The sequence below is a fragment of the Rhamphochromis longiceps genome, linkage group LG3 (genome assembly GCF_057381845.1).
Source record: "Rhamphochromis longiceps isolate RC_006_pf linkage group LG3, R_longiceps_female_GT1.1, whole genome shotgun sequence".
Classification (NCBI taxonomy): Eukaryota; Metazoa; Chordata; class Actinopteri; order Cichliformes; family Cichlidae; genus Rhamphochromis; species Rhamphochromis longiceps.
The window spans coordinates 29,487,926-29,629,402 of NC_140559.1; the positions used below are offsets into that span (position 1 = coordinate 29,487,926).

The following is a 141,477-nucleotide window of genomic DNA, read 5'->3' on the forward strand; positions in this document are numbered from 1 at the left end:
CCAAATACTTATTGTCCACCCTGATTTACGAATAAATTCTTTACAAATCCTACCATGTGGATTCATGGATTTTTTTTTTTCACATTCTGTCTCTCACAGTTGAAGTGTACCTCTGGTGCAAATTACTGACCTCTGTCATCATTTTAAGTGGGGGAACTTGCACAATCGGTGGCTGACTAAATACTTTTTTGCCCCACTGTATATATACATACATATATATATATATACTAATGCTGTCCATCCCACGGACTAACCTCAAATCCCATGGTGATATATATATATATATATATATATATATATATATATATATATATATATATATATATATATATACATACATACATACATACATATATATATATTTATATATACACATATATATATATATATTTATATATATATACATATATATATATATATATATATATATATATATATATATATATATATATATATATATACACATATACACATATACATATATATATATATACACACTTCATTAGGAAACCTAATTGTGGCAAGACTGAGCAGGCGAACAGCAGCAGATTTCCTCTGCTTATTATTTTTCTATTGTGCAGGACTATGATCTGTTTTAACAGCCACCACTTTTTCCACCAATTCCCTTCAGAGACAATATCATAGGAATGTTTGAGATCTATAAAGAAACAGTCAAATGAATGAATGATTCTAATTTGATAAGGCAGTAATCCTGCAGAAGATTATGTGATCATCACAAGTGCGTAGAATAAAAAAAAGTCTAAATATATGAATGTATCTATGTTAAGACTAAGTGCACTCTCTGTAACCTTTGAACTGCATACATTTACACACTAAAGGTGACTCACCATGTTCAGCTCTGGCTACATATGAGGCTACGTGGGCAGAGCAAACACACACTTTTACAGAGTGGGTCCCAAGTAGGTGTGGCTACACAGAGCTGACAGCAGTTTTGCTCTTTGAGATCCCTGCATAGGTTTCTTCCTACCATGTGGGGAGTGATCTAAAAAGTTTGAGAACCACTGGTCTAACCACATCACTGTTGATATGGAAGAGCAGTGGTGATTGTTAGGTTGAAATTGTGACCCTTTGTGATCAGCAGGAAGTCACACAGAAACACCCACATGCACACACACACACACACACTTAGTTTTATGACGCTCCGTAGGGCGGGGGGTTACAATGGGTGTTTGTGTAAACTATGTGTCAGAGAAGAAAAGGTTGCAGGTTCTTTGGAGTGGTCTGAGACCGAGGGCAGAGGGGCTGCTCTGAGAGCCTCCCCTTGCTAGCATATAAAAGCCGGTTAAGTTGTTGTCTTGCTTTGTTCACGGGAATAAGTCTGAACTAGCGGGCCTGCTGAAGCGCAGACCCAACAATGATGATGAGCATTTGCTTGTTGTTCTGGGCTCTGCTCAGGTCCAACAACAAATAAACTGGTTCTTTGAACTTTCATGTTATTCTGTGCATCCGACCTGTTTTCTGGAGTTAGAGGAGTGGGGCAGGTTCACAGCTCGTTATGTCCAGGTTAACAGTCCTCACAGCGATAGAAAGACCAGCGTACATGTTCAGTTAATAATAATAACACCAATAATATGAAGATGAATATGAATATCTTCTTCTTCCTAGTGGTTTATATCCCGCGACGCAGGGTCCGCTATCTTGCATGTCTTCCTCCACTTCTTCCTATCAAGGGCGTCTTCTGGTGTAACATTCACAGCATTCATATCATCCTTGATTCGGTCCATCCAGCGCTTTTTTGGTCTTCCTTTTGGCCCGTTTCCATCCAAATCCAATTGCTGTGCTGTCTTTGCGATGGAATTTTTATCGCTACGGACAACATGGCCGTACCATCGGAGCCTCGCCTCTCGCATCTTGTCTGTGATCGGTGTCACTCCCCATTGTTTCCTGACATCTTCATTCCTCGCTCGGTCAAGTCGTGTGAGACCCAGAGGCCACCTCAGCATCTTCATCTCCATGGTGTGAAGAGCTTGTTCGTGTTTGGTCATCGCTGGCCAGCACTCTGACCCGTAGAGTGCCACTGGGCGCACAATCGACTTATAGACTTTCGCCTTAAGATAGATTGGCATTCTCTTGTCACATAAGACTCCACTCACCTGATGCCACTTCCTCCACGCTGTGTTGACACGGAGTCTGGCGTCTGGTAGAGTTTCGCAGTCCAAGGTGACAAGGGACCCGAGGTACTTGAATTGCGCAACTTTAGTCAGCGGCTCGCCGTCGATAGTGATGGTACTGTTGGTCTGGGGGCCGCATTCAAGGTACTCAGTCTTCTTGATGTTCAGGCGCATGCCGTTTTTGTAGAGCCGGTCTTTCCATGCTTGTGTTTGGGTTTGCAGGGCTAGGCAGTTTTCTGTTTCTGATAGGCACACATCATCTGCATACAGGAGGCTCCATGGACGTGGTGATTTTAGATCAGCCGTTGCGGTGTCCATACAGAGAGTTAACAGCAGGGGCAAGAGGGCTTAGCCAACGGTAATCGGGAAGGCTGGTGATGTTCCCGCTGAACATCGGACCTCGCTTGTGACATTACGGTAGAGCAGCTGAGTCCATTTCACATAAGCTTCCGGGGCACCATGACTTCGTAATGATCGCCAAATCAGCTTGTGGGGGACCCTATTGAATGCCTTTTGAGATAGCCTTTATTTGTCAGTTGCAGGTCTTTTGCCCACAACCGAGATGACAGACCTTGCCGACCGTACATACAATACACAAACATCACATTGGGGAGACAGGTCAGGCTAGGTAGCGAAGAAAAAAACATCGAAATGTGTAACACAAAAGGATAATACAGGAATGCACAGATATCAACACACCATAGCACAATAAACACAGACAAGCAACATGGGAAAGTGTTCCAGTGTGTACATCTGATCTGGGACCGCTGCAATCTTCGACTGCGCCTCCAGCTGACCCGATGTCCACATCAGAGGGGAGGTAAGCGTTGGAGGTGGCGTTGGATCCGGGGTAGGGAGGGTGATGCGTCAGTGAGTGCTTATCAGTATCAGTATATGTATGTGTGTGCATGTCCATAATTCAGCTGAGACAGTGTCCTTCGCCCTGCCAGGCTAAGTAAACAGTCTTCCAGCAAACCCAGGTGGCCTTGCATGGAATGGGAAGGAACAGACTCAACACAGTCGTTATCAGGGAGTTTTTGTTCGGCTCCAGCCTTGAGCCCACAGCTGGCTCCAAAGGGGTAGCCGGATTATGATGATATTTTTTCTTTTAAAAGGGAGTTTTTCCTTCCCACTGTCGCCAAAGTGCTTGCTCATAGGAGGTCATTTGATTGTTGGGTTTTTCTCTGTATGTATTACTGTAAGGTCTACCTTACAATATAAAGCACTTTGAGCCGACTGTTATTGTGATTTGGCGCTACATAAATAAAATTGAATTGAATTGAATTGAATTGGGGTTGAGAGGTACCGGCTAGATATAGTCGGGCTCACCTCAATGCATGGCTTGGGCTCTGGAACCAGCCTCCTGGAGAGGGGCTGGACTCTGTCTCAGTCTGGAGTTGCCCCTGATGAGAGGCGGTGGGGCTGGGGTGGGTCATACGTTTTGAACACTGGGGCAAATAAAGGGGCTGAGCTGTCAATTGATCACCACCTGGTGGTGAGTTGCATCAGGTGGTGGGGGGAGAGGATGCTGGACAGACCTGGTGCGCCTAAACGTACAGTGAGGGTGTGCTGGGAATGCCTAGCAGAGGCCTCGGTCCGCGAGATCTTCTACTCACACTTCCGGCAGAGCTTCAACAGCATTTCGAGGGAGACTGGGGACACTGAGTCCGAATGGACTATGTTCAGCACCTCCATTGCCGAAGCTCCTGCACTGAGCTGCGGCCGCAAGGTAATTGGTGCCTGTTGTGGTGGTAGGCACCAAGCTGAAGAAGGAGTCCTACCAGGCTTGGTTAGTCTGTGGGACTCCGGAGGCAGCTGATAGGTACCGACAGGCCAAGCGGAATGCGGCACGGACGGTGCCTGAAGTAAAAACTCTGGTGTTGGAGGAGTTCGGAGAGGCCATGGAAAAAGACTTTCGGACTGCATTGAAGAGATTCTGGCAAACTGTCAGGCGACTCAGGAGGGGAAAGTGGTGTTCTACCTGCACTGTGTATAGTGCGGGTGGAGTGCTGCTGACTTCGACTGAGAAAATTATTGGGCGGTGGAAGGAATACTTCGAGGACCTCCTCAATCCCACTGGCACGTCTTCCGTGGCGGAAGCAGAGTCTGACGAAGGAAGTGACCCCGCCAATCTCTGGGGGCGAGGTCACTGAGGCAGTTAAACAACTCCATGGTGGCAGAGCCCCTGGGGTGGACAAGGTCCGCCTCAAGTTCCTGAAGGCTCTGGATGTTGTCGGGCTGTCTTGGTTGACACGCCTCTACAATGTTGCGTGGAGATCAGGGGCAGTACCCCTGAACTGGCTGACCGGGGTGGTGGTCCCCATCTTTAAGAAAGGGGACTGGGGGACTCAGCACAGGATATATTAAGGGAAATCAAAAACATTAGGAACGAAATTAACAATCTAGCCACACAAGAAATCAAGAAAGATTTAATGTTTTTGAAACAGAGACACTATGAAAGTGGCATTAAATCTACCAAAATATTGGCGTGGAAATTGAAAAAAAAGACAGCAGAAAATACAATTTATAAAATTAGGCACCCAAGTACAAAAGTGATAAAAAATAAATTAAATGAAATACAGGAAGCCTTTGAAAGATTCTATAAAACCCTATACTCTGAAGCCCCTGGCGGGACTGAAGCTCAGATTGATAGCTTCCTGAATCCTCTAGACTTACCCACTTTAGATGAAGAACAAAATCAAGCAATGATAATGAACATAACTGAAGAAGAATTAAAAGCTGCAATTAAATTAAGTAAATCACCAGGACCAGATGGTTACACGGCAGAGTGGTATAAAGAATTTAAAAAGGAACTGATACCTGTTTTACTGCCTACATTGAATTGGGTTTTGAAAAAGGCACAAATGCCCCCCAGCTGGAAGGAGGCAATTATCTCAGTTATACCAAAAGAAGGCAAAGATAAAATGGAATGTGGATCTTTCAAGCCAATCTCCGTTCTTAATGTGGACTATAAACTTTTCACATCTATCATGGCCAAACGGCTAGAAGAGTTCCTACCAACATTGATATGTAACGACCAAACGGGTTTCATACATCAACGCCAAACACAGGACAATATACGAAAGACACTACATATTATGGACCATATACAAAAACATAAAATCAAAGCAATTGTGATGAGTGTAGACGCTGAAAAAGCCTTTGATTCCATCAACTGGAAGTTCCTTTACAGGGTATTATATAAATTTGGCTTTCATGATACGATTATTAAAACTATACAAGCACTATACGACAATCCTACAGCCAGGATTAAAATTAATGGATGCCTATCTAACAGTTTTACCCTAAAAAGGGGCACTAGACAGGGCTGTGCATGGTCACCGTAACTTTTCGCATTATACTTGGAACCACTAGCTCAATTCATTAGGCAAAACGAAGACATTAAGGGAATTTTTATCAAAGGGACGCAATATAAACTGGCTTGCTATGCGGATGACATTTTGGTCTACCTTGGACACCCAACATATTCTTTACCCAAACTGATGCAATCATTTGAACAATACGGCCAATTATCAGGCTACAAAATTAATATAGGTAAAACCCAGCTACTCTTATATAATTATAGCCCACCAGAAGAAATAAAATGTAGTTATCTCCTGGTATGGCAAACGGAGTCTTTTAAATATTTAGGCATAAATTTACCGAAAGATCTTACAAAATTATTTGAACAGAATTACCTACCCTTATACAAAAAAATAAAGGAAGATATAGTAAGATGGAACTTAATTCCTTTCTTTAGCTTTAATTCAAGAATTGATTCTATTAAAATGAATGTATTGCCAAGATTTTTGTATCTATTTCAAACCCTACCAATAGAGATTAACCAAAGTCAATTTAATGAGTGGGACAAAATGTTATCTAGATATATATGGCAAGGTAAAAGACCAAGGGTTCGCCTCAAAACTCTACAGCTGGCTAAGCAAAAGGGAGGATGGGGCCTCCCTGACCTCAGATACTACTATTTTGCAGCGCAGATGAGAGCAATAATATGCTGGTGTAACCCATCATACACTGCCCAATGGAAAATCATTGAGGAACAAAAGCTGTCTATTCCTATTCAGGCAACTCTAGCTGACAATAATTTACAAACCTATATAAAAAACATTGATAACCTGTGGGTGAAAAGGACCCTTAAAACATGGAAAACTATTATAAAGGAATATAAACTCGAGACCAATATTATAGTTCTTAAATGGTGTGCTTACGACTCAGAGTTCAAGCCTAATGAATTGGATTCTAGATTCAAGGACTGGACAGGTAAGGGCATAACAGCCCTGTGTAGTATAATGAAAGATGGAAAATTGTTCAGCTTTGACACGCTTAGAAAGACATTTTCATTAGAAAAACAAGACTTCTATCGATATTTGCAGTTAAGGCACTATGCTGACATGAAGATGAGAAATGTAACAATGACAAACACACGCTTGATGGAATTGTTTATAAAAAGCTATAACTCAGAAACTATTGATAGAATTGTATCATGTCTGTATAAGGGTCTAATGGATTTGAAACCACATTCGACTTCATATATTAGAACAAAATGGGAGAAGGAAGGAGGGATAAAAATATTAGAGGAAGAATGGACGGCAATATGGAGGTATCAGTGGATGTGTACCAGCTCACAAAAGTGGAGGGAATTCGGCTGGAAGTGCCTAATTAGATACTTTATAACACCTTCTCAGAAGTCTCATTATGATGATAATTCCCCTGCTTGTTGGAGGAACTGTGGAAATCAAAGTGCAAATCACTACCACATTTTCTGGGACTGCTCTATCTTGAGGGATTATTGGAGAAAAATACATAATGCCTTACAGGATATCTTTAAATGTGAAATACCCCTCGAGAGTAAGACTATGTTCTTTGGATATATACCTCAGGAATGGCCTAAATATGATAAACATTTAGTAAATATTCTACTGGTGGCCTGTAAAAAGAGTATCACCAGAAAATGGTTATCCCCGGAGAGCCCAAACATAAGTACATGGATGGAAATCACAATGGAAATCTATAACATGGAAAAGATAACAGCTTCTGTTAACCACAAGCTGGAGAAATTTACATCATACTGGGAAAACTGGGTCAAATATATCACACCTCATAGGCCAGATTTTATTTTTACAAACCAATAACTGTGATGTATGAGAATATATATTTATAGGATCACACCCTACCAACACATCCATTTTTTTTGTTTGTTTGTTTGTTTTTCTTTGTTTTGTTTTTTTTGTTTGTTTGTTGGTTTTGTTTGTTTTCTTATTTCGGATTATGTGATTGTTTCAATTGCTTCTATAGTTGTAAATATTCTCTCTTTATGACTCGGATGTAAATTAAAATACTATTTTGGTATCTAAGGCAGATAACCTAAGCAAGAAGTATGCTTACATGATGTACATACTGTGAATGCCTGCTTTTGAAACCTTAATAAAAAAAAATATAAATCAAAAAAAAAGAAAAGAAAGGGGACTGGAAGGTGTGTTCCAACTACAGGGGACTCACACTCCTCAGCCTCCCTGGGAAAGTCTTTGCTGCTGGAGAGGAGAATCTGTCTGTTAGTCGAACCTCGGATACATGAGGAACAATGCTGTTTTCGTCCTGGTCGTGGAACACTGGATCAGCTCTTTATCCTCTCAAGGATACTTGAGGGTGCACAGGAGTTTGCCCAACCAGTCTACATGTGTTTTGTGGATTTGGAGAAGGCATTCAACCGTGTCCCTTGGGTGGTCTTGTGGGGGGTGCTCCGAGAGTATGGGGTGTCCGGTCCATTGCTATGGGCCATTCAGTCCTTATACAACAACTGCAAGAGCTTGGTCCGCATAGCCGGCAATAAGTCAGACTCATTCCTTGTGGGTAATGAGCTCCGCCAGGCTGCCCTTTGTCACTGATTCTGTTCATAATTTTTATGGACAGAATTTCTAGGCGTAGCCAAGTGGCGGCAGGCTCTCACTTGCATGGTCTCAGAATTTCATCTCTGCTTTTTGCAGATGATGTGGTTCTGTTGGCTTCATCGGGTGATGGCCTCCTGCTCACCTTGGAACAGTTCGCAGCAGAGTGTGAAGCTCATTTTTAATTGCATACAAGAGATCATTTAATTTTCTTTCCACAAGATAATGCATTTGTATCATCTGTATAAACAACATATTTAATCAATTTAGTAATATTACAAATATAATTAATGAAAAGTACAAAGAGTTTTGGATCAGTCACAGATCCTTGAGTTACCCCACATTGACCCTTTTAGATGCAGTTTTATTAATTTGCACACATTGTTGTCCATTTTCCAACCAGGAATAGGCTACACATCTTATTCCATATCTCTCTAATTTCCTTAATAACTGATATGAACTGATATACTTTGTTCAACTACATAAGACTGGCCCCCTATAAAATCCAAATCTTTAATAAATAAAAATTAATAAAGTTCCCAGTGTTATTATCGTTTAAGCAATGAAAAAACTTGAGGCCCTAAAACTGTTGAATTATTGCTTGATTATGTTGGTGATAATTATTTCCTCTACTTACTTTGGAGTCTAGTGGAAACTGTTTTGAAATACATTTCTCATATGTCATTCTGATTTCTTTCCAAAGCGGTTGAATATTTTTGCCACAACAGAGAAAGAGTGCACTGTTGATTTGAATACAATTTCAAGTAAATTTACAGGTAACTACAGACAATTAATCATAAGATTTCAGACTAGCAACTATAAAGTGATTCTGAGCAGAGAAGAAACAGCACAACAGTGAGCTCTCAACAGCACTATAAAGACACATCTCCTGGATGCACTGGTACGCATCTTCAGTGATGTATCCTAGGGTCATCAGGTGTTTCAGGTCTCACAACATCATACACCCTCGCCCAGGCGACCCAGCCGGGGGTGATCAGGCCCCGACTTACGTACCAGTAGCTACCCACGGATCAGCCCTCTTGATCCACAGCCACCTTGTGGCTTTCTCTGCCGCTTCACTCACAGCCTGGATGGCCCTCTTCTTGGCTGCCCCAGCCACGCCCAGCCGGCCTAGGACTTTGCAGAGTGATCGTCCTGCAAAGCCCCTACAACCCACTTCTATGGGCTCATAGAAAGTCTTCCAGCCCCTTCCCCTGCACTCCTGCACTAGTTCCTGGTACTTTCCTTGTTTCCTTTCATTGGCCTCCTCAATCCGCTCTTCCCAGGGCACTGTGAGTTCCAGCATGATCAGCTGTTTTGAGGCCTCAAAAATAATTATCATGTCTGGCCGGAGTGATGTTTTTGCAATGTTCTGAGGGAACTTTAGTTGTTTACCCAGGTCAGCCTGTAGCTGCCAATCAGAGGCTGTGTTGAGGAGGCCAGTTGTCAAATGTGGGCGCACCTGGGGTTTCTCTCCAGCCTTAATAAAAGAGATTGCCTTCCTCGGAGCCTGATGATGCTTGCTGGTGCTGATTGCTGAGGCAATCTTTTCAGCAACTACTCTGAGCACCTGGTCTGAGCACCTGGTCGTGCCACCAACAATACCGACCATCAGCCAGGGCCCTTGGGCAGCTGCTAAGGAGGTGTTCTAGGGTCCCTCTTCCAGAGCACAGGGGACAGGCAGGTGTCTCGCTCTTTCCCCACAGATGGAGGTTTGCTGGGCTTGGCAGGGTGTCGTATACTGCCTGCACTAGGAATCGGATCCGGTGGAAGTCTGCCTTCATGATGTTTGCCCAGGTGACCTTGCGCTGCAAGGTGCTCTCCCACCTTGTCCATGCTCCCTGCCGCTTAAGGCCTACAGCTCTGCTTACTCGCTCCTCCTCCACACCTGCTCGGACCTCTTCCTGGAGTAGCTGGTGTCTCTCCTTTCCCTGTGCCCTGCTGACCTGGGCCTTTGGGAAGTATCCCAAGCCTGCTCCCCCTGTTGCTAAGACCCCCATCAGTGTTTTCTGCCTTAGGCGTGACTCCGCCACCTCAACTGCCTTCTCAGCCTTCCACTTTCTTCCTGTCCTTACCTCAATACCTGCTGATGCCACCTTGCAGTCTTTAGAATCTCTGTACTGTAGGGCTTCTCGTGTGCGAGCCACCTTGAACTCTTCTGTGAGACCACTGAAGGGTAACTGCACGCTGTTACTTGCCCCATACAAGGCAGTGCTGGTGAGACTGCGGGGAAGTCCCAGCCACTTACGAAGAAAGCCACTGATCTTTCTTTCAAGGGATTCCACAGTAGTTATTGGAACTGTATAGACAAGGAAGGGCCACAGGATTCGGGGCAGGATGGAATGCTGGTAGATCCAGGCTTTAAATCTTCCAGGCAGGCCGGACTTATCCACCTTAATGAGCCACGCTCCCAGCTCCTCATTTGCCTTCAAAGATAGACAAGAAAAAAACAAAAAAACTAGAAGCTAAAACTTCTATTTCACTTTAATAAACTCTGCAGTATCTCCATTTTCATAAAGACCAAGTCCAGCATAGAGCGGCTGAGTGAATGTGGTCTGGACTCTGTGGAGGAGAGTCATGGTTTCAGAGACGCTGTAGAAAGACAGAATACCTGCTCTGTGATCCAGGTACACTCCTACTCTGGAAGACCGAGGACCTGAGAGGAGAGTTCGGACTTTGTTGTGCCAAAAAATATAACTGTTTGTGTAACAATGGAATGACCAAGATATGTCATTGTATCCAAATACACATTCATTTAAGCTCCCTGCTCTGCTGATATTATTGTATGCAACTGCAGAAAAGTATTAAAAATTCTGCAACAAATGAATGAAAGAAACTTTAGCAACATCCACTACATGGCATGGGAACTTCTACAACTAAATAAATGACTGTAAAATAGCAACATCCACCACTACTACTAACCCTTCAACTACTGCAACTACAACAATGTCTGCTAGAAGATGTGGCAACTACTGCAACAAAATGAAAGCCTAAAAATACACTAACAACTGCTACTGTGCACGGCAAGTTTTGCAACCAAATTGGCAGATGAAACCAAACCAGCATCTGGTAGAAGATATGACGACTAAATAAAGACCTGAAACCACAATACCCCTCTGTGAATCGCTACCTTATAGTGGCTTGAGGGGTTTTTGTGTCCTAGGGATGTCAGAGGCTATGCTGTCCAGGGGCATTTGCCCCCTGGTATGGTCTCCCATGGCAAATTGGTCCCGGGTGAGTGATCAAACAAAGAGCGATTCAAAAGACTCTTATGAGTACATGATCAAGGGAACTGTTCTGGTCTCAGAATCTCATCTCTGCTGGAACCAGCACTCCTGGAGAGGGGCTGGACTCTGTCTCTGTCTGGAGTTGCCCTTGGTGAGAGACGACGGGCTGGGGTGGGTATCCTAGTATCCCCTTGGCTTGCTGCCTGTAGGTTGGGGTTTTTCCCAGTGGACAAGAGGGTTTTTTCCCTCCATCTTTGGGTTGGGGAATTAGTCCTGACTGCCGTTTGCCATTATGTGCCGAACGACGCATTCTTGGAGTCCCTTCTTGGAGCCTCCCGGATCTGAACCCCAGTGGTGTTTTGTCGTTGACCATTACCATGCGGAAGGACCCATGGGAGAACAAATCAGGGAGTGCTAAGTCTAAACCATAGCATCTCCCCATTAATAGCCAATCACAAATATTACCTGTTTCCATGTGTCCAATATTTACTTTGAATTATGAACTGTCTGGGAGTTTTCCATGCACAGACTGCCTGACATAGAGAAGTCCACAGCTTTGCAAGCCGAATCTTTAACTGCCTGATAATAAAATAATGTGAACTGCTAGATTGTCTCTTGAACTTTTCTTAGCAAAAAAGAACTCCACAGTAGCCAAGTGGCTGAAGGCTTTGACTTTGGGTGGTCTCAGAATCTCATCTCTGCTTTTTGCAGAAGATATGGTTTTGATGGGTTCAACAGGTGATGGCCTCCAGCTTGCACTGGAACAGTTGTACCCGAGTGCAAAATGGGGGGAATGAGAATCAGCACCTCCAAATCTGAGGCCGTGGTTGTCAGCCAGATTTGGCTGTAGTGTCCCCTCCGGATGAAGGACAAGTTCATGCCCCAAGTGGAGGAGTTTAAGTATCTTGGGGTCTTGTTCACGAGTGATGGAAGATGGGAGTGGGTGATCGACAGACAGATTGGTGCTGTGGCTGAAGTGATGCGGACGCATACTGGTCTGTTGCGGTCAAGAGAGAGCTGAGTGTAAAAGTGAAGCTCTCCATTAACCGGTCAATCTACACCCATACCCTCACCTATGGTCACAAGCTGTGGGTAGTGACTGAATAAACAAGTTCATGTGGGGCTTCCTCTGAAGGGTGGCTGGCCACTCCCTTAGAGAGAGGGTGAAGCCATCCTGCATGAGGCCATCCGGGAGGGGCTCAGAGTAGAGCCGCTGCTCCTCCGCATCAAAAGGAGCCAGTTGAGGTGGTTTGGGTATCTGACAAGGATGCCTCCTGGGTGTCTCCTGGGTGAGGTGTTCCCAGCATGACCTACCGGGAGGAGGCCCTGGGGCAGACCCAGGACACACTGGAGAGATTATATCTCTCAGCTGGCCTGGGAACGCCTTGGTGTCCCCCTGGACAAGTTGGAGCAGGTGGTTAGGGAGAAGGAGGTCTGGGTTTCTCTGTTTAGGCCTGGATAAGCGGAAGAGGAAGGAAGGAAGGAAGGACGGACAGACAGATACCACAACATCTGCAGAATGGCTACTTCTGCAACTCAACCAGTGACTAAAACTATAAGAACATCAGCAGAAAACAATGAAGAATTCTGTAACTTAACGGATCAATGAAACAATAGCTGCTATAAGTATTGTCTACTTTTGAAACTAAACAAACCTCAGACTACAACATCTCCTGTAATGAATGACTGAAACTACAGTATCATCTGCAGGAAAGCATGGTGACTTCAGGAATTAAATCAGTGGCTGAAAATATAACATCTACAGGAAAGCATGGATAATTCTGTAACAAATGAATGAAGGAGACTACAGCAATATCTGCTATTAGTCATGGCAATGTCTGCAACTCTGCTACTCCAAGTATAACAACATCTGCTATATGACACAAAAACTACTGCAACTAAATTTAAAACTAAAACTACAGCCACACCAGCAGCAAAGAGTGATTGTAACTAAACAAGCCTAAAACCACAGCAACTTCTGCAACTAAGTTAATAATTTCTTTCTTTTTTTCTTTTTTTGCCTGTCCCGTTTGGTTCTTTTGCCATCAGAATTATTGTCTAAAGGCAAAGAAAGATGCCCAATGGACTTGACTGGGGAAAAGAAAAGGGAGAAAGAAAGAGGGAAAGAAAAACAGCAGGGAAGAGGAACGGTGATAAAGGGCAAAAAACAATGTGAATATAACAGTAAATACTAAATATTGTGCAGTACGTAGGATTGACAGCCCACGGTGTGCTTTGAGGTAGGAGCCAAAAAGGGTGTAGTTTGTATGTGTGAGAACCCGTGTGTGCACCTGTGAGCATGAGCGCGCTTGTATTTAAAAGCTTCCTTCATGTAATGATCTGCTAGAAGACCAACGGAGGGGAAACCGTGCCACTCTCCCTGAAAAAAGCTGAAGAGAGCCCCAGATGAGGGGTCGCTCAGCAGCCGCGGAGCAGGAGCAGACCGCCCCGACTCCGCAGCAGCAGGGAGGCCCCACATATACTTTGTTACTATATTTGAATTTAAGTTAATAATTTCAAATATAGTAACATCTGCTACTACTGACACTTTAACTACAACCAAACAAATCTATCTATGATAAGATACAGCAACTACTGTAACCTTAAAAGTCCTGGATTTAACAGTCGTGTGGCAAAAAAAAAAAAAAAAAAAAATCATACAAGCATGCAGTGACAGTCTCTTCTTCAACTTCTGCAGCCAGAGGAAATTTGTAAATGAGAGACAGTCTCCAACAACATATTTTTGTTTGTTTGTTTTTTGCTAAACACGTCACTCATGACCAACAAATCAAACCTGTTTGCTTAACCAAAGCAGAGAAAGAGAATCAGGATTCGTCCAAAAGCAGCTAAACAGGAAGGACACAGAAAGATACTGAATCATCTGCATGAGTCAGATCAGGGTTTAGAGTGTATGTGTGTGTTTCACTTGTTGTGCTAAGTTCATGGTTGAACACCTTTGTACTCTCTGACAAACACATCAGTTTCCTCATCGGCATAATCACTGGGAGACTTTGGAGGCGGGCTGTAGGCTGCTCATCCAATCACATGTCAGTAACACTACATTGTGCCTTCTGCTGGTTTTTCCAACATGTTCTCATCCCAAAACGTAACATACTACGCTATGAGACAACTTGTTGGTATGTTACGCTTTCGGCCACTCAACACGTCTCTATGTTATGCGTTCAGAAACAGGAGAGAACATGAGAACCGTTGGGACATGTACATTTATTTTACTTTTTTAAAAAATTTTTATCATCATGAATCGCTTTGGAAAACACTATCTAACATGATTAAGGTTGTGGTTAAGGTTAGGGATAAGAACACAGAAAACAGACCAGCAGAAAGTCTAAGTTATAGCCACACCTGATATAAAAAAAAATACCAGTAATGAGTTACATATGCCACAGTAGCAGATGATTCAAATCAAGATTTTCATTTCAATATTTCTTCAAATAACCAAATAACTCCTCAACAACAACAAAAAAGAAAGAAAATCAGCATGTATCAGTTCAAACATGTAACAAACTTCACACAGGAGGGTTTACATTAAGCAAGTCTTCAGATTGAGTGTCTATAAAATCCACATCTTCTCTAGTAGAATACATGTGATTTTGTGTGCTGGAAGGACTGAAATTAAAAGTCTTATTCAGAGTGTAACATTTGGTCTGTGAGCTTAGACAATACTATTCATAATAAAACAATTACATTTATAATACTAGTGTCTTCTTGATATAAAAACTGAAGTTCATTAATGTTTGTTCATTTTTATTAGATTTTATGATCTTCTTCATACAAGCTAATTAGAAATTGTTTTCGGTCTAGCAGAATTTACTTTCAAAGAACTTTCTGGTGCCACTCTGACCTCTTTTCAAAATCTCCATCACTGTTGACAGCAATGCTGGAGACCAAAGAAACAGGAACTAGCCGTCCCTCAGTGACTTCTGTCTATTTCAGTTTAATATCTCTGCAGTGTCTCCATGATCAATAAAAAGACCAAGTCCAGCATAGAGCGGCTGAGTGAATGTGGTCTGGACTCTGTGGAGGAGAGTCATGGTTTCAGAGACGCTGTAGAAAGACAGAATACCTGCTCTGTGATCCAGGTACACTCCTACTCTGGAGGACCGAGGACCTGAGAGGACAGTTTGGACATTCTTGTGCAAAAATTTGCAACTTTTTCTGTCACAGCTCAATAACCAAGAGTTGTCATTAAATCCAAATCCACATTCATCTGACTCTCCTGCTCTGCTGATAGTCTTGTATGCGACTGCTGCATCAACTCCACCCCCTCTCCACTTCACCTCCCAGTAACAACGTCCAGTCAGACTCTCTTTACTCAGGACTTGATAATAATCAGTGAATCTGTCTGGGTGATTAGAGTAAGTCTGTTTTTGTCTCATTAATGTCACTTTTCTGTTCTCTTCAGATAATAACAATTCTCTGTGTGCTGTGTTTGGATCCAGTGTGATTTCTTGTGAATATTTTAAGAATCCAGCTCTGGTCTTTGGCTCTGCTGGTGACAGTAAAACATCCTCTTCAGTGACTGTCAGTGAGATGTTTGTCCATTCCTCTCTCAGAATGTCCTGTAGTTTATCTCTGGTCTCTGACACAGCTGCTGTCACATCCTCAAAGTAGCTCAGAGGACGAATATTGATGCTGGATGAGTGTGTAGACTCACTGAGTGCTGACAGTGAGGGGTAGTTGTGTAGAAACTGGTTGTGATCCTCTGTGTGTGAGAGCTGCTCCAGCTCGCCGTCTTTCCTCTTCAGCTCAGCGATCTCCTGCTCCAGCTTCTCCTGAAGCTCTTTGACTCGACTCACTTCAGTTTCCTGCTGGGATCTGACCTGCTGCTTCACATCAGAGCTTCTTTTCTGGAGGAGACGGATCAGCTCAGTGAACATCTTCTCACTGTCCTCCACTGCTTTATCAGCAGAGCCATTGATGGCCTCCACCTCCTGTTGAAGCAGCTTCACATCTTTCTCTCGCTCCTGGATTCTCTGCTGGATGTTTAGTCGTCTCACCTCGAGCTCCTTCTGCTTCTCAGTCCTTTCTGCTGCAGCTGGGACTGTTTCATGGCCTTTATGATGAGAGCAGATGTTGTCCTGGAGCTTCTTGGAGGGGGCCACCAGCTTGTGTTTCTTTAATGGAGCTGCATCATAGTGAGGTTGAAGGTGTCTCTCACAGTAAGAGGCTGGACAAGATAAACAGGACTTGATAGCTTTCAGTTTCCTCCCAGTGCAGACATCACAGGCCACATCTTCAGGTCCAGCATAGCAGTGATCAGCTGGAGCAGCTTGGAGTCCACTCTTCTTCAGTAACTCCATCAACTCTGCTAACATGGTGTTTTTCTCCAGGTCAGGCCTCAGTGTGAAAGTCTTCCTGCACTGAGGGCAGCTGTGGATTCCCTTCCTGTCCTCTTCATCAAAGTGGGTTTCGATACAGTTCATACAGTAGCTGTGTCCACAGGGAATAGTCACAGTATCCTTCAGTAGATCCAAACAGATCCAACAAGAGAACATTTCTCGATCTAGCTGATCTCTTTTCTGTGCCATTTCTCCTCTCAGTAAGAGTGTCTCTGTGAGTTTCTGTTACATAGTGGTGAAACTATTCCAGAAAATATGTGGACAGACTGGAGCTGCTGTGCTTCAGGTAGAAGAGGGAGGAGTTAACAGACTTTAGCTTTTACCAGGAAGAACAGTTTGAAGTAGACACTGTTTAGTAACTTTAAACATCATAGGTCTGTTTGTAGTTTGCATTTTTATCCGTTACCTCCTAGTCAGTTAAAAATCTGTAAATACATAATCAGCAAATGCAAACAACACTTGCAAATAAATATATATTCAGCACCCAATGAGACCACAGCAATATGTATAACTGCAACTCCTGCAAATGAGTCAGCCTCTGAAACTACAGGAATTATAAAACTGTAATGGCTAAAACTAAACATGGCAAGTATCTCAAGATTTGCACCTACGCTTACGGGTGAAAGTACGACTGCAATGAAGCAACCATTGACACCATGCCTGCAACTAACAACACCAACATTGTCAAGTTAGTGAAACTGAAATGACTGAAACTTGAGTGACTGATACAAATAAATTATACCAGCAGCTGAAACTGGTGCAACTAAATGAAATACCCAAGCTACATCACCATCTGGTGCTAGTTATGGAAACTTCCACAACTTAATCAAACACTGATACTACTTAACATCTGAAACTACAGATGGAAAGTTAGGCAGCTAAACTGCAGCAAGAGCTAGTAAAAGTGAAGCTAGAGCAACTACTGTGACTACAAACTGCAGCAACATGTGAATCAGGCAACCACTTATGTGACAATAAAAAACTGAGATTTTAAGTTTATGCCTTGCTGCAGAGTTTTGTTCCAAGGAGTTTTTGTTTAGACATATAAACAGTGAGTTACAATAGTCCAAACATGATGAAACAAATGCATGTATAACCACCTCCAGTTCAGTGTGTGACACTACAGGACTTAATGTAGCAGTGATAAGTGATAAAAGAAAGACGGAACCAGAGATTTGAACATCCAAAGTAAGAGGAAAGTCAAAAGTTACCCCAAGGTTCCTGATAGACGATTTCACAAATGTCGAAAGGGGACCTAGAGCTTTCATCATTGTAAGTGCATGTCTGCCAGCACAACGCATTACTGTAGGGCTGTTCGATATAACGATATATATCGGATGACGATATAAAAACAGCTATCGTTTCAGTTTACACTATCGTTTGTTTCGTGGCGTCGTAAAATAAACTGTTTACGGCAATATGTTTTCATCGTTTTGATGGTCACTGTAGTGGCTATATTAATTTCTTAAAGTTCTCTCTTTCTCTTATATTTTATATAACCACACTACGGACGGACAAGCGCCTGTTTTTATGCGTTGTGGTTAGCAACAATGACAGTAACAGCATCGCGTGTCCGCTTGTTTATGTACCACATAAACCTTTCACAATAAAGCCCAAGATCCTGTTCAGACTTTTCAAAATAAACTGAATCACGTGAAAGAGCAGATTATTTACAGATGAGAAGTAAAAAAGAGCCGCCAGGTGCTAAAAAATAAACCTTAGACTCAAACGTTAGAACAGGCTTTTCCCGGCAGCACGCCATGTAATAAATACTCACAAAGAAAACGGCAGCCTTTACAACTTATGTCTAAAAATGTATACTTTCATGCATCGGTTAAAACACTGGACTCCAGGTACGCGACGCGCAGCTGGAAACACTTTCCGCAAGTCGAGCTGCCCGAGATTCACATAATTTACAGAAAATGTTTTTGTGATTTATATCGTTATCGATAGAATTCTTATATCCGGATATGAGATTTTGGTCATATCGCACAGCCCTACTCAAAGGGGCTCAAAATATGCTGAAAAGGAAGTAGATATATTAGAAACAATAAGGGTCCCAATACAGAACCTTGTGGCACACCATAGGTAAGGGAAGTGAAGGATGACCTGCACTTAGAAACCGCCACAGAAAAGTGGTGGTCAACCATATCAAAGGCCGACGTGAGGTCCAACATCAGCAGAATAGAACATTTTCCTGCATCATCAACGTATTACTGTTTTCAAACCTCATTTTCTTCAAGTAAAGCAACAACATCTGTGACTAAACCAAGAAGCATAAGACTGAGCACAGCTACAGAATCAAGTTATAGTTTTCTACACGAACACAGTCACATTCTGGATTTTTGAAACATTTATTTTTACCTTTTTATTAACAATCCACAACAGGAAACAATGTGTAGGCACAAACGTTTTTTTATACTGCGAGAGACAAAAAGGATAAATTTAGGAACCAAATTCATATCAAAGCATTCACTCTGTGTGGAAACTCATTGTTAAAGCATGTAAACCAACACTGACTGGGTCTATGACTCTGACTGAACATCTTTAAATATTCAACACTGGCAGCTTCACTGATGTTCCTCTCATTGATAATGATCCAGCTCCAGATATAAGTCTGTTGGGGTTCCTGGGTCACGTCCAGATCACCTGATGGTCCGGTACATCATAAAGTCGACCGTGGTGCATCGTGGGAACTTGCCGATCGAGCTCTCCTCCACGGGTGTGTAAACTTTGATCTGCCTCATGTGCGTGTCTCTCCCGTTCTGGTGGTTGGCCAGCACGGCGATCTGGATCATGAATGTGCTGATGGGCTCGTTTGTGCGCTGAAAAACACACAAACGCACACACACAGAGTGACCGAGCATCAAGCCACTTCTTTAAAGATACTTATAATCTGCTAATTTTAACTACAACTTTAACCACTGGGAGGCAGCGTTTTACCAGCAGGTGCTGTTCTGTTTAAGTTCAATGTTTCTGTTTTAGGTGCTCCCATTGAGAAGAATGTGCTGCTTAAATAAATATTACAGCAGCAGTCCCCAACCTTTTCTGTGCCACGGACCGGCCTTTAAGGTGTCGCAGATAAATACAACAAAATAAAAGCAGTACCATTACCAAAAAAAGAAAAAAGATTTATACATAACACATGGGAAAAGACCCATAGAAACAGAGTTAACCATAAAAACGATGAAAACCATAAATTTCACACCTGAGCCTCAACTCTCCAGTCGGTGGCCCAGAGATTGGGGAGCGCTGCATTCATTAGACTGACTCACTGCTCCATCTTGTGGTACAAACTGGTATTACATAACAGCACATGCTTTTCTTTTACATTCTGTTAATGTTGTAGTGACATTTTAAACATTTTTAACCATATTTAAACACAAGAATTTACAAAAACGTATCTCTAGCTCCCCTGAGTTGAAAAACAAACAAACAAAACACTCAAGTGTATAGTCACTGTCCAATCATAAGAGCTGTAGGTTACTGCACTTGGTGGCATGTAAAGACCCCCACAAGTCTTAGGTGGAGAAGCGCCGCCTTATTTTTTTGCATTACGTCTATTTTTGCAGGAACAGTGCTTCACAAATTTATCAGACCACCGGCCAGTGTAAGGTTTATGCCACCCTAAATGAACAGTATTTATAATTATCAAATTCACTTTTTATGTTTCTGTAATGGTTAAGTCCCCAATGTGTACAAGCAGAAGCACCCAGTGCTCATAAAACGTTCATTTTTAATGCTAATAAATAATTTTTGCTGTTATCCATGCATTTTTTAAAATTTACTGTCTTACCAAAAACAAAGAATAAAAGTGTAAAGCACAATATTATTTTTGAATCAAGATTCCAAATTACATTTATTTGCTTGCATTCATAAAAACTTTTTTATGGTGGTCGAATGTTATGTCTGAGTTCCGGCTCAGGTTTAGGTACAAAAACATGAATTCAGTCATTTTTAATTTTGTTTGTTTGTTTACACGTTTTCTACAGAACTTCTTTGTTCTCTTGATTTTAAGATAAGATAACTCTTATTGTCATCGCACAGTCACACTTTGTACAAAAATACAGTGAAATTAGAAAACTGTCCCCTTTCAGCACTAAACACAACAAAACAACACAATAAACTTTAAAGTGGATAAAAAGTGCAAAGAAGGTATGAATTAACGAATGAATGGTCATTGCACAATGAACGTATAATTTTGTTATCCGCTGTACATCATCATAACCACAAACCCTTCTGAAAGCTTACTTCTACAACCTGCACCTCCTTTGAATGCCAACTACACGTCGGCTCAGCACAGACAATGAAGGCAGCGATTAAATGGTTCAGTGCTGATGTTTCCTTCTATAAAAACACTGAACAGTCGCCTGTGGAGGGAAATCTGCACACTTTCTAATCAGTAGGTGTAGTAGTTAACTGCACAGAGACTTTAGTTCCCTGACTTTGGCCATTATGGGAAAGAGTGCAAAATAAGGGCACAAATGTCTCTCTCCGTCTTTCAGTCACTGTGGCTGGGTGTCAGTATTTACATCTACACGTTTATACAGATGGTAAGCCTTCAAATGTTCCACAGTGAGTAAATGACTGGATTCTGTCCCCTGACCGAAGGCTTTACATTCAGTTACACCCTGTCGACCAGAGACAATCAGAAATGCATCAGAAATGCAAACAGAGACCACAGAGCAGGATGTTACAGAGTCCTGTTTTGGTAAAATGCAGCATTTAAAGGTTGGAAAAATATTAATTCTTACCGGATTCATGAGAGAGATGTGAATCCATCCACTGGGCTCCACCATCTCTAGCTGCTGCAGAGGGGAAGACGAGGAAGAGGAGGGTCTGAGTGATTTTGAAACCTCCGGATGAAAACCAGATTATTTTTATTAATTATTTATTTTATTGAGATATATACACTAAGCTTTACCCTGATTTCTTGAAGATTGTGGAAGTTGTTGCCGACTCGCACCGAGATCTTACTCGGGGTGTAGCTCTCGTCTGACTTATAATCAGCATAAATGCACAACATCTTCACTGTCGTCCTCCTCCTTTACTCCACAGGTCACATATTAAAGAAAGTGAATTAATAACAAAGCAAAAGAGTAAGGTTCTGTCAGCAGCAGCACACACAAATAAAATTAACAACACCTTCCAGTTAAAGATAATGTACATTTTCCAGGTTTACTTTAACTTCTCTTGTACAGAAGCTGGAAAACGTTACCTGAACTGTATGTTGACCAGGTGAGGCTGCGACCCATCCGACTGCCAGTAGGTCTCCAGGTTGTCATCCCTTAGCTGATCCACTCCAAAACCTGGACACGTAGAGGGCAAACACATCAGACTAGAATTGATCCCAACGGCCTCTGAAATTGATCCAAACGTGGCAATTGTGCAGTAAGGCAAACTGCTTACTACGCTGTGGATATGCATATGAACAGCTCCAAGGAGAAAAATAACACAATTTCTGAGATTGTGTCCACTTCTGAAAGATGTTTACAGTCATCTGTTCACACAGCAGACTGTATGCAGGGGGGGGGGGGGGGGGTGTCTGAGGGAGTAGTTACCAGGTTTACAGGAAGAGAGGGACCACACCGCCTGGGAGCCAATCTCCCGAACCGTCCCGGTCCGCTCCAGCTGCTTCGGGTCAGCTCCAGGTGGTGTCTTGCTCGGTGTCGCCATACTTTAAAACAAAAAAACACAAGTTCAGCACACTCTGATGGAAAATCTGACGCGTTTTTCTCAAAAGGTTCATGGAGATCAGTAACCTAACACCAACGTCTATTCATGTTTTCGATATTTTAAGGTTTATTCACACTTAGTAAATACAACTTAATCAACGAAGCAAATATAACTGTATTTTAATAATAAGCTGACCATTAGGTAAAGTTCGGCTTATAAATATCACTACTGGCACCATCTATTTTAACTAGATTATAACCAGACGCAAACCTTTATGCATATTTTAAACATTTCGAGCTCTATTTCCATTTAATAGAAAATACAGAAAATGTAAGTTCTGTTTAGGAATAAGGGGACCTTTTGGTAAACTTCTTCGTCTAAATGACAAAGCTAGAGCATCCATTTCAGCTAAAATGTGACTTATTTGGGAGTTATTTATGACTAGCTAGTCGCCAGCAGCTGACACTTCTCAACTCTAAACGCTCTCAAAACCACTAAAACTCAATCTACGTCACAGTTATTGAAGCCGACTCACAGACGCGTTAGTACAGGTCTCCGGGGTGTCGTGTCAGTGCATCAGAAATACGGCTGCACGTCCAAAATAGTTTAAATCCGCTTCTATTTACACACTTCGAATCTCCCACTTTTTTGCGCCTCAGCGTCGCTTCTTATACACGTCACCAGCGCTGAGCAAGCAGTCGCATGCTAACTGCGATACTCCCGCCATCTTTCCTGCCGGCTTCCAGCCCGTGAGAGGAACACGTTGCTGGAAAAAAACAGAAGTTTCACCCCACAGTTTTTGTCTCTAAACGTGTCTTCTCTTCTAATCCCTTCTTAACCGGGTAGCTGGAGCCGGATAAGGGTGAGTTTGCGTACTCATCGCCCTGGATTTTATTGCTTTTGACGTTTTTATTGCCACGGAAACGAGCAGATGTCAGGCTGCTGGGCCTCCGCTGCTAATATCGTGAAGCTAGCCGTTAGCATTCTCCAATGAACATCCTAAACTTCGCTTCCACCGGACAAGCGTCTCTTTATAATTGGTCCGTTATCCAGTGTAATTGTATGGTTACAGCTTGTTGGGAGTCAGTCAGTGTGGTTTCCCCTGTTTGCTCGTATTGCTGAGAGACGGGCCCTGAAAATATTGCGTTTTCTTTTAACGACAGGATCATGCGCCAAATTCCATTCGTAAATCTCCCAAGTTATGATGTTTCACATCACTCACCGTAGCAGACAGTCATGAGATTATAATTCCAAGACATTTTTAAAGTGTTTATGGGTAGTTTATTAATTCGGCATATGTATGCACCACAGAACAGCACGTTATTGGAGGAGAAATCCCTAGTTTGAAGCTCGTCGCCACCGCCCGTCATGCTAGAATACAGCTAGTTAAAATAATTAATATTATGAGTTAAATTAATGCCGAACTAAAAAGAAAGTTGGGCACAGATTGTTTAAATGAGTTGAAGCGGGTGTTTCCAGACACATGCGTATAGACGTGAAGCAACGATGAAAGGGCAGAATTTTAAATGGACCCTGGTGTGGCTCGCTCTTCCTTTACAAAAGACTGCAAAGCTCAAATGGGCCCGACTCCTGGGGGCCTAGATACGCACACACCAGACCAGGATCAGAATTAAAGACAGCAGGTATTAAATGCAGCCAGAGGCTGGTTTAGGCAGGAGATTTGCAGCACTCTATTGTTGAATAAAAAGAGCGTTTGTTCAGAAGCGAATGTGTTGTTTCAGCAGAGTTAACATTGTGCATGTGGACGCAGGTTTGACCCCGACTGCTGCACTCTACATTTAGAGACTTTTTGGATGGTTTTGGGCAGCTGCATGCTAATCATGACTCAGTTTATAAATTGTTCCTGTTTCTCTTTGTATGTTTAATCACATTTTCTCAAAACCAGCTCCTCAGATATCAATTTGTTTCTCCAGCTCCACAGGTGCTAACGTCCATCATTCCCGCCCTCAATCATGGCGGATAAGAACACCAGGATCGCCATCGTCAACCATGACAAATGCAAACCTAAGAAATGCCGTCAGGAGTGCAAGAAGAGCTGCCCGGTCGTCCGTATGGGTGAGTGTGGAGATGATCGCACCGACGGCACAAACTAGAGTGAGAGAGAAATGTGTCTAAATGTGAACCGTGTGTGTCTTCAGGTAAACTGTGTATTGAGGTGACTCCACAGAGTAAGATAGCGTGGATCTCAGAGTCTCTGTGCATAGGCTGTGGCATCTGCGTCAAGGTAATCTTGGCGCCTGAATATCTAGCAGGAAATGATCTTTTCAGACTGCTTTTAGTCACAACGTTTAAACTATTAAGAGTGTGTTTGAAGTTTGTTTCGTGACTTTTTCTCCTTGCAGAAATGTCCGTTTGGAGCACTGTCGATCGTCAACCTTCCCAGCAACCTGGAGAAGGAAACCACACACAGATACTGCGCCAACTCCTTCAAACTGCACCGGTACGGCGATAAACCTCCAGTCTGTTTACCTTCACTTCACAGCTGAGCAGTGTTTCCTCTGACATGTTACAAAAACCTCGGGAAACAGGTCGGAATTAAGTTCCAGCGTAGCTGTTATTCTTGGATCGCTCCTTTAGTTCTGATCACCTCCACCATGTGCTATGATTCTAATTTTAGTTAACACTGGTTAATAGATAGTGCTTTCAGTTTTTGTTTGGAGGGTCCACAGATTCTCAGCCTGGAGGCTGCACATCAGGTCAGGTGTGGTTTTGCAGCACTGTCCAACACGGACTTCTGTTGGAACATCTCGCGGGATCTGAGGAGAAACAAGTTGTTTTGTTCACACAAATAAAAGAATCTCCCTGTGACTTTACTACTCCATGGAGATGAAATCAAAAGTGAAGATCGCTCTTTTGATTTCCTGGAGGAGATTTAGGATCCGTGAAAGGGGATCGAGCTCCACGTGATGATCTCAACAGCAAACAGAAGTTTACGTCCACTCAGGTCTACAACCCTGTGAGTGTTCTTCTCACTTGATGCCCTCTGGGTGGAAGCTGGACTCCTCAACTGAGAACCTGCTACTGCTCATAGCTGGAGAGCCAGCTCTGATGATCCAGACAAGTTGATGCTCATTCTCCGTACAACAAGAGGACCTTTAAAAAGTGAGAGGTTGACCTTGGAGGGGAGAATAATAAAAATAATGTTTCAACTGTTAATGATTTTTATGCTTTAAATAAAAGCAATAATCAGCTGCCTCTCCACTGAGGTCCTAACCCAGGGCTGTGATGGTGCTGTCCGAGTCGGTACGACCACTGTACTCTGAATATACTCTGTTGCAGACGCGAACAGCTGGACAGCCGCTGTCCATGTAGTCATTCCTGAGAAGTTGTTGCGTGGTCACTGAAACAGCGGCATTCAAACCTCCGCACAGACCCTCGTCTTAACCGTCTGATGATGACATTTACGTCATTTTATGTAAGCGGACCCTAACGGGCTCATGGAGCTGGACAGAGTAATTCCTGATTAAAGAGAGGCAGCTGAATGACATCGAGGATCGTCACATCATGACAGGAAGCACAGCTCTAGTTCAATACCAGCAATTCGTTAGCTTCATAGCATAAGTCCCTAAGTCATTGACTTAGTCAAATGACTTAGGCAATTATGCTATGAAGCTAACGAATTGGACTTTAAAAATAAAAGCATGGGACGTGACTAATCAGTCTTCAAGTCTCTGAAGTGCACAAACATACCCAGGTAGCCCATCTATGTAAAGAAACACTGCTAAGACTTTGTGTTTAAGTAAGAGCTTATTATTATTATTATTATTGCTCAGCAATGAAGTCATTTTAGAACCATGGCAGCAAAGAAAAGCCGTCAAACCAAAGCAGAAACGCCTGAAAGGAAAGCTGACACTAAATGATGGAATTATTTGATTATTAGCTTATGTTAAAGTCTGTTATGGTGGGTCAAGATGTTTATAGTGTGTGTGTGTGTGTGTGTGTGTGTGTGTGTGTGTGTGTGTGTGTGTGTGTGTGTGTGTGGTGCAGGCTGCCTATCCCCCGGCCCGGTGAGGTTTTGGGGCTGGTGGGGACCAACGGTATCGGCAAGTCCACAGCTCTGAAAATTCTGGCCGGAAAACAGAAACCAAACCTGGGGAAGTTTGATGTGAGTGTTCACACGACACACACACACACACAGGCCAGCAGTCATGTTGCTGCTGGCCTGAGAAGATAATGTTTGGGTGGAGTTGCCATTTTTGGTTTGCTGGCCATCAGTTTAGCAACAGGAAAAGATTATGGTGTGGCTCCACCGACCGGTCGGGTAACTTTATCACATGCTCTTCTCACTGCTAACGATGGTTGAGATCTTTAGCCAAAGCCAAAAGGAAATTCTTGACTAGGTTCTAAAGTTCCATTTAAAAACAAAACTCCTCCCTTGTAATTCAGTTTGACTCATTTACTCATGTTGTTCAGCTCATTCATTGTAAACCCACAACTTACTGATACTTTTCTGGAATTTTTGCACTTTTGTTATTAATTTTCTTTAAGTATCCTTAGAAATCCCATATTTCCTGTTAGTAAAGTAGAACAATTTGCACATCTGTTCCATAAGACAGATGTGTTGCAAGGAACAGAATTCAGGGACATTTACACAGTAAACCTTTTTGCTTGAAAAGCTACGAACAGATTAACTTGTGCAGGACAACACACCAAGTTATGGTTACATGGACTCTGTCAGCCCAGCTTTGCATGATTCACATTCAAAGTAATGCTGCTTTTTCTTATACTAGGCCTCAGTGCAGACACTCAGTTCATCATCCTGGATCTGATACAGACCCCAGAGTTTTTCACCCTCAGGGATCATTTCCACACATTGACCTCGTTGTCAGAAGCTTTGTGTTTTAATGATCCGTACTTTGAAATCCCAGAATCCTCCAGACTGGCAGGAGATCCTGACCTACTTCAGAGGGTCCGAGCTGCAGAACTACTTCACCAAAATCCTGGAGGACGATCTGCGGGCCATCGTGAAGCCGCAGTACGTCGACCAGATCCCAAAGACCGTCAAGGTTCCCGACTTTTCCTTGAATATATCGTTCCTGTTGGCATGGGCGTTCACTCTGATGGCCGGTTGTAATTCTTCGTCTCCACCTACAGGGGTCAGTAGGGGCCATCCTGAGCAGGAAAGATGACACAGACACGCAGGACCTTGTCTGCGAACAACTTGGTACACACACACACACACACACACACACACACACACACACTCTCTTAATTACAAGCTGAAGAACCTTCATGTGGAAGCGTTTACACGCCGACTGTAAACAGTTTAGTGCCGTTATGAACAAACACAGTCGTGTGTTAGTATTTTTAGGTTGATACACACTATTTACTCTTGTGAGGACCATGTGACACATCACAGTTCATTGGAACAGAGTTATTTCATGGGTCATATTTAAAGAAAGCGTGTGTCTCCGTGTGGAGCTGATAAACCAGTTTGTGTGCAGAAACTATTCCTATTCTTAAAATAAGCGTTTAATCCCAGGGATCTTCCCCCTGTTTTGGATTTTTTTTAATGTTGCGTATAAACAACATTTCTAATTGCATCTCTGTGTTTGTCTGCAGATCTGAGTCACCTGCGGGAGAGGAACGTGGAGGATCTGTCCGGAGGAGAGCTGCAGAGGTTCGCCTGTGCTGTCGTCTGCATCCAGAGAGCTGACATGTGAGGAAACAGCCCGAAAGCTTATTTATTTAATATTTAACAAACATATTGTTTTGTCTGTGAGCTGAGAGCCGAGCTCGCAGACTGACCGCCGTCCTCTTGTTTCTGCTCTTCTGCTGCAGTTTCATGTTTGACGAGCCGTCCAGTTACCTGGATGTTAAACAGAGGCTGAAGGCCGCCATCACCATCCGCTCACTCGTCACCCCCGACAGGTTTGTCACTTCAAAGCTTCGGTTTGATCCCTGGAGGTGCACCGCCGCTCTTAAACGTGATGTTGCGTTGCAGGTACATCATCGTGGTGGAGCACGATCTGAGCGTGCTGGACTACCTGTCGGACTTCATCTGCTGTCTGTACGGAGTCCCGAGCGCCTATGGAGTCGTTACCATGCCCTTCAGCGTCAGAGAGGGTAAAAACGTTATTGCACCACACCTCTGTAAAAGTGTGAAGAAACAAGTGGTGGTATTTGTCCTTAATATCACTGTCGCTAAGTGGACCCAAAGCATGTCCTGATCTTCCTGCATCCTTCCTCCAGGTATCAACATCTTCCTGGACGGTTACGTCCCCACGGAGAATCTCAGGTTTCGTGAGACGTCGCTGGTCTTCAAGGTGGCCGAGACGGCCAATGAGGAGGAGGTGAAGAGACTCAGGCATTACCAGGTCAGTTTATGTGCCTAATCTGAATCACTGCTCATTTGCTTTGGCTCGTTGTTTTCTTTTTGTTTTTCTTCCCCTACCACTTTCATTTCCTGTCACGTTTTTCTTTTCAAAATAAAAGCTTCGTCACACGGGGCTGTAGTTCTATCTGCCGATTCCTTTTCTTTCTTGAGCTTTTTCGATCTTGTGGGTTTAGAAATGTCGTCATTAACCCTTTAAAGCTCACCACAGGACCAACTCCGTTCATTATTGAGATACACAAATTTTTATGAAGTGCAAGAAAATGAAAATATTGTTTTGCACAATTTGCAAAAAAGCAGCATAAGAAAATGAGTCGAGTTGCTTCTTTGTTGAATGTTTGATTGTTTGTTGTTGTTCAGTATCCGGACATGTCGAAGACGATGGGCGAGTTCACGCTGGACATCAAAGGAGGAGAGTTTACAGACTCTGAGATCATGGTGATGCTGGGAGAGAATGGTGAGCTGCGCTGAGGGTTTTAGTCTAAATCTCTGTGGTCAAGGTTTAAAAATGGTTTTAAATTGAACTTTTCAGATGTTTCATTCAGAAGCAGCTTTGGAGGCCGTCACACATTTTATCATTTCCAAGCCAATTTAAAAAAATCTAATTTAAAGGGTGTGAACCTGTAATTTTTCTTAGTCAGTTATTTAATTTCAGAGAAGAAAAGTTGCAAAATATGAAAAATCTCGTAGCTCAGACGAGCTCATTTAAAATGGCACTAAAGGAAAATAATAAAAATATGGATCATCTTGTTTCCTCTGACTGTTTCCCACAAAAATGGAAAAGCTGACACGTGCACGTCTGAAAGTGTGTATGTGTGTTTCCAGGCACAGGGAAGACGACCTTCATCAGGATGTTGGCCGGTGGGCTCAGGCCTGACGGAGGAGGTGAGTCTCTCTCTCTCTCAGATGAAGCCAGATTAAACCGGACGCACCCACTGACCCTGAGCTCTGTCTTTCAGGCGAGATTCCCATCCTGAACGTCAGCTACAAGCCTCAGACCATCAGCCCCAAGTTCAAGGTCAGCTCTCGTTTTCTAACCGCGGACCCGTGACAGGATCATCCATCCGTCTGTTTCACAGCTTTCAGCCTGCTGATTGATTTTAGCCAGCAAACTGAATTTACAGAAATCCAGGGTTCAGAGTCCAAAAAGTTTAAATAAAGTTGAACCAGACTTTTACCATTGTTCATATCATGAAAACCAATCTGCAGCGACCAAGGTCCGGACTCTGATGGAGTCGAGTGTGTTTTACGTTTTCAGGGCAGCGTCCGAGCTCTGCTGCACGAGAAGATCAGAGACGCCTACACGCACCCGCAGTTCATCACCGACGTCATGAAGCCGATGCAGATCGAGAGCATCATCGACCAGGATGTAAGAGAGAGACAAACAATTAGCGGCCCTCTAATTAACCTAATGCTAGCCTAGCCGCTTACCCTAACCATCAGCCTCACTGTAACCCTGACACTAAAACCACATTTGGAGTCTCAAAAATGCCCTCGAACTCGCGAGGACAGGCCCTTTGTCCTCATAAGTGACCACAAGTAGAGTAACGTTGTAATTTTTGATCCCCGCAAAGATGTCTAAAGAGGTACACACAAACACACTAACCTGATCTTTGTCCTGGATAAGGCGCCGATCCATCTTTTTCCATTTTATTTTGTTACTTGTGTGTCATCAGACTCAATTTAAACATAATTAAAATAAAATGTAAGGAGACTTTTTGAGCCGACTGGAGGGTAGAAAGCGTTTTCTAATGAGATACGATGAAGACGGGGTGATGAAGCTGCCTGCTCCGCCCACAGGTGCAGAACCTGTCTGGAGGTGAGCTGCAGAGAGTCGCCCTCACACTCTGTTTGGGAAAACCGGCCGACGTGTACCTCATCGACGAGCCCTCTGCCTACCTGGACTCCGAGCAGCGATTGATGGCCGCCAGAGTCATCAAGAGGTATGCGCTCCTCTCCCTGCTCCTCAAGCAGCTCCCTTCCTGTTTATCCTCAAACACAAGCGTCAACGAATCCACAGCGAGCGGCTTAAAACTCAGGATTTCTTTTCAGTTTTACTTTGATACAAAGTCAGACGAGAGCGCGTCTTAATAATCATATTTCAGGTAATCTCCTCGTTTCAGCTTCATTCTTGGACTCTGTGAGTAGCTTTGCATGATTTACAGCTCAACAGTATTTTTGTTATTTGAATGGTTAATCTTTGCAGCGGTGGAAGATGGTAAGAAGTGTCTGTCATGTCTCAAAATATGTAATTAAGAAGGAGAACTTCCACATTGGATGACCTGAAACGGTCTAATTAGAAGGCCTTGTTGTTGTTGCGTGTCTCTGCCCGTGTGTGGCGCTGTTGTGACACGTCTTTTATTCGCAGGTACATCCTCCACGCCAAGAAGACAGCATTCGTGGTGGAGCACGACTTCATCATGGCGACCTACCTGGCCGACAGAGTCATCGTGTTTGACGGGCTTCCCTCCAAGAAGACTTCAGCCAACACGTAAGATGAACCGTCGAGTCTAAGCTGCTTCGTCAGCTCGCCGGCCACCGCCACGGTAACGTGATGTTTGTTTTTTCAGGCCTCAGAGTCTGCTGGCTGGGATGAATCGCTTCCTGTCGCTGCTGGAGATCACATTCAGGAGAGATCCGAACAATTTCAGGCCGAGGATCAACAAACTCAACTCCATCAAGGTAACGCCACGACCCAACCTCCATGTTTATTTGAATCTTTATTTAAACACACTGACCGTCACACACGGACGGACTCTTGACACGAAAATGCAGCACTGAACTAATAATATTAAAAAGTAACTTCTGGGTGTCGTTTCAGCCAGTCGTGCATTTCCTGATTTTGGTAACCTGTCACAGGTGCCGCTGCAGCCAGTTTGCTGACGCAGTTTATGATTGTAGTTGTTTTTATCGGCGCTTTAGTGACGTCAGTGCAGACGCTCAATGATCGTACTGAGGGGCACCAGTGTGAGGCTTCTCCTCCTCCTCCGGGGTGATGTGGAGGTTTTATGTCAGTGGTGACACATGACGAGTCCTCGCCCGTCAACACCGGGATAAATGATACAGAGCTGTAGTGATTTCATCGTGACCTGTGCCCTGCCTCACAGGTGTCAGGGATGCACAGAGCTCCACACAGCAGAGTCCAGCTGTGATTGGTGCCGTGCTTCAGCCAGGCGGAAATCAGTTTTCTTCAGATCTGAGAGTCTTACATGACAAAGATGCAGCGGGTAGATCCATAAACTCTATTTATTTTGATTTACAACATTCCTGATTCAACCCAAAGGACGTTTCTTTAAAGCTGATCTAACAAATAAAACCCATTTGTTAAAAAATAAATCAAAGAAACTAAAATACAAATCTAAACCAGTACACTATAGAGAGGGAAAGCATTATTATATATTATAAATATATTTTTAATGAATATATTTAGGTTCAGGCTCATTTCCAGCTCCATGTTTTTATTTCTTGGAGACCATTAGCTTTTCAGGTCAAAAGAATCCTAATTTATCTTGGTTGCACATACTCATGCTGCAGTGTGATTTGCTGTGTTTTAGTCCATTGTTGCCAGGCAACAGGATGACATATGTCATGCATAACAAGTTTTGTATCAACAAGTTTTGTTGAAATTAAACCGATGCGATGCTGTTATAAAGTGTTGCGGTGCATAAATACTCCAAATGGGTCATTTTAGCCCACTGGAAGGTGGTTGCTAGGCAACAGGATGACATATGTGATAAAGATGAAGCTGCGTACACGCTGGAAGCGACAGGGCGACCAGAGATCATAAAGTGACTTTCGACGAAATAACAGCTGGTGCAACGAGGAGGGTGGGAACCAAAATAGACTTGACTCAACTTACAGGCGAGCCAATGAGAGCGAAGAACACCGCTGACCGACATACAACCTGGTAGTAAAAGTGTTAGAGAGTTACCTAGGCAACTGGACCCTGGAATGTTCTCAGGCAATCAGTTGCCGGCTTCAAGGCGACGTGCAAGTTTGCAGAGACTGAGGACTTTTAGCTCCGCCCCTTCAAGCAAACGTTTTTTACGATTCACTGTTTTTGCCCAAAGCCTTGGATTTGAGCAGACGGTTCTAATCTCTTGACCCGCTCAGAGGCATTTAGTATTTTCTCTTAATCTGTTCAAACCCGAGGAAGCATCACAGTGCTCCTCCGGTTTCACTGAAGGCTCTTCTACCGTTACATGTGATCACTTAAGAGCTTTTACTGTGCTGAGCTGCAGTCGTCCACTCAGCTGTGGGGTTATTTAGAGATAATAATTAGAAAGTGTAGCCCTCCCAGCATTATATATGCTGCTGCACTACATGGAAATCTTTATGTAGGGGGGTAGACAGAAAAATCCAAACGGTGATGTCAGTGAGGAGGAATCAGTCCGACCTTTGACCTCTGCCTCATCTCTCTGCAGGACACGGAACAGAAGAAGAGTGGGAACTATTTCTTCCTGGACGACTAAGACCCACCTGACCAAAGGCGACTACCCAGCCGCATCTTGGAGCCGGCGCACGCTCAAGCGTTATAACCTCAACATTTCATGGCCGGCCTGCCAAACAGCAGACATATTAAAACTTTAAATAAAAAAACATTTAAGAAAAACAAAGAAACATCAGCCTATATGTACCGGACTGCATTCAATAGCAAGCAATGTTGTGAAGTGTTTAAAAATAAAGTGCGTTGTGTGTGTGTGCGTGCGTCAGGCTGAACACGCTCGGCTGAATTCAGAGGCAGCGAGAATATTTTAACACCCGTACATTTACAATCAGAATAAACTGATGCTTCCTGAACCAGGAATGCTCCGTGTGTGTCTTTGTAAACACCTTACAGACTCGAGGCTAACACAACTCAATTCAAGTTTTATTCACAAAAAAGATAAAGACCCTACAACAACACAGAGGAAACCCCCACAATCATATCACCACAAACGCTTTGTGACAATGGGAAGGAAAAACTCTTTTAACAGGAAGAGACCAGCAGGCTTGGGGAGGGACAGCCATCTGCTGTGACCATTTGGGGGTGAGGAGAGGAACAGAGTGACAACTATTCAGACTGTGCTAGACACCCACACGCAATTTAGATTCACTAGTTAACCAAACCAGAGTACCCAGACACACCCCAGGATTTGAGCCTTGTTGGTGTGAGGCAGCAGTGCTAACTGCAGACACCTAGGAGCTGAAATATGGTTTAAAAGCATTTTCATGAACTCTACACCCTTTAGATCAGAGGTGATCAATCAATTCTACAAAGGGGCCACATGAGAAGCTGGGACTGTTGTGGAGGGCCTCACCAATAAGTTTTTTGTTTTTTTGATAGTTGCAATTTACGGACGTTCCCTAAACACATCACGTTTTAGTCACGGAGAAAGGGCAGCTATAAATAAACAACTAGTGTATGCCTGTTACTGCACATGGTGTGCAGAGACCGTCATGTTTGTTTCATGTTAACCGGATGATGTTATGATACATATCATCCTGCTTCCACTGGGTGGCGCTGTAACTGTGACCTGTTATTGGCATGTTGAGGTCTCCAGAGTAGAGATTAAACAATGTGTGGGGTTATTTCAGCGTTTATTGTGACGGCATGCAGTCAGTGGCCTCAGGGTGGATTCAAAGCAGGCCTCTGAGTTAGCCTTGTGGCAGACAGAGAAAAGGAAATGGTAATGTTTGCGGTGACTTCCTCCTTGACTTATCACTGTCACAAGAATTTCAGAAAACTTGGCATTGAGGTTATGGTCACTGAGATTTTTAGTATGAAACTCCTACGTTCCCTTGTTCTCAAGTTGAGCCTGCCCAAAAGTGACATTGAGCTAAGCTTTTCAAAACAAGGTAGTTAATCAGAGATTTCATTGCATCATTTAAAAACTGCACATTGTACTTACTCATGTTATCTTTGTCTAATAATAAAGTTTGATGACCTGAATCAGTTCTTCACGGCACTTCACTGAAGTTTGTTGTGCATTGCAATAGTTACTACGATATGCTAATAATATGCTAAAAGATTCTGAAATTTTATTCACCCAAAAATCAACCAACAGCTCCAGAGGCAGCATCTGAGCCAAAGGTTTATTTATTTAACCACACAGAAAATCAAATCCAAACAGCACGTTATTGTTCTATACAGCAGTGTTTCTCCGAGCACAGAGAAGTAAACTCAGCAAACATAAGGCACTGGATCTGAGGTTAGACGACCAGAAACCAGCAGACGGACCTGAAAGAAAAATGTCCAAGCACAACTCACAGTGACCAACAGCCTGATGGGCGCTAACAGCAGCAGCAGTTCTTACACTCCTTTCCAGCCCGCTCCCCTTGGCTTTTTGCTCCCCCCGCACTGATCCACTGAGCTCCCAGTATTAACAACATAAAAAACAAACACGACAAATTTATCTTTGACTCATCAGAGGAAGACTTCTGTAAATAATTTTAGAGAGAGGAGCAGACAGAGCGCTTTGTGTCTGTGCTTACCTTAGCATAGAGACATGGGCACAAACAGCTAGGCGAGCACGCCCATTTAAAGCTTGTTACTGTATGCAAAAACTGAATCTGGGGATTGGCGGGCTCACCTGTGCTAAGCTAGCTAGCTGTGTGTAAAAACTAAAGTGGGAAAAAATTTGGTTTAACTTATTAGATGTTATCTATATACAAAAATGCTAACTTTCTCCCGACAGTCATGGCTTTTCCCACTGCTTTGTGCTCAACTAACTAGCATGATGTAAAAAATAGGAGTGGAAAGATTTTTTTTTTTTAAAAAAAACATATGGTTTTAAGAGAGTTACTAAAAGATTGATTTATATAGGAAATAGGAAAATGCTACTTTATACCTCAAGTTTTTTTTGCTAAGCTAGCTAACAAGCTTTGCTAAGCTGTGCTAAATAACTATATGTACAAGTGAGAGTATGGTTTTATGAAAGTTTTTTTTTTTATAGATCATAGAAAATTATACTTTACAGTCATAACTGATTTCCCGCTGCTAGCATTAAACTGTGATAATAGAAATAGAGGGGAGAGTATGGTTTTAAGAGAGTTACTAAAATGTATTTATATAGCAATGGTAATTTATGCCTTTTTTACTATATATCTTTATGAAATGAGTATTGTTCTATGCCAGTGTCATTAGATTGAGTAGCATTTTGCTACATTAAAAAAAACAAAGTCTTCGCTGATTTTCCGTTGCTTTATGCTAAGCTAAGCTAAACTGCCACAGACATGAAAGCGTTTCCTCTCAGGCAAGAAAGCTAATAAACATATTTCCCAAAATCTCAAACACAACCAGTAAAGAAACCCATACATTCATCATGTCAACACAGTGGGTAACTTTTTTAAATCATTCACAATCCTCGTAAACAAACTTTGAGCTCGACATTCATTGAATCCATTCGTCTGAGTGATAAGAAATAGTGCTAACATGCTATGCTAATGCACTTAAAAGAAAAGAGGAGGATAGTGTTTATGTTTTGATACAAAGCAATAAGCTTGTTGATTTAGAGGCAGCAAAACACAAATGGAGTTTTAGATTTTCCGACTCGGGTCCACACTGCATTTCCATGGCTGCCGGTCTACACCAATCAGATCTCCAGAAAAAAGCAAAAGAAAGAAAGAAAGAAAAAATCACCACCTGTGTCCTCTTCTCTCATTGGCTCAGAGCTAATACCGTTTCTCGCGAGCCCATCCCATGTGGGCAGGGTTAGGCTGAATATAGTTATACCCTACCCCCATATCTCTTTCCTGTCTACTCCTGTACACGTCCCTGGTTGGATCGTAGCCACCCCTTCCTCTGCCTCCTCTCCCTCCTCTTCCTCTGTAGGGCCTCCTCTGCCCTCTGTAGTTTGGCACCATCGTTTTAAACCCCTCCACCTCCTCCCAGTCATCCTCCGTGCTGCAGCCCACAGAATGATTGTCCGTCATGGTGACAGGCTTCATGTAGCTGCCCCTCTGGCTCTGTTCATACACGTTGGTGGCATGGACTGGTTTCCGGGGACGGTATTGCGACGGAGAGCCGGGGCTGCTGCTGCTGCCTTTCATAGCTCCCATGGAGATGTCCTTAAAGTGCGGATCAGAAAGCAGAGCAACCTGAGAGCGAGACAGAAGGAGGTCCTGTTACAAGAGGATATGATGCAGCATGACTTTCAAAATAAAACACCTAGTAATAAAAAGCTACCAGGACGCTCTGGAATGTCAGACTTTCTCTAATAAAAGCCACAGGGTAGAGAAATTTAACTGGTTTCTTTAAACACTCAGATTTACATACTAAGAGCCAGTTAGTTAACAGGATGTTAAAGGATGGGTTTTAGTGGGGGGGGGGGATCTCAATTGATGGGATCTCAATTTCTTAAGATCTCATCAAGATTATTTGACGTAACAACTTTTAAAACAAATCACTTTGTTATGAAAAGCTACCAGGGAGTTCAGAAATGTGACACATTATGGAAACTGTCAGATTTCCATAATAAAAGCCAACACCTGCTTACAGGAAATTGAAGGATGCCTTTCAGTGATCTTTTAAAGATAAAAGCCACTTCTAACTACTTATTAGATATTAGTTTCAAAATCAAAACCCGAAGTTAATTTGATTAGGTTATCAAGTTGCTCAGAAATATACGTACTATGGGCATGTCGTTAAGTGGCGGATCCACCAGGAGCACTGCTCGTGGCAAACTCTCCCCCGGATCTCTCTTGAAGCCTATCAGGAAAACAAAATGAATTAAAAAATTTTCCACCTGACAGTTAAAAGAAAGCCATAACACTTTGAAATGTAAGGACTTCATCTCCCAGAATTCCTGCTTACTATAATTGGATGGGACCATCACTGATCGGTTACTGTTGGTAGTGGGAATGTTAGACGCAGCGGCGCTCTCCAGAGGACTGGAGATGTGGATGTTCCCGTGGCCAGGCATCGTGTCCCCGTTGATTGCCTGAAGCTGGTGCTGCTGCATCGCCCCCTGGCTCACCTGGAGCTCCTGGTGGGTGGATGCAGTTTGATATGCCAGAGAGGAGGGGCTGTACGGACCCATGGCTGTGGGGTACACCGGGACCCCCGCGCCCTGATTTGGGTGGTAACCCTGAGATGAAGGCGAGGGACCCGAGTACGGTGGAGGTGGGGAAAGATACCCAACTGAGTAGCTTGGGTTTCGTGCAGGCATCTGTTGCCATGGCATCCTGGGGGGTTGTGGCTGGGTGATGGGGTACCTGGCCTGGTTGAAGGAGGGTTCAGCCGGACCGGGGGGCTCATCGAGCGCAGCCTGGTTGTCATATTGAGAGGGCACCGGTGCTACAGTGGGAGGGTACTGGTGAGGCGGATAGCCCTCCTGCGGGTTGGTGGGGGTGTTGCTGGGGGTGTTAGAGGGAAGGCACTGTGGGGACGGGGAACGGGAAGATGGCTTGGGCTGCATGGCATGGGCCTGCTGCAGGGGGACGAGGTACAGGTATGGTGGGTATATGGGCATGGAGTAGGCCTGTAGAGGAAGAGAGCAGAGGCAGGACTCAGCATCAGCCCCTCGTTATTTTACTTAAAAGTGCATCAAAAATAACTTTTATTTTAACAAAATTAAAGTACATCTTGTAGTGCTTGGCATTATTTTTACATAATTTACCACATTAAAATCTGTGTAAACAATACCTGTTGCTAGGCAACTGGGCATGCTGCATCAGAAGTCATTGTTTACGTGGTTGTATTTTTTTGTTTTTATTCCAAATGTTCCCAAAATACAGCACACGATGAATCAACTTGTTAACAGGAAATGTGAGATGATGGGCTTTTACTTTAACACAACTCTCAATCCTCTTCTCCAAACCTGGTCTGTGTCTTGTGGGTGTGCGTTTGTGTGTCTGTTGGTCCAGGCTTACGTCTTACCTTAACGCCCAAGTTAAAGAAAAACCTCAAGATGTTGACGTCTGAGGAGAAAAACAAAAAACACAAGGATACAAAATCCTGATCAGATATCTCTTTCATGGTGTTGCTCACTGCGCTGACACATCGCAGCCTCTACTTTTGCTCCATGAAAACACTGACCATTAACATACAAAACTCATCTCTAGTCTATTTCAGCTGCTTCGTCTCACAGGGAAGCACCAGCATGTTCTTTATGTCTGACCCTGCCTGTATGGTGGCCTTCGTGCACATCTGTGAGTATTTTCTTTGCCTAAATGGGTCAAAAGCAGTTTTTGTGGAAGGACAGGTGTTTCCCGCTGAGGGAGTCCGTGTAGGACATCCAGTGCTGATTAAACTAAAGCATGTGGATATTTTCTCATGTTTTCAAATCTGCTGAAACACTTCTGTCATGCCTAATTTTTTTCATTATTTCGTTTTACTTTGACAGTCAGCACCGTCTTTGAATATAGAGCTGTGAGTCTCAGAGCACGACACAGGCATGGCTCTGATGGCTGATCTGATTGTTCAGTTTTCTATGGCGACAGTTGACGTGGTTATTTATCATCTTAGGACTCTTTGGTGTGGCTCACCTGTGGGCAGGTCGTCCCCGGACTTGTTGGAAGAAAGGTTTGGAGTCGCAGCTATCTCGCCTCTCTCTCCCTGGGGGAATCCGGGATAAAGGAGGTCCTGGTAGAGCTGGGACATCTGCTGCAGGGGGACGGGTCCGGGGAGGGGCTGAGGAGGAGCAGTATGAGGGGGGTGAGGTGGGGATAGCTTCTCGGAGGCAGGTGGAGCTTGAGACTCAGGTGCAGACTGGTGCTGTTGTGGTGGGGCTTCGGTTTGGGTCTGGGGAACAATGGTGGAGGCAGAGAGAGAAAGGGAGGGATGTGGGACCTGGGAAGGGTGAGGAGCCTGGGCGGGGGGGTGGGGAAGGGAGGCCTGGGGGTAGGAAGCCACAGGAGTGGGATAAGAGGTCTGAATGTGGGGCTGGAGGTCAGTCTGAGGCAGGACAGGCGCCTCTGTGCCAGACTGCGGCTGATCCTGGGGCTCGCTCAGCATCATGGGTGGGCCCATGATTTGTGGTAGAGAAGCCTGACTTTCAGTCTGGATTTGGGGTAAAGAAGACTCTGCTTGTTCCTCAGCTGAGGGCACAGAGACCTGGGTCTGGACCTCAGGTGGAGGAATTTCACTTTGGAAAGCCTGAGATGCCATCAGAGGGCCTCCAGTATTTGGTAAAGAATCTGAAAGAAAGAGAGAAGACATGAAGACCAAAGTAAATTACTGACGTGCCAGCTGCTGATACATTTACCAATTATCTGCCTAAAAAAAATACAAAACAGTCAAAATTAAGCACAAACTAAGGGGTGAGAACAAATATCTTTCAATTAAACTTCAAATATATTTGTTGTCTGTTAATCACGTTACTGATTTTCACTTTATGTTTATTAAAATCTCGCTGAAAACTGAAAAACAATCTTCAATTTCCCAACAACAGAAATAAACCTGTTACAGCACAGTACAAAAATCCTTTGGATCATTTCACCCTTCAGAACAACTCTACCTCTATTTTCTTCTTTCATACGTCACCTGCTGGAGTTTTATAAAGGCTTACAGTTGAGAATTATAAGGGGTGTGGCCACTTTCACTGTTAGCTGGGTACTAGCCCCAAAAAGCCTAGCCCCACTGGCTATAGCCATCATTTAAATTGTTTACTACTAAACACCCAGAGCCTGAACCACCTGAGCAACCCCAAAAATGCTGGAATGGTAATAAACAAAGCTCTTATTTTGAAAGGCGCATCTGATTCAAAAGGATTTTAACCCCCAAAATAAACTTAAAAATAGTTTTTACTGGTTTAAACTGAAAGTCTGCTACTCTGTGTCAGTCTGGGGATATCTGTGTATTTACTTCTGTGGACAGCCTGCACTCTAAACTGTGACACGAGCCTGAAACTGAACAGATTTCTTACTTGTGGTTGGAGGTGGAGCAGGTGGAGCCTCCCGGACTTCAGCTGAAGGATGAATTAAGGAGGAGGAGGAGGGTGGAGTCTGAGAGCGGAGGAGAGAAGTGATAGGTGGAGAGGAGCGGGCGGCGGGGAAGCCTGGTGCAGCTGTGGGTGGGGAAGCAATGGGAGTGATGAAAGTGGGAGGAGGAACTGAGGAGGAAGGAGGAGGAGAGGTGGTTGGCTTAGGAAGATGAACAGATGCAGGGGGGAGTTTAGAGGATGAGGAGGAGGTGGGTGAAGCTGCGGGGAGAACGGGGGTGCTGTAGGAGAAGGCAGATGATGGGACAGAGGGAGGCAGCGGTGCTTCGCCTTTTGGAGAAGGTTTAGCAGCAGGAGGAGCAGCAGGAGGAGGAGGAGAGCCCGGCGCAGCAGTGGCTGAGGCGTAGGAAGGTGTGTTTGTTTTAGCAGCCGGAGCTACAGAAGTGAGTGGCAGGCTGACAGAGGGGCTCGCATTTGGCATCAAGGCCTTGACAAAATTCAGCCCCGAGGGGGTGGAGTCAGAAGGTTTAGCAGCAGGAAGGGCGGGGCTGGTCATGGTGTCAGGTGTAGTGGTTGTAGAGGTTGCTGTAAGAGGTGGGGTGGAGGGTGTGGGTTTGTCCAGGGCAGAAGGAGACGGAGCTCTGACATCTTCAACGGGGCTCTTCTGTAAAAGGACAGAGCAGCAGCGATCAGACTCCAGGTTTTAAATTCCAGACGGTCCCTGAAGGTCTCAGGTAACATTTCAACGACCAAATGCACAGAAAAAAAACAGCTGCTCAGCTTCTGGGGTCAGGTGGAAACTTCAGATTTGATAGATCATATATGGAGTGACCACATTCTTCATAGAGCTTCCTTACTGAAGTCCCAGGTACGAAGCAAACTAGAACTCGTGCACTCATAGGCTTTTTCTCATTTTCAGAGGTTTTTTACCGATTTAAAAATCACCTCATGGTCTCGCTCTCACATCGTTTCTCGTTGGAACGATTGCCGTCTCTCTTAAAGAGCATGGCAGCACAGCTTATGTTACATCTGAACAAAGTCAGCGCGGTGGTGGAGCGATGATGATTTGGGCACCAGTCATTGAGTCATACATGAAGCCATCTTTATACAAAAGTGTTCTGTGTAAATGTAGGCCCCCGTCAGCTGTCTGACACACAAACACTGTCATGCAACAGGACGATGGTCCAAGCCAAATTACAACCGAATGGCTAAAAAAACGAAGCAACCATGAAGTCCATGGAGGGCTGTGGTGAAAACTTAAGAGCTTTGCATAAATTACCATCTGTAAACCTCAATGACTGGAAGCAACGTTGTAAAGACATCAGGTCAAAACTGGTCCACAGTGATGTGAGGGAAGGACAGTCTCAAAGAACGTTTGTCCTACAAGCTCCTGAATGCTGTGACGTACGTAGTTTTCAGAGGACGGCAAACGCCTCACGAGCTGACAGCGTGCGATTAGTTATTTTAATTTATTTTAACTTATGTTTTGTATTCATCTTCTGTTTTATTGTTGTTAGTTTCTAAGTATTTTAGTTTTTATTCAGCAATGTAATTTTCCTACAAAGCTTCCTGATAGGCTTTTTAATTTGATTTTCTTTATTAGCATTTCATCTCATTTTCTAATTGTTCTCAATTTAATTTCATGTACTCTAATTCTACTTGCAGGCCTTTCCATTTTAATTTAATTTCTTTGATGTTTTGTGTTTTTAATTTGAGTTTCGTGTCACTGCTGATTATTTTGTTTCATCCCTTTTTCTTCTGTCAGTCGTCTGTGTGAAAGGTGCTTTACAAATAAAGTTAGCATCAGTGTATCACTGAGCCTCGGCACCAGGATGCTTTTAACTTTAAATGCAGATCGTTGCATTAAACCTCCTAAATGAAGACAGGAATGTTCACCGGCTGCTCCCATTAACAGTCATGTACGCACTAACTGAGCAGGCGAAATCATTCACAGCTGAATGTGAACAATGTCACATATCATGCGGTGCCTTTTTGTGCTGGTGATTAATGTTAGGGTGTTTAGTCTGTTTAAATCAAACTCTGGTTAGTTTTCCCCTTTTGACGAGGCTGTGCAGATGTGAACACTGTACAGAGAACACAACCTCCAAAGTACAGTTCACAACGAACACAGCGGTTCGTTTATGGTGTGAACGCGATCCAAACCAACTACTATAAGCTTGAGCTACAGCACGCCCCGTAAGCTTGTGTTCTTTTGTATTCTCTGCTGGAAGGTCCTACAGATGTGCAGCGGTCTGTGCGGGATACCAACTAGCTGGGAAATGAATCAATTCTCCATTTTCTCACACAGCATCTTCTTCCTGTATTTACTTTAGTTGCTTCCACACCAGACGCATCAGGCCAATGAGCAGACTGAAATGCTCTCACGTAGTTTGTAGTGATGCATTCTGGTCCGCTTGGACTTCGCTGTGTGCAAACAAACGAAACTGCGAGGGAAAAGCTGCAAGTTTACAAACTCATCAGCTGATTCGGACCAGAGGAAATGGCCCTGAGAGCGTTTCTGCATCATAACATGTCTCCCTGTTTGTGTCCGTTTGTGGTCTGAACTCACCGTCTTGTTCCTCTGAGATCGCTTCTTCTCTCCTTTCCTCTTCCCTCCCTCTCCCTGCGTCCCCGGCTGAGACTGAGGGGAGAAAAACAAACATTAGAAACATTAAAAACTAAAAAACATCTGCTGAACAAGAAACAGCGTGAGCATGATGAATTAAATCCAAACTCTCATCCTTCCCGGAGCGTCGTGTATCAGCCTCTGAGGAACATTTTCAGACTTTTACATGTCCTAACAGCGAGCCTGGAGCTCATTAAACATTTTTACCATATGGGCCACTTGCTGTGTGTTTTCTCTGTATCCCATCAATGCACTATTCCCCGAGTCCACATCAATACTTCGACATAGAAACACAACACTGAGGAAAATGAAGGAGAGGAAACGAAGCAGTGAAAATAGTGTCTGTAAATGTGAGTAACACTCCTGTCTGGCAGTCAGAGGTGAGCGAGGTAGAAAATAAACATAAAACTCTCAGTAAACTACGACACGGCGCCTGCAGGCTCCTCGACAGGTCAGAATCCATGTCGGCTTCTGTTTCTCCAGCTTACAGATGAGTTTCCACCTCTTGCTTGCTTCTGTAGGAGACTTTGATTTGTTCTGCTCCTGTTGAAGTTTTCAGTAACCACCAGCGGCCATGTTTAGCAACACGCTGCATCAGCGCAAACAAAAACAAGACGCTGCTGGTATTTACAAAGAGAGCACAGTGACACGATCACGTGAGAGGCACTGACCCCGTTTCATGTGCATGTCTGGGTCTGCTTTTCTCTGTAGGCTCCTCTTGTTGGTGTTTTTAATATTGTTCACATGTGTAACACAGCAAAGCCAGAGCTGACAGGAGGAGCAGAAGCAGTGAAGAAAAGAAAAACGGGAAAAAAAACAGGAGAAAAATAAAAGTGTGGAGGAGAATATTTGCAACACACAGTTTTTCTGCTAACTCTACTATTTAATGTAATTAAAACAAAGAAAGAAAAAAGTCTCATGTCTCATCTTTTTGTTCTCGATATTAAAACGTCTGCGTTCAGCCGTAAAACTGAACACCTCTCTGCGCTGTCTGGGAATAGTCAGTGAATCTGGCCCCAGATGTTTAAACATCAGCTCGCTGCCTTTCTAAAAGGGTTCAAACCGGCCGACCCAGCCTCAGCAGGACGTTCAGGTTTATCTGCACCTATCATGAAATCAGCCTCATGTGAACTCACGCCCAGTGCGGGGAAGCTGTGCTCGTCTCTGAGCTGGATCTCCACCAACGCCACGTTCCTCTCCTCCTCCTCTTTGGCCAATCGCTGCTCCTCTGTCAGGCCGAACGCCACCTCCGCCGCACCCACAGACTTCCTGTAGAAAGACACAGAAATGCAGAAGAACTTTATTTAATCCAAAGAGCAACAACAGCAGCGTAAAATGAAAAGAACTACAAAATAAATAAACTAATAATCGAGCTCAAAATGATATTTATGCTTTATATAAACCATAGAGGAAGATTATGAAGGAGGGGTTCAGTGATCGTGTCATTGTGTGATCCAGCACTGATGTATACAAACAGAGATGACACACCTGCTGGTTTTGGCCCCGCCCTGCTCCTCTACATTGGCCTGCGGGGGCCAGGAGTGCTGCTTCAGCGTGCGGCCCCCTGAGCCCGGCGCCGCTGCCTGAGAACCAGAGGACGACGATGGCCCGACGGACTTCCCCCTTCCTCGGCCTCTCCCCCGCTCCTCCCACTCTGAAGGAGAAAGAGAGTTTCCACAGACTGCACTCATGCAATAAACCTGTAACATACGTGTGCGCGCACGTGTTCACCTCCTCCGTGCCCGTTGCTGAGCCTCTTGTCACGGTTGCCCACCTTGCTCCACCCGCTGTCATCACTGGGAGGGCGGACACTCCACAAAGGCACCACCTGCCTTAAAACACACATAACAAGATTTGTCACGTCTGTGCAACCTCCACGACACTGAGCGTGTGTGCGTGCTGTTAGTGCGACCTACTTCCTGCCCAGATCTTCTATGTAAACGGTCACTGGCTGGTTATTGGCCGGCACCTCCTTGATGACGGCGCTGTAGAGCCGATTGGTTCCCTCGAGACGAACCTGCAGGTGACGCACAAACAGCGTGAAACATGCACTCGAGGAGGATCACACACACACACACACACACACACACACACACACACACACACACACACACACACACACACACACACACACCTGGCAGCGGTCTCCTACAGTGAACTGCATCCCAGCAGCGATGCAGTAATCCAGCTTCTGTTGGGCTAAAAGAAAAAAATAAAATAAAATGTGAAACATTCACTTTTAACTTTTGTTAAAAATGATTTTCTGATCACTTTGAGTCCAAAAAGTGTTCAGAGTTCCCCTTCAGATCTTTTATCCCCAGCCTGACGTCTGTTTTCAATCTTCCTACAAAATCCAAAAACAGGGCTGATTGTCACACTTTCAGCTTCTGCACCACCTGCTACGCTGCCACTGTTTTGCATATTTAAACACAGGTTATCACATCCAGCTGCTGCTGCCTGCCACCAACAGCTGTGTCCAGCTAAGTGGAGCAGTGGTCCTCCGCTTTAACGATCAGGCTGGGCACAGACGTCCCGCCTCATCGACAAGCCGGGACGGCGCTCAGAGCCAGTACCAGTCATTCTCTTAGTAGATGTTAAAATTGTACACAGCCTCAACACTTCTGCCCTCTGACCTCATCAGGATTCATGCCTCGTTCTCGCATTATTGCAGTCACAAACTCAGGTGTCCACCTCACCTGCAGGTCCACTGGGGTTATGACCTGATCAGTTACGGCCAAGAGGTAAAAATGTAGTTGACATCGAGCCCCGACGTGCCGTGAGGAATATGAACTCTTGTTGGCAAAGAAATAATTTCAGAGAGCCGGCTGACCCGGACTTGTTGCCAAATGCAGCGCTCTGATTGGTCAGATCTGTTTATTCGTGTTTGAAAAAAAGATTACAAAATGGTTTGAAAAAATAAAAGCCTCAAATCTGCCCAGTGAAGTGATGCAGTCAGCGTTAACAGCTGTAGTTAAGATCAGGCGAGTCTGACTAATTTTACATGTTCGACATGTGAAGGAGTTTAGTTTATATTATATAATCACTGATGTACGAAGGACGCCATCCAAAAGTCAGTAGAGGATCAAAGCCGTGAATGACAGCTTTGATAAACCGTGTCAGCATAACTGGCGCTTCACAGCAGGTTCATAGCCTTGGGAACATCCCAACAGAATCCCATTGGTGTGCAGAGAGTTCAATACAAAGTCCATAACTGCAAGTTGTCCCAAACGTTCAACTCTGTAAAGCGTCCACATTGAACATTACAGTCTGACGATCAGCGGGCAGTTTGAAGCAGCCCCGAAAGAAAACCAAGCCCAAGACGACAAATCTCAACAGTGAGTCTGCGCTGCTATTTGAAGTCTGAGTTAGTTTAATGAATATAAAACTGTCTCCTTTGAGTCTATATTTATACGTAATGTGATTGTGACCTCTGCAGCTGACAGGGTTTCCCAGCATTTATCCAGCACCACAGTAACACCTGAGAAACCTGAAGCACTTCCTGTGGTTTCAGTGGGAGCTTACCACACATTACCAGCACTCACTCAGGTGTGATGCACCAGCACAGATACACATCATGCACTCCCAGCATATTTCTAACAGTGGCGTGCCTGCAACACCACAGGAACCAGTGTCTCCTCTCTCTGCTCACATCGGTTTGCTCTCAGCTCAGCCAAATTCCCAACTAAACGATCCTCGCATTTGCTTTTGTCAGACCACTGTAGGAAATAGTACCACCAACATGGCCGGTTATAACCGATGCAAACCAGCCTTTACTTTTAAGCAGTGTTCTGGTCTGCTCGTCTTCAGTCACCCGTCCAAGCAGCCGGACGTTCTTATAACTTATGAAAGTGTTCTTGACCCATACGTGACCATCAGACTGCTGCTTACACCACTCACATCTTTAATGTGCTGCATACCACACATCCCTCCAGCCCACGCACATGTGTAAACACAAGAATGTGTATTTAAATTTTACTTAGTTTTTAAACTCGTGTTGCTCTAGTTATTTTTATCCTGTGAAAATGTTCAACAAACATGTTTCATCGTAACGTTGACCTCGCGTGAACTTACACACGACAAACTGATAGTGAAGCAGGTCGTTTCTTTGGACATCGCCCTGGGATCTGACTACTTTTAGACGCATGCTTTGTTTTTCTGTGTGTGTGTGTGTGTGTGTGTGTGTGTGTGTGTGTGTGTGTGTGTGTGTGTGTGTGTGTGTGTGTCACCTCTCTTGGACTTGTGCCAGACATCGTACTCCACATTTCTGAGCAATGTCGGGTTCAAAGATCGCCTCACCCTCTGAGGCAGCCCACGCCCACGGCCCTGTTACACACACACACACTTCAGTGACAGTACTACCCTGTGTGGTTGTTATAAAACATGTGTTTTATGAATGTTACCCTGTAGCTTTGGTTGTGCTTTGTGGAGGTAGGGCTGGTTCCATTTTCCACCCTGAGCCACAAAAACAGACATCATGAGATTATTAAAGCCTTAAAGTTTTACTGTGTTTGATAAAAGGAGCTGAGAACACTTACAAAGGAAACAAAGTGTCAATATGTCCAAATAAGTAGGTAATCAGTTTTTAGTATACAAAAGTAAATCAATAACGATGAGGAAGTAAACAAAACCAGCAGCCTGTGAATTCACTGCCAGTAAATAAAAATGAAGTGTGAGTGCTCGTTTACTAAAAATCAGGCACAAGGTGCTGGATTTTGACTCATTTCCCTTCACAGTAAAAGTTATCATGCAGGTGAATAAACCGCTGCTTGATGCCAGTTTCCTACCACAGCGCCTCGTCTACATCCAGGTCGGAGTCGTCGCTGCTGGGGCAGGCGGGCATGCAGTCGTCGCTCAGGAGGTCGGCGGGTCGGCCGATCCGCTGACAGGAACCCAAATAGCTGCGGTCCACCTTAAACACGCCTTCGTACAGCAGCTCGTACAGGACGGCTGCAGGAGAATCACACAGAGACTCGGGATGAGGGTTTTTCTGGGGTTTGCTGCCGTGTTCGTGTGAATCACAGGAGGTCTAATTATAGCCTGAAGTCTAACTTTTGATAAGAGGCGAGACAGAAATTCAATATTTGAACCAAGAAAAAAAAAAAAGTGAGTGAATGGGTAACCCACGCTCTGTGGGCTCATCCAGTTTCATTAAACTGTAATCACTGACTTACTGTCTTTGCAGGCTGCATTTAAGTGGATGGATTGATTATGATGAACAATCACATAATAATACAAGACTGTCATGTTGGGCGAGCCTCGACTTTGACTGCCACCTTTTTAACAAAGCATCAGACCCCTGCTGTGGGCCTGTATGAAGAATAGCCTGTAGTCTCTTTTCCACTGGCATCTACTTGGCTTCACTCTACTTTGTTTCAGTCGTTTTCTATTACAACTGAGCGAAACCTCAATGTAGGCGAAGCAGTTACAGCAAGGCAGCCCGAAGCCCCACAAGCTCTTTGTACGCGACACAAACACAACAATGGAGGGCATCGGGGTGCAGGTATACCTGCTGCTCGGCCCATGTGGCGATTAGCTGGTATTATCCGGTACCTACTCAGCCAGGGTTTCACTCCGAAAATGTGACGTCAAAAGACAGAATGTCACTGATTGGCCAAGAAGTGAAAACACCACGTGAGTCACGAGCGTAACGCCTTCACAAGAATTTTTGAAACCCGACGATGAGGAAGACGGCTGCACCACAACATCGTGGTCCAGCAACAAGGTGGGTTTTAGCAGCAGGCGTACCATCACCCTGACGTCCTCCATTGCTGTGTTGTGTTTCTGTCGCACACAAATGACGTCAGGGGAGTTTCGGGCTGCCATGTTGAACTATGTTTGAGCTGGTACTCAGTGAGACACGCTGGGTGGATGTGGGCCACGACCCCACTCTACACCCCTACAAGGTTTCACCACTTTTAGAGATATCGTGTTCACAGACAGAACGCTACATGAAAAACTTGACCTTCACATCAGAGGTAACAAATACGTTTGATAGACGATCCCGAGGTGAAGATTTAAGGGGGAAAGTGATACGAGGGCTCAGGCAGTAAAGCATCTACCAACCAGAAGATCGAAAGATCAGTCTGTTCCTTTGGTCCAAGTATCCTGAACCCCCACGTTTTGACTGTGTTGTAATGTTAGATAGTGCTGCATGAATGTGTGTCTGTGACAGGGTGAGTGAAGTGAATCTAGTTTGTAGTACAGAAAACGTTCTGAGTCAGCAGACACCTGCGAGCTGCTCACAGACTGAGTTTAACTTCTGTGTTTATGCTGCAAAGTGTCAGTTTAGTCGGGTCGCTGGACTTCAGAAACTTACACTACAGGAAACACTACAAGCTTACGTTACATCAAATTAACGGGCAGTAATTAGACGACAGCTACTGTTAGAGATGTCAAACAGAGACATCAGTGTTAAACGCTGGACACACAGCAGCATGAATCAGAGGCTCTGCAGGCTCTCCTGTGATTGTTCACCTTTAGCAGAGTTAAGACAAAACCAGTTTGAGCAGCGTGGTTAATGACTCACGCTGCTCCTCTTGCACACTGACTAAGAAGTGTTATGAAGACTTGAGCTGAAAGGGTTTCCTCGGAGTGCCGCAGCCTTACACTGACTATGTGGTGTTTGGTTTATAATGTGGTCTCTGTTCTCTCATTTTCTCTGCCGAGTGCCCACATTTTGATTGATGTTCTCATCTGTTTGTTATGAATTCACTGAGACTTCTCTTCAGTGATGATTACCCTCCCTGAGAGGATCTGCAGGATCAGTTAAACTCTTTTCCGCTCTCCTTGTTTTACAAACAAATGAAATCACAGACACTCACACTGGCAGAGTGCGGTGTTCTTGATCCGGCTGATGGGATAAACGCTGTCATAGTGATTCCCGTTCAGGAAGCACAGCTGCACCTGTAGAGGCAAACAAACGGTTCGGCTTCAGTAAATAAAAGAGTGGAAACTGAAGCGAGAAGAGCCTGAAAGGCTTCGGGGATGAACCGATCTTTTTTTCCTGCTTTAAAATGTCCGGTAAAGACAAAATAACAAGCTGTGTCGTTTGAAAAATCGCCGTTAGCGTCTCAAAGCTTCCGCCTGACAGCTTGGTGTATTTTCTGAAAGTTTTCCTCCGACAGGAAATGCAAATCGTGTCTCTAACTAAACGCTCGGCCGAACGCGTCCACCTCACCTTGTCCTTGAAGTTGTTGCCTGTGATGTTGACGGCTGGCTTGCCGGGCTCCTGGAAGATCAGAAAATCCCTCCTGCAGGAAGAGATCAAAAGAGACGAAGAGAGAGAGAGGAGAGGATGAAATGAGATGACGAAGCTTTGGTGACTCATCGTTTTCACCATCTGATGCTAAACTCGGGGGCAGGAACGCAGATTCCTCCAACTATAAATGAGGACGAGCTTCCGCACGTTTGGACCCAGAGAGCCAAAGCTGTCACACCTGGGATGATTTCACCGCCACCTCGGGATGCTGCTTCATATCTGACTGAGATGCCCTTTAAAGCCTAACTCAGGGTTTAAGTGTTGCCGTGTCGACAGACTGATGGTCGTTGCCGACCTGTTAAGACCCCCGAGCCTCGTTCACACACATTTCACAAGCAGATCATCGTCAAACTCCGTGAACGTCTCAGACTGTGCGTCCAAACAAAAGGTGAAGGTCTGGGTGTCTTAGAAAACTTAAATGCACATCTTTAAACTAAATAAAAAGAAACGTTATTTGTCTCATTACGTGCAGTTTCCCAAAACAGCTGGCAGCGCTGCCTCAAAGGGAAAATCTTTGGTGACTTCCTTCTTCAGTTATTTTCAGAAAACTTGACCTTTGACCTTGAGGTCACCAAGATCCAAACTCGTCCAAGACTTGTCGTGACAACAATACCCCATCAGTCTTTTACAGCTAAGGGGTAAAAACCCAAACATAATCCATCTATTCTCTTCTGCTCATTTGCGTCCAGGTCATGGGGGCAGAAGATTTTCATCAAGTTTAGCTTCAAAACCTTCTAAAGTAAATGTGGCGCCTCTTTACAGCCACAGACAACGAGTTACGACCATTTTCATCAAAATCATCTGAGCGGTGGCAGTACAGTGTCACTAGGATCATTGCACACATCGTTATCGGCGCCTAGAAACTGCACTGCCATATTATCAAAAACACCTCACACGGCATTGGTCCTCTGCTCAAAACCTGCACCAATGAAACTGGAGGAAGAACTGAGCAGCACACACTCAAAAAGACTAGTTTGAAACCTGGATGCTGACAGAGGTGATTTTAGCTTTTAGTAACAAAACAAAACATAAATGTCTCATAAACGAGTGATTATTGTTACTATGTGAATAAAATATCCAAGTATCACATTTGCACTGGCCACTATATTAGATACACCTTGTTAGTGCCAGACTGGACCTGTTTGCCTTAATTCTTCGTGGCAGAGGTTTAAAAGGCTGCTGGAAACATTCCTGTGGTTTCAGTGACACAACAGCATCACACAGTTAGTGTAAATCTCTGCTTCTACCACGTCCTAAAGGTCCTCTGTTGGATGTCTGGTGACTGTGGAGGCCAGTGAGTATAATAAACTGGTTCAAGAAACCAGTACTGGGAGCTGGGAGGAGTGACACCCAGTGTGGGCCTCTGCTGCTTCATGGTTTAATGTGTTGTGCATTCAGAGATGCTCTTCTGCATACCTTGGTTGGAATATGAGTGCTTATTTGGGTTACTGTTGCCTTCCTATCAGCATTCTGCTCTTAAATCTGACATAAACAAGGCGTTCTCTGCATAATCTGTCAGTTTTGAATTATTCTCTGTAAACCACAGAGATGGTTGTCGGGGAAAATCCCAGCAGATCAGCAGTCTCTGAACTACTCAGACGAACAACCACGCTACGCTCAAAGTCACTGAAATCACTGTTCTTCCTCATTCTGATGCTCAGACTGAACTTCAGCAGGTCGTCTTCACCATTTCTCCACACATAAACAGAGCTGCTTTCATGTGATTGGCTGATTAGACATTTGTGTTAACGAGCATTTAAATAGGTATACTTAATGAAGTGGCCAGTGAGCGTAAAGCTTTATTATCCACAGTGAATAAAGCTCAAACACTGTGGGAACTCCCACTAGGCTTTCTGTCGAGTTAAAGTGCAGCTCTCTGTTCAGAGACCTCTGATCTCACTCACTTGTACATGGCGGCCAGCGCGTTGATCTCCACCTCTCCCACCCATTGCTGGAAAACAGAGAAACTTTATGAGCTTTCATATTAAAATGACCCAGCATGTGAGAACAATAAGAGCGTGTGGTGTTTTTACCTGTGGATCCTGAAGCTTGCACAGGTAATCCTCAAAGTCACCTTCAATAAACTGCAAAACAAAAACAGCAGTGACTTTTTTAGGCAATTTTCTTCCTCAGTTCTCCCAAAAAAACAAAAACATGATGTGTGAGGCTGAAAACAAAGCCAAAATAAAACCGCCACTTCCTCTAAAGGATACGCGAGTCTGTCCCCACAGACTCCAGTGTTACCATGTTTAACTCTGCAGCAGAAATAAACATGTTTACAGCCGACCAGGCCACACAAAACCTAAAACACCGCAGTCAGAGGTAACTAAATTTAGACGTTTAGCCAATGACATGCTGTCGAAAGATATTTTTAACCTCCTAGGACCTGGCGTCCACGTATGTGGACATCACATTTTGGGTTATTTAGACCAAAATACTCAATTTTGCTCTACAAGGACCTGATATCCACTTACGAGGACATTATACTGCCACTGTCCTTTAAATGAATATCCTCATATGTGGATCTAATTTTTCTTAGAAACAAAAATTTGGTAAAAAGAAAAAAATCTGGTAATTCTTTGTTTTTACATTCATCGGGCCCCAATGTGCCCAAATATCAAAGAGAAATTAAAAATGCATGCTGTGGAAGAGTTCAGGTCTTAGGAGGTTAAAAATGAATTTAGAAAAAAAAAAAATCTATCAGACTGTACTCCCTCCATCAAGATATTTAAGAAGTAAGCAAGTGAAAAACAAACAAACACACACAAGAAATTATTTAAAAGTTTTTTGAAATGCGACCTAAAACATTTCCACTCCTCCAGGAAGTGAAGGCAGCAACATGACAGGTGGAGCTTTAATGCTGTTGATCCACCTCTATGCCCCATTCTGACAGCAGCTCACAGCTCCTGCTCTGCCAGCTGCCCAAAGGGCACCCTGGGAAATGTAGTAAAGCCCTGCAGCAGAGCGAGTTTATCACCACTTAAAAACAACACCAGCAGCAGCTTTTGCTTTCATTTCCTCTCATGTGTCACTCAGGGAGTGAAAACCCGCAGAGTCACTCAACCGTGATCTGTGATTCACAGAAGAGTAAATCGACTCCTCGACAGCAGTTTGAGGGTCCAAAAACAGCCAAAAATCTGCTCAGACAGGAAACGTTTGAGCCTTTTCTGTCTCACATTTGGTGTGAACTCACTAACTTTCAGTTCTCAGCTGTTGAAAACAAAAACAAGACATTTAAAAAAAATAAAACATGGTAATTTATATTATTTATCGACGAAACGAGCAGGATCATGATTACGTGCAGCTCATGCATTAAAACAAGACCGAAAGCTCGAGCTTTCACACGTTTTCTGCTATAAATAGAGAAGTTGCGGCTTGTGTGAGAGGCAAAAGCAGCTTCTTTTCTCAATGTTAGGCCACAGGGTGACGTCACTAAAGAGAATAAAGCTAAACTAAACAAACAAAAAGAAAAAAAATTTAAATTCTCTCATGTTTTTACTTGTCTTACTTTACAGACTTATGATTAACTCGACTGCAATTGAATAACAGCTCGGTCCGGCTCTTTAAGAGGAAACGCAAACCCTAAAAATACCAGAACTATTAACTTTGCTCAGCGTCGTCATATTTGTCAAAACAAACAGTGTCGGGAGGCTTCGGTACATCTGCTTATTGAGACTCGGGACACATTTGTTTTGATTTATTGTGAAGTCCCCGACAACCACCAGCCACACCATCGTGAAGATAAATTACAACTGAACGTCTCTGAATAGTGAAAAAAACATTAACTAAACTGAGATACATTAAAACAACCTCTCAGTTACAATAACAGGTTACAGATGGAGAATGCAAGCACATGCTTAGTGAAAATTACTTCTAAATATAAGTTCAAATTCTCAGTGCTGAGCAGACATGGTGTAAGCACCTGTTACATCTACATTTATTATTCATGTAATTTATTAGTTCGAAGCCTCAGAGCTCATAGAGGGGATGTTTACACCTCCCAGGATTAATTAACACACGGGTGGGACAAAACCGAGCCGCCTCGTTGAAGTATATATATAATGTTTAACAATCACCTTTGTTTGAATGCTGTGTGTAATCAGTACGAACGGGTCACCAGCTGAATTTATACTCACTGGCCACTTCATTAGGTACACCTGTCAGCCGGTCACATGACAGCAGCTCAGTGCATTCAGGCAAGTACACTGGTCAAGATGACCTGCTGAAGTTCAGTCTGAGCCCAGGGATTGGGAGGAAAGTGGATTCAAGTGACTTTGAACGCACATGGTTGTTGGTCTGAGTATTTTAGAAGCTGCTGATCTGCTGGGATTTTTCAGCACAACCATCTCTGTGGTTTCAAGGTCCGAAAAAAACAAAAACAAAAACGGAAAATATCCAGTGAGCGCAGGTCTCTTGGTAAAAATGCCTTGACGATGTCATGGACAGCCTGCTTCATGTTGATAGGAAGGCGACAGCAACTCAAATGACACCCTTAATACCAAGGCATGCAGAAGAGCATCTCTGTATGCAGAACACATGAAACCATACCGAGCACACACTCCTGTCAGCTAAGAGCAGGAAACTGAGGCTACAATTAACACAGGCTCGCCAAAAACGGTCAACAGAGGACTGGAGAAATATCACCTGATCTAATGCGAGTCTTGATTTCTGCTGCAACATTTAGATAGTGGGTTCAGAATATTTTCTCAACACTTTTCCTCCACAGATCTCAATCCAGTAGAGCACCTTTGTGATGCGGTTGAGCAGGAAATCAGCATGATGCCATCACATCAACATGAACCAAAATCTCTGAAGAATGTTTCCTGCTCCTTGTTGAATCTGTGCCACAAAGTATTAAAGCAGGTCTGACAGCAAAAGGGCATCCAACCCTGTACTACCAAATAAAGCAGCCGGTAAGTGTATACATGGGTATCTGTACAGATAAAGAACTGAAATTGTCCGTAATGTACAAAAATATACACAGTGTCCAACCTATATGATACACTGACTCTAAATTATGTGTTTTTTGATGTCTTTTCATAGGTATGAGTGCAGTTATTGAAGTTTTACCCTTTAACTTTCACTTCAGTTTCCAGGGCATTTGCATGTTTCAGTTTAGTTTGACTAGTTTCAGTGTTCGTTGTAGTCGTTTTTTATCATCATCGTGTGAACAGATTTAAGAAGTTCACAAAAGATATTACAATAAAAATAAAATATCTCACGACACATGGACATCCCAGTGTCAATGAACATCAACACCAAAGCCTCCCGATGACTACTGGGTTGACAAATTTGCTTAAACCAATAAACCTGTTTATTATTTCCCTTTAGTTACTTTTCAAACCACACAATATGGTTTCAGTTTCTTTTTAACACAAATTTCTCCTCCTTTCTATGAATTCTAATTCAGTAAATAAAAAATACTCCCTGGCAGCTATTTTTTTTTACCACAAATCTACTTTCTAGTTCGAAAAGTAAAACCACTTTGCTCTCCCATGATGTTGTTTTATTTTGGTGACACTGTACATACCGCCTCATAGGTGTCTCTGTTCTGCTTCAGAAACTCCACACACTTCGCCCTGACTTTAGTATGAAGGCTTTGGCAATGCAGCACCTACACAGGAGGGGTCAAAGGTCAACAATAAACACAAACAGACATACTTAATATCAATATTCTCACATATATTGTGGAAATATTACATTTACAATTCGTTAAGAAGTTGTAAACAGCTGACCTTTGCAGTCAGAAGCCTAGCAGAGACACTTTTGGGTAAACAAGCCGGAAGTACGATTTAAAAAAGCCACAATTAAATTTTTTTTCATCATTTAAAGTTTATTCATTTGTAGATGTAGGTCTGAGTCTACGCTGAAACCAGAGTTTGTGGGCATAACTTTTGTTCGGCTAACATTAGGACATCGCAGCTGCACACCAAACAGACCAAGCCCAGCTTCTCACCTGTGCTAAGCTAAAAACTTACTTAACGTTAGCATTTTCTGTAGTTTTCCCGTTTTACCTGCTCGGCGACAGCCCGAAACAAACAGGACCCGTCTTTGGCTATCTTCTTCCGATGCAAACCGATCGATTTCAAGTAGTCATCCATTAATTTCTCGACACCCCTCTCGTCAATACTCTGCATGCTTCCGCCGCCGTCCATGCTAGCAGGGTGCTAGCCGCTAAAGATACCTGCGTGTTTTGGACGTCAAGCGGGGCGAAACTTTGCGCTAAAAGTTGTCAATATCGCCACCAAAAAGAGTTACATAACGACATCTACGAACTAAAATGAGTTAGCGTCAGCGGTGACAGCGTCCAGTTTCGTTTTCCTGGAAGCCCGGTTCATCCCGCTGAAAGAATCCCAGCTTCAGAAAGTGAAAGTCAACTTTAGCTCTCACGGTTAGCACGCAGGCTAACAGCTAACAACACGCCCCCTTCACTGTCAAACTTGAACGGAACAGATTCTACAAAGTAAAAGCCTCCATTTGTCAATAACACTCGATTAATTCATCGCGAAATTAACTCTAAGACTCCTCGGTGTATAAAATTCGTTACTGAAGTGATGAATTTAATAATAGTACATTAGTACAACATAATAAAAAGTTCTGTTCGCAGGTTTTCTGACATAATTCATCATAAAACAAAGACTTCCACAGTTGCTATCAAAATAAAAGGATACAGGATACATTTATGGAAACATAAAAAATAATTTAAAAAAATAAACAAGCTCAATAAAAACCAATGAAATAAAACAAAAATGGATAATAATAATACATTTAATTAAATCATTAAAATTTAAATATAAATAAAACCTCTTTTTTTATAAATTCAAAGGAAAACGGAGTCTTTCAGAGTCACATTTTATTTTATTACTGGACTAGGTTCAGCTTACTTATGTCTTAAGTACTTGAGTCATCTATCCTTAGGTGGATTCACTGACTGTATACAAAACGCAGAATTAAGAACACACAAAGGCTTCACATCGTCTTGCGTATAATTTAATTTAATTAAACTTTGAACAATGAGGTGATAAAATTACATAATTTAAAAAAAAAAAAAACCAAAAAAAAAACCGTGAAGGTATTTTTAAATGTAACTGAGACGGGTGGGTAAGATTATGACAACGTTTTAGAGCCTTTAATTGATTTATCGTTTTTACAAAGAAAGATATATAAGAGCCTACAATTATTTAGTTTCAAACTCTTCTTATGAAAAAAGAGAAAGCTATTAGCAATAAATAAATAAATAAATAAATAAACAAAATACTCATATGAAAATGAGTTATTTCATCCTGTTCGATTTAAATTAAAAGCTGTCTTTTCCTTTATAGAACCATTTTTGTTGTGTTGTATTCAGCTTTCTCCAGGGCGTTTTACAGTCATATTTTATCTATGTATTTATCTATGACCTGAACCAAATGTAAAATGTGCAGATCTCAGCAGCTCAGCATAGTCTTAATAAAGTATATAGAAATAGCAGGAAGCGCCTCGGTCACCTGACTCTTTCTTTTCTTTCTCTCAGTCCTTTTGAGTCCCCCTTTCACTTTTTCAACCGTCAGCGGTTCTTCATCTCTTCCTGTGACTCGCTGTGGTATCGATTTCACTCCAGTAGAGCGCTCGGAGAGAGGCTGCATGTTGACTGAACACAGTGTTCATGACTGTGCCTGCAGATCGCCATTCCAGCCCAAGGATGCCTCTTATCTAGGCATGCATTAATTTAAAAGCCATGTTAACAATAAGCATTCTAGTTAATGCTAGCCACAGTGCATGCTGTAGGTGCTCAACTCCACCAGCCAGCGGGGGACACCATATCTCCAACCTCTCAGGCTTAGCAGGAATCCCAGTTAGTACATTAAAGCCTTGCATATTTACCGTTAGGAGTCTATCCCAGCAACCACAGGGTGAGAGGCAGGATACAAACTGGACAAGTGTAACACAGAAATACAGACAACCATTCACACCATTTAAACTAAACCCACTAACTGCATGTCTTTGGACCGTGGGAAGAAGCCGGAGTACTTGGAGAGAACCCACGCAAACACGGGGAGAACATGCGAACTCCACGCGGAAAGGCCACGTGGTCAAATGGAACTCACAACCTTCTTGCTGTGAGGCAAAAGTACTTCTGAAAATATACATTTTTGAAAAATGGTCCATCAACCCACTTTCAAGCCTTTTTGTTTCCAGTGAAATGTTCAAACTTTGTACCATAAAACTTTCGTGCAAAGAAAAAGGAAATGATCAAGCAGAAAACTAGCTGGTTTGAAACAAAAGATGGGACCAGAGCCAAGACTTTACTACCAAAAACAGCAGTTCAGTTCACCTAACAGCCACTTGAGGCTGCCTGCAACAGCGAGTCACTCCCCACTGACTCCCATGTTAGGATGTGTAACTTTAGAGCAGAAATAAACATGTTTACAGCCTGACACGAACAACAGTTTCGGTCTCCATAAATTAATAAAACTGTGCAGGTGATTCATGTTTTTTATCACTTCTAAAGCATTATGTGACTAATGTTCTGGCATGTCAGAAAGCAGAGTCTTTATCTGTGACATGTCCTGAATGGCTTGATGTTATTTTCATGTGTTTTCTCGGCATATTTAAGTCAGACATTAATTTAGTTATAGGCAACTATAATAACCTTAGAATAAATGTAAAGTTACTTTTTGTATTTGCACAATTTAACTATATATTTCACCAGCAGGGTGCAGCATTTCACTGCTGTGCTGCTTTTTTAAACTTTAAAACTCATTTATATTAGACACAGACTTTATCAAAACCCCAAATCAGGAAATTTACTTTTTCCAGCAGCACAAGGGTCATGTTTACTCTTAAATGAATATAAAATGTCAGCAACTGAAAAAACAAAGCAAACAAACATCTGTAAGAATATCTGGGCCTCTAATGACGGCGACATATCCTGTAACTGTGAAGCCGGCTATTTATGATATTTAGTACGTTAAGTTAGCATTTTTTTTGCACTAGTAACATGTTTTTGTTGCATTTATGAAGTTATAGAAGTGAAATAAAGTAAATTGTTTACCTTTAATTAAATTTTAATTTTAAATATCAACACAACAATGGTGAAGTGAAGGAAAAATAAGCATCTGTTTGCATGTTCAAGCAGACAACTTATCCAGGCCAGAATCTGTGTCCACCTTCTTTGCTTTCACTTCACCTTTGACCCCTGATGTTGTGATACATGAAAGGTACAGCCTGGCTTCGGCTCAGCTTTAGCTGATATCTCTACAGCACCAACCACAGACACCTTGGAGTTATTTCTTCACATTCTGCTGACAGATTTAGTCAATTTAAAAGATCTCAAGTCATTTTAAACACATTCATTGGCACTAAGTGCCTTTAAATGATTATTCAGTGCTCGTATTCGTCCACGTGTGAACATTTTCTGCCTCTGTGAACGCGTGAGGCGTCCTTGGCAGCCTGACTGCACCTCTAACTGACACGCTTCTCCTCCTCCTCTTCTTCCTCGCCTCTAATGCCATTTACTCAAATCTAATAATGACCTCTGTGTGAGTGCGGCCTTCACGCTTCTCCGCGATTCGCCGAGGCCAGAGCGGCTCCCGGCCAATAGAAGGGCCGCCCGCTCGCCGCCACGGGGACTTACAACATGCCAGGTAACCGTGGCAACTGGCGAGGAGGGGACAGGACCTGTGGCGATTGACACTTATCCTCCCACTCGCCTGGTGAGTGTGGTGTGTGACCTTCATCCCTGGTTTCTGTGTAAAAACTCTGCCCCTCCCTCTCTGCACAGCCAATCTGACAGAGTTTATATTTCAGCTCCATGAAATTTTATTTATTTATTTTTAATTTGATCCAGGCGCCACGCTGAATCCCTGCCCCAGTTAACAGGTTCAGCTTCCTCTGTAACACGATCTTCCTCTCACGTGAGGGAGGAAGACACGAGGGCAAAGGCGAGTCAGATGAAATTAAGCTTCATTGATCATGGCAGCAAACAGTGACAGGATGCGGCAGAGAAAAAGGGAAAAAAAGAGGCAAAGATGAGCTCAGGGTGTCGTTGTATTTTACACTGCTTTGTGTGAAATTCAGCTGTTGAAGCAGACCCAACCTGAGTGATGAGGTCTCGACCCCGTTTCTGGGTCCAAGCGTCCCCTGATGAGGTTCCTGCCTTGTTGACGTGCTGCAGTGCTCTACAAACACATTATGTAACACTAGCGTAGGTGAATGTTCCTCACTGAGAAGCGCTGGTGAACGTGATCTTAGACCTGACCTCCCCTCAACAAGCTGCCGGATCAGAGCTCAATTATAAAGGACACCTGTTGGCCTTCATTCACTCACTAAAGGTTTCTGAGGGAAGAGAGCCCAACATGTATGCATGGCATCTGTAATGAGCGCTGGTCACATGCTCTAGATACCGAGGATAGATGTTTCACTGCTTCCTTTATTTCCTCCTGATACACTGCATCACTGTGGAGGTCAGTGAGTGCAGTGACTCATTGTCATGTTCGAGAAATCGCTTTTAAATGATTTGCCACATGGTGTGTTACCCTGCTGGCAGCAGCCATCAGAAGATGAGTACACTATGGCCATAAAGGGATGGACACAGTCAGCAACAATACTCAGGTAGGCTGTGGTGTTTGAATGATGCTCAGTTTGTGCTAAGGAGCACACAGTGTATCCAGAAGATTGTTGATTATATTACATCACCAGTCTTAACCGTCGATACCAGACAGGATGGATCCATGATTTTATGGCGTTTAAATCAAATTATGGCCGAATGCTAAAGAGACTCAGACCAGGCAACACTTTTGCAGTTTTGTATTGTTCAATTTGAATTGTAGCCTCACTTTCCTGCTCTTATCTTGCAGGCACCTGGTGTGGTCTTCTGCTGCTGTATCCCGTCTGCTTCATGTTTGACATGTTGTGCCCAAAGCGACTTCCACCGTGATTCTACTATAAAAACATGAACAGACACAAATGGAGACTATAGGGGCGACCGTGGCTCAGGGGGTTGGGAAGCGTATCTGTAACCGGAAGGTCGCCGGTTCGATCCCTGGGCTCTCTGTCCTGGTCGTTGTGTCCTTGGGCAAGACACTTTACCCTACCGCCTACTGGTGTTGGCCAGAGGGGCCGATGGCGCGATATGTCAGCCTCGCTTCTGTCAGTCTGCCCCAGGGCAGCTGTGGCTACAACTGTAGCTGTCTCCACCAGTGTGTGAATGTGAGAGTGAATGAATAGTGGTATTGTAAAGCGCTTTGGGTGCCTTGAAAAGCGCTATATAAATCCAATCCATCATTGTTATTATTATTATTATTATAGTCCAGACTGCTCATTACTGACTCTGTTGAAGTTCAGGCTCTGGCTGCTGGACTGAAGTCTGCATGCACTAAGGTTTGTCATCACTCTGGGTTGCTTGCTGACTTTGTGTTAGCATGCTGTCTGTGCTGATGTTTGCAAAGAGCCAAAGTTGTGTTAGCAGCATAATGTGATTGTTTGTGTCCTGGGTGCAGTTTGCACTTCACCATTGTGCTCTCGTTCTTTCGTGCAATAAAAATAAAGGTAATGTCGATGTCTCTGCTGCAGACCGGCCCACTATTTTCCTCCTCCCACACATGAACTGAAATCACCTCAATGTAGCTCAAGTTTGCAGTTGTTTTTTCTTTCCGTCCACCCAACCTGCAGATAATTGAAAAACCTTAACGCAAGTAACAACATCACTGCAAACATATTATTGAATTTTGTGCAGTAATACACCACATTACTGAAAAATGTAGTGTGATTACAGTAGCCACTGTTCTTCTGCATACCTTAGTTGTAATGAGTGATTCTTTGACTTACTGTTGCCTTCAAATCAGCTCAAAGCAGTCTGACCCTTCACCCCTGATGTCTGACATCAACAAGACATTTTCATGCAGAAAACTGAGGCTCACTGGATATTTTCTCTTTTCCATCTGTAAACCGTAGTTTAGAGATGGGCGTGAAGGAAAATCCCAGCAGATCGGCGGTTTGTAAAATAGTCCTAGTAAAGTGTCTGGCAAGTGTATATTACTCTTTTCAAACTTTGTCTTGTTGTGACCAGGACAATCACTTTTGTGAATTTAATTGTTTCCTAAAGATAAATGGCACGGTGAGTGCTTCCACCAGGTCATAAAAATAATTAAAACAGTGGAAAATATAACAAAAACATCATGTGCAATGAAATTTGGCTCTGAGCATAAAGAAGTCATTGTGTGCCCAGACAATCTACAGGAAAGTCTTAATTTTTAAGCAAAATGTTATGTTTTATGAATAAAATAAGCTTTTGTTGTCATAACTAATAAAAATCACGGATAAGATTTTGATTGAATCCTGTAATCTGCAAGACATTTCACCCACTGTGAGGCCGCTGTGGCTATGCTATTATCAAAGTAGGAACAGATAGAAGGGACAATCACCAAATAATCATAGTGGGCATTATTCTTCCTTTTAAAAGAATTTTTAAGCTAGCTTAGGTTGTGTTGTGCGTTTGGTAATACAACTTTGGGTTTTTACTGTCTTCAAACTAAAGCCGTTCCCTGCCTCAGGAAAGAAAGATGCTCTTCGGCTTTAAACCTTAATAAATAATACTCACTGAAAAAACATATTTTCGACACTTTATTGAGCAGCTGTCCCTGCCCCATACCAGTCGTGGATCAGCTGTTAGTACTGGATAATTTAACAAAAACTGGATCCCCGGGACTGAATCTGCAGAGTAATTATTTGGCTGTGGGTTTCGACTTTTCCTTCGGCGACATTACAAAACAAACCAACACTTAAAGTGTTTTTGCAAAAGGCTAAAGTGTTCTAAACTGACTTTTCTTCTGTCTACATATAGTGCAACCTTAAATTAAGACATTTCAGACTCCCAGGAGCCCCATGTAGTCATGTAAACACAAATACATTATCAATATACAACACAAATATTAGAAGTATCATCACTGTCCTCCAGAAACCACGAATAACCCCAAAAATCCTCCAATATTGAAGTGGAAGCAGCAGACTGAAGGATGGTAACTTTAAATAATTCATGCAACCAGTCAAATAAAATAAAGTGTTCTCATCAAATGTGAGCTTTCTGCAGTAATACAATACCAAAGTCAGACACAACAAGTGAAGATGGTCTCTCAGAAAATATAGACTTTACGATTAGAATGGCTAAGACAATAAGCAACAGATTATAAAAAGTATACTTCGGCTGCAGCATCTGGTTTAAAATGCTTTCACTCACAGTTGTAGATGAACTCAGTAAAACACCAATGATTTAAACCTTGAGTGGTTCTCTGAATTGGTCTGTTGGAAATATCTCCACATTTGTTGGCTGGATGGATTTACATGGAGCATTAAAGACTTGACACAAACATCCTGATGACTTTAACCAAATTCAGGATAAAATAATAAAGCTAGTAACATTTTCATCAGCTCAGCTAGATGCTCTGTTTAATGCTAAATGGCAAATGTTAGCATGTTTACGCAATAAGCTGAGGACTGATAGCCTTGCTGTGTGTTTTTTTTTGCTTTCATTAGCCAGTGTTAGCATGCTAATACCCTACGGTAATGTCCCATTCCAGTTAATTCAGAACTCTGGAGTGAAGTTATTCCAGAGTTAGTCTATTTCAGTACTAAAGTCAGAAAAGCACGACAAACAGGATTTGTTTTGTTTCTTAGCAAAGCAGTCATTCATGTCATCACTAGGAACACAGCATAATGTTTGGTTTTTGTGCTTAAAAATGTAGCTGCAGCACGTTCACGGACAGAGCGTTCTCACTGCTCTGTATATGGCTTATTTAGCAAGTCAGTAGTGGCACAGATAGAAAGTATTACAGTTTCACTACTTTTTCCATTCACTGCCACCATTTTCGATTTTTATATAGGGGTTTCTCCCACTTTATCAGTTGGAACTCCAGGTTCAGGGGGTGTTTGAGACAACGATTCCAACAGGGAATTCTGAAAGTTCGACTTAATCTGGAATGCACCATAATTATATTCTCATAACTTCAGTGGAAATGATCATGTTAGCACCCTAAAGTAATGCAGTTTCAAACCCCCTCAGGAATATTGCGTGTGAATAGTACTAACTTCGAAAGTTTAAGATACTAACATGCTACAGACATCCCTTTGAGCCTATACAAAACTGAAAGGTTAGCACGTAACACACAAAACTAAAGACATTCTCAATCCCAGTAACATCAATAGCTTATTTTTATGGTGAATCCATTTAACTCAGAAGTCGGTTGTCAATGCTGGGAGTGATGTCACTCCTCATTTGAATGTATTCCAGTACTAAAGTCAGAAAAGCAAGGGATACCAGGATTAGTTTTGCTTCTAAGCAAAGTAGAGCCATTCGTGCATCACTATTAACACAGTGCAACGCTTGTGTTTTTGCACTTAAAACGCCCCTGCAACACATTTGAGGCTAGAGTCAGGCACAGATACACAACACTGGTAGCACGAATGAAAGTTTTACGAAGCGATTCGGAGCCACCATTTGGGATTGAGAAGTCGGGTTGGTGGGGCTGGTCTCACTTTCTATTGGAAATCCAACTTGAGAGGGGGGTCCAATTCCAACTGGGAACTTGGAAATTCCAACTTCAACTGGAATGCATCATTCGTGCAAATTAGCATGATAAACTGATAATATCCCATCAGCCTAAGTGGTGATTTCTTTTAGTGCAAATTAGCAAAGGTTAGCATGTTCACATGCCACAGCAAGATATGGCCAACATTATCAATGCTAAAAATCAGCACAAGGCATTCCCATCAGCCTCACTTGTATATTGTGTTTAGTGCTAAACAGCATGTTAAACTAACACCCTTCTCATCAATTTAAGCAGCATTGTTTGTTGTGATAAATTGCAAATATTAGCGCAGTAACAATCTAAATTAAAGACATATATATATATATATAACTCTTAGCTGAACTGCATTTTTTTAGTATTAAATCGCCATCATTACCATGCTAAAAAGCTAGACTAAAGACATTTATACCAAGTAAAAAAGTTCGAAGTCTCAGCAGCAATAAGCAAATAATACAACAATAAAACTAAAGACATTTCCATTAGCCTCAGCGGTTAATTAGCAAAAATTAACATATAAGCATACCGAACTAAGGACATTCTCAGTAGTAGCAGTAGCTTGTTCTCACTGCCGATAATTAGCAAAAGTTAGCATGTTCACATAACAAAATAAGAACATAGAATACGATTAGCATCATACCTGCTATATTAGCATTGTACTGTGGAACAGTTAGCATGCTGAACTCAAAGTAAACAGTTAAGTAAACCTTCATATAGATATTGCCTTAAAGAGCTGCTAGAAATGCTGTCAACTCTTATTTTCTTCCTTTAATCATGTTTTTTTGAAGTCCGCTGCATTTTTAAAGAAAATGTCTAAAAAACACGTTGTGTTTTAAAAGAAAAACAAACTATCTCACCCTCAACATTATCTCATCATCTCAATAAATGACCCTTACTTCACAGCATCTCGTGTTTCTGATTAGAACAATTTATAATAAAATTCGACTTTTTAAGTTCAAGGTTTCTGGAGGACAAGAGAGACAGGCAATAAATATGTCACACGGTTAAATAGCTAAGAGTTCAGTGATTATATGACGGGCTAAAGCAGGCAGGAATGCAGCAAAAATCACGAGCATGATGCAAAAGTTGAATAAATTCAAAAACGTTCCTTATCGGTGTGTTTTCAGTGCTGTTTGACATTCTCATACATAGTGCTGAGTGACAGTACCTTGGATACATTACAGAGCTTTACATCCATCGCTTTAAGAGTCCAGAGGATGGATAGAAGAGAAAAGGAAGAAGAGGAAGAGGAGAAATTAGAAGAGAAGGAGACGAAGAGAGGAGGACCAAAAGCAGGGAGGCTTTACAAAGAAGTTGTCAGGCCGAGGTAACCAAGAAAAGAGTGTTTGGTAGAGAAAGATGAAGAGGAGGAGGAGGAAGATGAAGGAGAGCGCTGTTTCAGAGAGATGAGGGTCGTGATCGGGAGGAGAGGAGACAAATCCCTCCATCCAGCGCGGTCGGACAGCGATGGATGAAGAAGAAGAGGAGGAACAGAGGAGGAGGATGCAGCAGTGTGAGCGCTTGGCGGTGTGTGCAGCCGCTGGACGTGCTTGTTCGAGCGCTGATTGTCTGCATGCACGTATGACCGGTGCGTATGCACGTCGGCGGGTGCGTCCGTCGCGCCCCCGTTGAAGAAGTGCGCAGCGTGTTTGACCTTGCAGTGCAGGCGCAGACTGTCCCGCCGCTTGGCGCTGTAGGGGCAGAGGTCACAGGTGAACGGTCGCTCCCCCGTGTGCACGCGCACGTGTTCCACCAGCTTGTTGGCTGTCCGGGTCAGGTGGCCACACCGGTCGCAGCGGTACTGGTTGCCCTGGCGATGACCCTGGAAGTGAACCAGCAGCTCCTGTTGCCCTGGAAACGACCTCTGGCAGATGCGGCAGCGATGCTCTGAGGTGCTTGTCTCCGGCTGGGTTGCCGTGGCAACTGAACGAGCACCGCTGCTGGAGGTGGAGGCTGTGGCAGGAAGGGTAACAGGGCATCTGGGAGTCAGGAAAGGTAGAGGGAGGAGTTAATGACCCACACATTGCACGAGGATGCTGACAGAAAGCACGCTCACCTGCATCTAACATCAACATGTAACATCAACAAATTAGTTTTAAATCCATTCAATGAAGAATTTAAATGTACCAATAAAAGCTCTACCTCTATCTTTCTGTTTAGTTCAGTTTACTTCTTCATATCAGTAACTGAGCAAAGATTTAGAAACTGATTCTGTTCAGCCTCGACTTTCACCTCAAAGGTTTTTTATGTTTAAAGTACGTTTTATTAGATGTTTCCACTTATTTAATAAGTCATACACAGAAAACCTTTTGTAAGGTCGTATTAACGCCTCAAAGGAGCACTGCAGACATGATTATTTTTACTATTGATATGATAGATTTTTGTAAAAATATTGTCCAAAAGATAAAATATCATCATCGTCATTTGTCATATAAGGTTTGGGGTTGTTTCGCTTAAAAACAACTCAAAAATCTAAGTAAATTTAAATTTAACGATGTAATCATGTGCTGACACGTGGATGTGTGGTCACGTATCCGGGGGGGAGGGGGGTCGTTAGGGATCCTTACACCTACCTCACTTCGCCCTGAATGTGCGTGCAGACGTGAGCCCTCATCTCTGCCTCCTGATTGGTCGAGTGGTCGCACACGCAGCAGTGCAGCGAGAAGGATCTGTGCTCCCATTGGCGGTGTTCGGTCATGTGACTCTGGAAAAGGGCCTGTCCTTCGGTCTCAAAACCGCACACGTGACACCTGGAAGGCAAGGACACGACAAAAGCTTGTAACACATAAATGACGGTAACAGATATTTGTCTATGAATCTCCAAGCGGTCACAGCGGGACTCACTGTGGGAGAGGACAGCAACCAATCAGGTGCAGGTTTTTCTAGCGTGCGCTTGGCTGGTTTTTACAGTTGGTTTTAACTTGTTATTATTTTGTTGTAATTATGCTTGAAATGCACTTTTGTTTTCAAATATATATGTATTATTATTAGTTTATTTATTTTTGTATTTTATTATATTTTTGTATTTTTATTCTATCTTTAATCTCAAGCACTTTGTTCAGCTGTTGTTTAAAGTGTTTTATGGATAAAGCTGGTTTGGATTTATATACACGCTTCAGATCTGAGAGGGTTTAAGAATGAGACATAACACCAGGAAATGATTTCATTTCTCACTTTTAGCATGAAGAGAAGGTGAAATACATGACAGCTGGAGATAATCAGATCATAGTGAACCTCGTTTATGTAACAATGAGTGATTAGCTTGATTAGAGGGCACAGGTAGACAAACATCAGGTGAACAGTACTAACAGTTTCATGGTTCTTCAATTCCTTAAACAAACTCACAGAATGGAGCCACAAAAAACGCTTTCACTACAAGCAGCGACAACTTCCGCTTGACCTTGTTCGTTTTTCCATGTCCTCTTAAAACTCACCTCTTCATCAGTGTTTCAGTGTTTCATGTGTGGCATTAGTTCTGGGAGACAGGTGCTCCTGGTTTTGGAAGTTTTATGATGGTTCTCTATGAGAGAGGCGCTCAAAACCACAAGTCCCGTCACGAAAAGAGTAACGGGAGGACAAAACTCTCCAGGCTGACACCTCACAGTGTCTTTAATGTGGAAAGCTGAGAGAAAAACTACATTTCTCATTAAACGTAAACTGCAACTGTGAAAAAATGACCATAAAAACCCCATCGAGGATGTCAAAGTGCTGATTGAGTCCACCGCCATGAAGCATGGCTGAGAGCTGGCGCTCAAAAATAGGCTCGGGTTTAACTCTGTCAGATGCACTGTAGTTTTGTAAAACGATGCAATAAATCGCTCCCAAAAGTGGCAGCACGCTAATCCTGATCGAGTCACACATCCTGATGTAAGAGTGGAGCCCGAAACACAGATAAAAATCACAACAGAAGAAGAAGGAGCGGGACGCCGAGTACAATAGCATTCAATGCCTTTCACACTCTCAGTAACGGCTTTGTTAGTTTATAATGAAGCCATTTTTTATATTAAAAGCTTCTTTTTGAGTTGTTAGTGTGAGTGTAAGGGTTATGTTGTAGATGAAGTCAGCCCACTCTCACCAAAAACACTTTTATGGGCAATTTTTTATTTGAATTTGGATTTCTTCAAATTGCAATTTTATTTTTAAAGTGCCAAATCACAACACTTCAAAAACAGATGCCTTATATTGTGAAGTAAAGGCCCTAGAATAATACAAAAGGACTCAATTAGTTTACCACACTATACATAGTATATGTGTTAGCCTGCTTACAGTATCCAGAGCGTACTTCATTCTTGCCTCACTTTCTGATCAAAGCCTTATTGCACACCACCAACACGTACACTCACTAAGAAGTATTTGTGTCGTTTTATACACTTGAGTTCCTGCAGATCACAGACACACTCCATTTTAATCCACCATAATTTTCTCCATGAAAATTGCCTCCAGGATGCCAAGGTTGTGTCTCCAAAATCGAGCCGAGCATGGATAAAAACTTTTTTAAAAATCCAGAGCTTTGAAATCTTTGTACTAATTTCTTCCTGCTAATGAAAAAAAAAAATCTCCCACCGGTTTGTTAAACATCTCCAGAAAGTTAATGTTCAAAGACGCCTTCGCTGGCAGAATACACTGAGATGGAGAATCCGGCAGAGCTGCAGCTATGCAGGAAGATAAGCGGGGACTTCAGTCTCTCCAGAAGGCCAGAAAACAACAGCTCGAAAGCTTTACTGCTGGATAAAATGCTGCAACATTTAGGATCACCGTTCACAGAGCTATAAACAAGAGTGAGTCCCAAAACAGGCTGAAACTCAAAGATTAGAGATAGTGCACTTCCTCGCTGACTCTATATAGTTATCTTAAAGGGGGTCCTCACAGATATAGGAGTAAAGGTGTACGTGTGTGTGTGTGTGTGTACTTGTTTAAGCATCTTTGTGAAGACCAAAACATGCCACTGTACCTGTGGGGACCAAGCGCCCGTCCTCACAAATTTGAAGGCATTTTTGAGGCTCAAAAATGTGGTTTTAGAGTGAGGTTACAATAAGGGTATGGTTAGAGTAAGGGGCTAGGTAAAGCATTATGTCAATTCAATGTCCTCACTAAGATGTGAAAACATGTGTGTGTGTGTGTGTGTTTTACCTGAAAAAGTAAGAGCAACCTGTGGTTTGGTGTCTGCTGAGGCTGGTTTGGGTTTCTGTGAGGAAGAAGAAGAGCATTCGTTTATTATTCTGCGTGATTTTTGCTTTTTACACACAGCAGAACTTCTTAATGATGAGCCCCTCTGGAAGCTATTATTGCTAAACCTCTGTGTGACTGTAGCCTCTGTCAGCGCACTTCACCACCATCTTTATTATTATAGACCCAAAGGGCACTCCAGTAGCAGCATGCATCCATAACGCAGACAAAGGCAGCATGCAGTCATTAAAAAGTAATAATAATAGCAATAATAATAATAATGATACAGAGACAATGCAGGCAAACTGAACACACACATTCAGTGAGAGTGTTTGCTGAGAGCTGTCAGTGGAGGAGATCAAAAGTGTTTGTGGTGGCTAAGAGCCAGCCAGGCAGAACACAGAGGGTGATAATCAGATCCAAATAAAGTCACGAGCTCAGACTTCATTTTTGGTCGAGCACCTTAAAAAGTTGAAGTTTTAAACTTTTGTTATGACGGTCATGAAAAAACATTTAAAAACAAAAAAACCCTCAGAGGTTGCAGTTCCTCAAATGGCCACTTCTCATAGATTTGTGTTAGAAACAAACACGTTTATTGCATCAAAATTTGCTTCTTATTAAGGCTTAAAGTTAAATACCTGACCTGATGCAAGCAGCTAGCTGTTTGCAATGACTTGTGGTTTTTATACATTGTTAGCCAATGAGCACACACTTTAAGCGCTATATAAGAATCGGTCCATTTAATGGTTTTATAATCTTGCATTTTGGTGTTACAGGATTTACCAAAAAACCTCTGCTATTCTTCTATTAAACACAACCCAAAATAAGAGAAAAGCTTTGACACAGGTCAGATCGGAGAACCAGTTTTGAAACCACTGCTGGCCTTCAGGCACAATGCAGGTTTATTTTTCCAACCACAGAGCTACGTCTATCTCTTAAACAGTCTCTGCTTCACCCCCACTAACCTTAATAACTGAACTGGATTCTGATTTCTAAATGGACTTATCTGACAAAGAATACGGCCGGCTCTGTGGTTACTTGTAACCCATGGTTACATTTTTTATGAAACTCTAGGTTTTTTTGTCTGGATTTTAGCACTAACGAGCAGGGAATCTGAATCGAGCTCTTGGTGACCCCAAAACGCCAAACTCAAGGCTTCAAAACAGGTCCACAAAGCAGCATGTGACAGAATTAGCTATGATGATACTTAAAATCCAGTCTGTCTAACAGAGAAACCATGAACAGGTGGTCTACAAAAGACTTTCTCAGTGGTTTATAGCTTACTGCAATCGATGGAGCTACCTTCATATTTAAGACTAGTGCCACAGCTCCACGTCTCAGTCATTAGAAGTTTGAAGTTGTTACAGACTATTAGATAAACTTTATCATTCTCAACCTCTGAAGTAGAAATTCAGGTAAACAGGTTTTTGCACAAAACAGTGTTTTACATCTGGACTCAAGATTTCAATTAAAATGAAAATAAAAATCTGTTACTAATAATACTGATGCACAAATAAAAGCATGAACACTTTTTATCCTGATATGTAACCAAACGCTATAACCAACCAATAATATTCACTTAGTCTGTCGGAAACACTGAATAAGTGCGTATCAAACGCATGCAAATGTTTCCTCTTGTTTCATTAATCTTTAATAGAAACAACAGTGACCATCACTTAAAAGTGACGCTTTATATTTGGAAGCTTTGTTTTTAGAGTCATGCCTCATACTCTCCGACTAGGGAGGGATTTAGAGTCAGACTAATGCATTAAAAATTCATAACATCACCGGGCTTATCTGTAAATGCTGAAGTGCGCGCTGTTAAAAAGGCAGCTGGAGGTTTGGGAGCTCGCATCCTTGTACCTGACATCCTTCCTGCTGTGCCAGTGTTCATTGTAAATTTAGCTGGATCACTATTTCAGCCGTCAGCTCCTTTAATCCTTCCACTCTGACTGACAGTGTCAGTTTCCATCACTGCAAATTACCCCGAGACTGGCAGGCAAACACATCAATGACAACAACCCATAACGCCGTGACTCATTAATAAAGAAAAGAAAAACACCTCCAGGAGACGGTTAATAATCAAGGCGCTACACCTCCTCCAGCTGCAGAGCATCCTCGCAGAGTTCCTGTATTTTCATGTAGACACTGTGACACTCATGTAAATCTTAACCTGTGTGTGCAAACCAGGTTATTATGTCAGTGTGATTAATTAACAGAAAACTACAAAATAAAGTGTCAAAAAACATGGAATTCTTAAATGATGTCATTAAACTTGTTGTAGTGCCTTAAATTTACCAGGTAGTTGTAGTGTGCAACTTAACCAAGCTGTGTTTTTAGTAGCTAAGCCTGACCAAGATACAAGCTTTCAATTTTCTACATCAGCTCTCCAAATAAAGAGACTTTACATCCATGCACTATATCATGGGTAGGCAACTCCAGACCTCGAGGGCCGGTATCCTGCAGGTTTTAGATCTCACCTGAATCAATTGATTAGGCTATTACCAGGCCTCTGGAGAACTTCAAAACATCTTCAGGAGGTCATTTAGCCATTTAAATCAGCTGTGTTGGATTAAGGACACATCTAAAACCTGGACTTTGCCCACCGCTGCACTATATAAAAGCAGCTGGGCTGTGGTTACATTCAGGATCTTTAGCAGAGGTCATCTAACTCCTGGAAACTTCACCTAGACTAAAGCCTTGATCATAATTTCTCTATCCCTAAGTCCGCTAAGGGACTGCAGTTCCACTGGACTCATCTGTGGATAATTTGCATTACAATCCACCAACTCTGCCAGCAGCCTTCAAGCCGCTCTGGCGTGTCTCCTGGTTTTTGTGTCTGCGTCAGGAGCGGGGTATAATCGAGGTTCAAACTTTTCTCGGGCCTCTACAAATAGTGAGACCTTGATAGCGGAGAGGCTAACCCCCAAAAATCGATTACACTGTGCACACAAACGTAAAACTCTGTTTCTTCACAGCTCTAAAAGTAAGACTGTTTCGCCTTGTGTCTGATCCCTCTCCCAGCTGAGCCTGCAGAAGTCATCTGCAGCATTTAGAAGCCTGAATGGTATGCATGTGCTGCAGTGCGTGGATACAAATGTCTGGGCTTGCTGTTAAACGCTGTTGGAAATGAAAAGTGAAAAATTGAAAGTCCATTACCAAGTGGAGGAGTTTGGGAGCTGATCACTGCCGGGGAAGAGCGGCGCTGGTCGTCGTTACCCTTCAAAACAGGACTACACAGAGAGCAACACGCACAGATACAGGATACCATCATGACTGAGGTCAGAGGTCAAAATATGCCGCTGATAGATGGAAGTGTGCACTTACCTGCTTCTGATGGGTGGAGTCATCCTGTCCACCAGCTGACTGTTGGACTTACTGACCCTCTCTGCAGACAAGCGACAGAAAAAGAAACGCATTCGAGTGCAAACCGAAAAAAATGATGCAACCTGTGTGTTTGGCTAAAACCCAAACAGTGGACAATGTGCACTTTTCTCTCTGCAGCTACCTCCACCTCTGAGGCTGCATGTCTCTGATACGCACGGTTTCTTATCTGTTGTTTCCTAAAGTCTCGGTCTGCTCTCTCTGCACCAGCCCGTCGGCTCACACAGCTGCTTCTTCCTGTTTAAAGGAAGTCAGCTGATTCCATGTGCTCGCTTACAGGCAATCACTGGGGTTTTCACTATGTTACTAGTGAAAAAACCTCCAAAGACCTGCACAAAACTGAGCATATAAATATTTTCAAGGAAAAAAAAAAATCTCTGAAATTCAACTCACAAATATTCAAGAAAGATTGTGTTTTTCTGTTTATTTGTTTTTTTGACAGCTTTATGTATTCTTAGATTTGATGTTTCGGCATCAAGGAGCAACTCTGACCAGTAGAAACACGACAATCAACTTTAGATTTAATCTAGGTTAATATTAAAGCTTGTGTGGTTACCTGACAGTTGGTGCAGCAGTGTGGACGCCAGGTTCACTGACATGTCCTGCCACAGCACTGCTCTGAGGCACTGGTCAGCCATCTTGGCTCCAGAGGTAAATTGGTCTTCCATCTTGGCTCCAAAGAAGAGCTGCTCCTCCATCTTCACCCCGGAGAAAACCTGGTTCTCCATCTTGGCCCCTGAAGCAAACTTGTCCTCCGTTTTGACTCCAGAGAGAAACTTGTTGGTCACCTTGACTCCAGAGAAAGGCCGCTCGGCAAACTTTGCTTTAAAGAGAAGCTGGTCCTCCATCTTGGCTCCAGTTAGAAGGTGGTCCGACATCTTAGTTCCAGAGACATCCTCCATGTTCACTTGAAAGTGAAACTGTTTGGCTCCAGAGACTGCACTGTCTGCCATTGCGGAGACAGGCGGGCATCCTTCAGCACAGAACTTGCCTTCTACTTTAAGGCCAAAGAGACAGCGGTCCGCCATTTTGGCTCTGGGGTGCAACTCCTCAGCCACCTTGTTCCCAGTGAGGCCCCGATCTTCTGTTTTAACACTGAAGATGTGATGATTTACCATTTTCGGGGCAGGCAGAGCAACGTCTTCTGTTACTATTTGACTCTGGGCTACTGTGTCGACTTCCATTGGCTCTTCTTCTTCTTTGAGTCTCACCACATGGCCATTCACTTCCTGACGCTCTGTGATTGGGAAGAAATAATAATAAATGATTAGAAGCAGTGTGTGAAAGTTCATTCAAAGCTAGAGAAGGTAACATGTTTTTGACCTCAACCAACAAAAACCCAAAACAAAACAGACAGTCCAGCTGGACTCTGGTACCTGAGTTCTGGTTCCAAGCTATAGAACCTCTACTTTGTGTTGTTCACCAATACAAGTGAGTAAGACGTCCACACCAGTAGGCTTATAACTGGGAGCGCAGGGCTGGAATCCAGCGCAAAGCCAACAGTCAGAAATGACTTACAGTACTGTGCAAAAGTCTTGAGCCACCACTCTTTTCTCTCTATATTTGCCTCAAAGTCAGACTTTCTTATATTTTGTGGTGCTGAACAGTAGTTTTCCAGGCTGTCGGAAGGTCTTTCAAAGTGTTTCTTTGTACACTGCCACTTAATGCAGACCCGTGAATCATTCAAGCATAAAAAGGCACCTAACTCAAGGGATGAACCAGTGTTGTGGCTATACAAAACAGACAACGTGGCAAATAACCATTTTTAATCAGTGTCTTTAGGCACTTTGCTACCAGCAGCCTGTTGCAAGAACACACAATTATTTGTTCCTATTTTTTAGCTGAATCTATAAAAAATGTTAAGAAATAACACAGTTTGACAGGCGTAACATAGCACTTTTGCACTAACAAGATCATACCCAAAGATTTTTTAGCTAAAACCTTGGCATGTCTAGATATGGTGTGCAGTGTATCCTCAAACAAATCTGGGAAATCGGGAAAAGTGGAGGACAAAAAAAGAAATGGCAGGCTTATCTGAAAGTCATGTCCTTAAGAAACAGCAAAGGCCTGACACAGGAGTCGAGAGATGCACTTGGACCTTCAGTTGATTGATCTACTGTTCACTGAAGCCCCATCAGAAATTGTGTGAGTGTTAGCGTGGCTCTCAAGAAGAAATTCTTGAGAAACAGTGAGAAAAGCTGGGGCATGCCAAACTACATAAGAACTGCACTAAAAATTAGTGGCACTGTATGTAATGAGATAATTCATCAAAATTTAGCAGCTTCATTTGTCAGCAACAATCCCAAAACACTTCCAATGCACTCAAAGTATAGTTGGATATAAAAACACAAAATGGAACATTATCAGTCATGGATTGGCCTCCTCAGAGCTCAGACCAGAAGAAAACAGAACAAAAAGAAGAAAGATCCAAAGGAGAGCTTTGAATGTCCTGGAGAACTATTCCTGAAGACTACTTCAAGAAATGACAAGAAAGGTGCCTAAAAGAATAACTGTGGTCATTCCAAAGTTCTTGGAACTGTACAAACTCTGTTATTGCCTTATATACTGTATGCTGTGTATGTTTGCACATGTTCCAGTAAATCACTGCATCCATTTCCCTACATAACATGAAAAAATAAGGACTGGCTCAAGACTTTTACACAGTGCTGTATCTCTCATCACAGTTTTGGCGAACTCGTACCTGCTAGCTTCCGGAGCAGATCTGAAGCTAGCGTGTCCGTAGCGGTATTGCCGTCAGGCGTGTGCGTGAGGGACGGTGGCTCGGGACTCGCCCCGGGGCTGTCCGGTGAGAGAGCGACGCCTGGCTCATCCTGCTGCTCCGCTTCCTCTCGGCTCCCAGGATGCATCTGGGCCTTCTGGGTGGCCTCTGGAGACAGAGAGTGATTTGATTCAAGTTAACTGTAAACAGATTACTGCAGAGGTCAAATTGCAGCCTGATAACCGCACTCAAGCCTTCATGAGAGCGCACAGGCTCCTGCAACACATGCCCGAAGTACGCGGACACCTACACGCTCACGTCTCTTCATTTCCAGCAGATAAAACCTGCAGCAGGAATTTACTGCAATGGGAGTTAAACTCAGAGTAATAGTATTCAACCGGAGAGTGACATATCACCCTGTTTTGAAGACCTGATATTGGATGCTTGTTTTTTTATTGATTTAAAAAATCTTGTACTTCATGTTCTTGCAGCCGCCCACTTGCTTCAGATCTGTGAATGACGATGGTCTCTGAGGTCTTCTGGGCTTTCAGTTGCTCCAAAGAGCAGGACAAAAACCTGAGGTGAAGCAGCTTCTGGTGTTTACTCCTCAGTCTGCCTGAGGAGAGCCGTGAAAGAACCTTAAAACCTGCCTGTTTATTCTGCTTATGTTGCCTTTTACTGATTTTATTTGTCTTTATTAATGTCATTATCGTTATTCTTTTTCCACCATTTTCATTTCCCGGGTGCCTTGGCATAGGCTTTTAGCCATCACTCCTTGGATGTTGAATGCTACCGTTCTGTCAAGGCCAAAATGTGTTCCTTTGCCTCACAGCTGTTTTATTTTTTTGTATTAAATAAAATGAAGGCAAAATCCTCTTCATTATTTTAATTCTATGATTTCATAAGTGCAACATAACATGCTGTTATTGTATTAAAAAGGCAAAGTTAAAGTAGCAAATAATCGTAAAAAGTCTGCAGGGTACTCACATGTGGTAAAAGAATATAATTATTTGCACCTATTAGTGATGCTGATGGGCTAATTTATACCTTACAGGCTGTGCCACCACTGTTATAAGGCTCAGATGTGTTCTGCGGCTGAATACGTATTTTCTTTTAGGTCAAAAATTCCTTTTTAATAATAACATTTTCTGATCTCTGAAGTGGCTCTACATCAGTATGCTCTGATTGGTGTGTTTGAGTATGCACCAATAGCTTTAGTAGACCTTGAAAACTCAGGGTGAGACAGCCTCGTCCTTTTTATTTTTCATGTTAAACCTGAGCTGACTGGAAGAAAGTGAAAATGCATTCAGTCTTAGGTGGAGGCACAGTATACCGCTTTGTACTGAAAATTACTGAAACATCCTGTGGAATAACCCATGTATTATAGCCATAATTACATGTGTTTCATGGATGTGGAGAAGGCATCCAACCGTGGGCCTCATTACTTCCCGTAGGGGGTGTTTCAGGAGTATGGGATATCACGTGTTGTTGTTGCAGGCTATCCTGTCCCCATACAAACACAGTGGAAGGTGGGTTTGCATCCAGATCACCTCTCTGCTCAGTTGGGCTCATCGAACGAGCTGAACCAGCTGGGTGATTTGCACCCAGATGTGAAGTGGAAGGAATGAGCACCTCCAAGTTTGAGGATGTGATTCCCAGCAGGAACGGGATGACTGCCCCATGAGCGTAACTTTGTGCTGAACACTGGGGGGGAATCTCTGTCTAAATAAATAAATAAATCTGGATAAATTCCCAGATGATTAAACATGCAACTATTTTGCTGGTATTAACTGAAATGAGTAAAGAAAAGTAAAGGGGTTATATTGGCTGGGTCTGATTATTGGAGGGGTCATAACCCTCCTAACCCCCCTGGAAATTATACCCCTGGACTGCCCAATCCCAGTGAATACAGTGTGAAAGGGAAGATTGATTGAGTTAGGCTTCAGCTCTCACGTATGGCCACAGGCTGTGTGGAGTGACCAACAGAGTGAGCTATCTGCATGAGGAGCCTGGGCACTCCCTTAAAGACAGGGTGAGGAGCTCAGTCATTTGGGAGCTCCTCCACATCGACATCTGACAAGGATGCCTCCTGGGTGCCTTAAAGGTGAGGTGTTTCAGGTATGTCTATTGAGAGGGGACACGTGGAGATCATCCATTAAATTGCCAAAAGTATTTGCTCGACTTCCTTCACACACACATGAACTTGAGTCAAATCCCATTCTTAATCCACAGGGTTTAACATGAAGTCTGCCCACGCTCTAATTCATCCCAAAGGCGTTCTGTCATGTTGAGGGCAGGGCTCAGTGCAGGCCAGTCAAGTTCTTCCAAAACCCAAACCGCTCATCCATGTTTTTATGGACCCTGCTTTGTGCACGGGTATGCAGTCATGTTGGAACAGGAAGGGGTCATGCCCAAAACTGTTCCCACAAAGTTGGGAGCATTAAATTGTCCAATATGTCTTGGTGTGCTGAAGCATTAAGAATTCCTTTCACTGGAAATAAGGGTTCAACTCATTAGACATGTACCGTTCTCCTGGCAACTGCCAAACCCAAACTCGCCTATCGGATTGCCAGACGGAGAAGCGTGGTTCGTCTCTGCACACTGCTCTTGAGCTTATCTGAAGGGCACGTGACGTTTGGAGGTCAGTACTGATACCTTCTGCAGAAAGTTGGTGATCTCCGTGCACTAGGCACCTCAGCACGTTCCCACTCCCAAAGCATAACATATTACTGTGTGTGACAAATCGTCGGTATATTATGCTTTCTGCCACAACATGTTCCTATGTTATGCGTTCGGAAACAGGAGGAAACATGAGAACCGTTTGGACTCAATCTGCACATGTACATTTAGTTTTCTTTAATTGCTTTGGAAAACACTATCTAACACCATTAAGGTTATGGCTAGAGTTAGGATTAAGGTTAGGGTTAGGGCTGGAATACACAGCTGGAACGTCAGTTACCGCCGGGAGCGTCATTCCATTGAATTTCATCCACATACCTTTTGTGTTCCCATGAGACATGACATGACAAGTTGTCGGTATTTTACGCATTGGGAATGAGAACGGGCTGCACATTACCACCATGGAGTCCGCTGAGCTCCTGAGAGCGACCCATTCTTTCACAAATGCTTGTAGAAACAGTATCCATGCCTAGGTGCTTGTCTTTATACACCTGTGGCCATGGAAGTGACTGGAACACCTGAATTCAATGATTTGGATTGAATACATTTGTTGATATAGTATATGAGCTGGTTTTGCTTGTGAACACGTCTGTGTCCCACCAGAACAGGTGGAGTAGGTGGCCAGGAAGAAGGAGGTCGGTTTACTTACTAACCTTGTATTATGTTTAGATTTTTCTTTATAAAGCGTTTCACTTTGGGATAAACACCGTGCAAGTTATCATATATATTCTTTTATTTTTGGCCATTCTTTGCCTTCCTTAGGTAAGACAGTATAGGGAGTGACAGGAACGTGGACGACACACATGGGAAATGGGCTTGTTGTTCATTTATTCTTGTATTACTGTATTATTCTTGTGCAATTATTGTTTCACTCCACCCACGCAACTCCATTTCCCACGACAGGACAGTACAAAGATCTGTCCACATACTTTTGTAGTGTTTGTGAGCACAAATTAGCATCCACAAAATGACATAAACAAGATGCAATTCTGGACATTAGGGGTGGAGCTAACCATCCTTTTCATTATTACATAATCTGCAAATCAATTGATTGATTAGTCATTAGGCAGCAGCTCTAGTGCCCACTGTGTGTGTGTGTGTTACCTGACAGCCTGATGAGGAGGTCAGACGCCATCTTGGTGCTGACATCAGGGCTGAACAGAGAGGTGGCTGCTGGGAAGGGGCTCGAACCTGCGGCTTGTGCGTCATCGCCTGTGTGTGTCTTTGTGTGTGTGTTTGCAGGGTGTGCGTGTCGTTTGGCTGCAGCAGAGTGAGGCTGCAACACACTCGACCCACGCTTCATTTTCTTTTTCCGTGTGTGAAAAAAATAAGAAAGAGAGAGAGAGAGACAAAGAGAGAGAGAGTGAAAAGGGGAGTCAAAACTCAGAAGAGAGGAGGGCAAGAGAGGAGGAAGAGGAGGAGGAGGAGGAAGGTAGTGGTGCTAAAATAAGACGAGTGTGTTCTTCAACATATGGACGTGAGCAGAGCATCGTAGAGAGAGGAAACGAGGGTGGATTTGATCTTCAGAGCGAGCTGTTGCTGGCTCTCGGTGACCTGAAAGAGAGAGGAGGGAAGACGAACGGAGGGGAACGGGACGAGAGAGGGGGAGGAAGAGGAAGCAGCAAGGATGCAGGGCGAGAGAGAACAGGGGAGAGGAAGATAAAGGGAGGAGGAGGAGGAGAAGAAAAGGAACAAAGTGAATCTGTGAATAATAAATTATTGAATGGATAAGGCCCAATAAGGGGATAAATCATCATCTGTTATCACCATGGTAACGGACCCTGCCTCGTCACCTCCTGCCCTGACCTTCCTGTTGAAAAACAATAATCGTCACTTGTGATCAGTGATCATCAATAACTACTCCGCCTGTCACCGCCTGTTAGCCTTGGTCACTTTTTGCCCCTGAAAGGAAAAAAATTGACTGCATCCTAGGAAAATACTTTCATTTGAAGGCTAACAATAAAGAGATAAACAAACAAATAAATAAATACAAATGTAATGAATAAATAAATAATAATCTATCAGCGTCCCATTGTAGGAATGTAATTTAAATAAAGATCAATGAAAAAGTAAAATAAATTATCTAAAAATTGACATGCCTGTGTCTGTAGGAATATCTACGTAATTTAAATGTGCAAAAAAAAAAAGAATGAACACATGAACACAGGCTGCAAGAACACACGTAATTTAAATGAACATGATTGTTGTTGAAAAAAACTATTTTAAACAATAAATCACATTTCATTTTAAAAATGTAAAAAAGACCCGTCAGAATATCAGCCCCAAATCAAAATATTTTAGCGCCATGATGACTCAAAACTACACCAAAAAAGTCAATAATCAAGAAATATTGTGCAAATAATGTATGTATGTATATATATATGTGTGTGTGTGTGTGTGTGTGTGTGTGTGTGTGTGTGTATAAAAATTATTTTCTATAGCAATTAAATAATAATAGTAAATAATAATAAAAAAAATCCTGCTAAATTCACTGCTTCATCTTTTTAACATTTAGGTCCTTGTTAATTAAAAAATTGCACTAAATAATTTTATTTAATAAATCAAATGTGGCTGGCAGGCTCTTCATTGCCTCGGTTCACTCACTACCCCCGTCGACCCCGTTTCGCTCTGCCTCCTGCCTCCGTCTCTAAGCGACACCGCGCGGGCTGCTGCTGCCGCCGCATCCGGCAGGGAGGCGACAATCATCGGGCACCAGCTTCTCCACAACACCCCCTCCCCTTCCCCTCACGTCCCTCTCGGTGTCGGTCGGTCGGTCGGAGTCAGAGCCCCCGGAGCCCCGCTGTTAGCTAGTTACCTCCCTCCTCCTCCTGTACAGCCCCCCCCCCCGCAACATGGCTGAACGGCACTCCGACTCCCCGCCACACCGAGTCAGAAAGTCATCACGCCATTTAGAGCCGCCTAACTGCCAATTTACACATTTTTAACGGTTTTCCCTCGCGCTGCCTTCAGTTATGGGGAACAAGGGCAGGTGTCAAGAGTCCAACGGCCCCCCCACACACACCTCCTCCCTCCCTCCCTCCCTCGCCTATCGATCTCCTGCAACATGGCTGAACGGTAACCCGACCTCACGAGACCTCAAAAGTCATTTTCACGGGTCAGTTACCAACGATACCCAGGCACGGCTAGCACCAACCCGCCCCGGGACACCACGGTTCTCTCCCAGCTTCCCACCTCCTCTTCCCTCCGTGACTTACCGGCACCAGGGGGGGCAGGTGGTGGTGGTGGTGCAGTCCGGGGCATAGCCTATATATAGACTGAAGATCTGCTCCGTGTTAAATTTCCTCTCGCTTTTCCCGTGGTCACATCATCTCCCCGCGGTTTCCTCATCCAGAGATGTGAAAGTTAAAATTAAAAAAATGACAACAGCGAGGAGACGATCCGTCTGTTCCCCGAGCCCGAGGATGACGGGTCGGTCACCGAGCAGGGCAGATGGAGGTTTCCGCCTCCTCCTCCTGCTCTCTCTCTCCCTCTCTCTTTCTCTGTGTGTGTGTCTGTGTGAGGGAGATGCAGCGTGTGTCTGCACAGGGCACATAACATGTTAACAGCCTCCATCAGCACGAACCATGAGGAGAAACCTGCATGTTGGATACTCTTAAGGGGGACATGATCCTGCAACTGCTCCACTGTCTCACTGAATACTGATCTAACAGACCTGTTTCCACATACTGCATCAGGTTGGCTGCATGCAGTATTACAGCAGTAACTTTTCCCCAGCTCAGATTACACACCGATACTTGAACTGCTGGCACCAATACAAATAGTGATAATGTTTGCAAAAGAAGATGAACTTTTAGGTTGTTATTATTCAGGTTATTATTTAAAATGTTTTAGTTTTCATTTATTATCTCAGCATTTCAAGATTTTATTTAGGTGTGTCCAATTTTAGACGTATAGTAATTTGGATTTCTTTTCTTTTCTACATACCTAACCTAAAATTTTGGCAAGTCTACGTGGCCATAACTGTTTAGCCACATGTTTTAGCAGTAACCTGACTACTAACCATGTGACATTAACTTTTGCATCATTTTGGACCTGTGACACTGGGCCGCCATAGACCACCACTGGTTGCTAGAGAGAAAAATTTGCACTCCCTGACTGGTTGGTGAGTGGTTGATGCCAGCTGCGGTGAAACTGACTGCTAAAGCTCCAGAGTGGTCAGTGACCATTCTGGAAACTGCTGGTCACAAGGAAAATAGCTGACTGCTTTGGTCGGAAGCAGATCGCTGCTGGTGCTTGTAGTTTGCATGTCTGCAAACACTTGGCAACTCCTCTCCAAGCAGTGGTGAAACTGTGAAGTCCATTTTTTGTTTGTTTAAGATAAGATAAGATAAGATATTTATTGTCACTGTTACCAGAACAATGAAACACAGTTTGGGAGTGTTTTGAGTGTCCAGGGTGCGAGGGTTCTTTGATGATGATGCTAGCTTTCTGCTGACGTCTGCCAGTATAAATGTCTCTGAGGGGGTTAGTGAAATGCCAGTTGCCCGCTCTGCTGCACTCACCACCCATTGCAGTTTCCTATTGTCCTCCACAGTACAGCAGTTGAACCAGAGTGTGGAGCAGTAGGTCAGAGGGTAGAAGTTAATTAGCAGTCTCTGGGGTAATTGGGCCTAACGCAGCTTCCTGAGGAAGTACATCCTTTGTTGTGCTTCTCCTACCTGGTGGAAAATGTTTGTGGACCAGTTAAGGTTGGTCGAGATGTGGACCCCGAGGAACGTAAAGCCTTCTACCCTTTCTACAGGGTGGGCCATTTATATGGATACACCGTAATAACATGGGAATGGTTGGTGATATTAAAGTCCTGTTTGTGGCACATTAGTATATGTGAGGGGGCAAACTCCTCAAGATGGGTGGTGACCATGTTGGCCATTTAGAAGTCGGCCATCTTGGATACAACTTTTGTTTTTTTCAATAGGAAGAGGGCCATGTGACACATCAAACTTATTGTTAATGTCACAAGAAAAACAATGGTGTGCTTGGTTTCAACGTAACTTTATTCTTTCATGAGTTATTTACAAGTTTCTCTTTGTTCACAGTCCAGCAATAATTGCTGGTGTTTTATTTTTTCAATTTCTTGTGTGTGCGGTGAGAATTAATAGAGGTTTCAATTGTTTTTTCTCTTTTTGACTTGCTCTTTCTGAAATACATGCCTTTCAACAGCCATTGACATGTTGAAGAGGTTAACACGTGAGGAGCGGATCGAAATTGTGTTGATATCTGGTGAACGCAGTAACCGGGTCATTGCAGCAGATTTCAATGCAAGACACCATACGAGACCACCCATCTCCCATGCTCCAACTGCTTGCTAAGTTTCGTGAAACTGGTTCAGTGTTGGATTTGCCAAAATGCGGACGCAAGAAAACTGTCACTAATGAAGAAACATCAGTGGCTGTCCTAGCTTCATTCAGCAAGAGCCCACAGCGTAGCACTCGCCGCATGTCACTGGAGAGTGGCATTGGTCGAACATCCCTTTGGCGGATATTAGCTACTCACAAATGGCACCCTTACAAACTCCAGCTACTGCAGCATCTAAACGAGGATGACCCAGATCGGCACACAGAATTTGCAGAATGGGCAAAACAAAAATTGGAACAGGACCCTCAGTTCACGCAGAAGATTTTGTTCAGAGATGAGGCAAACTTTTATGTGAACGGTGAAGTTAACAAACTGTCAGGCTCAGGAGGGACTTGGAGTCAGACCGTCACTAAAGTTCGTGATTTATTTACACACACAGACACCAGGTGCAACTATATACAGGTGAGGGGGCACAGGAAGAGGGTCTCCGGGGAACACAGGCACGGGAAGAAGAGGGCTAGGTACAAAATCCACTGAAGCTCAGGTAGCTCGGACTCCGGCTTTAGCTCACCAACGGCGGTCCTCAGGCTGGCGAGAATTCTGGCACAGAGAGGAAAGGCAGGTGAGTAGTGGCACGACAGAAACTCGAAAAACGGCTCAGATAGGTGATGACACTGACGAGTGTTACACAATAATCCAGCGAGGAAGCACTCTCAGCAGCCGCCTTAAGAAGTGGGTGAGATGATTGCTTGCAGGTGTCCGAGCCAGGGGCTGGAGCCGTCACGACTCCGCCCCGGTAGAGCGCAGTGCGCGGGAGGGGAGAGAGAGAGATGCAGCACAACAAAAACACTTGTAGCCATACAGAGTCAGCCGAGAAGGCACAGGGTCATGACAGTACCCCCCCCCCCCCCCCCCCCCCTCAACGGGAGCCCCTCGGCGACCCACCCGGCTTACCCGGATGCCGCCGGTGAAACTCGCGGAGCAGACCAGGAGCCAGAACCGCCGACCGGGGCACCCAGGAACGTTCCTCTGGCCCATAGCCCTCCCAGTCCACCAGGTACTGAACGCCCCTCCCCCGCCGCCGAGAGTCCATAATGCGGGTGATGTTAAACACTTCCTGCCCATCCACGAGCCGGGCGGGCGGAGGGGGCCCGGAAGGAGGGCACAACGGGCTGGAGAGCACGGGCTTGACCTGGGAGACATGGAAAACATTATGGATACGCATATTGCGAGGCAGCTTCAGACGGACGGATACCGGATTGACCAGGGCCTCAATCTCGAACGGACCGATGAAAGCCGGGGAAAGCTTCTTCGACTCGGCACGAAGGGGAACAAAGCGAGAGGAGAGCCATACCTGTTGCCCAACTGTATAGGCCGGCGCAGGGATCCGGTGGCGGTCGGCGATCTCCTTATTGCGCTCCGCCGTCCGCAGCAGAGCGGCTCGGGTGGACCGCCAGGCCCGGCGGCACCTGCGGAAATGATGTTGCACTGATGGAACGGTATGCTCACCTTCCACGGCCGGGAACAGGGGTGGTTGGTAGCCTAATGAGGCTTCGAACGGCGACAGTCCAGTGGCTGAAGAGGTCAGGCAGTTGTGGGCGTACTCAATCCAGGGGAGCTGCTCGCTCCAAGTGGTCTGGTTGAGAGAGACGACACAGCGGAGTGCCGCCTCGAGCTTTTGGTTGGTACGCTCGGCCTGTCCATTGCTCTGAGGGTGGAAGCCCGAAGAGAGGCTGACCGCGGCGCCGAGCAGCATGCAGAACTCCTTCCAAACCCGAGAGGTAAATTGGGGTCCCCGGTCGGAAACGATGTCCATTGGAATGCCATGAAGCCGGAAGACGTGGGTGGTGAGCAGCTGGGCGGTCTCCAGGGCTGTAGGGAGCTTCGGGAGGGCGATGAAATGAGCCGACTTAGAAAAACGGTCAACAATAGTGAGGATGGTGGTGTTACCGGATGACGGTGGGAGCCCCGTAACGAAGTCCAGCGCTATGTGAGACCAGGGCCGCCCTGGCGTGGGGAGCGGTTGAAGAAGCCCGGCAGGTGGTTGGTTGGGACGTTTGTTCCGGGCACACGTGGTGCACGCCATAACGTATTCCCTGGCGTCCTTGTCCAAGGAGGGCCACCAGAAAAACCGCTGGAGGAAGGTGATGGTGCGGCGGGCTCCGGGATGACAGGTGAACCGGGCAGTGTGGCCCCAGTGTAGTACCTGAGGTCGGACAGCAGCAGGGACAAACAACCGACCAGGGGGGCCCGTCCCCGGGTCGGGGTCAGTATCCTGGGCCTCGCGCACGAGAGCTTCGATCTCCCATGTGACAGCTCCAATAACACAGGTAGCTGGAAGAATCGGTTCTGGATCGGAGTCTCCCTCCGTACTGGAAAACTGACGGGAGAGTGCATTGGGCTTCACGTTGCGCGACCCTGGTCTGTAAGTGATGGAGAAATTAAATCTTGTGAAGAAGAGGGCCCACCTGGCTTGTCGTGAAGTTAGGCGTTTGGCGGACCGGATGTACTCAAGGTTCTTATGGTCGGTCCACACGATGAACGGGTGTTCCGCGCCCTCAAGCCAGTGCCTCCACTCCTCCAGGGCCAGTTTGACCGCCAGCAGCTCCCGATCACCGATGCCGTAGTTCTGTTCTGCGGGTGAGAGACGACGAGAAAAGAATGCACAGGGATGGAGCGTACCTTCAAATCGTTGTGACAGAACTGCTCCCACTCCAGAGTCCGAAGCATCCACCTCCACCACGAACGGTTGCCTGAGGTTGGGCTGACGGAGGATGGGGGCGGTAGTGAACTTCTCCTTTAGTAGGGAAAAGGCCTCCTGAGCAGAGAGGTCCCACTGAAAAGGAACTTTGGGAGAGGTAAGTACAGTGAGAGGTGAGGCAATCTTACTGTAGTCCTTTATGAAGCGTCGGTGGAAGTTGGCGAATCCTAGGAACCGTCGGAGTTGCTGGCGGTTCGGCGGTTGAGGCCAGTCCACCACGGCCCGGACCTTCTCGGGGTCAGGTTTGAGATCCCCCCGAGAGATGATATAGCCAAGGAAGGCCACCGTGTCAACGTGAAATTCACATTTCTCCGCTTTCACGAACAACCGGTTCTCCAGGAGGCGCTGCAGGACCTGCCTCACGTGACTCTCGTGCTCCGCCTGGGACTTAGAGAAAATGAGAATATCATCAAGGTACACAAAAGCACATCGATTAATAAAATCCCTCAGAACATCGTTAACAAGGGCCTGGAAGACCGCGGGCGCATTGGTTAAGCCAAAGGGCATGACGAGATACTCATAGTGTCCAATATGCGTGTTGAAAGCGGTCTTCCACTCATCTCCTTCCCGGATTCTCACCAGGTGGTAAGCGTTTCGCAGGTCTAGTTTGCTGAACACCGTGGCCCCCTGGAGTAGTTCGAAAGCAGAATTAAGGAGGGAAAGAGGGTACTTGTTCTTTACAGTGATCTTGTTGAGGCCGCGGTAATCAATACATGGCCGGAGCGTCTTGTCTTTTTTTGCAACAAAGAAGAATCCTGCCCCCACGGGGGAGGATGACGGGCGAATTAACCCAGCAGCCAGAGAGTCGTTGACGTATCTCTCCATGGTTTCCCTGTCGGGCTGTGTGAGGCTGTAGAGGCGGCCAGAGGGGAGAGGCGCCCCAGGGAGAAGATCAATGGCACAGTCATAGGGCCGGTGTGGTGGAAGCGAGCCCGCCTCATCCCTACTAAAAACTGCTGCGAGGTCATGATAGACGGAAGGAACCGAAGAAACCGCGGAGGCAACTGGAGCTACCGCGCTAGCCGCCTGAGTAGCTGTGGCTGCTGTAGTGACGGCAGGAGCGTGTGTTACCTGGGGAGAGGCCGCAGGAGGCTGATCGTCGGCCAGTGGAATCCGTTGGGCGAAGGCCTGAGTTAGAGACGCCACGTCTCCGCTGAGCCGCACTAGCATTTGTTCGTGTCGGTGCAGAAGCTCCTCCAGAGACATGGGGGCTGTTGCTGCCGAGGCTGGGTCTGCTGAGTCCATAGCGATGGCTGGATTATTCTGTCAGGCTCAGGAGGGACTCGGAGTCAGACCGTCACTAAAGTTCGTGATTTATTTACACACACAGACACCAGGTGCGACTATATACAGGTGAGGGGGCACAGGAAGAGGGTCTCCGGGGAACACAGGCACGGGAAGAAGAGGGCTAGGTACAAAATCCACTGAAGCTCAGGTAGCTCGGACTCCGGCTTTAGCTCACCAACGGCGGTCCTCAGGCTGGCGAGAATTCTGGCACAGAGAGGAAAGGCAGGTGAGTAGTGGCACGACAGAAACTCGAAAAACGGCTCAGATAGGTGATGACACTGACGAGTGTTACACAATAATCCAGCGAGGAAGCACTCTCAGCAGCCGCCTTAAGAAGTGGGTGAGATGATTGCTTGCAGGTGTCCGAGCCAGGGGCTGGAGCCGTCACGACTCCGCCCCGGTAGAGCGCAGTGCGCGGGAGGGGAGAGAGAGAGATGCAGCACAACAAAAACACTTGTAGCCATACAGAGTCAGCCGAGAAGGCACAGGGTCATGACACAAACAAAACCACCGCTATTGGTCTGACACTAACCCACATTGGATGGATCCCTCCAATACTGTTGGAACAACAAAAGTGATGGTTTGGTGTGGTATATGGGGTACAACGATAGTGGGTCCATTCTTCATCAATAGAAACCTCAAGGCCACTGTATATTTGAAATTGCTACATGATGATGTGTTTCCCTCTTTGTGCACTGAAGCTGGCAGGTTCTCTGAGTTTTTCCAGCAAGATGGTGCACCACCACATTATGGGTGCCAGGTCCGAGCATTCCTAGATGAACAGTTTCCTGGAAAGTGGATTGGTCGTCGTGGGCCAGTTGAATGGCCCCCAAGGTCTCCCGATCGGACCCCCTTAGACTTTTGGGGTCATCTGAAGGCATTTGTCTATGGTGTGAAGATACGAGATGTGCAGCACCTGAAACTACGGAAACTACGGATACTGGATGGCTATCAGTGTGTGAAGAGTGGGAGATGAGGATTGCATTGACAATCCAACACACAGCACATTGAACACATTTTATAAGTGGTCAGAAACTTGTAAATAACTCATGAAAGAATAAAGTTACATTGAAACCAAGAACACCATTGTTTTTCTTGTGACATTACCAATAATTTTGATGTCTCACATGTAGGGATGGGTACCGGTGTCCGGTGCCATGATGGCACCGGTTCTGACATAAACGGTAGTAACCAGACCGAAAAGCAGCGCACATTTCGGTGCTTTATTTCGGTGCTTTTTTTTCCTGAGCTGTGATACACTTCTAGCCAATCATTTTACGTTTCCGAGGATAGTAGGCGGGGCCAGGTACGTACGTTCAGTTAGAGCAGAGCTACAGATTAAAAATGTCCAAGGCGAAGCGGTCAAAAGTCTGGCTGTACTTCACAGCAAAATATGCAAACTCAGCAGCCTGCAACAAGTGCTTTAAGCTGATACTGTGATACTGTCAAAGGAGGTAACACCTCGAATCCGATGAAACACCTGGCGACGCATAGCGTTTTTTTTAAAAGCCGAGAAATGCGCCGTATTTGATAGCTTGCTGCGAGACCTCACACTGTGCACGTCGGGTGGGTTGCCAGTTATCGGACCCGGAGCAACATCCCCCAAAAACACGAAGAATAGAGTCCTGGCCCCTAGCCCTGCCAGTGTAGCAGAAATGATGAGGATGATGATGGCAGCAGAAGCCGTTCTTCTCTGCGTGAGTCGCTTAATGTTGTTCGAGTGTAATTTACGTTGAGTAGGCTAACCACGTTATTACATTAATGCATGTAAGGTGAACTAGCAAACATCATCATAGCTACATGCGGCTGTCCTCTTGTTTGATGGCAGATACCATCACCCTGGACAAAAAGGCTAAAATGACCAAAGAAAAAGTGGGAAACAGTTAAACATGAGAGGTTTTTGGACAAAGTTTGTGTTTTTTTTCCATTGTTTAAGCACTGCTTCCAGCCAGGAGTGATACCATATATGCCCCATAGCTGCAGAAAAGGCTAACATTGTTATCTTTTTGCAAAAAAAAAACAAAAAAAAACAGCTGAACATGAGAGGTTTTTGGACAAAGTTTGTGTTCTCCATTCTTTAAGCACCGGTTCGAGCACCGTTTAAGCACCGGTTTCAAAAGTACCGATTTGGCACCGGTATCGGATAAAACCTAAACGATACCCATCCCTAGTCACATGGTCCTCTTCCTATTGAAGGATATAAAAGTTGTATCCAAGATGGCCGACTTCTAAATAGCCACCATGGTCACCACCAGAGATGGGTAATAATGGATTGGATTTATATAGTGCTTTTCAAGGCACCCAAAGCGCTTTACAATGCCACTATTCATTCACTCTCACATTCATACACTGGTGGAGGCAAGCTACGGTTGTAGCCACAGTTGCCCTGGGGCAGCGAGGCTGCCATATCGCGCCATCGGCCCCTCTGGCCAACACCAGTAGGCAGTAGGGTAAAGTGTCTTGCCCAAGGACACAACGACCAGGACAGAGAGCCCGGGGATCGAACCGGCGACCTTCCGGTTACAGATACGCGTCCCAACCCCCTGAGCCACGGTCGCCCCATCTGCCTAACCCACTCCTGCTTTACAGGTGAAAATAGAGCAAGAGGACCGCTAGTCTTTGACTTTATTTATTTTCTGTTGTGTTTTACTTGCATCTATTTGAAAGACTGAGTGTAAACACAAAAAACATTTTATTTTATGTGCTGGAATGTGCAGAAAATAGGTTTAAATGTTAAACTAATTTATTCAAGTCAGAGAATGTTGCATATAATTACAGGTTTGCTTGATGCATAAAGTTAAAAGATTAAAACTGATAAAAGAAGTTAAAAAAAAGAGACTTTTCCATTTGATTACATTTTGTATGATGGATTATGTAGAAAAAGTAGAATTGGGCTGAAAGATCTATCGCTTTATCACCTCTTCAGGTTGTAAATCGTGTTTTTAAAAAGTAACTAAGTAACTAAGTAATTAATTACTTTTGAAAATAAGTAATCAGTAAAGTAACGGGATTACTTTTTTGGGGAAGTAATCAGTAATTAGTTACTGATTACTTTTTTCAATTAACTTGACCAACACTGGTCACCACCCATCTTGAGGAGTTTGCCCCCTCACATATACTAATGTGCCACAAACAGGACTTTAATATCACCAACCATTCCCATGTTATTACGGTGTATCCATATAAATGGCCCACCCTGTACTTCCTTGGGCTGAGTGCTCTGATCGCTTTGTTCTTCTGAAGTCAAGACCATCTCCTTGGTCTTGGCTGTGTTCAGATGCAGGTTGTTGTTGTCACACCATTGTTTCGGATGCTGAACCTCGTCTCTGTAGGCTGATTCATTGTTGTTGTCGTCAATCACTCCTATGATGGTGGTGTCGCCTGCAAATTTTATAATGGTGTTACTGGTGTGAATTGAAGAACAGTCATGGGTGAAGAGTATATTAAGGGATGGAGGATACACCCCTGTGGGACACCTACGTTCAGAATGAGGGTGGAGGAGGTGTGCTCTCCCATCCTGATGTTCTGGGGTCTATCGCTCCGGAAGTCCAATATCCAGGTGCACAGTGAGCTACTGAGTCCTAAGTAGCTTACTTTATTAATCAGTTTGTGGGGTTGAACTATATTGAAGGCAGAGCTGAAGTCAAAAAACAGCATTCTCACATAAATGTTACTACTGTCCAGATGTGTGAGGGTTGTGTGAAGAGCTGTTATCATGGCGTCCTCTGTCGACCTGTTTGCCTTGTTTGCAAATTAGTATGGATCGAGGTTTGCAGGGATGACAGCTTTGATGTACAACATGATGAGTTTCTCAAAACATTTAGCAATTACGGATGTTAAAGCAACTGGACGGTAGTCATTCAAGCAGCTCTTCTTGGGCACTGGAACGATGGTAGTTGACTTAAAGCAGGATGGTACCACAGACTAACAGTGAGAGGTTCAAGATGGTGGTGAAAACCTCTGCTGGTTGGTCTGCACATGCTTTAAGCACTCTTTCTGCCACACTGTCTGGACCAGCTGCCTTCCTCGCGTTGACTCTGCGCAGTGCGGCTCTGAGCTGATGCTGCTCCAGCTGGATGGGGGCCTTGTCCCTCTCTGAAACAGCAGGATAGGTGATGGTGTCCCTGTTTTGTTGGTCAAAGCGGGTGAAGAACTGGTTTAGGGTGTCAGGTAAGGTGATGTCCATGGAGTTTGTTTGTATGTGACTGTCTTTGTAGCCAGTAAGTGTCTTGATCCCCTGCCACATGTTTTTGAAGTTGTTTGTGTTAAAGTGCATTGTTTGTATTTGCGCTTGGCTTCTGTTATGCGCTTTAAGCAGAGATTGGCGTGCCTCTTTGTAGACTTGTTGGTCTACTGATTTGAAGGCACTGTCCCATGCTCTTAGTAGAGCTCGCACCTCGCTGTTGAGCCATGGCTTCTGGTTCAGGAACACTTTACCAGTCTTTGTTGTTGTTACACTCTCCTGTCCGGTCTGAATGTAGTGGGGCCCGCTAGCTCAGTTGCAGTGTCTGGGGTAAAAGAGTCCAGCCAAGTCTCTGCTGTGATCATAGCACAGTAATCCAAACAACGTGAGGCAGTCCGCAGTTGTAGCTCATCCATCTTGTTGTTTAGTGACCGTGAGTTGATGAGGAAGAGACTCGGAATAGCAGGTCTGTGTGGGTTAGCACTTAGCTTAGCTCTTAGCCCCGCTCTCTTCCCCATCTTCTGTTTCCTATGCCTCCATTGCCTGTGCCACTTCAGCGGTTGTATGGTGAAGTTGGAGTCCGTATTCCTTCAGATATCAGGGGGGATTGAGTCCCAGTCATTGTCGTAGAAAGTGTGCAGGTTTGTGTGGTCTAGAACCATGAGCTGTTCAGTTTTACTGTACTACACATGTGCTCTTGCTAATCAGAGGAGACGTGAAATAAAAATACTCAAAATAAAAAAGAAAGCTGCTAAATTGTGCAGCCCGCGGACCACTGCGACAGCTCACGTCACCATCTTGCGGTAGTTAACTTTTCTAGTTTTCTACCACTTGGCTTGCAGTTAGTTTTGCAAGCAAGTTACCATCTTCCATCCAAACACAGAAAACCATGTCACCATAGCCATGAAGTTTTTGGTGCAGCAGCCTCTTAGCTATCACTTTCGCCCTGGGACAGCGAGCAACCTCCATAAACTAGTCGCTAACCAGTCGGGGAACGCAGATTTTCCCCTTACGACCTGTAGTTCTATCACGTTCAGTGACAACTCTTGAGCAATGTGTACACGATGTCTCACAAGAAACTTGTACAAACATTCATTGCACCATACTTGGTTGTTGATGGTTGTATTAATACTACTTAGTATGAAACTTTAAATAGACACCACACACCAACAGAGGATGCCCATGGAAATAACATTTGCTTGGGGTCCCTAATGTAATGTAATGTCTATGACATCTTCAAATTACGTAAAAACATCAGAAGGGGGCCCTATCGCAATAACGTTACAAAATGGCCATGAATACATTTTATTTTTGTTGTCGTATGTATCATATTCAACACGTATAACTAAGGCTTCCGCTTTAAGTAAACAGTTGCAAATAACTGGTTCAAACAGAGCAATTATGTCAAAGTTATCTTATGTTATTAATAATAAGGTATTCACAATGTTCTTTTTCAATCTTTGCTATGACAGTACGATGGTTTAATGTTAGTATTGCATGAAGTGAAGTAGATATAGAAATCAGTAAAGGCCATTGCCACTATTCTGCCTCAACCACATCCAAATTGTAATGATTAGCTTGAAGAAAAACAGCTTCATCTAATGAAGCTCATCTGCCCTAACTGGAATATGTCCATCAGTGGAAAGTATGATCAACATTAGCAAAAAGGATAATTTAATTTAGGTAATCTAACCCTAAATTGTGTTTTTTCTATTCAATGTTAGGTAATGCTAGCTTGTCTCTTAACGTAAGCCTTTCATCCAATAGAAAAACCCTGACTTCTGCGTTTAATATTAAGCAAGTTCACGCAAATATCCAGGGTTTGTCCATTTTTAAACCGCTTTAACAGCCAGTGCTGCAAGTAGCTATTGCCAAATAATTGTATTCTAAATCACACTATGTTATTGCCAACAGAATCTTTGACGCAGAATGCTAATTAGCTATCGAGTATTTCCCTACAGTAGAGAACGGCGATAATCCTCTGGTGTTCTGTAACACCTGCTCGATGTTTCAAATTCTATAACCCTAAATAAAAAATGTTAGGCCAGGACCTGATCACATCGATGATAAAAACAAAACAAAACAAAACAAAAAACAACAACATTGTGAATATATTAAAACATCAGGCAGAGTTAGGTTGAAAGTTATCTCAAAATACAATGTTAGTATGATGAACTTTCAGCTTATTTTCAACTTTAGTTATTGTTTAGTTATAGTTAAGTTGAAAATTCGAGATACCGAACTCCAAATTTTGAGTCAAGTAGAAAATTTGACATACAGATATCAGAAAAAATAAAATTTAATTCATAGGTTGCAGTTCAAACTAAAAATATGCATCAAATTTAACAGTCTTGAATACTCTTGAAGAGATTCAAAGTTGTTTCTTTCGTGTCCTCTTTTGTCTGTGTTTGCTCAAACATTTTTGCAAATGTAGAGTAGAAGCAGTAGCAGTATTAGAAATGAAAGCAATGACAGTATTCCTAAATAGTAGCATTGGTAATAATGTAAGGTAGTAGTAAAGTTGGATAAGTGTAGTACTAATAGTAGTACTCAATTACTTTGCAGAGATCTTTAAAAGGGTGCAATGTCCTATTTAAGCCTGCAGGGGGAGACAAAGACAGCCGTTTGAAATGGTCTGTTATTACGATGCAGGGTTCTTTAAACATAAACACACATGAATAAAGAGTTTCAATGGTTTTTCTCCCTTTGGATTAAAATGGCAACACAACGCTTTGCACAAATTTAGAATTTGAGGGTTTTATTTTATTTGAGGGTTTTATTTTTATTTTATTTATTTAGGGTTTCTGTTAGAATAGGTTTACATGCTTTAACCCATAACAGATTTTATAACAGATTTTATCTTTTCTCATGCTTCACATTTTTCCCTTCTAAATTACTGTGTTTTAACTTAAACATTTTACAGTGTTTTTATTAAATGTTTCATATCTCAAATCTAATACATAATCTGTTTGCTCATTAGCAAAAACAACCTGGGCAAGGTATATTAAAAAACAGAAGATTTGGTTCAAAGGGGGGAGAAACAACACATAACATTTTGAAGAATCTAATTCCCAGATCATGTTCTTTAAATTTGTGAGATAGGTTACTGGGTTTGACAACGTCTACCAGGACTGTCTGTAGGTAGGATAATACCAAAACTATCAATGTGAATCTGTAATTTTATATCTCTTTCTGAACATTTTGTTCCCTTTTTCATGAATTTCAGAAAAGAGGATAGAGAAGAGTTCAAAGAACAACAAACCACCACTGAATGTGTCAGAATGCAAAAAGAGGACAAATACTGAAAAAGGACCCAGAATGTAAACAGATGCACACCTCTGTGAGATAGTCTGCCTTACGAAATAAAGTGACTCGAGAGGACTGTTGTTCTGATTCTGTGCAATTCAATAGAATAGAATTGACAATGTAGTTATTGCCTGTGTAGGTTCTCAGTTATCCAGGTCATGGTAATCCAAAGAGCTTGAAAAGAATACTGACTGGACCTCTTTGAGTTTCTTGAAGATGTTTCACCTCAGAGATGAAACGTGAAACAAAGAAGTCCAGTTGCTTTTCTTTCCAAGCTTCTCAGTACGCAGCATCAAGCTTTCTTGATTGAAGAGAGTTAAAGTTGTTTCCTTCATCCCAGCAGTGACGTCTGTCTGCAGGCAAAAAAAACATGCACTTGTCCATAAAACTGCTGAAAACAGAAAGACTGAGCTGAGCTTTGAAACCAAACAAGAATAATCAAGGTAATTCATTTGACAGTTTGCCGACTCTACAGTAAAGCTGACCCACCTTGCTTTACTTCTTCATTGTTTGCCTTCTTCAGATGAACAGACCCTGCAGCAGAGACGCACACATTAGAAACTCCAGGCAACAGAAAACAAAGAGACGCGCACTGATATGTTCTTACAGAGCCTTGTAGAAAGCCTTCTGGGCCATCATGTGCTCTCTGAAGATATTGATGGCTTTAAATGCATCCATATGATCCTGATTCTCCTTTATCACCTTTTTGTACCTGTGTCACAGAGAGAGAAAGAGGGAGTAAAAAAAGGCTGTTTGTTGTCATCACAAGAAGAAAAGCAAAACACAAAAGCTCAAAAGTTGATAAGCAGAGATGGTACACTAAGAAAAAGGAAAACTGGAACATTTAGGATCTCACTGTGTTTCCTCTCTGCATCATTGTTCACCCTTCTAAAGGACGAGGGATATAATCAGCTCTGTTTGTCTGTCTAGTGTCCACAGTTTTCAAGACATCATGTCCAAATTTTGTGTGATGGTAGCAGAGGTGGGCAGTGACACATAATCTGATTACTTTTTTCAAGCAACGAGTAAAGTAAGGGATTACTATTGCAAAAACGTAATTAGATTACTGTTAATTTCTTGTAAGAACTCTGCATTATTGCGTTACTGAACCGTGATTTTGTTTGTGAGAGTGTCTTAGTGCAGGAGAGAGTATGAGCGTGCAGTGTTTAAAGCGTGGAAGTACTGGCATTACTTTGAGTTTGATTCCATAAAAAGTGACAAAAACGTTAGCATCCGCTGTTCACTCTGCGTAGGAAGAAAACTTCTTTTTACAGAGAAAAATTAAACTTCAAATCTGAGCAAGCACTGCCACGGGCATGTGAAATTCACACAGATCCTCCCACTGACATGACCTCTGTGGCACCGGGCAAACCTCCACCTCCTGCTAAACATGTGACAGTAGATTTAAGAGTGACAGAATTTAGTGCCGCTAAATCTTTGACTTTATTTTTTGCTGTGTTTTACTCTCATCTGTTTGAAAGAATGAGTGTAAACATAAAAGTTATTTTATTTTATTTGCTGGAATATGCAGAGAATTGGTTTAAATGTTAAAGATTTTCTTCCAGTCGGAGAATGTTGCATATAACTTAATATTTATGCAATGTGCATAAAGTTAAAAGATTAAAACAAGTTTTAAAAGGAGACTTTTTCATTTCATTACCTTTTATATGACGGATTATGCAAAAAAAATAGAACTGAGCTTAAGGATCTATTGCTTTATTACCTATTCAGGTTGTGTATCATGTTTTAAAAAAGTAAGTAAGTAACAAATTCCCTTTGAAAATAAGTAATCAATAAAGTAACAGGATTACTTTCTTGGAGAAGTAATAAGCACTCAGGAACTAATTACTTTTTTTTAAAGTAACTGGACCAACGCTGGATGGCAGACACCAATAACAGCTCGAGGCATTTTAACTTCAATTTAAATCAGTTCAAAATCAATCAAGGTCACACCAAATATGAAAATTAGTAAAAGCTTTATATGACCTGCTTCACAACCATGTACTTGTCACGGCGAGTAGAGTGAGTCGTGTGGAAATATTAAAGGAGAATCAAGTCGCAGGCACTCGTGAAGGTGAGGTGGTTTATTGAACACAAAATGCAAATGGAGAAACAGCAAACGGGACTGAAGACTATTTAAACTGAGGACTACTAAACTACTGAACACAAACCAGGACCTGAACACGAAGGAGGATGAGCAGCGGTAAATGACGACGGACAGCAGGGAGAACACACAGATGAAGCATGGTGGATACACAGACGGACCAGCAACTACTACAACAGAAGACACGACTTAAATACACAAAGGCTGAGTCCCAATTCAGGGTCTGCACGCTTGAAGGACGCGCACTATGCATACTACGTACGGTGCGTACTATAAGTACGAGAAGTGCGGAAGTGAGAGGCCTGTGAAATGGGACGGTCTAGCCTTTGTCGCGCTGTTCAGGTTGCCTAGCAACCATGATACTAATCGCGAGAAACGTTACATACAGCTTTGTTTGACAGAAATGAAGGAGAAAAATGTTTTGTTGGTCATTCATTGTTGTCATGACATCACTTTAGTTGAGTATCTGAGGCAGAGACCACAGGACTCTAAAACATGATTGTTGGGCTTCATTTCTGTGCTGAACAGTCATTTAAGATTAGTTAGTAAATAACAATTAGTTAATGTTGTTCATGAGACTAAAATCATCTCACTGTGGTAATGTAAATATAATATGGCCAATATTATAGTATATACATATATATATATACACATATACATACTGAAGGAGGTCAGACATGTGTATATACATATGTATATATACACATATATATACATACATATATAGATAACACCTCCCACCCACTCCATGACATGTTGGTCAGTCACAGGAGCTCGTTCAGTGAGAGACTGAGATTACCGAAAAGCACCACTGAACGACACAGGAAATCATTCCTGCCTGTGGCCATCTCCCTGTACAACGCATCCACTTAACACACTGTTTGCTGCTACAACTACACATGTTTCTTTTCCAAATATTTATTTATAAGTGACTTATGTATGTATGTATGTATGTATATATATGTATATATCGTACTATTCTTAGTTAGCGTATTGTCTGTCTTGTCTTAATGTTGGTTTAAAATGGAGCACTGTAACAAAAAATAATTTCCCCCAGGGATCAATAAAGTATTCTGATTCTGATTCTGATATGTCTGACCTCCTTCAGACTGTCTTTGCTCCACTCCTGGTAGAAGCTAGAAGCTGTTAGTCATGGACCTGGAAATCAGTAGCTCTTCAAGCAGTTCTTGAGCCAGGAAGCAACGTAGACAGGGCCGGGCCGACAGAGCCACTAACCAATAAACCGGCTCCTCCAAAACCACAGAGTGGTACAGTTGGAGAGGACAATGGAGCCACTGTGGGGGAGGTGAAGCCAGGAGGCTCTGAAGGACAGGACAGAGTGAATCACAATTAATTTAATTCATTTTGCATGATCTGTTGTTTCAGTGGTGTGTTTTTCTTTTGACTGCTGCAGGAAAATGGTTTCACCTGGTTTGTGCTGCTGTAGCGTTTAAGTGTGTCCAGCAGCAGTGGCCTAATGTCGTCAGTCTCCTCTCGATTACGAATCAGGACCTGCAAGAAAAGTCAAAGAAGGAGCTGAAGTCTGAAAGTCTATGAAAAGAGCTGGTCTGGAAAAGGTTGTAAGAACATTCACAGCCGCTGATTCTGGGATAAACATGGTGACCTCATACCTCCAGAGTGCTTCTCACTCGGGTCAAATACAGCGCCTCCTGCTGCATGAAGCTAGAGTAGCACTGCTCTGTCACAGCTCTCTGAGGAAGGAGTACGAGTGGAGCTCCTCTGCTAGTGCATCGCTTTTGCTCCAAAGGACATCAAACAAATCCACGCCAGGGGCAATATCTGAGTGAGCAGGCGGGACACTAGTGAACGTACTTCTAAAGCTGCAGTTCCTCTAATGGCCACTAGGGCCATGAACACACAGGTGTGTAGTAGCGGTTTTTCATACGGGCGGCACGGGCGGTTGCCCCCGGGGCGGCATCACGGGCATCGGGGGGGAATTGCTCGTTCTCATGCTGCCCCGACATCAGCCAGCGCATATTAGGAATGGTACAGGCACTGATTGGTTTTCTATCGCCCTTTTGCTGGGAGTAACGGCGCCCTCCGTTTGCGAGGTGCGCCTGCTGCTTGCGGCACGCCGGCACACGGAGGAGAGGGCGGGGCGGCGGGGGATTCACTGGTGGCTGGAGCAGCATCTAATAACCAACTCGCAAAATAAAACAAAACAACAAACACAAAAACACCAGACATTATGATACAGACTTATAATTTGCACCGATGTTTTATCGAAATTCTATACGCGAAAAGTGAGCGCGAGAGCCCTCGGTGCGCCTGCTCGCTGCCTAAGTCAAAGTCAATTTTATTGTCATCTCCGCTACATACAGTCCAGTATATAGAGAGACGAGACGACGAGGCTCCAGTTACAGCAGTGCAAGTAAACAAACAATATATATAAGAAGAGTAAGAAAATAAATATCCACTTTAGGACTAGAGGTAAAGGGATCAATAACAATTTAAAATTTATATTTTATATTTTGATGATTTAATGTCTCAAACACAACCCGTGGAAAGGGGTTCATAATGTTGTAAATCCAAGCCCATTATGTAATCATGATTTGAATCCTGGGTTGTGTGAAATCCCAGAACCCTAGACAAAGTGAATCTGTGAACTAAGGTGTAGGTCTGTTAGGTTATGTTGTGGCGATCCTCAAGTTGGTGGATTTGTGTTCATACTGGAGTCCAAAATTAAAACCAATGGAAGATGGACAAGAAAAGTTCAAAGCCATCAGGTGCTCAGTTTAGAAAAAAGGAGAAACGAGCAAGGAACATGTTGGCTGAAGCAAAGAACTCAGGTGTGGGAGGAGCAGAGATGGGCAGTAACACGTTACTGTAATCCGATTACTTTTTTCAAGTAACGGGTAAAGTACGGGATTACTATTGCAAAAACGGTAATTAGAGTACCGTTACTTTACCGTAGGAACGCTGCGTTACTGCGTTACTAAAACCGTGATTTTTTTTGCGAGAATGTAAGCCAGTGCGACGTTCGTGACAACAGCTGTGTGCAGATCAACAATGGATCATATATCGAGTGCGGGAGAGAGTATGAGCGTGCAGCGTTTAAAGCGTGGAAGTACTGACCTTACTTTGAGTTTGATTCCATAAAAAGTGACAAAAACATTAGCGTCCATTAGCATTGTGCGTGGGAAGAAAACTTTTTACAGCGAAAAAAAACCCCCTAAACAAGCTCCGAGTGCGCAACGACGTAATGGGAAACTCACAGAGAAACACACTGACCGCGGCACACCTGCACCAGGATAAACCTCCGCCTACCCTACTCCTGCTTTACAGGTGAAAATAGAGCAAAAGGACCGCTGAGTCTTTGACTTTATTTATTTTCTGCTGTGTTTTACTTGCATCTATTTGAAAGAGTGAGTGTAAACACAAAAAAAAAACATTTTATGTGCTGGAATATGCGGAAAATAGGTTTAAATATTAAACAAATTTCTTCCAGTCAGAGAATGTTGCATATAATTAAATTTTTGCTTGATGCATAAAGTTAAAAGATTAAAACTAATAAAACAAGTTTTAAAGAGTCTTTTCCATTTGATTACATTTTGTGTGATGGATTATGTAGAAAAAGTAGAATTGGGCTGAAAGATCTATGCTTTATCACCTCTTCAGGTTGTAAATCGTGTTTTTAAAAAGTAACTAAGTAACTAAGTAATTAATTACTTTTGAAAATAAGTAATCAGTAAAGTAACGGGATTACTTTTTTGGGGAAGTAATCAGTAATTAGTTACTGATTACTTTTTTCAAGTAACTTGACCAACACTGGGGAGGAGCTCTGAGATGTGTTAGAAAAAGACTTTTAGACACAAGTAGACTTCTTCCAAAGTGTGGCTGGCTTCTCTCGTAGAGATAAAGCGAGGAGTTTAGCTGTTCAGCCATCTGGAAGGGGGCTCAGAGAAGAGCTTCTACTCCTCCACATAGAAAGGACCCAGTAAAGGTGGTTCAGGCATCTGGCAGGAATGCGTCGCTGGCACCTCCCGGGTGGGGTGTGAGGCCCTGGGGCAGACCAGGACATGCTGGCCAGATTAAGGCTATGCCCACGCTAGATTTGAAAACAGCATTTTGTGTCCACACCAGCGCTTTCAGTCGTTTTCACATAGTTGTGCGTCCACATTGAAATGGCCGAAAACACTTACATTCCAGCAGTGTTGGGAAGGTTACTTTTAAAATGTATTCCATTACAGAATACAGAATACATGCCCCAAAATGTATTCTGTAACGTATTCCGTTACGTTACTCAATGACAGTAACGTATTCTGAATACTTTGGATTACTTAATATATTATCATGCTTTTTACTACTATTGCTGTGTGATTTATTACTATTACTGAAGGCGACTCCGAACTGTAGTAAAGGGACCTCTGACTAATACGGCGGGGTCCCTGTAGGCTCGTAGCCGAAAAATAGCTTTACTTTGTTGTGTGGGTCAACTTTTCTTGCGAGAGACAGAGAGAGGCGTTGAAAGGCTGCTCCAACGGAACTTATTGTTTTCGGAGGAAAACACGAACACGGTGTACAGTCGAGTCTTAACCCAGATAGCAAGGAAACACTGAAACTATGTTGAGTCAATATCAGGCTGTGTCATTGAATCAACGTTGAAGTGTGACGTTGACCTGACGTCACTCTTGCACCCTTTTTTAATGTTGAAACGTCAGGTTTTGATGTTGAATCAATGTTGAAACCTGACGTTGATTCAACATTATATTTTCTAATACTGTTGACATTGAAACAATGTCAGATTCTGATATTGAAACACTGTTGAGCTATGGTGTTGATTTTCCACCTCTTTCGCACAGTTGCTTTTTATTAAAACAACAGTTAAATCATGACTGGAAATCTACCTTTCTTTATAGGTATTTTAACCAATACTAAACTACTGCATGTTTCCATCAATACTTCAACCACCTAAACACATAATTGTACTTATTCCTTAAATTGGACACCCTTTATAAAAAAACCCCAAATGTCTCACAATGTATCATGTCAATATTAATATCCTAAAATAAGAAAGCATTGCATGTGATGTAACAGAGAAAAAAAATAAACAAAAAAAGGTCAATAGGCATGTTTCGTTTGCTAAATACTTTATTAAAAGACAGTTTCCTATTTACGTTTATATGATTCACAGAAGTTTGTAATTTTTTGCATGATGTGCGTCCTGCACCACCCAAACGATCTGGGGCGTATCGGAGCCATTTCTGCACTGCTTGTGCAAAGACAAACCCGGACATAGAGTTTGCCCCTAACTGCTGCGTCAGGCTCCAATCAAGGCAAAGCGTCTCACCTATAGACACATTTTAAGAGATGGAATTAGCGTGTCTCATGTCTTAAATGTGTATGCAAGTGCTTGTGTGTTTAACCAACAGGCCGTTGTTATGTATTTAAATCACATCTGACAGCTATTACACTTTATAGTTACAAAGTGTACATAACCTTTATATACTTACCATTGCCTTATTTGCCTCTTGTGATTGAAGAGCTGCCTCTGCATTGTTTAGCTCCTCAATGTTGTGCAAGGGCAAATCCAGAGCCAGTACCCCAGCATCTACCGATTCATTGCAGCCGGTATTGCGGATGGCTCTGACCTCCTCACGGAGTTCGTTAACAGCTCTCGTCAGGTCTGACAGAAAAAGATAAAATTTTTTTAAGTATTTAAGAATACAGACAACTTGTCAAACGTTTCCTTGTGTCACACACAGATATGTACAAAGACACTAGACAGTATTTTATTACCTGGTATTTTCACTCGAGGGGCCTGGGGAAACCATTTATTTGTGGGCTGCTCATCCTCTGAGTCACTATATGTGTACAGGGGATTTGGTCTAAAGAAAAAAAGTTGAAAACGGTCATAAGTAATTACAAATGTGCTTTTGGAATATTTTTTCCTAAAGTTACAGTTTGATTTATAACAACACACACAGGAAACGGAGATGTGCAAGAAGGTACAGTATACAAGGAATTTTTGAATTGCACAAGTGTACACGGCTTTGCATTTATAAAAAGTTTACAAGCTTCCACTTTTTGGACTATATTATGTGGTGATATTGCAGTATGCAAGCACCACAGATATGTATAAAAGACAAGATCATAAATTCTTAGCAATCAAAGATATGTTTGTGAAATAAAAAAAGTTTTACTTGTGCTTTCTTTTATGACTGGTCTGAGTTTCAGCTTCGGACTGAAGGTCAGACGTATCACAGTGTTCACTTAGATATTTCTGAAGACTGCGTTCTGCTTCGTGAAATGTGTCTGGAAGTACAAACACAATGTATGGCCAGACATAAATTAGGACACGAAAAACTTGTTATTGTTACATTTATACAACACCAATCCAGATGATACCCACCATGGCTTATTAGAAGTCGGACTGGTGCATAGGTGAGCCATGTTGCACCAGGATGAACTCTCCTCTTTACTGCGTCGTGGATCCTCAATGTGTCTCACGGAGGATATGGAGGCCATGACAATTTCTCCCCATTTATCCATGATCTAGGGACTATTTCTGTACCACCAGTGCTAAACTGCACAATGCACCAGTCTTTCATTTTTATCTTTTTTTTAATTTGGAGTCCTTTTTTGCCCTGTCTAGGATAAACAGGAAACAGATAATTACAATATATTTCATAGTCACTACAAAACTTGATCTATTGATTGAACTAAATAATAAATAATAGCTTAAAATGTATATAGGCAACAATTACAAGCAAACCCGTATATGTAAGCATTTAAACACTGAAGATAATAACATTAACAGTATTTTGTCTAAGTCTGCCATTGTAGGAATTCATGGCACCGAGACAAAAACTTGGCGCACAGTGTGGCGTCAAAATAGGCGCACACCTTTGACGCTGCGTTTTCTCCGTCTTCCTCGTCCACACGTAAATGCTAAACGCAGTTTACGTGTGGACAAAAGGTGCAAACGCAAGTTAGGTGAGCGTGCAGCGTAAAGTTAGGTGAGCGTGCAGCGTAAAGTTTGAATTGAGTGCGAATCGAAGCGGGTGCTCTCCAATCATTAAAATTAACAAAGTCATTGAACACATTTATACAGTTACCTTTACGTTTATCAATCATATATCACAGATTTACAATTTTTTGTAGTACTATGCTAAAAAGCAACTACAGAGCGTTAAAGCTAGCTTTATAAGGGAATATAACGGAAAAGTATGAAACGAAAATGTTTTCTTTGTTGATAGACTTTGTTTGCAGTGCAATTTATTTGTTGCCGGATTGTAAGATGAAAGTAGACACAATTTCGGGCTCCCACATTTTATCCGAAACTTTACATTAACAAGTTTTTTTTTTTTTTTACTGTTATTCAAATGCAACCGTGGAAATAACGAATAGAACAAAAGTCATTCATTCTTACCTTATACTAATCGTGGTGCAGGCCAGTGCAGTGCATGAACTGATGCCTTCTCCGGTCAATTCCGCTGAGAGTAAATCTAATGTCCCGCTCTACAGTACAAGACAATGGTTACCTGGAGGGATGTACCACTGAGAGGGGTGCTGCGGAATAGTCCAAGTGGTAGCAGCTTTAATTTCCCGCTCAACCATAAATCGATGGTTTTTCAACGTGATTGTTGTCACCTTGTCAACTATAAATAGATCAACAATCAACGATGACAGAACAACAGTGAATCAATGTTATTTCAATGTCAGTGTCAGGTTTCATCAGTATTTCAATGTTGTTTCAACATTGGTTTTGTGTTGACATTTCAATCCTGACGATTCTGATGGTTCAGATGGAAAATCAACATCTGTTCAATGTCTCCTTGCTATCTGGGAATAGCTTACTTATAACTGGGCTCGTCAAGCTCTCTTCTTGGCTGCAGTGGTTATTATTATATTTACATGCTTCCAGCTCCCGTTTTTGCTCGATGACAACTCGTACCTTTCCACTCCCCTTTTTCTCCCTCCTCGCGCTCACAGACCCATAACGTGTATGGCAGTCCATTCTCCCTGCAGCACGGACTACACTGCCCATGATGCTACATTCTTTAGAGCTATGATTGTAGCGTTCTGCCTGTTAGCTTAGCACAACAACAACAACAACAACAACAACAACAACAACAACAACAACAACAACAACAACAACGAAAAGGCGCTCTCTCACCCAGGAAACACACAGTCGCAGAGAGAGAGAGCGTCGCCCTGTAACCATGGCAACCGTAACGCTGCCTGGAACAAGTAGCTGTCAAACAAAACCCAAACAGTCCTGACCCGCGACAAAATGAAACAGGAAAGTACCGCAGTGTAATCCATTTATTTCAACAAAGTAACTGTATTCTGAATACCACCTTTTTAAACGGTAACTGTAACGGAATACAGTTACTCATATTTTGTATTTTAAATACGTAACGGCGGTACATGTATTCCGTTACTCCCTAACACTGCATTCCAGTCCTGCGCATGCATGAAACGCAAGACGATTCGACCTGCCTCATTGCTGTCAGCTGTTGATTTACTTTCCGGCTCTTTGAAACGTCGCGGCAAAATGTCGAGGAAAAGCACCGAGTTTTTTAAATGGACTAATAATGAGGTGGAGTTGTTGCTGCGAGTAACACGAAAGTAAAAAGTTGCAAAAGCGAGTGAGAGTGCTGTATAATGCCCTCTGCTATCTTAGTTTAATTGGTCACATGACTGCATCACATGACTAAAATGTGTCATAATTTTAGAAAGTCTCTGTTTCCGCTGTCCACACATCAAATGTATGCGTTTTCGAGAGTGTTTTGAAAATCCTGGGAAAACGCAGGATTTTCTGAAGGCTGATCTGAAGGCAGTTTGGACCACAGTCACTAACAACACCAGTGGTAACACACTACACTGTAATGTATTAAAACACTGCTGCTAAAGAAGGCACATGTTCAGGCCCGCCTCGAGTTTGTCAGCGAACGTCTAAATGATTCAGAGAAGGCGTGGGAGAAAGTGCCGAGGTCAGACCAAACTAAAATCAAGCTCTGTGGCTTCAACTCAACTCCCCATTTGTGATTATGATTCAAATAACAGCATCCTCACAGTAAAGCATGGAGGTGGAAACATGCTTGCATAAATCATCTAGTTGGCGTTTTTCAGTTTTTTATGCTTGAAAGATTCACAGAAAGTGTTGAGTGTCTTAACAAACAAATAAAACAAATGCTGTGAAAATGGTCCTTTAGATGGAAGGAAGCAGAGCTAAGCACAAAGCACACAATGGAGGGCAAGTGATAAGTGATAAACAGAGTGGAGGCAGACTTGACAGGATTGGGAACTAAATTGAGAAAGTAACTCAGACCTACAAACATAATGAGAAATAATAATAAACTGAACAATGTAGAACCAACCGAACCCACACTCCGTGACACATGATGAGTGTACCTAACCACACTTTTTAAGCAAGCCAGGAAAAATGGAACTCCCTGACAACATCTGTGCCGCCACCGAGAAGATGTAGATTCACAAAAGGGCTCTTGCCACATCTGAAGGGAATTACTAAACCACCATAAAGGTGAAAAAGAAAACAGTAAATTCTGAAGTACAATGTAATCACAAAAAGGTGTACAATTAAGTTTTAAATTCCAACACATGTTGTCCAATCAGTGTTGAGTTTCAGCTTCAGGTCACGGAAATAATGTTGTTTCAATTTTTAAAAAAAGACAACATTCATGTAATGAAATTAAAAACACGAGTTCAGCCACTACCATAGGTCACTTATCTAAAATAAGAAATATTATATAAAGTATTTAAAACTATACATTTTCAGAAGTTCACTGAAGGAGTTCCAGCAGGAACGCATAAGATCAACTCGAGGTTCAGAATCTTCCCCAAGAATATTTTAGCATTCAGACTGGAGCAGCCAGGGATCGAGTGCTTGTCCTGCTACTGATTAACCACTGATTAAATGTAAAGTGATGTATAAACACATAGGCTATCTGACATGACCAGTTGGGGATGACTGGATTTTACATGAGGCATTCACTTATAAAATATATAAATGTGAAAGTGTATAATTAACACACGTTAATAGAAGAGGTATTACAGTTGTAGTCAGACATTTGCATACATTTGTCATGGAAATGAATGTCATGGTAATTTGGTGCTTTCTTTGAACTTTATTTTTCAGGGTCATATGCTTGTACAGCGTACATCTTTAATGACTTTTAAACCAAAAGAAATTCATTTTCAGAGTTCTCTTTCTGGTCCCTGATGAATGATAACCAACAATATCACCACATGTAAACATAGATGGGTTTTTGATGACCTGGACCAGTTTCTTTCTTTGTAACCTGAGAGCAAAACTCTTAAATCTCTCACCCACTCAGACTACATTGTCCCTCTGTTCAGCACTTTGGTTGACACTTGATATCTTTTAAACGTGCTGTACAAATAAAGCTGACTTGACTTGATTGTTGTGCCTTTGCTAATGTGGCCAGCATGTTTATCAGCAAATGACAAAAACCACAGACTCCAAACCTTTCTGTTCAGCAACTGTGAACAAGTTTAAACAAAGTATTTAAAACTATTTAAGCATTAAAAACTTAACCTTAAGAAGATCCAACAATAAAATACTTCAGTCTCAGAGGAGGACATATCTGAGCTGCATAACATAACTTTGCAGGGGTGTAAAGTGGGGTCCTGCTAACAGTGTGTTAAAATTTGACTTACATCCACCAAGGTCCTTAAGGCTAACTTAATACTTTATTGGCGAAAAGTTGACAAAAAGCCTTAGAATTTAGAAACTATGACTCTTCCAGGTGTGGTGTCTGAAGAGGTGCCAGACGTACAGACACTCTTCATTTAAGTATGAATGCAGATATTGTGTTTAAAAAAATAACCTAGTGAAGGCTGATGAATTGGAGCAACTTATTTACTTACAGACTGTGAAATCGAGTCAAAGTATGAAAGTGAAAAGTAGCTCAATGAAGGAAAATTCTACCATTGATTTTTATGTAAAGGTAACCAGGCCTTTTTATTAGGATTCATCTCTTTCATAAACAGGAAAATATTCTTCTTGGTTGATTTTAATAGGAGAAGTGCAATAGCTGCTGATGTATGGGTGAAATACATTTATATCTGTACATAAAGACCTCATTACTTACCTACCTTGGCTCAGATAGATTTTCCTATAGCAAACCTCACCCTCTCCTTTATGTACGACCTTACTGACAATGCCCTGAACCTTTTAAGCCCTGAAGCTTAAAAAATACAAAAAGCCAACATTTGAGTGACACTCAAGATACAGAATGTTGTAGCTGTTGAAATGTTCCTGTTGTTGGAATGTGGACCTGCTGCTGGAAGTTTTACCAGTGAGTAACTGGAGCTCTCTAAATGCATGGACTTTTCAGCGTCACTCTGAGACAGGATATTTCAAATTTTAGAGATTTTGCACAAATGGAAGAAAGCAGTCTTACATATTTGTTTAATATGTGCATTGAAGGACATGTCTTGGTCAAAAATGACTCCAAGGTTCCTCACAGTGTTACTGGAGGCCAAGGTAATGCCATCCAGGGTAAGAATCTGCTTAGATACCATATTTCTAAGCTTTTCAGGGCCGAGTACAATAACCTCAGTTTTATCTGAATTAAGAAGCTAAAGTTAGCAGCCATCCAGGTCTTTATGTCTTTAAGACATTCCTGCAGTTTAACTAATTGGTGTGTGTCATCTGTGACATGGGGTTAGATGAGTAATTTGTTTGATAATTTTATTAAATTCATGAAATTTTATTCAGTTAATTAATTTATAAAGCAGCAAACTATTTCTCCAGGCTAAATGATGACATACTAAATTTCTGATATGCCATGTCCTCTCCAGCTTATGAGTTATCTGCTGTAATGGAATTTTATGTTCATAAAGTCTGCAGCACGGTGTGGTCAAGCTTTTTAATTACTGCAGGCAGAAATTGAAACAGACATCAAACGTCACAGTTATAAAGTGAGGAGAGCACTCCCCTTGGGATGTCTCAGCTCCTCTTTTATACCCTCAAGCACAACTCACTGTACCCTCTCAGTTACAATACGTGCTTTCCCAGCAACAGCCCGCGGCCTCCCTGGGAATTTTCATACAGTCAGCAGATAACATAGTTAAGCAGGCTACACCAGTTCATATTGACCCATACGTCCTTCACCTAAGAAATAAAAAGGCTATGTAAAATTCTAACCACCTAAATCTTATTGTGAAAAAAAACTAGAATTTTGCCATCACAATGCTTTAGGGTACGTGTTTGAAAATTATACCACGGAGTCAGGTACTTCTGATCTGAGACCTTAGTTTTCACAGGAGCTACAGTATCCAGAGTCGTACGTAGTGAGGAGGTGAAATTATTAACAAGATAATCGACCTCTGTTGGGGTAGCGTTCAGATAGCTGCTCTGCTCTGTGTTGGTACAGGGCATTGAAGATGATAGCAGTGGGTGGATTATATTCTTAAACTTAGTTACAGCAGTTACAGAAAGACATCTACTTTGATAAAGTCTACTCTTCACCGCTGTGTAATCAATTATTGTAAATGTTGTAAATGTAAATGTTATCAGGAAATGATCAGACAGCAGAGGGTTTTCAGGAAACACTGTTAAATGTTCAGTTTCTATGCCATATGTTAAAACAAGATCTAGAGTGTGATTAAAGTGGTGATGTGGCTCGGCTGCAGGGGATGGGTAGAGCAGCGGGTTCAGGTTGTGGTGCCGGGGAAGGCTGGTTTTCATAGCATCATCTAATCATGCCTTCCCATTTCAGTATCAGCCAGGCTGGAGAGGAGAGAGAGAGCTGCTGGAGCAGAGAGCCATGTGCAGAGCGTGGACCATTGTGCTCTGCAAAGTGCTGAAGTGCAGAGTTAACCATGAAAAACAAAACAGAACACTGTGAATAAAACAAAAGGAAAACGCGAGAGTCGGAGATTCGTGGGGTCCTTTGGGTCTACAGGTGATTAGAAAAAAGAGGTAGAAAGTATGTTTTGTGACTATTTGACTGCAGGCCTCATTTGCAGACTCCACGAGACACGGAGGCGGGAAGAATCAGCCTCAGGTGAAACAAAACAAAATGTGCAATCACAATGTGAATCTTTGAAAAAGGCCCCCTTCAAAGTAAAATATGAAATTTTAAAAACCAAAATAACAGAGACCCAGTCAAGACAATGACACGTTTCAGAAGCATCCAGAAACTTTTCTCCTCACCATGGAGTTTTCAAAATAAAAGACTTCATGCAGGCTGAATGTGTCACGGCCCAGTGGATCAGCAGGGGCAGGACTCATTGCGGGTTCAAGCCCTCGGCCCACGCACCTGTGAAGAGTAAACACCTGAGCCTCATTTGCACTGTCAGCATTTAACCTGAGGGATGGCAGGTATTCATGCAGGATCATGGTGTGACTCGCGTCAGTGTAGCTTGGCTCTCAAAGTATATAGCACTTGTTCCTTCTGTGCCTTTGTTAGCGTGTACGTTCTGCATATAGATTCCCTGAACCCGTCCCTGTGTTCCCTGAGAGGATTCCTTGTTGTGAGTGATTGGAGAGTGGCTGGCAGCAAGCAGTGAGTGATCGAAGAAGAGCAAGTGTTTTCCCCTTGTCCTCCCCACCTTGGATCCACTGGAGCCCATATTCCTGTCACCATTGTATACAGCAGTGTTTCCTGCTATTAAATCCAGTTCTTTGTATTCTTCAGGGCAAAGAAAGACTCAAGGCTCAAAGTGGTCAAACTCAAAAAATGATCTTTAATTTTACATATCCCGGAATATGGAGGCTTAGCACACCCAGCAACGCCAGCTGAAGTCTGAAGCAAAAACAGCAAGCTTGGTCATTTATATTCCTCCTCTAGACGTCACACACACTTTAAGTTTTGATCAAACACTCTGCTTAGTCTCACTTTCTGGCTGCAGCTCCTATTTTCTCTGCAAAAGCATGCAGTTTCCTGTCAGTACTTTTTGGCACACACTGTGTTGGCCTCTCTTATACATAAAACAATATAATCAGCAAATAAGCACTAAGAATATATATTAAATACATGACAGTTCAGCCCCTTTTTGTCTTTTTTAAAAGACGACATAAACCCTGATTTATCCCATTAAGTTTTACTTTCATGTGGCAATAATAGCTAAAATATAACAAACATCAAGCTCTTAGACAGCACCTCACGTTTGCGCCGGGCTGTGAATTATTGCCCCCTTTTTAAGTAAAATCCCACTTCTAAACCCACTGTTATCATCACAAGCTCCAGAGTGCTGCGTGAGTCCTCAGCGAACCGTGACAGAATGCTTATGAAACACTCCCGGTGTGATCTGAAGCTGAAGAGATGGAAGGAAACAAATGTCAAAGACACACCTTTTTTTTTTGCAAACTTACACTTAACTTAGAAGGCATTGGAATGAAAAATAAAACAACTAGAAAAAAGTAGAGACAATAATAGAGAAATATCAAGACAACATTTTACTCTGTCCGTGAAAATGAAAACTCAGTGAACTCCGGCATTGATGTCCAGTTTAGATATTTCTTCCCTTGCGCGTCCTGTTGAACCAACTTTACTTCTGTTTTAATGTTGACGTAAACGTTTTAACCTCTTTGTGAAGGTTTTTGGGTTGAATCGTCTTTTAGAAATAAATTTCTTCCTTCTTCTGATGTTAAATCTGACCTTAAAATTCTAATTTGAGTTTAATGACTCGTGAATTAATGCTGATGTTATTCTTATAATATATATGCTCTTGTGATAGTGGATAGTGACTACTGAATAATGTCTCAAAGTGAAGAGTAACATCACTGATGTTTAAGCAGAAGAAAGACAACAAAATAAGAACAATGAGAACAGAGGGACGAGGAGGAAGAGGTCAGTGGAGAAGTCTGCAAGATCCTGGAGGGAGGCGGCCACAGCTGGTGTACATCCTGGTAGTGTGTGGTTGGGGTGATGGGAGGTCTTAATCCCATAGAAAACCTGATACTAGAAGAGAAATCTTGAAACAGAGCAATAAGAGTAATAATGATCAAATTCTTTGACGTTAAAGTGCAGAGAGACTTTATTGTAAGTGTTCCCTTTTGATGTATCCATAAAAAGGGATCCACCATAAAGTTGTTGCCAAACATACGGCCCGGGGTCCAGAACTGTCTCATCAAAGGGTCCAATCCAGCCTGTGGGATGGCTGTGGAGTATTGCCGAGTGGGAGGGCTTAAATTCAGAATTTCTTTGGTTATATTTTGACCATAAGGATGGATCACATCAGGAGAGCCTGAACTGTTCATTTCTGTCTGAATTGCCGTCAGCCTTACAGCCTTCCTTCAACCAACAACATTCTCCCATGACCTTGAACTCTGCACCAAAGTAAGCACAACATAAATCATTAAGTCATTTTAAATTAGCTGATTATTCTTTTTTCAGAACGTGGAAAAACTGAGACATATTTTTCATAAAGTATTTCAGACTATTTGTTACTTTCATACATATCAACATTGTAATAATTGATGATACGGTGTAGAAGTAAAATAGTAGTAATAGTTGCGGTCTGGCATATGGGCTGAGTGGGAAATTATATATGCGGGCAGTTTGTATTCTTTCTGCACCATTTCATGGTGGATGGTGAAAATGAATTTAAATAAATGCTTTTTTAATGTTTTGAATAAATACAAATTAAAATGACGTGTTTTTGAGTATATAGTATATATATAGTGTTGTCATAAGTATTGTCACGTTAATACATTAATCCTTAAAACAGACGGTATTTGAACCTTTGCACATGGCACAGTGACATGAATCTGTTTAGATTTGTTGTTCACACAAAAGACAATCTTGTTTTCTTATTTATATCTAGAAGGTTTATACACAGCACGCTGTGCACCTGCAGGGTCCACCTAATGCAGATAAATCAGCTTTAAATCAACCACAGACCCCTCTGAGGTAATCATCTAAGATATATTTATTTTTGTGAGGAGTACTTTTGTGTTTAATATTTGTTTATTTTTGAAAGTTACTGTTGCTGTACACAGCGTCACATATGCACTGTTTTTCCATTTGAACGTCACAGATTGTTAATCCAGCAGCTCTACATGCTCTGGATCTACATCCCTCCCCCCTCTTCCTCCACATCCTGGAGCCCTGGATTACTCTTTCATCCTCAGAGTTTCCAGGAGCACTTTATTCCCCCAGCTGTGGGCTGAAGTATTTTAAATGGTTTTCCCACAACAGCTGAACTGACAGGACAAGAAGATCTGTGCAAGCTGAAGAAGAAGCAGGAGCTCGCTGTTGTTTTAAAGGCATCCTGAAACTTAGTGCTCTGACAAGGTAAGGATAAAACTCACTACTGCTCCAGTCATCCATTCACATGTGAACTCCTTCCTAGGAGGATGTACAAACAGACAAGGCTGCTTAAAAATTGGAAAAAAATGTATCAAAGGAGAGAAAAAGAAAAAAAAGCAAGAAATAAACCTTATGTGCTTCTGTAAGGATTTATTGAGTTCTATTGGTTTAAATAAAAAGTATAACTGATGTAATTTTCTCATAGCCTGATATATTCAGACTCTACATTCATATTTTTCTTTGGGAATTTTGTCATCCATCCATCCTCTTCCACTTATCCTTTTCAGGATCGTGGGGCAGCTGCAGCCCAGCTGTTAGGGTGAGAGGCAGGGTGCACCCTGGACAGGTTGACAGTCTGTTGCAGGGCTACAGCTAAAATGATATATTAGCTATATTTGTTCATATTCATTTTTTTTATGAATATTTTGATGAACAGCCTTTTAAGATTTTTGCGTCACTTGCTTTGGGACTTTTCCTCTCATGTTGGTGTGTTTCATGCTTTACATGTTTTTGCACATCATTATTGTTTTTTTTTTTTGCATTAATTTGAATAAGTTTGGGACTCTAAGTAGTCAGCACCTCTTTACAGTCACGTTTCGTTTCTTAACAGAGTGGTGTGTCTATTTTTGTTGACTTTGCATGTCTTTGTCCTCTTTTTTGCATCTTATTTGTGTCATTTCATGTTTACATTTGTGGTGGTTGGTTTGCTTCTGTTTGGCTGTTTTGTTTTTTAGGTTTTTGTTGTAGTTGTTTCGTGCCTCACCGTATTTTTTCTTCTGTGTTTTTCATGTGAAGTCATGTCATGTTGTGTGTTTCTGAAGTGTTTCAATACCTTTGATCTCTGCAGTTTTTTCTTTGTTTGCCTCTTTTGCGTCTAATTTGGTTTATTTGCTTCTCTTTTGCCATGTTCAGTAATTTTATAGCTCATCATGCATGTTCATGTGTAATAATAGGTTGATTGGTTCATACGCATTATACTTGTCGTTTTACTTTATCTCTTTATTGTATTTTGTGATATTTGCACTGCATTTGAGCTCTGTATGGTGGTTTTATGTTGCATTTTCCCAACTTTATTTTGCAGTATCCAGTCTCAGTTTCTGATAAGCAAAATCTTGTTTGCATCATCTCTCAGTCCATCAAGTGAATTGGTTGAGCTACATAAACTTTGTATTTACCTTTAGCGATGCTGTCCACCCTACACTGTTTGGGTGTGTGTGCGGTCTTATTCGTACTGGCCCCGCCCACCACATCGTTCTCCGGTGGTGCAAGCCACGCCTCTTGTCAGGAAATGATTCCCGGCCACATCCGTGCTCACTCTCAGGACTCGCAGCACAGACAGGTCACCATACGCACGTCTGCCTCTTCCTACCTCCCTGGACAGTTTATAACAGGTACTATCAGCGTAATGTGCGACGCTTAACAAACCAACTAAAAACCAACAAACCTGCTGTGATAGTTACTCAAATGTAGTTATTTTAATGTGGTATGTGAGCTGAATGACATTAAAACACCTTCATGATCTGTTTATGTTGGCTACCTTTTGTTTTTTTGACTGTTCAGTAATGGTGCGGAGCTCTCGGGACTTCATGGGTTTCCTGCTCCAGGCACGCCGTGCAGAGGGTACCTTCAGCAAATTTGGAGGAAGCTATGGGGTCACGCCATGGCCCAAAACCAGAGCTGGAAGTGGTGTCAGGAAGTCCAGGAGACAGGGCCCGTTGCTGGTGGGCGGCTCCTGGATCCTCACACCTCCTGGCACCCACACTCTGTGCTGCCTCTCGGAGGGTGACACTGTCACACACTCGGACAAACAGCTGAAGAGAAACCTCTCGTTTGTATGGAGGGCTCCTGATTCACCAGTGGGAGACATACGGTTCTAGTAAGCCTACAAATAATAACAGATTCGTTTTCACAGAATTTCAAGTTTTGTACAAGAAAACACAAACCTGAGTATCCTCTGTTTTCCAGCATCACGGTGGTACAGTCCTACTTTGTTTACTGGGCAGGTATTGAGTCTGGACTGGTGCGTGACGCGGGTCGTAGGCTTTGGAATGGGAGTAACACTACTGGAGTGAATGGAGTGAGTGCAATTTCCACACTACTGCAAGACAAAGTTACAGCCCTGCCAAGTAAGCTGATTTAGTTATTATGTGATGGTAAATTTGGGACAAAATGCAAGCTAGGTGCTTTGAAATAGAACAATTGTCGCCTCTCTATTCACTCTCTTCTCTCACCTTGTTGTCTTGCAGCTCTCAGAGCCTTTAAAGCATCAAAGAAAGAAACAAATGCGACAAATAGACCAGGTACTAGTCTACAACTTATTACAAGAGCAAGAAGTGGACCTTACAACTACAAATCTATGAAAACAACAACAGAAACAACTCATCCAGCCTTGGACAGGAGCAGGTCTGTGACTCTGGCATTGTTTGAAGTCAGTAAAAAGAAGAATATGACCTTAGAAAATCATCAAACTGGTTCTCAAACACCTTTAAGATCATATTCAGGTGTGACTGAAGAGGCACAAATTGACCCCGTTCCTCAACCGAAGGACCCCAAGAGCTCAAGTCCTTTGACAGCATCTTTCTTCTCTGCTGAGGCTACAGGGATGAAAACTACCACCATTTCTTCATTAAACAACACAGTGCAAGCCTCAAGTAGTCCTCTTCCCCTCCTTGTTCCTGTCATCCCGCTGAAGGAAGAGGAACTTCCAAAATTACATTTACCAGATCCAAAAGCACCTAACAAACCTGAAATAGAAGATGTCACCAGAAATCACTCAACTAATCACAGTTTTCATAAGATAAAGCTCCCAAAACCCACAACCCAGAATCCAAAAGCAGCAATCCAGGAAGAAGAAGGTTCAGCAAAGTTCAAGACCCAGAGTGGTTCAGTCCAGCCTCACAGAACTAGTGTAACTGAGTCCCAAACCAATGCAGTTAAATCAGAAATAGGTATCGGGTCTCAAAATCCTCACTCCCAAACTTCTTCACCCAAGCCTATTAGTCATTTCGAAACTTCCATACTTCCATCCATACTTCTTCTACGGTCCCAAACTGGTAGGAGTAATATTTATCCATTTCTCCCAGCATCTCCATCCAAATTCCTTTCTCGCTCTCAAACCTCTTCTCCACACTCCATTCCACCATCCAGATCTCCCATCATTAAGTCCTTTCTCACAATATTGTCCCTTACCCACTCTGAAAACAGCCCTTTAGAACCCAAAAGTAGCCCAAAGCAAACCAGTACACCTTTCTCTAAGCTTCAGACTACAGTTACTGTCCTGAGTAGCTCTCCTCACAGTGAGTATATCAGAACATTTCTCCAAGACATGCCAGAAACTACTACAACTAAAAGTCAGGGTAAAACTAGCATTCCTTGGACAGATTACTCCCAGTCTGAGATATCACCTGACGTCTCAAACAACTCTCCTCGACCACAGAAACAGAAACAAACTCCATCCTCAGAGTCTCTCTTTAACCCACTGCTCTTTACACTGAGGACTGACCAAACTCCCATACTGGAAAAGAGTCAAGTGGATCTTAGGTCTGACGCAAAGATCAGAACTACGCGCCCAGTCTTTGCTCTGCCCTCAGCCACTCCTTCCCTTTCTGCTTCATCTTTCTCCTTCTCCAATACTTTGCTCCCTACTGCAACAGTTAACGATAGGTCTACCAATTCTCCTCATTCTTCTGGAGGTTTACTCCTTGTAACTATGCGTGCATCCATTAGGTCTACATTTGTCATCCCTTCTTCCTTTACGAGAAACCAACCGACAACATCATCAGCTCGTTTTGCTCTCCCCTCCCCTTCTCCAATCTCCAACCCCCCTTATTTGTCATCTTCTCAACCTACCCCCACTTCCCCACAGCCATCCTCCTTTGCCTCGTCTACTATACCCTATTTATACACTTCTAACCATCCATCATCAGATCTCTTGTTTACTCCAGCTCCCTTGCCTACCTTTACCTCTTCCCAGTGCATCACAAATTCAACAAATTCTTCCATTTCTTTTGTTTCTTCTACCACTTCATCTAGCTCGAATTCAGCAACTTCTTCCTCCTATCAAGGTACATCTTTTTATATCCCATCTGTAACTTCCCCGCCTGCTGCCCAGGCTACCTCCCTTCACTCAGGACCCTCTCCAGCTCCCCGTCGCTCTCTGCACAACCTCTCCATGCCCTCACCTTCCCAGAAACATACTGAAGGTCACACTGCATCATCTGATCCTGATCCAAGTATACACCCACCAACACCAAGAACAGACATTCATCCAAACCCCAAACCCCACCCTAACATCGAGGAAAATCTTGGCCACGAGTTGAAACCAAAGCTTCCAAATAGTGATGCTAAACATCCCTCCAGTCCTCCTGCAACTCCAGACAAGGAAGGGAAATATCCAGACATACGCAGACACAGTGCCTGGGAGCTGGGCATGCTGCTGGGCAGCTCAGCTGGTTTGGGTATGGTACTGGTGGTTGGAATAAGGTACTTGTATCGCCAGGCTTGTGGAAAACGGACAGCGGTGACCCTGAACGATCGGGAGAGAGAGTATGGGAGAGGAGAGATAGGACTGATCCACGTCCAGGAGTGTGGAGATTTGGTTAGAGTCCGAAAAATCAGAGAGAACAGCTTAGTACTTCTGGCAGAGTATGATGTACTGTCACCACCTGGAGAGAGAAATGCCGGCTGCCAACAAAGATGCTAGATACCAAAACCTTTCAAGGACAAGAAAATAATCTTGATTAACTCCTCGAATGTTCGGATTGATTTTTTTCCCTACAACAAACGTCACATTGGGGAGACAGGTCAGGCTAGGTAGTAAAAGGAAAAACAGTGAAATGTGTAACACAAAAGGGTCATTAAGGAGAAAAAGAACGCACAGATATCATCACACCATAACACAATAAAACACAGACAAGCAACAGGAGGACATATTCCAGCTGGATCTGGGACCGCTGCAATCTTCGATCGTGCCTCCAGCTGATCCCTGTCCACATCGGATGCGAGCCAGTCCGTTCTGAAATTTTCTTCCTCCTTCCAGATTTTCAGTAACTATTGTTTGAAATTCATTAGCTCAAAAACCAGCAGAACTTTCACTTGTGACAGCACAGCAATGCAGATGAATGCAAACACTGTCGTCTACTGCAGTGCGGGCTCCACAGGGGTGACTACGAAAGGATAAAACTGTGGTCAGTCAGTCTGTTGCTGAAAGAGATATTCTGACACCTTTTTCCGCTTCTTCATTAGTTTTTCTTTTTTTTTTGCCTGTCCCATTTGGTTCTTTAGTCGTCAGAATTGTTGTCTGAAGACCAACAAGGATACCCAATGGATTTATTTTGCCAAATGGATCATCGTGGCATTGCCGTATTGGTCCATTTGATCGACCTTTGTTTTTATTGTTTATTATATTTTATTTTCAGATGTTACAGACGGGACAGACATGAGTGAGGGATAGGAAAGGGAGAAAGAAAGAGGAAGGAAAAGAAAAACAGAAGGGGAGAGGGACAGTGAGAAAGGGGGGGAGAAAAAAAATCTCCTGGATCACCTGTTGAGAGAGAAAGAATAGAAAACAAGCGAAAAAAAAAAAACCAAAGCAACATACTAAACACAACACCATCGCATTAATCTAGCTAAGTGTAAACAGCAGTAAATACTAAATATTCAATGTTGTTGTGCAGCACGCAGGACAGACAGCGCACAATGTGCTTTGAAGTAGCAGCCAAGAAAGGTGTAATTTAAGTCTACAAACACCTTCATTAGTTTTAAACAAGCAGCGTCTCCAGAGGACCTTTCAGGTCCCGTTGAGCCGCGGTCCCTGACAAAATGGGGCTTGGCAGGCTGTCACGAAATTCGCTGTAAATGTTCACAATCATCCACAGATTATTTAAGCCAGCAGAGCACATTAATAGACTCCATAGACAAAAGCACACACTGGTGCACTTTCCAAGAAGAATCAGCAAGAGCAGAAGAAAATATTCCTGGCTAAATCTTTCTGTCTCCAACATAAGTAGAAGAATAAAGCTACAATCTGAGTACGTTAACAGAGAAGAATAGGTATGTTTTCTGCATGCATGTCTAAATATACCACAGTGTATAGACAATGACAGGAGGGCTGTAAGTCCAGCTCTGATTAGGTTTTATAGGCTGATTTTAACAAGCAGAGGTTTTTGCATCTGTGGAGAAAGAGACTACACTGCTGATCACTAACATCCATATTAAATTGTTAAGTCATGTGATTGCACTCAAAAATAAAAAGTATATTTTCAGTATCATACACTTTTCATTTCTTTATTCAGCTCCTGGAGTTTGAGGCTAAATGCTGGTTTTTAAATTAGGTTTGATTGAAGGTTAAAAACAGCACAAAGCGACTGCGGTCTGCTGGCAGTGCTTTTATTGGTTTATTTTACGACTGCTCCTTCCAAATGATGTGACAGAAGAGCCATCTGTCCAGAAAAAGATGGGTCAGTGAAATTAATGAGCTGCCAATACAGCTCATTAATTCTAGAGTTCTAGAGTATTTGGTCAGAGAACAAATACAAGGATTTATTCTAAAGTGCTTCTGGCCTCAGAGGACGAAGCACTCATTAGGGCTGTTAAGACTTTGTTAAAGAAGTAAGAGAAACACATTCCAGGTACTTCTAACAGCTAGTAGGGTGTGTAGAAATAGTCTCTGCTCAAAATGTGGTACTGTGTTACAAAGAGAAAGCCTTTTTGTGTTTAATTCCCAAAACTTCTTTAATAAAACAAACAAAAATCAGACACATACATATCCCACTCATTGTTTTCTCCCCACAATAAATTACAATGACAAAACAACCACACTGCAAATAGACTGAACAGAGACTAACTGTAAGCTGGACGACATAAGAAATGACATTTGTGCTGTAAAGGCTTCAGAATTGAAGTGAATGTGGTGACATTCTCCGTCAGAGACGCCAAAATGTTCATACAGTATTTTCAACACTATGTTAACATCTTTTTGAAAGGGCAACAATCATGTGAAAGGAGACTGGAGGCTTTACAGTCTTAGGTGGATACAAAAGCTAATTTCTGCTACTGGAAAAAGAAAAAAAAAGCCATCCACAGTTCAAAGTTTTGACTTTCTAACTTCAACTTTCAAACATCTGAGCTAATACTTTGAAATGTCAACTTTGCAAGCTGTTTTTTTTTTTTTGTTTTTATTTGTGTAATTAAGGTTTCATAGGTGGAGAAGACCAAAGCAAGAGATAAAAGAACTTGGCGTCACATGGCGGACATGAGCTCCACTCCAACTGAATATTGGTGTCTGCTGTTAAATCAAGCAACACTTTGCTTAGAAATTTTAATGACACTGACTTGGATTGTGTCACTTTTGTGAAAACAACTTTACAAGTTGCTTGTACTGTTCTCAAGTGGTTTAAAAATAGGTATTGCAGGTTTTTGGTCCATCACTTCAATTCACTTTAATAATATAAGACAGAAACACCATGCTGTAATTCATTGTAGGATATGTCCCATTAATGTTGTTATTGTGACTGCACAGGCTATGTTTGCATCCTTGGTGATAATGTGAGCCAGAAGTAACAGGAGTCTCCTGGATATAGAAATAAGTTCAAAGGATGGACAATGTGTGGTTTCTTCTTTTTCCAGTGTAAGGTTAGGTACACATGACGACTACAGACTAAAAAAAATACTGTAATGTGGGACTGAAGCTGAATACAATCTGCTCACTTCTGGATTTGACTGGTTGAGCAGCATGGTGGTGAAAACCAACGGGCATCTGTAGTGACGTACCAACAAAGCAGAGTAGGATCAAAACCTCATGATGCTGCTATCTGTAATTCAGTGTTAGAAAGGATAGTGACGGTAATTTTAACATGCTAGCACTACTTTAAGCTACAACAGATACAGAGTTAGCTGTGCACAGAGCTACTGTAAGGCCCTCCAGTGTGTCCTCTGAGGCTTGATGGAGTTGTGCTATTACGTAGCGTGAAAGCCCTTAAAGAAAAATGGAAGTCAGAGTTGTCATAATTTACCAGAAGGATGTAAGGCTAAGTCGTTAGAGCAAAGAACAAAATAGAAAAATACTACCAAAGTTCCCCTGAGCAAATTCCCACCCTTTCTCCTCACTGGTGTGCATTTCGGTTTGGTCCACAGAACGAGATGGACTAGAACAACGTTTTAGTGAATATCATGTGCTGCTGTTCTAATGAGATAACTCATTCGCTGTCATACCTCTGAATAAGGTGAAGCAGCTCCAGACCTCATGTCACAAAATTTTGTTATGCAAATCTAGATTCTAGAGGTCTGAAATCTATTATTGTATTTTAAAGTTGCAGCTCTGGAGCCCAGCAGCCTAGAGTGTGGAGGGACTCTAGATCTGGACTCTAAGACTCTAGAGTTCTAGATTTTTCCTCCCAAAAAACATTTACGTGTTTACTGTAGACTTTGGTTGGTGTGATATACAGACATAATCAACTATATTATTTCCTTAGATAATACCATATTCTACAGCTATGTTCAGAGGTTTATTTAGATCTTTATTCTAGAGCTTGAGTGATGCAGGATTTCTGATTCTGATATTTGGTGGTTTAAAACTCTGATATTCTGCTTTCACTTTCTTTAACATTTCTTATATCTGGTGATTTATTTACTTGTTCACGTCCTGCCTGCTCCGATTGTTTGTGGAGCGCGTGTCAACAGGAACGTTGCAGAGTGCCCCCCAGGAAAAAAATCTGCAATGTCAAGACATTGTAAGAAAATTGTCCCCCCATCTCTTTACTTTTTTAATTTTGCAATATTAAATGCCAATAACAACAGACTGGCAGGTATCTCATACCAAACAATAATATCAGCTTTACCCATTCCTGCTTTTTTTGTGCTTTGTTACTATTTAACAGGATCCTTACTGAGAGCCCAAAGCTCTCCTTATTGGTCCGAGACATAAATGCCCTTATGGGTGACAGATTTGGTTAGAATCTGAGGGAAGCAGGCCAGGAATTAAACCGAGACAGCCATATAGAAACAAGTGAACCAAGTTATTAACAAAAAAATTTGACCTGTAAACTTGGACTCACTACTCCAGTATTAATGTACCAACATCCTCCACTCAACTAAACGCCACCAAAAAACTACTTGTAAGACAGACGGCATTTTAGAAAGTGTCAAAAATCCAATTGGCTGTTACAATACAGTATATTAAGTATCAGATAATCCAGATCGTCCATGTAACAAACACTGACGCAGGCAGCGACCGCTAGTGGGAAGGTAGAAAAATGTTGAAAACGGCAGAAAAGAGAAAAGACTGGTCCAAATAATTCATCCTTCTGGCTCCAAAATCCATATAAAAATAGAACTCGCACTTAGTTTAATATAAAACAATATATGTGCTGGAAAGAGGAGTCCTTCCTCATCATAGAAAGAAAAGAACTGAGGCACGCGGTTCCTCTCGTTCTTTCCGCTAGGCTGAGGTCTTCGTTGATTGGTAGCAATAAGGCACGTGTGACCACTGCAATCCTCCACCATAGTTCCCTTTTGTATGAGACACCAGTAACTTCACAAAAGCCAACATTTCATGTCAGATGGGCTGCAGCGCTGACAGCTTCACCGCCTGAACAGAGACAAGAGCCATGAGAAAGAAAAGATTGAGAAGAAAAAACATTAGACAAAAGACAAGTCATTTAACAGGACAAAGAAAACTCTGGAATTATTTAATGACCGACAACATGAAGCCAATTACTCATTTTCCCCACCCTAGCAGCACACTTATAACAGGCAGCTGAAGCTTGTACAAACACAACGTTGAACCGTGCGTCATTAACTTTGAGAGAAACCCAGCTTCATAAACATTGTGAAGTGAAGCAAAAAGGTCCATGTCCCACCAACAACACAACATCCGTTTGACACCAGAGGGCGCTGTTGCACCCAGAGCGCAGAATTAAAGAGAATGTGCAAAAGAATGATTCATCTGATAGTGGCACACCAAAGTGTTCAATATTAAATAACTAAATATGTGGATAAAACAGACAACATAACATGGGATAATGTGAATATAATGGCGTTTAATAGAGCTCATTCTTATGGAAGTAGCATGATGACAAACAAAATGCAAGCTATGCATATAAAATTTTGTAAAAACTAAAAAACCCAAACATTTAATTATTAAATAAATTAAATGAATAGAATTCAAAACTGTAAAAACAATGAAAACAACTAAAAATAAACAAAAAAGCCCACATTTTTTTGATCTAATGACACTTTGATGCTTTATTTTCTTTTTGTTTCTAATGAATTGAATAAAACATGTTTAAAAACCGGGTCGGGGATGAGTTCCTGCCCCAAGTGGAGGAGTTCAAGTATCTCGGGGTCTTGTTCGCGAGTGATGGGAAAAGGGAGCCGGAGATCGACAGACGGATTGGGGCTGCAGCTGCAGTAATGCGGACGCTGCACCGGTCCATCGTGGTGAAGAGGGAGCTGAGTGTAAAAGCGAAGCTCTCAATTTACCGGTCGATCTACGTCCCTACCCTCACCTATGGCCACGAGCTGTGGGTAGTGACCGAAAGAACGAGATCGCGGATACAAGCGGCAGAAATGAGCTTCCTCCGAAGGGTGGCTGGCCTCTCCCTTAGAGATAGGGTGAGAAGTTCGGCCATCCGGGAGGGGCTCAGAGTAGAGCAGCTGCTGCTCCACATCGAAAGGAGCCAGCTGAGGTGGTTCGGGCATCTGACAAGGATGCCCCCTGGGCGCCTCCTGGGTGAGGTGTTCCAGGCATGTCCCACCGGGAGGAGGCCCCGGGGCAGACCCAGGACACGCTGGAGAGATTATATCTCTCGGCTGGCCTGGGAACGCCTTGGTATTCCCCCGGATAAGCTGGAGGAGGTGGCTGGGGAGAGGGAGGTCTGGGCCTCTTTGCTTAGGCTGCTGCCCCCGCGACCCGGCCCCGGACAAAGCGGATGAAGATGGATGGATGTTTAAAAACATAATTTGTATTTGAATTTGATTTTTAATGACACAGATCGTGATCTTTTTTTTCCTCTTGTTTGTTCTGTAGTGACTCATATTCAACAGAGACTACATAATTATTTAGATGCAGTATATTGTTAAATTTAATGGGACTTACACAGCTGACTTTTTTTAAATGCCCAAACGAACAATAAACAAAGTAAAAAGACAAAATTTCAAGCTGAAAAAGTTAAAATTGTACAAAATGTATGAAAGGAAAATTGTTTGTCAGTGTGTCAGTAAAGGGCTTTCATAAATCAGAGTATTACTAAGAAAACAACATACCACATTCATGGTTCAGTCACACTTGAATATTATTATTATAATTCATTTTTCTTTCATGTATTCAATATTGAACACTTTGGGCTTCCATATTGTAAATAAAAAGAAAACCCAGGGAAGCCACAGTAGAGATTTTTTTGAAATTATATACAAAAATAACTGAATTTGCTCTTCCGTCCGTTCTTACTCACTCGGGTCAGACAGAAGTGTTGGCATGCAGCCTTATCGCAACAACAGACTAGACTGTAGGGGGACAAGGTGTAGAGGTTAGTGTTGGCATGGAGCCGCCACGCCGAGGAGCAGGAGAGTTTGATTTAACATCGTCCTCAAAGTGCACGTGTGTGTACCTTCTGCCGGCTGGTCATCCAGCTGCGGATGGTCGGCACGAGGACGGAGCCGAGCAGGATCTGAGCCGGATGGTAGATCAGGAGAGGGACTGAGATCAGAGACAGGTGCTCATAGCCCTCAAACACGATCTTCAACATGGGGATACCTGTGATTAAATAAATAAGGAAGACCTCATGGACTTAAAGCTAACCCAGCATTTAAAATTAGACTTCAGAATGAGATGCAGCGTAGACGAGATGACTTTGTTCACTTCATGCCAGCTCCGACCTGCAGCAGAGCTCACGACCGAGCTCAGAGCTTCACAGGCCTCAGAAGCTCTTTCTAACTTCTCCTCTCTTTACTTTCTAACTTAAAACTCCACAGAGCTCTCAGGAGACACCCGACACTTTATACAAGTTTTTGCGCGCATGCAGGAGCTCTCTTCAAACACAACTTTGATGTGAAGTTTCTCTCTAACACAAAATCTGAGCGTCTAATCTGGATGTGCACCCACCCAGGGTTAGAGACTTGTGTGTGGAGCAGAACATGATGGCGACGGTGTCCGCGGGGCTGAACCTGGAGCCTGGCCTGCAGAGACAAACAGGAAGTTAAAACGTGCCATCTGTCACCCTCCAGACGGTTTGCAGGTGGTGACCTTTACACCCAGAGCAAAATGTTGGAGCAGTTCTTATTGTTTTAGGGAGCCAATACATGGAATGATAAGAATATGATGAATAAATTAAATGTATAAAAATAAAATGTGTGAATACCAAACTGTGAAAAAAAAGAAAAGAAGTCTTAAAATTTAAGATTTGATCAAAGTTGTCGTTTTTCTGTTTTTAATTTTCACATTAAGGGTTTAATACTGATTCTTCTGCAAGTAACTTGATGACAAAAACTACAAGAAATAAATGCTGAAAGCCACTTAATGCTACTAAAAAATGTAATTAAAAAAATATATATTTAGAAAAACATTTCATCACATTTCTGGGCAGAGCTATGTAAAAATAATCAATATAATGAATATTAAAAGAAAAGAAAAGGACAGGTTGAGAAGGAGGAAGCTTACCTGGTGGAAAAGGCAAATGTGAGCAGCATGAAGCTGATCTGGATGGAGAAAACTGCAGAGCAAGAAAAAAAAGAGGCAAATTTAACTTCTCATTTCATATTAAGCTAAAATCAACATTTAGATGGACTTTTAGCAGTTTTTCTTTTTAAAATATTGTTTTAGATCTTATAATAATAAGAACAATAAAAAACAGTCCATTCATTACTAACAGTCTGTGGAGTGACCTCTGTGGTGGAAATCTTCAGTAACTCCTTCAGTAACGGTTGATTTGATTAGTTTAGTATTGAGTTCTTCGATTAGCCCTTTTTTGGATTGATTCACCAGTATCTGTTCTTCTACACTGCAGCTGCTTTGCAGCGGTTGTAGTTTGTACTAAGCATCTGTAAAAGACGTGTGAGTTTGTTCATTTATGATTTATCATGGATTTTTATTCTAAATTAATAAAAATGTATGGATACTGAGATGTATTAGTTCTACACATTGTCTCTGAAAGTTTTCATTTTTAGACCAGCTAGCCTGAGGGGTAAAATAAAACACCACACTGTTTGTGAGGGAATAGTTGTACACGTTAATAGTCTATATATACTGTTTCTATGCTTCTATGCTATGTTTCTATGTGTTCAGTCAAAACACTGTTTATTTTATCTCAATGTATTGTGTTCCTATATTCAGCGATTACTGTTTTCTTTCCTTTTAAGTTAGCTTGGCTAGTTACCAAGGTAAACTTTAGGATTAAATCCAGTTAATGCTGATTTGGACGAGAGCTGTAGAGATTTTATGGTCATTTGGCGCCCTCTAGTGGCTGATACAAACTAGAGCAGTCAACTGGGAAACATTGACTACTGTTCTGTTTATTCTTTTCTGATATTTTTATTTGTAGATCACACTTAGTCGGACTGTAAATAAAGGGAATCTCAAGGCTTTTTTAAATCCTTTACCAGATGCTTGCAGTGGCTGTAATTACTTAAACATTCAAAGAAATCAGGTTCTGATGATTATACTCAGTCCTGGCCCCGGGGTCGAGCAACATGAGCTAACATCATTTTAGAAACTGAACCTGCTTATCGCTAACCTCAATAAACAACACAGAGATAAAACCACTGGACGTGCCTTCCAGGTCTGGAAGGTGGGCTTCCTGAAATCTGCATTATTTTTACTGACTAGTAGAAGGAAACACTGGCAAACCTGGCAAACTGCTAAATTAACCAACACAATCATTAGGAGTTTTTTGTTTTCTTTTTTGCCACTGATTTTACTGAGAGCCAGAAACTTCAAGAAACCAATTACAACCAATCAGGAAGTGCACGTTTCCCTAGCAACCAGAGGTTAAATCATGTCCAACATGGCAAACAACTCTTGAACAATCTCTTGAGATCAGTTGGGTCAGCTTAACCTATGTTTATGGGAAAACGGTCTTAGCAGACAGTTTCCTTTATGGGAAACATAAAAGAACAACTTTACGGCCTCATGGCTGCGGGCCATAAAGAAAAGGAAGATTAGTCAGGACTTCAGTCATAAGTCCTGTGGTCAGCTGTTTAAGGATCTGATCAGGATCTCTTCTGGATGCCTCACTTCAGAAAGTGGACGTCAGGGTACACACCCAGAACTCTCTGTAGGGGTTATACATCTCATGTGGCTTAATTACACCATGGGATGCCTAATGGCTAATGGCTAATGGAAGTGAAGGATTTCATTGGGTGGTGGCCGGTATGCTGGAGCATTTGAAAAAATGTCATCTGAACAGATAGAGGTAGTTTTTGGGTGTGAAAAGTGAAGCCAGTGTAGAAGTGTCTTCAACCTGCATTATTTTTAATGACCAGCAGGGGAAGATCGCTGATTCAGCAAAAACTGGCAAACTGCTAGCTTAACCAACACAATCTTTGTTTTTTTTGGTGCAGCACATTCTCTGCCACTGATTTTAACGAGAGCCAGAAACGTCCAGAAACCAGTGCCAACCAATCAGGAAGTGTACGCTTCTCTAGCAACCAGGGGTTAAATCGTGTTCAACATAGCAAACAACTCTTGAACAATCTATTGAGATCAGCTGGGTCAGCTTGGTGGGAAAACAGCCCTTATCTGCCTTGATCTATGTGCTTAGCAGTTTCCTTGACAACTTTATGAGCTCATGGCTACGGGCCATAAAGAAAAGGAAGATTCAGGACTTCAGTCATAAATTCGGTAGTCTGCAGTTTAAGGACAGGACGATACTGTGGTTGCAAACAGGCTTCCAGTGTTATAGAAGTCTGTGGGATAACAGCTCTGACCTCGGTAACACTTTCCAGATGAGCTCATATTCTCAGCCACTGGTTTCAGTTTACAGTGAATATAACATGAAGTCCACTTGAACTTTTGGTAGTTCTCAGAGTAACCGAGGAGAAATGTATTCAGGGATGCTTAAAAAGTTCAACTTTACTCAGCGTTTCAGCGCTAGCACCATTATTTTAACACTTCCTCTGATAGTTTAGTTCAAATTTACAATTTACATTTGATTTCCATTAATCTGCCATTGATGACACGCAGAAGGTGTACTGACTGATAAGGCCGACCAGCAGCAGGCTGGTGGGGTCCAGCTCGATGCTGGGGTTACTGAAGGTTTCGCAGAAGGTGGTGTAGATGATCATGAGGAGGACGGCGCTGCTGATGGCGCCGAACGGGGGCTTTTGCCTTTCCAGAAACTCCCTGAGGAAACCGCGACACACCTGCGCACAACCGAGCAAATCAGCCGATTTAGAGTTCAGACTTTAGACCAAGACTTCAGGACGTGCGCCGCTTCATACCTGACCCAGGATCAGAGGCACCACCACCGTCATGAAGAGCTGAGAGAAGATTGAGGAGAAGGGAACGGAGGACGAGGAGCCGAGCTGGAGGAGGAAGAGGAAAAAATAAATAAATACAAATATTATCACAAGAAATGCACAAAATATTGATCATAAAAAAAAAAAAAAAAAAAATTGTGCTTAATTTTAGTTATTTTATGACTACTTTTCATTTTTATGACCCTTGGTTGCGTCGTGTCTTTTTTCTTTTAAAAGTAAGGTAAATAAAAACTTATTTAATTATTCGTACGTTCGTAATTATTAAGCTCTTCTGGTTCTAATTTTATTCTGATTTTCATTTTTATTGTTTTGTGACTGTTCAGTTGTGTTTAATGTCCTCACGGTCATTTCAAATCTCTTTATGGTTGCTTTGTGTGATTATTTTAGCTCATTTGTGGTTTTTCGAGCTCTTTTTGTGTTTAGAGATATTTACTTTGCATGCATACTTATTTATGTTCTTATCTGGACATCAAACAAATCGAAAACAAAGTTTAAATTTATCCATTTTTCACTTTCTTCATATTTGGAGCAGGACTGGCTTGTAGCGTGTCTGTAATTTAAAAGTGATCATTTTGCTTGTTTTATGTCTCGGTTTGGTTGCCATGGATCTGTTTATGATTGTTTTATGTTCATAACCCGACCAGGACGTCCTTACAAACGTCTAAGCCTCATAAGGCGTCATGTGGCAGGCGGGACTTACAAAGAGCAGCAGCAGCAGAGGAGTGACGACGATTCCCTGCAGGGAGAAAAAAGGAAAAGAGAAATCAGGATTACAGCTTTGACTCTTCGTTCATTACTGCAGGATCGCTTCATTACAGTCACAATCCTCCAAGGAACGTGAAACAGAAAAAAAACTGTCTTACCAAGAAGCTTCCAAAAGCAGAGTTGAAGATGGCGGCAGCCTGCACAAACACGCACTCAGTTTATCACTTTGGTGACACTGCAGGTTTAATCTGACCTGCTAATCTTTGTGTTTGTGTTACCTCGTTGCCTCCGACAGCCTTGGTGAGAATAACGGCGGAAGAGACCGGAGGGGGCATGCAGCTCACCGTCTGTAACCTAGGCAACCACAACAACCACAGGGTGAAGAAGAAAGAGGAGGATGAGGATGAAACAGATCTGAGTCACTGCCTGCCTCCTCAGAGGAAATTGTGAGGATGGAGGAATGTTTTTCACAAATGAGAAAAACAAAACAAAACAATGCAATATGATGTCACGCAAACAGGTCTGCAGGTGGGAGGGGCTTGTGTGAGACTGAGATGACCATATTAGGAATATGTCCCCTCTGTGATGTCATAAAGATCAGAAAAAAACTGCCTGAAATAAAGAGTTTAGAGCCATCTGAAGTCTGGAATTGCTTCCACATAGAAAAAATGTTTACAGATCTTATAAATCTATATTTTATTTACAACTGATGATACAATTTTATTTATTTTAATCTGATGACTTCACTTGGACGGACCTCAAAACAAAACTGTGAAAAAAAATAAAATATCCTGTTCCTGGTGTTTCTCTGGGAAGAGGGAAGTCTCACATTATACACAAACACATGGAGCTGGGTCTGTAGTAATCTGTGAATGTGTGTCTTTATGCCAGCCCTCCAGGTACTGTGAGAATAAAGAACAACATTCTCACACACACACAGACAGACACACAGAGTCCTACCCTCTGAGCAGCCATTGGTCGATGGCGGTCAGTGAGAGCACCTTGAGCAGCAGCCAAACGGCGAGTGGAAAGAAGATGAGGGTGAAGGACTGAACAAAGAGGTGGAGCCGCACGTGAAGCAGCGCACTGGTCAGCTCCTGCACACAGAGACGGAGACTTTTCCAAACTGCACCTGAATGCAACACTGCATGTTCCATAACTGAGGACAGAAGCAGGATGGGAGCAGCTCACCTCCGTTTTTAGCGACAGGCCGCTGTTGAAGAAGATGAGCGAGACGGCGATGTACGCTACGGTGACCTCCGGTTTTAAAGGACCTGACAGACAGAAACAGATCAAATTTTCAAATGTGACATAGTCTGTGTAATACAGCAGGGAGAGGAAGCAGCCATCTGCTCTCTGTAGCTCTGCGTGGAGACCTGTTTTTACTGCAGTATGGATTAAAAGGGTTTTCACATCCGGTGCAGTTTCACCTCAGTGCTGCCTTTGTGACGTTGACATAATAGTTTCCTTAATAGGATTTAGCTTTCGGTTGGTGTCTTTGGTTCAGCTCTTGACTTGTTTTCCTCTTATTTATCTGTAAGGACCTTCTCTGTTAGGGTGTGCAGATTTTCCTCTTACATTGCAAGTATGACCTGTGAGGTTCCACAAGGTTCACTCCCGGGTTCATTGTTATTTTCTTTTTACCAGCTTCTTTTAGCTAGAATCAATCTTTTTATGGAATTTCATATCATTTCTGGATAACCAGCTGGAGGCTAGTTAACTGATCATCCCAGATTACGCACTGACTCTTCAATAACTACCTTGTTTTAAACTTCATATATAACTGAACAAAGACTGATCGCACCACAACTTCTGCCTCCAAGTCAGCTGTGTCATCCATGCTCGCAGTTTACAAAAGATGAGAGCTGCATGTCTTTTAGCTGAAACAAGACTAAGGTGCAACTGTTTTCAACACAACAGCAGCAAATAAAACAAACAATCAAAGAAACAAAAACACACCACACCTGTGCTGATGTCATACTTCCAAAGCATCAACATTCCATGTTGGGATGCCCAACATGCAAACTGGCTGAAAAAACACTGTAGTAATCTGTGAATGTGTTATGAAGTTGAGACTTCAAAATGCGTGACGTCACAATGGATTTGACCATCTTTTATATACAGTCAATGGTAACACGTTAAAATAAGAGTCCAGCAAATACGAGCAAGAAAACCCACTGATATTTGAAGCCGGCGTTTACGAGCAGCGCCTAAAGGCACCACACCGATAGTGGCGTCTTATCTAATCTACAGGGAAAATGAGCGGAGGGGTTATCAGCTCCGGTGGCGGCTGATTTGTAGTTATCAATGCTTATGCTTTCTCCTCACTTAGTTTACTGGGAGTAATTAAAGATGCCAATAACGTGCTCGTGGACGCGCACACATGAGCGCGGAGCGGAGCACGGAGTTGGGTTGACGTGTTGACATTACCTACTGAATGCAACGTGTCACTACAGCGGCACTTCAGGTACGGAGGGAGACACACACAAACACAAGGAACCACTGTGACGTAGAGCCTGCTGCCCCGGGGCCAGCATGCAGGGGAACATTCCACTGAAAGAAAATCCTGAAATGTACACTTTGTTAAAGTCTGACAAAACCTCCATTCATTACATCACTACGTTATAAATAAAACCAACAGTATTTGCACCTTGTTTCGGCTCAGGTCATATTCACAGAAGCATGCAATGTTAAGTTGATAGTCCACACTTTTCTTCAAATTTCGGGGAAACAGCGCTAAATAAAGTCTAGAAGTTGTTAATTTATGAAAGATCAAAAGTTTCCAGGTAAATCAGCCTGTGGCGATTTATTTTGTGACTCCTAACGATTGATTTAAGGTGTTAAGTCTTTACCTGAAAGAACACCTTTGGCCCTGAGAGAGAAGTAAAAGGATGGCAAACTCTTTCACAGCCTGGCAGTAAAATGCCCCAAACTGACCACTTAATAAACGGAATATTTGTTCATTTAGAGTCATTCAAAGAGTGAACACATTTTAAAGCAACACCATTGAACTTCAGTGATGAACTTCCGACCCTCTCACCTCCTTTCACTCCGATGCTGGGCTGCAGCTTGGCCGATAAGATGACCAGCACGATCCCGACGATGAACCACTCCTTTCGTATCCTCGCCACAAGGCCCATGTTTCAGCTCGCCGGTGGTCCACCGGCTCTCCTTGCCTGCCCCCCACGGTCACAGCAGCCGGGACAGAAGTTCCCACAACTCCGGCGCTTCTTCTACGAAGCTTTTATCGTCACAAAACACAGGCAGAGGAAGCCGAGGCTGCTTCCGGACACATGGGCCCAAACTAGCCGTAAAGACCAGATTACAGACGCACCGACTCACTCATTACCGTAACACTACTAAAAGCAGCACAACATGCGTGTAACGATCAGAATCTGAAAAAATGTCAATAAAAGATTACATGTTAGGATACAGTTTCATTATTTATAGGTTAAAAAACACAATACAAGTAAAAGTATGAATAATACTGTTATAAATAAGAAACAGGTAAAGAAACAATGGATGTAAGGGTCAGTATAACATTAACACATTTTAGTAGATATTTAAAAAGTTATTTATTAAAAATATGTGCCATTTATTTAACTATAAACAAATAATCATAGAAAACATTTTAAAAAATGTAAAAAAAAATATATTTAGAAAATTGTGATAATGAGGTATTGTTTTAGGTGAACAAGTCATAAAAATATTTTAAAAAATTTAAGTTTGTACAAAAAAAAAAGACAAATTTTAATTGACTTGGAGAACAACAGTATATAACATGTAAATAAGGCTGAAATCCCAAACCTCATGCTTTGATGTCCATTTCTCTTCTTACCAGTTTTGTATTCAGTATTTAACGTCTTTTAAAACAGTCAAGGTCACTTTTAATAGAAGACTTATGAACAATAACCAATGACAAACAAACTATATATCAAGTCAATAAAAGTAAATTTTAACACTGAGTATTTAAACTGACATTAAAACATTACAAGTGCTTGAGTACAGATGAACTGTGTGGTTGTAGTACATTGTTAACTATGCAGAAAAGGGATCTCGTGACGTGCTGTGATTAGACCCGTGTGATAAGGAGCGTCCTTGTAATGACATTATTATGACTGTTGTACATTTCTTTGTGGATGATGGCCTTCAGCTGATGCAATTGAAAAGTAAACCACGGTGCAGTGCGAGAGAAGGAAAGGTTTCTAAAGGAGCCATCTTTAGTTTAGCGTTTATCCTTTTCACTCTTATTTTTAATTGATACTATACAGAGGTGAGATTTGGGTAAACGACCGTAGATGTTCTAGGCTATCCCAGCTATCATATAGCATCCTATAGTCTTTGGTAGCATGCTTCATTACTGTGATCTGTGTTTCCTTCCTTTCAAATGTTTGAATGACAGTAAAAACGAGTCTTAGGCGAGATGCGGGACACGTTGCTAAACTGTTGCAGGGCTAACACAGACAACCATTCATACCTATAGCAAGTTTACAGGCTCAGCCCTGTAAATACTGATTCTTTGTATAAATTTGATTTGTTTATGAATAAAAGTCTTTGCATGTTATGAAATGCTCATGATTGTTCTTCACTCCATCACATCTGTATGATATCTCGATGCCACATGAAAAAAAAAACATCTGAAGAAAGATTTAAACAGTAACTTTGTGCTGCTGCCAAAACGTTTGGCCTCGGCAAAGCACACAGCAGATGTTTCAGGGTTTCATCTTTATTCACGGTAACAGGTAACTCTTCTCCTTTCTCTCCCTCATATTGTCAAACGACGGCCCGTTAAAACCAGGCAGGAGAGTAGTAGTCCTCGGAATCCACACTGAGGTCCTCGCGTCCTCGTTTCACCTTCCAGGCGAGCAGCGCCTGCAGAGCGGCGGGCGAGGTTGAGGTAAGTTTGGCGCTGTATTTTCCATTCGTGGCGTGGGCGTGAGCGGAGGCCACCAACACCTGATGGAGGAAAAGCAGCAGGGTCACGGCCTTACAGTCGACATCTGGATCCACATAAACTGTCCTCAGACTCTTCAGTCAATTTAACTTCATGACTACTTCCTGAGTCACAGGTCTCAAAGTTCACAGGCTGAAGGACTCTAATGAAGGATGCACAAGTGTATCTTTTACTCTATTTTTATCTGTGTATAAAAGAGGTAACATGTCATCCTTGTTCCCGAGGTATTGCATTCACAAACTGTGTGACACGGATACCTCATCAGGCTTTTACGGCCGACTGCTAAAGACGTAAAGAAAAGACCGACCTGCGCTCTCTGCAGCCGAGCCACATCTTCTGTGGTGCAGGCCACCTTGTAGCCCTGCAGGTAGTACTCAGCAGCTTTCACATACTGACTCTACAGAGACACACAGAGATGGGGAAGCAAGCCCAGGTGTTTACGAGGCAAAGCTAACATTTTTCAGCTGCTATAAATCAGTGTGATTGGTTATTGATTCCTGCACTGAATACTGTGGGGTGTGATTGGTACCCTGCTGAAGTAGATGTTTCCCAGACACAGATGAACGTCGATCAGTCTGTGATGCAGTCCGCTGCTACGAGACATGGCGACTAACTTCTCCAGACACGCGACCGCCTCCTCGAAGTATCCCTCGCTGTGCCACACACACACACACACACACACACACACACACACACACACACACACACACACACACACACACACACACACACACACACACACACGAACACACGAACACACACACACACACAAAGATGGAAAATGAACACTTGACTACAAGAAGGTTACTTGACTCACATTTGCACAGAGACCTCCAGACAATGTGCTGATAAACTTAACTTAAACTGTAGAAATTTCCTTTGTGGTTTTTTATTTTTATTTAATTCAGTTTTAGTCACCATAATACACTTTTGTGTGTGTGTGTGTGTCTGTGTACCTCTTTAGAGACTTTGCCAAAGCTATGCAGGCCTTCACCGCTCTGTCTGTGCCGTCTAGGCTGTGAAAAATCTCCATGCTGGTGTTAAAGAACTGGACACACACACACACACACACACACACACACACACACACACACACACACACACACACACACACACACACACACACACAGTTGAATAATTTTTGGGTGGATGTGCGTATGAAATGGGGCTTTACTGAAATCTGTTAAAAACACAGTAAGTGGCTCTTTTGTGTGACTTGTTGCCTACACCACACACATGTGGATTCATCCGCAGCCTAAAATAGTCCCACCTAAACTGCCTTTTCCCTCGGGTTCTGTGTTTTTGAGTTTGATTTTCTGTTCTTGGGTTTTACTATTAACACCTCTTAATCTGTCTCCCTGGTTTCAGTCTTATTCCATTTACTTCAAAGCCGCGTGTGAGACGTCAGGAGTAACATCCCTCCTGAGTTATTGTATTCCAGCAGGAAAGCTGGAAAAGCGTGAAAAACTGGATTTGCTTTTCTAGTTAGTAAACACAGCCACTCATGCATCATTAGTAATGCAGCATAATATTTGTGTTTTTGCAGTTAAAAAACGCAGCTGCAGCTTGTTCGTGGATGGAGAATGCTCGGTGTCTGCCTATGAAAATTCTGACTGGGAACTTAGAAGTTCCGACTTCCTGGAAACCACCCTTAATCTCATTAACCTCCTGTGTTCCCTTTTTTCTCTGTTACTGTTTAGTCCCTCTTCTTTTCTGATTAATGTTTGCATTTGCTTTCTTCCTATTTTACTTTGAAAGTCCATTTTCTTCACTGTCCTTTGTGAGTTTTACTTCCTGTCTTGCTGATTCCCAGCTTGTTTGTTCTGCTCTCTCCTTTTCCTCATCAGGGTATAAATCATCCTGTCCTCCTTTTTATCGAGTCGTGTTTTCCCCTCTCTCCCCGAGCCCTTGATTTTCTTTACCTTTTGCTCCAACGTTTATGACACTTTGTTCACGTCTTTGAGTAACAGCTGTATCTATATCTTCAGCAGAGTCAAACACAATCTTTGGTACCTTTTTGGCTGTGCTATGGTCTCCTGCTCTCTGATAGGCCAGGCCTACTTGGAAAGCCGCCTCCCCCTTCATGTGTTTGTCTTCAGCTGAAACAGACGTAAAAATAAAAACCACGTTATAAACACTAATCTTCTGTGATCATATGAAAGCTTCACTTTAAAGGATCTTTTAAGCAGAGTCGATCTGATGTCTGTTTAGCAGGCCTGACTTCTATTGAGGAATTTATCCATATATAGGTTTTAGTTTTCGAATTCAAAGTTCTTCCTGTGATTTTCAAAGTAAAATCATCAGGATTTTTGTAAAAAAATACTTTAAAAATAATAATAATCATAGATGTTTGTTTATCAAATGCCCAGCAATAACCCTCAACCTTGTAGTAGGTACACCCATGGTATCAACTGAAAATACTTGTTTCGCATTCACAAGATTTTCAGACCTTTCTGACCTTTGACCTTTAGGTCACTGAGTGTGGTGTTATTAACGTTTATATCGAACCACAAAGCTTTCAACATAAATTATATATTTGTTAATTTCTTTGGTGTAGCACGAATGGGAGACATCAATATCAATAAATAAACAATAAACATAAAGCTGTAAAACTTATGAAAACACAGTTAAAAATCCAAACTTCAAGCCTTCCTTTGTGTTTTCTAAAACTGTCCAGTGGGGCCAAAGTGGAGTCTTTTGTAGGCCAGTTTTGGCCCCCGGGCCTTATGTTTGCACCCCTGATTTAGATGGATAACAGCACTAGAGGCTGGTTTAGAGGCGAATAACAAACTGGACTAAATGAACGTAACGTAAATGAACTCTTTATAGTATATATACTATAAAGAGTGTCTCGGCTCGATTCTTCTGATGTATCACAAATTAAATTCTTTTTGGCGACTGAGTTGAGGCTTTCGCTTGGATTATGGTTAAAAAAACCCTGTAATTTATTTTAATAAACAGAATAAATAAACAGACAAATCTCCTCCTTCTTCAGAAGAATAAACATTTCAAACTCTGTAGCTGTCAGGACCAGTTCTTAACCCCCTCTGAAAACGTGGTACTCGTTGTTTTGCTGAATATTTCTCTGCTTCTGCCTTCACTGTGATCCTCTCAGCACAAACACCTCCTCCTCGGTCTATTTTTAATCTAAATGTTACACATGTGTGTGTTTCCGTGCACAGATTACTCCGATGCGCTGCCTCTCACTGTGTTTTTAGCCCTGGTTCGACCTACACTCCGCGGCCCTGCTGTTGCCTTCGTGAAGCAGCGTCTGGGCCTTCTTGTGGTCCTCGGCGGCCAGCGGCGCCTCCGCGAGCTCTCTGTAGATCTTCCACAGATCCCGGCAGGCCCGGAGCTTCAGGGGCCGACCGTCTGAGTCCAGCCAGCCGCCGTCCTCCGCCTGTTTGCGGCATAGCTCTCCCTGCTGCCTCGCCTCCTCCAGCTCACCTGAGAGAGGTGGCATTTTTATAAGAGTGGGTGCAACATGAGTTCAACCGTCACAGGAAAATAAAGAGAAAAAACAGCAACAAAACAACTAAATCAAATAAAAATACCAAACATGTAGCTGGTTTTGAGGGAATAAGCTTGAGTTTTAGATCATCTGAGTGAAGAAATGTTTCATTTTTTGAGTGCTGATTTAGCTCACAGGGTCAATCAGGTGACCTATACGCCATAAGACTAACACAGAGGGCTGCATTCAGGTCGGTCTTCCATCTTTCTTGTCTTCTCTGCACCGCCCTGTCACAATAAATTATTAATTTGAGTTAGAGTTATTTTTAATCTCAGGCTTTATTCCACAGTGTGTTTTTTGTCTTGTCTTCTTCTCGTCGCCCCCAACCAGGAGATGGCTGAAGCTTCCTCTGCCGGAGGTTTTTTCATGTTAAAAGGGAGTTTTTTCTTCCCACCGTCTCCAAATGCTTGCTCATAGAGGGATGTCCGATGGTTGGGGTGTTGTATGTTGTAATTTATCACGAGGACCAATAACAGCACAAGCAAGAGGGGATCTTATCTTTTCAACACTGCCCCCTGGTGACACTACACAGCTACAACACTCACAAAGGACCAACACACAACTGCCCTCTTTAGGTAAGAGACTAATGCATCAGTGTCAGTGAAGGACAAGTATGCCTGTGTATGCATCTGCGGCTCTCCACTTACACACAGAGCAGAGCACTAGACACTCCCACAGTGCGGGCAACAGTGGTCCTAAAACGTATTACAGACGGACTGCAAGGTTGGCTGGTATTTTACAATAATTCAAATGATTAAGTTTGTAATTATGATTAATTTTTACAATGAACGTTTCAGGATCAAACTGAAAGGAGAAGCCACACCTTCCACTGCAAATGCAAGTTAAATAAGGTCTTATTGTAGGTGATACTCAGTCTCACATAAAAATGAAACACAGAAGAAAACAAAACTTCATGTTCAGCTTTGACTTTCTTTTAATCTGAATGTGATTCAAGGTTTTACTGGTCGCAGTTTTTAGTGCTGCTCATCTAAATCACCTCGACCTTGGCACTGCGCTCACCAGAAATAAACCAGCCAAGTTTGAGGCTGAATGGATGCTTGGACGTTAAGACAGGCTAAGAGCAGACAGTCAGAGAGTTTCATTATTCACTGTCATCGTTAGTAATTCAGATTAGTCAGTTACTGTTTCTACTGTCTTGGAGCAACTGTGACCACATGCTTTCCTCAGGGATTAATAAAGTGCTGTGATTCTGATCATTCACTGTCACTATACTCAGTGTGTGCACCTCGATCCAGGTACAGCTCAGTCAGGCAGGCCCGGGCCTCGGTGGCTGCTCTGGAGAACCTCCCTTTCTCTCTGTCAGTACAGCTGTGGTAGAAGTAGAAGCGGAGCCAGAGGTCCTCGGGGTCTGAGAAGAACCGACCCAAAAGGAGACGCTCCTCACAGACGGTGGACCAGATACCTGCAACAGAAGTCACCTGGTCCTGAACCATGGACGCAGTCTTGTTCTGTGTTCTACCAACAATAACCTTACACTCATTATGTCACTGACACACAAACACACTGATCTAATCACTAAATGAAGCCTCACTGGAATCAGAAGGATTGAATCGAGGCTCTGTGTGCGTGTGTGTGTGTACCGGTCCTTTCAGCCTCCTCAGCCAAGCTCAGGTGCTGGCTAATGGTCTCCATTTTGTGTCTTTGTTCCACCAGAGGAGGAGCACGAAGCCTGAGTGATCCCGGTTCAGCCGTCGCCCTCCAGTCCTGATCAGAGCGCAGCAGAGAGACGAGCTCAGAGAACGACCTGAATGACAGAAAGACATTTTTGGGGGATCTTTTTAACTTTGTGTAAACTGGAATGACCACCTGGGAAAAGCACGTCAGAGCACCAGTCCACTGTTTGTTAGAAATGTGCTGCACTGAAGCTAAGCCTCCATCTTCCATGAATTCTTTTTTATTTATAATGTTTGTTGTACAGTCTATTTCTCATGATCCTGTCAAAGGGAAACTGGAGTTTGCTGCAGCCAGTAATTACTCCAAGTCAGATTGTCTTTGATAGCAATAACTTCAAATGCTCACCGCGCCTGCATCAGCCACAAACCGTCAAACAGAGATTCAATATAACACGGGAGGAATCACAGCAGTGAGATGAGTCTGGTATCAACATGTGGGGGAGAAACAAAACATAAAATGCATTTTGAAGGTTTCTCCAGAGTACCGGCTCTTTCCCCCTGTGTCATAGACATTAAATGAATGCACTGTTGCTGTTGAAACTGAGACGTACACCATGAGAAGGTTTTATCTTTGGTTGCAGATTTTAACAAAGCCTGAAAATCTCACACACCTGTCTCCAGCACTAACAAACTTAAGAGAGCTCAGAGCTGCTGTCAAAATAAGATGACTTAAAAAGTGCCACTCTGTGCAGTTTGGGGGTCTCTAACCCAGAAAGTGTTGATGGCATGAAGGAAAAGCTCAGCTAGATATTTAACATCACTGTACAGTGGAAAACAGCAGGCTCTGAGGCGTTTGGGTGCTGTAGGAAAATAGGAAACAAGCAGTGTTGGTTGGGTCCTGTGTGAAATAACGAAATGTGTTGCATGTCTGATGGACAATCAGTTCTTCATTATAAAAAACATGTATTTCATGTCTGTGAGTGTTTGATCACACTGACGGTAATTTTGTTTTTGTACATCAGCAAAACTGCAACGATCAGCCTGCGACTGCAGAATCTTGTTTTTGA

At 42.8% G+C, this 141,477-nt stretch overlaps 9 protein-coding genes and 2 pseudogenes across 13 annotated transcripts in view; 2 read left to right on the forward strand and 9 right to left on the reverse strand.

Annotated features, from left to right (window-relative positions):
- Positions 1–9,000: 9,000 nt before the first annotated feature.
- LOC146673893 (uncharacterized) lies at positions 9,001–11,641 on the reverse strand (annotated as a pseudogene).
- Positions 11,642–14,480: 2,839 nt separating this feature from the next.
- On the reverse strand, positions 14,481–16,852 carry LOC146673894 (tripartite motif-containing protein 16-like). Its single transcript, XM_085393240.1, has one exon. The coding sequence runs from the start codon at positions 16,809–16,811 to the stop codon at positions 15,213–15,215; it is 1,599 nt and encodes a 532-aa protein (XP_085249366.1). The 5' UTR covers positions 16,812–16,852; the 3' UTR covers positions 14,481–15,212.
- A 2,105-nt stretch (positions 16,853–18,957) lies between these two features.
- anapc10 (anaphase promoting complex subunit 10) lies at positions 18,958–22,988 on the reverse strand. The gene is made up of 6 exons (XM_085393679.1): positions 22,834–22,988; positions 22,184–22,299; positions 21,841–21,931; positions 21,547–21,667; positions 21,377–21,430; positions 18,958–19,447 (listed from the first exon to the last, which is right to left on the reverse strand). Exons 2-6 carry the CDS (start codon positions 22,296–22,298, stop codon positions 19,268–19,270), a joined length of 561 nt encoding a protein of 186 aa, XP_085249805.1. The 5' UTR covers position 22,299; positions 22,834–22,988; the 3' UTR covers positions 18,958–19,267.
- A 19-nt stretch (positions 22,989–23,007) lies between these two features.
- Positions 23,008–33,453, forward strand: abce1 (ATP-binding cassette, sub-family E (OABP), member 1). Its single transcript, XM_085392955.1, has 19 exons — positions 23,008–23,160; positions 24,233–24,374; positions 24,458–24,543; positions 24,662–24,759; positions 26,307–26,424; positions 27,188–27,325; positions 27,414–27,483; positions 27,882–27,978; positions 28,101–28,190; positions 28,264–28,385; positions 28,512–28,636; positions 29,014–29,110; positions 29,479–29,538; positions 29,613–29,671; positions 29,912–30,022; positions 30,454–30,596; positions 31,022–31,144; positions 31,224–31,335; positions 33,078–33,453. The coding sequence occupies exons 2-19, from the start codon at positions 24,272–24,274 to the stop codon at positions 33,123–33,125; spliced, it is 1,800 nt and encodes a 599-aa protein (XP_085249081.1). The 5' UTR covers positions 23,008–23,160; positions 24,233–24,271; the 3' UTR covers positions 33,126–33,453.
- Positions 33,454–34,961: 1,508 nt separating this feature from the next.
- otud4 (OTU deubiquitinase 4) lies at positions 34,962–56,818 on the reverse strand. The gene is made up of 21 exons (XM_085392530.1): positions 56,413–56,818; positions 55,929–56,012; positions 52,432–52,482; positions 52,303–52,349; positions 50,318–50,390; positions 49,962–50,043; positions 47,925–48,087; positions 47,541–47,592; positions 47,367–47,463; positions 45,275–45,339; positions 45,057–45,157; positions 44,872–44,972; positions 44,629–44,794; positions 44,277–44,409; positions 43,084–43,155; positions 40,500–41,178; positions 39,121–39,771; positions 38,513–38,553; positions 37,448–38,114; positions 37,266–37,342; positions 34,962–36,732 (listed from the first exon to the last, which is right to left on the reverse strand). Exons 1-21 carry the CDS (start codon positions 56,551–56,553, stop codon positions 36,307–36,309), a joined length of 3,969 nt encoding a protein of 1,322 aa, XP_085248656.1. The 5' UTR covers positions 56,554–56,818; the 3' UTR covers positions 34,962–36,306.
- Positions 56,819–63,027: 6,209 nt separating this feature from the next.
- Positions 63,028–82,339, reverse strand: LOC146673898 (uncharacterized). 2 transcript variants are annotated; one of them, XM_085392828.1, is made up of 10 exons: positions 82,123–82,339; positions 80,012–80,461; positions 76,211–76,396; positions 74,066–74,746; positions 73,669–73,746; positions 73,453–73,513; positions 73,285–73,358; positions 70,090–70,144; positions 67,533–67,709; positions 63,028–66,938 (listed from the first exon to the last, which is right to left on the reverse strand). In XM_085392828.1, exons 2-10 carry the CDS (start codon positions 80,208–80,210, stop codon positions 66,263–66,265), a joined length of 2,187 nt encoding a protein of 728 aa, XP_085248954.1. In that variant the 5' UTR covers positions 80,211–80,461; positions 82,123–82,339; the 3' UTR covers positions 63,028–66,262. The 2 variants fall into 2 exon arrangements, with proteins under 2 accessions (XP_085248954.1, XP_085248945.1); XM_085392819.1 differs by lacking the exon at positions 73,669–73,746.
- Positions 82,340–95,631: 13,292 nt separating this feature from the next.
- Positions 95,632–99,861, reverse strand: LOC146673899 (uncharacterized; annotated as a pseudogene). The gene is made up of 7 exons (XR_014910347.1): positions 99,771–99,861; positions 99,496–99,664; positions 99,293–99,376; positions 98,949–99,186; positions 96,368–96,474; positions 96,250–96,294; positions 95,632–96,113 (listed from the first exon to the last, which is right to left on the reverse strand). The product of XR_014910347.1 is annotated as an uncharacterized LOC146673899 (transcript).
- Positions 99,862–102,615: 2,754 nt separating this feature from the next.
- Positions 102,616–105,445, reverse strand: LOC146673900 (uncharacterized). Its single transcript, XM_085401031.1, has 6 exons — positions 105,370–105,445; positions 104,238–104,330; positions 104,029–104,140; positions 103,625–103,713; positions 103,339–103,511; positions 102,616–103,175 (listed from the first exon to the last, which is right to left on the reverse strand). The coding sequence occupies exons 1-6, from the start codon at positions 105,443–105,445 to the stop codon at positions 103,146–103,148; spliced, it is 573 nt and encodes a 190-aa protein (XP_085257157.1). The 3' UTR covers positions 102,616–103,145.
- Positions 105,446–113,913: 8,468 nt separating this feature from the next.
- On the forward strand, positions 113,914–120,383 carry reeld1 (reeler domain containing 1). Of its 2 annotated transcripts, none has more exons than XM_085392686.1 (5): positions 113,914–114,120; positions 115,317–115,526; positions 115,696–116,011; positions 116,101–116,261; positions 116,382–120,383. In XM_085392686.1, the coding sequence occupies exons 2-5, from the start codon at positions 115,319–115,321 to the stop codon at positions 118,835–118,837; spliced, it is 3,141 nt and encodes a 1,046-aa protein (XP_085248812.1). In that variant the 5' UTR covers positions 113,914–114,120; positions 115,317–115,318; the 3' UTR covers positions 118,838–120,383. The 2 variants fall into 2 exon arrangements, with proteins under 2 accessions (XP_085248812.1, XP_085248822.1); XM_085392696.1 differs by having other exon boundaries at positions 116,101–116,212; positions 116,382–116,617.
- A 2,002-nt stretch (positions 120,384–122,385) lies between these two features.
- On the reverse strand, positions 122,386–133,599 carry slc10a7 (solute carrier family 10 member 7). Of its 2 annotated transcripts, XM_085393597.1 has the most exons (13): positions 133,352–133,599; positions 131,503–131,585; positions 131,272–131,408; positions 130,590–130,665; positions 130,470–130,508; positions 130,307–130,342; positions 129,568–129,651; positions 129,324–129,489; positions 126,791–126,842; positions 126,236–126,309; positions 125,742–125,887; positions 125,586–125,637; positions 122,386–123,721 (listed from the first exon to the last, which is right to left on the reverse strand). In XM_085393597.1, the coding sequence occupies exons 1-12, from the start codon at positions 133,449–133,451 to the stop codon at positions 125,617–125,619; spliced, it is 1,014 nt and encodes a 337-aa protein (XP_085249723.1). In that variant the 5' UTR covers positions 133,452–133,599; the 3' UTR covers positions 122,386–123,721; positions 125,586–125,616. The 2 variants fall into 2 exon arrangements, with proteins under 2 accessions (XP_085249723.1, XP_085249715.1); XM_085393589.1 differs by lacking the exon at positions 125,586–125,637.
- A 263-nt stretch (positions 133,600–133,862) lies between these two features.
- The window catches only part of ttc29 (tetratricopeptide repeat domain 29), a 9,992-nt gene continuing 2,377 nt past the window's right edge, over positions 133,863–141,477 (reverse strand). Inside the window, exons 5-12 of the mRNA XM_085393338.1 lie at positions 140,378–140,541; positions 140,023–140,199; positions 138,500–138,712; positions 137,279–137,364; positions 136,222–136,313; positions 135,795–135,918; positions 135,573–135,662; positions 133,863–135,267 (exon numbers count right to left, since the gene is read on the reverse strand). Of these exons, the coding sequence (XP_085249464.1) occupies positions 135,100–135,267; positions 135,573–135,662; positions 135,795–135,918; positions 136,222–136,313; positions 137,279–137,364; positions 138,500–138,712; positions 140,023–140,199; positions 140,378–140,541 (1,114 nt within the window). The 3' untranslated portion in view covers positions 133,863–135,099. The remainder of the gene's footprint in view (positions 135,268–135,572; positions 135,663–135,794; positions 135,919–136,221; positions 136,314–137,278; positions 137,365–138,499; positions 138,713–140,022; positions 140,200–140,377; positions 140,542–141,477) is intronic.

Coding starts and splice junctions, on each gene's coding strand:
- anapc10 (XM_085393679.1), bottom strand. CDS start 22,298: ATGGCGACACCGAGCAAGACACCACCTGGAGCTGACCCGAAGCAGCTG. Junction 21,932..22,183: donor CCTCTCTTCCTGTAAACCTG/GTAACTACTCCC, acceptor CTACGTGTCCAG/GTTTTGGAGTGGATCAGCTA. Junction 19,448..21,376: donor ACATCTCTCTCATGAATCCG/GTAAGAATTAAT, acceptor TGTGTTTTTCAG/CGCACAAACGAGCCCATCAG.
- LOC146673900 (XM_085401031.1), bottom strand. CDS start 105,445: ATGGTTGAGCGGGAAATTAAAGCTGCTACCACTTGGACTATTCCGCAG. Junction 104,141..104,237: donor CCGACTTCTAATAAGCCATG/GTGGGTATCATC, acceptor TTGTACTTCCAG/ACACATTTCACGAAGCAGAA. Junction 103,714..104,028: donor AGTCATAAAAGAAAGCACAA/GTAAAACTTTTT, acceptor TTTTTTCTTTAG/ACCAAATCCCCTGTACACAT.
- LOC146673894 (XM_085393240.1), bottom strand. CDS start 16,811: ATGGCACAGAAAAGAGATCAGCTAGATCGAGAAATGTTCTCTTGTTGG.
- slc10a7 (XM_085393589.1), bottom strand. CDS start 133,451: ATGGGCCTTGTGGCGAGGATACGAAAGGAGTGGTTCATCGTCGGGATC. Junction 130,343..130,469: donor CTGCTTTTGGAAGCTTCTTG/GTAAGACAGTTT, acceptor TTCTCCCTGCAG/GGAATCGTCGTCACTCCTCT. Junction 126,843..129,323: donor GCTGCTGGTCGGCCTTATCA/GTCAGTACACCT, acceptor CTTGCTCTGCAG/TTTTCTCCATCCAGATCAGC.
- LOC146673898 (XM_085392828.1), bottom strand. CDS start 80,210: ATGAAGCGTGGGTCGAGTGTGTTGCAGCCTCACTCTGCTGCAGCCAAA. Junction 76,397..80,011: donor CCTCCTCATCAGGCTGTCAG/GTAACACACACA, acceptor CTCTGTCTCCAG/AGGCCACCCAGAAGGCCCAG. Junction 67,710..70,089: donor GGTTGCTCTTACTTTTTCAG/GTAAAACACACA, acceptor CTTGCCTTCCAG/GTGTCACGTGTGCGGTTTTG.
- otud4 (XM_085392530.1), bottom strand. CDS start 56,553: ATGGACGGCGGCGGAAGCATGCAGAGTATTGACGAGAGGGGTGTCGAG. Junction 50,044..50,317: donor GCAACAACTTCAAGGACAAG/GTGAGGTGGACG, acceptor TTGCCTCTACAG/GTGCAGCTGTGCTTCCTGAA. Junction 37,343..37,447: donor GATGGTCCCATCCAATTATA/GTAAGCAGGAAT, acceptor TTTTCCTGATAG/GCTTCAAGAGAGATCCGGGG.
- reeld1 (XM_085392686.1), top strand. CDS start 115,319: ATGCTGTCCACCCTACACTGTTTGGGTGTGTGTGCGGTCTTATTCGTA. Junction 115,527..115,695: donor CCCTGGACAGTTTATAACAG/GTACTATCAGCG, acceptor TTGACTGTTCAG/TAATGGTGCGGAGCTCTCGG. Junction 116,012..116,100: donor GTGGGAGACATACGGTTCTA/GTAAGCCTACAA, acceptor TCTGTTTTCCAG/CATCACGGTGGTACAGTCCT.
- abce1 (XM_085392955.1), top strand. CDS start 24,272: ATGGCGGATAAGAACACCAGGATCGCCATCGTCAACCATGACAAATGC. Junction 27,484..27,881: donor CCTTGTCTGCGAACAACTTG/GTACACACACAC, acceptor GTTTGTCTGCAG/ATCTGAGTCACCTGCGGGAG. Junction 29,539..29,612: donor GCTCAGGCCTGACGGAGGAG/GTGAGTCTCTCT, acceptor TCTGTCTTTCAG/GCGAGATTCCCATCCTGAAC.